Source organism: Papio anubis, chromosome 9 (genome assembly GCF_008728515.1).
Source record: "Papio anubis isolate 15944 chromosome 9, Panubis1.0, whole genome shotgun sequence".
NCBI classification, from domain to species: domain Eukaryota; kingdom Metazoa; phylum Chordata; class Mammalia; order Primates; family Cercopithecidae; genus Papio; species Papio anubis.
In genome coordinates, this window is record NC_044984.1 from 25922628 (window position 1) to 26066806 (window position 144179).

At 39.2% G+C, this 144179-nt stretch overlaps 1 protein-coding gene across 4 annotated transcripts; it reads right to left on the reverse strand.

The window, feature by feature from the left end:
• Positions 1–4206: 4206 nt before the first annotated feature.
• Positions 4207–83673, reverse strand: LOC116268849 (serine/threonine-protein kinase 38-like). Of its 4 annotated transcripts, XM_031650364.1 has the most exons (15): positions 79192–79824; positions 77552–77627; positions 31291–31435; positions 26925–26976; positions 20994–21116; positions 20398–20481; positions 16990–17113; positions 15343–15497; positions 14876–14978; positions 14635–14696; positions 12536–12653; positions 11972–12095; positions 10580–10675; positions 7920–8011; positions 4207–7825 (listed from the first exon to the last, which is right to left on the reverse strand). In XM_031650364.1, the coding sequence occupies exons 3-15, from the start codon at positions 31422–31424 to the stop codon at positions 7698–7700; spliced, it is 1395 nt and encodes a 464-aa protein (XP_031506224.1). In that variant the 5' UTR covers positions 31425–31435; positions 77552–77627; positions 79192–79824; the 3' UTR covers positions 4207–7697. The 4 variants fall into 4 exon arrangements, with proteins under 4 accessions (XP_031506224.1, XP_031506221.1, XP_031506222.1 ...); XM_031650361.1 differs by lacking the exons at positions 77552–77627; positions 79192–79824 and adding an exon at positions 83491–83673; XM_031650362.1 differs by lacking the exon at positions 79192–79824 and having other exon boundaries at positions 77552–78301.
• Positions 83674–144179: the final 60506 nt, after the last annotated feature.

Below are 144179 nucleotides of genomic sequence, written 5' to 3' on the forward strand. Positions count from 1 at the left end.
TTGCTGGGCAGATTGATGAGTGCAGTTTGGAGAAACAAGGAGGCCAACACTCTCCCGTATGTTTAGAGAGAGAAGGGGGCCTATGGTGGGCTTCTGGTATAGGCAAGATCAGCTTGAGTGTGGCCTAAAGAAAAGAAGAGAGGTAATTGGAGGACAGTGCACTCCTGAGAGGTGGTAGGGCGGTAAAGGGGATGGTGGCAGCTGCCATGAGGAGAGGAAATTTGCATCTTTTTTTAATTTTTTTTTTTTTTTTTTACACAGAGTCTCACTCTATCGCTCAGGCTGGAGTGCAGTGGTGTGATCTTGGCTCACTGCGACCTCTGCCTTCCTGGGTTCAAGCGATTCTCATGCCTCGAACTCCCGAGTAACTGGGATTACAGGCATGTACCACTACACACAGCTAATTTTTTGTATTTTTAGTGGAGACGGGGTTTTACCATGTTGGTCAGGCTGGTTTCGAACTCCTGACCTCATGTGATCCGCCTGTCTTATCCTCCCAAAGTGCTGGGATTACAGGCATCAGTCACTGCATCGGGCCAGGAAATTTGAGATATCTTAAAGGGGTATTTAGGGAACTTCACTGTGTAATGCAAACCCTCTTACATTATTTCCTTAGAAAATAACAACTTCAGCAAAAGATGCATTCCTTTTCTCAATGCTTTTGGAGTCGTATTTAGGTTTTTATTAAAAGTGAAAATATTTTGAGATTGGCCTTAGGTGGAAAGCAGGGCCACCCACAAAAAGTCATTTAATTCACTTGTTCACAAGTATTTATTGAGCGCCTACTGTGTGCCATGCACTGTTGTAAGCACTGACTTCTGTATTTTACCTACTGTGCATCAGTTACTTTATATATATTTTCTCACAAAAACCAATGAGCAGGTATTAGTTTCTTTTTCTGTTAGCTTAGTGTTTCCCAGAATTCACTGTGCATGAGAATGTGCACAATTTTAGACCCACCCCCAGAGACTGATTTAGTAGGTTTGGGGTGAATCACACTAAGTCCTTATTTCAAATGTACCCTGTAGCTGATTTTGAAAGTTGCTGTGAGTACTCTAGGAAATACTGCTTTAACTTGTCAAAAGTGAATTTTCTTAAGCCTGGGTTGTTGTAGTGTGGTATGTACAGTGGGGAAGTGGTGGGGAGAGAAGCAGTATTTCTTAGAGAATAGCAATATACTAAAATTCTGAGCAAACTGCAAGGACGGACGAAACTTAGGACAAGAATGAGGGAATAGTTGTGCACACATCTCTTTTTATGTGGAGTTACTTACACTTCTTTTTCCCTTAGGGATTATGTGTTTGTGTGCGTATATAAGCATCAATGACTCAACTAATGTTTACTTTTATAGGTTTTAAACACTCTTAAAGCAGGTATGGTATCCCAAGTCTTCCTCAGTCCTCTTGGTATTATATAGAATTGTACAATAGGGTTCTCCAAGTTCTGTTCCTGATTTTTTTACCCAAGAAGACAAAAAGACTGGGTGCGGTGGCTCACGCCTGTAATCCCAGCACTTTGGGAGGCTGAGCGAGCACATCACTGAGGTCAGGAGTTGGAGACCAGCCTGGCCAACATGGTGGAATCCCGTCTCTACTAAAGATAGAAAAGTTAGCTGGGCACGGTGGCAGGCACCTGTAATCCCAGCTACTTGGGACGCTGAGGCAGGAGAATTGCTTGAACCTGGGAGGTGGAGGTAGCAGTGAGCTGAGACCATGCCACTGTACTCCAGCCTAGGTGACAGAGTGAGACCCCATCTCAAAAAAAAAAAATGTTAGGCTGAGTATTGACAGTTTACCTTTCCTAAAGGTAAGTGTTGACAGTTCCTAAAGGTAAGTATTGACAGTTTCCTAAAGGTAAGTATTGACAGTTCACCTTTCCTACCGTGATTTTCTCCCTTTGGAAGACACTTAAAAGTCTTCCTGTGTTTAGGAGTTTGATCATGAATGTTTTAATGAGGAGGTAAAGTAATTCAGGTAACTTGATGGTAGTTAGCAATCTCACCTGAGAAACGTTTAATTTTCATTAGCCAGAGATCATCTTCCCAATTTGGACAAAGCAATTGAGCTAACAGTAATTAGACCACCCCACCCTTGGCTGGATCTTGGGAGGAAATAAGTTGATGAGGGTGCCTATTTCTGATACGAGCTCTAGAGGAGATGGACCAACAGATTATCTACTCTGATGAATAGTATCTGGGAGGAATGGAAAAAGCACGAAAAAGACCAAGGCCTATTTGTATGATGTCCATCCTGCTGTATGATGTCCAGAGACCCAATCCTGTTCTGTGAAAAATGTTAATGGACCAACCTTCAGTTCCAATGTAGGCAATAGCAGATCCAACACCACAATCTAGGTGCAGTGGCTTCAGGTACGAATCATTGCAATAAACCTGTGTGGCATCGTCTTGATTACCTTGTAGTTGTCTAAAGCACCATAATTTGGTTCTGGTATCATGTGGCCATGTTCTTTAGGTTAGCCTCATCCCAGTAGAAGGGACATGATGCTTGACTAGTTTTAAATCAATTGCCCATCAGGTACTGGTTTAGGACTATATGGATGGCACAGTCATGGACAATAAAAGGTAAGGGTTACTTTGCTTAGAATGCTTCTGGAAAAGATTTTCCTTGCTCTTAAAAAGTGGAGATGCAAGGCCGGACACGGTGGCTCACACCTATAATCCCAGCACTTTGGGAGGCCGAGGGAGGTGGATCACCTGAAGTCAGGAGTTCGAGACCAGCCTGGCCAACATGGTGAAACCCTGTCTCTACTTAAAGAATAAATAAATTAATAAATAAAAATAAAAATAAATTTAAAAAAAAAACCACTAAAATTAGCTGGGCGTGATGGTGCACACCTGTAGTCCCAGTTTCTTGGGAGGCTGAGGCAAGAGAATCACTTGAACTCAGGAGGCGGAGGTTGCAGTGAGCCAAGATCGCACCACTGCACTCCAGCCTGGGCAACAGAGTGAGACTCTGTTTAAAAAATAAAAAAAGTGGATATGCAGAAGTATTTCTCTTTTTAAGGCCTTACATGTTGTGTAAGGATTTGATGCTTAGAGTCTCTGTAGTCATCTAGCTTCTCTGAGAAAACAAGACCAAGAACAAAGCCAACACCCTTGTCATGACAAAGTAGAGAAATGGAAAACAGGGTCTTGCTATGGTTGCCCAGGCTGGCCTCAAGGGATCCTCCTGCCTCAGCCTCCTGAGTAGCTGGGACTACAGGTGCATGCCACTGCTCTTGGATTCCTTGATGTTTCTGCGATGCTAAAATGACTACTCTAGAAGCTATCTTGTGTCTTAGTGTTACAGAAGATACTCACTTACTTTATCATTGAAGCCATTTTTACTTGTGTTTTCTGTCACTTGTGGTCAAAAGCATGCAAAGTAATAACTCTGGCCCTATCATTCCATGTATACTCCTGAGATCCCAGAAGCATATGAGTTAATTTGTCAGTGAAGCTCACTCTATGATTTGGAGGAGTAGGGAACACTGGACTTGGGTTCAAGGGCAATTTATTACTTGTGTTTTAGGCAAGTCACAATCACTCAGCCTCATGTTCATCATCTATAAAATGATAGTAATTATGTAATTACAGAGTAGTTGTAAAAAAACAAGTGGAGGCATTTTGTGTACAAATATAAGTTCTTTGTATCACTAGATGTTTTTGAAAGATGAATTTAGAGTCTCCAAGTTTACTGTAATGCCCAAATTTTAACATTCGGTGTTTTCACTGTTGTGTCTTACAGTGGCATTATTGAAATGATGTATGTCAGGGAACAGCTGGAGAACAATGAGGCTGAATGGGATTCCCAGTGGCTCCCTCGAGGCTCAGTGGAAAAAGTCATGATGATTGTCAGTGTCTTCCACAGAACAGGAGGTAGTGGAACCTGGGCCACATAGTCCTATGCTATTTTGAGGCATTTTCAACTTAGTGCTTGCTAATTGGTTTTGACCAAGTTGGGTAGTTGTATATAAGCTATACATCCAATAAGTACCTAAAAGTATAGCACAATTTGTATAGCCTATATGTTTTTAGCTACAGATTTGAATGGAGATTTTAAATATAAACTTCAAATATTTTGTTCTTGATGTGATTTTCAAGTGTAAAAGTCAGTAATTTACATTAACTAAATAGTCTTTCTTGAGTTTTGGGTAACACCTATCTCAAAACTAAAAAATAAAACCAAAAAACCTCACCAACAGAAATTTTGTAAACATAGTTTTTATTCTTATCTTACCTTCAATGAAAAAGTCTTCATGCCACCAAAACATTTTTGAAACTCAGTAACTGAACACCAAACTCAGTAGCCTGATGATTACTTTTCTAGACAATTGCTGAATTATATTGCTTTAAAAAAATAGCTAAGATATATTTTTATTACTTTATTCCTTTTTAAAGCAGCAATATCCCCACATTTTTTTCGTAAAAATCTAAAATATCTCTAGTAGTCCCAAGTGTCTTATATTTATGTTTGTTCTAAGCATTTGTTTCATTCAGATTTTTCAGAAATAAGTGCACTTCTAAAGAGAATAAATTTAAATAAAGACAGCAGGAAAATAATCATGGTTGTAGCAAAACAGTTATTTTGAATGTTCTGAGTTTTAACAATTCAAAGGAGAATGTGTTTGGTAGCCAGGGACCTCTACGGACTAAATTCTCAATTCATTTATTTGTAGATCAGCAAAAGACAGATAGCTGCTGCTCCTGTCAGGAAGGACTGACTGATTGATTGTCTAAGGTTTTATACAATAAAACACCAAAAATAAATGTACTTAAAAATATTTTAAATTAGAGATTTACACAAAAATATGCAGGTGTTTAAAAAACAGAAAAAGTATAGAAATAAATGAAACCCTATCTTAGGCCTTACCAACCAAAGAACATTTTTAATACTCCACACTTATTTGCCATTCACTAACTAGCTTATTAAATCAGCTATATACTGTATTCAGAAGTGGCTGGTTTATAAGCAATTCCTTATTTTCAGACAGCACAATGCTTCAATACATTTAAAGATTTAAAGCTATTAGTAATAAATGCATAAAAGAAAAATAACATAACTTGCTTTAATACAAAGGTTTTTAATAAAAAAGTCAAAGTCTACATTAAATCAGGAAATCGATAAATCTGAATTATACAAGCTTTCTATATACTTAGAAAAACCAAAAACACACAGTTTATAATAAAACTCTTTTAATTCAAAATAGAGTCTAATTTAAAGAAAATGTCATTATGCCCAGTTGATTAGATAGGGTTTTGTCATTTAAATTAAATTATTCACCTGAAGTATGGGAAATGTATAATAGAGAAAATTCAATCTCAAGGGTACTTTGCAAATTATCTAGTTAATTTGCATCATGAATTCTTAGCTTCCAAAGGGCAGACACAGTCTTTAATTGCTTTTAGATAGGCACTTAAGAAATGCTTTTGATGAGGAGAAAACCCCAAAGATTGTGAATCACTCTATTAACTCCAGGGAAGAATGAGACTCTCAACAAAGTAGCTTTCCAGAACTACCCTTCCAGTGCCAAGAAAGTAAAACTATTTGCAAGCTCTTTCTCGTAATAAGAATGAGGGAACTCAAAACAAAAAAAATGCTCTATTATGCAATTAAAAAGTAAACTTAGGTAAATCAGTTTCTTTTTATCAATCTCTGTCAATTTGAATTAATGGTATTTTTCAGTACCATTTCAAGAATAGTTACCATACTAGAACTAGACAATGTTGCAATTATTTCATATCTTACCTATTCATTACCACACTAGCAAAACAGTCCTTTTTTTAAAAAGGGGAGTGATGTGGGGTGAGAAAATCTCATAAACCTCAGCAAAAGTTAATATTATTTAATTAAAGGCAGTTATAATTAGAAAAATTAGTTAGTCAAATTGAGAAATCCACAGAGTTTTTAATAGCTCTCTCCCCTAAATACTCAAAAAATCTAGACTAGAAAAAATGGAAGTGAACTGTTAGATAAACACATAAGTACTCAACAAATATTTAAAAAGAAACAAACCAAAAATGGGAGAGTTGGGGGAAGCAGGATGGTCTTTTGAAAACACTGTGGAGCTACCTAGCAGCAACATTTATAAAAGCTTTTGTAGATTTGCATAATGCTCCTATGCAATCCTTCCCCAATAGGAAGACATTCCTACAAATAATTCATCACGTTAGATTTTGATCACAGATCATTTATAATGGTTATCATGGTTGTATCTTTAAAAAATTTCATCCATTAACAGTTAAGACAAACATTAGGCCGTTCTTTGCTAGCATATTATTCCTCAGCTACTACTAATGAAACCAAAACCTCAGAGAGTTGTTTGAATTAGAATTAAAATATTAAGCTAGAAAAGATTATTTAATTCTTAGGGAGATACCCAAAGAATTTGATGCTGATATTCTCTCTCCTCTCATCACAACCCCCTGGCCTGCATTTACTTCCTTAATTCCATCTATATTCACCACAGTGATGTAGCTAAACATGAACAATATTGCCCTTTAATAAGCTGACCTCTATCAAAGATCTGTCAGGTCTGAATACACCACGCCCACAGGAAAGGAAAATTCTACTCAGTTGTGAACATCCATTCTGTTCAAGATCTTTGGTACATTTGGAGCATAAGAAAATAATGGCACAATAATACAAGTACTATCAAAGGAAAAATTTTCATCAAAAGAAATAAAAGTTAACCAGCCATGATATGTAACAACTTTCTAGAAAACCAAAGTAAATAGCTTTTTGTTCTCTGCAAGTCCATTTACATGATAGAAGTTTGACATTTAAAAAAATAGTTTAATAAAAATACACTAATTCTACAAGCAGCCTTCATGGTCATTTCTTAATTTCAACTCACCATAATCAAATTAAAATAATGCCATGTCCTCTTGTTAAAAAAAGAAGTCCTCTTGTCACAAGAAAATCAACTTTACATGTTATATAATACAGTACATCTCCCTATGAGTATACAGACTACGTATATAAAGGTCATCAGTATTTCTGAATGCAACGTAAATATATTAGTGGAGTGCTTGAGTGAAGGTGTTAAACTTTCTCTTCCTTATTATAAACTTGTCACTCCTTACTGTGGAGTTTGTGTAATAACTTGATGATAAATTCTATTTTTTAAAGAACCAGTGAATTTCTTTTTAAATCTCTTAAAACCATCACAGAAATGTCTTCATATATATTCTACAGATGTCCAAACCAATAGGGCAATGTTCTAACACCAACTATGGAAGATGGCTTTTACTGATTATCTAGACCCATAAGATTTGCAGTAAAACATCAATACTGCAGTGTTACCTACAGGTTAGCCTATGTTGCTTTAAATGATATGTGTTTCTCCTGAATTAATTAGAGGTGTTACAGTTCAAAGCCACAGCACACACAGGCAGAATGGACCTTAAGACGCATGTAGGCAGTGCAGTTAGAAAGGGATGTCCGTTCCTTTTATTCCAGTACCTTCGTATAATAAAGTTAACAAAAATAATAAAATATTAAAAAAAAAAGAGCCAGCTGGCACTGCCAACCAATTCCTATAGTAGTCTCAGAAATCCTAATCCTGTAGAATTTCCTCTTGTAGTCAATAAGCACCACCGTCTTCAGGAGTATTTCAGTGTATTGTTATCTACGCCAAGCAAGCCTGGTGATGCAGCTACCTGAGTTCTCTTGGTTGTGGGTGAATGTTATCTTCATTCATAATTTCCCAGCTTTCATGTAGGTGGGAATAGAGCCACGTTGAGTCAACCCTTCAAACCTTTTATAGGTATAATTGAGAAAAACCCAGTCTTTGGATTTGTAGTCCGGTTCTGTGGTATTTGGCACTAGAAAGAGAAAACATTAAAGGAATTTCATTAGTGAAATGCCATAATCTTCACAGACTTTTAATAGTGGTAGTTACATTATAGATTGTCTTACCTGGTTGTAAAATATCAGATTCAGGGAAGTCATCAAAATTTGAAGTATCATCAATGCTTTTGATTTCTATGGGGATTGCTGCTGGCCTTTCCCTATAAAAAGGTATGGAGTAGGCATGAATTCTCAATTTCCAACAAATAATTCTACTTGTAAATTCTGCATACCATTTTATAGACATTAGAAAAGCCAAGGAAATTTATTGTGGATTTGAGAATAAAGGGAGTTCAAAATAGTTGAGTATAATTTTTTATTAAAATGTTTTCATTTACTTAGAACTTAAATTTTTTTTTTAATTTTTGTGGTTATGTTGTAGGTATATATATTTATAGGGTCCATGAGATGTTTTAATACTGGCATGAAATGGGTAATAAGCACATCATGCAGAATGGGGGGTCCATCCCCTCAAGCATTTATCTTTTGAGTCACAAACAATCCAATTACATTCTAAGTTATTTTTAAATTTACAATTAAGTTATTATTGACTATAGTCACCCTCTTGTCTATTAAGTAGTAGGTCTTATTCATTCTGTTTTCTTTTTGTACCCATTAAGCATCCCCACCTACTTGTCATTTTTATATCTCTGTACCAAGCCTTTCTCATACTATTTTTTTAAGAGGAAAAATGAGCTAATGAAAAGTAAAAGAAGAGGTTTTATTTAAAAGATTGTATAATTGTATAAAGTATGTGAGATATTATGAGGACGGGATCCTTCTTAATTGATTTAGGAATAGAATTCTACTAGTAGACAATCCATAAAATGTCATTTGGGAAAATAAGGGGCACATAAGTGAAGGAACTATATATTTGTGATGAAATCTGCATGCAAAAATTTCTGTCATATAAATTTTAAGAGAATCAAAGATACTCAGTTAAAAAGAAATCAGTCAAGATAATGCCTTCTTATCATGCTAAAAAGTTTAACTACAGAAATGGTCAAAAGAAGCTATCAGTTTTTATTGCTTCTGTTTTTTCAACAAATATTTATTGGATTTATTAGGTGCTAAGTTTACCAAATTATGTAAAACCATATATATTTTTTACCTGAATTATTCCAACTCGTTTATACTTAGTATACTACTTTAATAAACCTAGTTTAGAGGAAAGAACCCTGGAGGCCTGAGAGCTGACCTTCCTTGTTATTAACTAGCAGTATGACCTTAGGCAGCCAAGTCCCTGCTCCATGACTGTTCCCACCTTATAAAACCAAAAGAACTGACAGTCTCTAAGCATCCTTCCCACTGTAAAATGGGGGGTATCATAGTTCTATTGAATTAAGTTGTGTGTGTATGGTATTATACAGCATAGTGGTTTAAGAGGCCTCCACACTGCGGCACTATAACTTCTCTGTGCCTTAGTTTCCTCACTTGTAAAACAGGGATAATAACAGTTCCTATTTTATAGAGCTTATATGAAGATAAGATGAGAAATGCAAGTAAAGTACTTAAAACAGTGCTGGACACAATAAATGATTTTTAAACATTAGCTATTATTACAATAGGCAGAGTGGGCTGGGCGCCTGTAATCCCAGCACTTTGGGAGGCCAAGGCAGGTGGATCGCTTGAGCTCAGGAGTTCAAGACCAGCCTGAGCAATTGGGCAACATAGTGAAACCCCATCTCTACAAAAAAAAAAAAAAAAAAAAAAAAAGCAACAAAATTAGCTGGGTGTGGTGGCACGTGCCTATAGTTCCAGCTACTTGGGGGGCTGAGGTGGGGGGATCATTTGAGGCTGGGAGGTCAAGGCTGCGGTAAGCCATGATCATGCCACAGCACTCCAGCCTGGGCGACAGAGTGAAAGACCCTGTCTCAAAAAAATAAGTTAATAGTAATAGGCAGAATGCCTAGCACACAGCAGGTTCTCCAGTGAAGAGCTATACCAAGGAAATGACACATAAGCTATCTTGGAAGATGCAAAGGAGCCAGCTAGGCAGGGTAGGGGTAGAGGCAGCAGGGAAAGGGCATTTCAGTCAGGATGAATAGCAAATGGCAAAACTTAGAGGTGGGAAGAGGAGTAGGAAAGGCCATCCAAGATGCAACTTCTGCAGATGAGGCAAGCGCTATATCCTGCAGTCCTAAGAAAGCAGTGAAGGCTTCTTAACTGTATTCCAAGTGCAAAAGGATGCAGCAAAGTGGCATGGCCAGATTTATGCTTCTAAACTGCTGCTGTGTGGAGAACAGATCAAACCTACTGACGGTAGTTTGGCCATAAACTGAAAAAAAGCCAATGCTCACAATTAACAACTGTAAGCAAATTCTTAAAAGTTACTTGTATAATGCCCAACCAATGTTTAAAGAGGGTACCTTATTATAAATTAATTAAGGAGACACTATGTGCTATATTACAGCAAGGACAAAAATGAGGGGTCACTGTGTGAAATGTAAATACATCTTTCATGTGCTAACAGCCTTCACTGTGAGTATGAACATAAGAATTTTAAAAGGTGCCCAATGTTCTTCCCTGAAAGTGGATGTTAGCCTAAAATGAGTCATTGGGCTGTAGCCACAATAGTCCCACTCACTTACATAATCCAGAAAACACTGCACCAATGACATTATATGTGACTTTTGTATTTAATCTAGCAGAATCAGAGGTAAATTAATTGTCAACTCTAGAAATTTGTTTTCACTCAGACCTTTCCCATTCAAAGCCTAGGAACATACCTTATGTGCTCCCAGTCGACACCTTCAAAAAAGGGATGACCTTTTATTTCTTCTACTCCACTATTTCCAATTCTGTTTTCAGAATCAATACAAAATCTACAACATGGAAGCAGAGAAATTATCATACAAAAGTTACATCTAAAGTATTCTAGCTGCATTACTTCAAATATTTCTTTTTTAAAGCAATATGTTTTTCTTTTATTGATGTTAACTACGTTTATTGTAGGAAATGTGGAAGAAAATAAAAATCATCTGTAAGCGCATTATTTAGCGATAACTACTGTAAATATTCTAATCTAATCTTTTGCAATATTTAAAATACTATGTTGCTACCATGGTTACTATGTTAGGTCTACTTTTTTTCACTTGATATACTGAGAAAATTTGCCAAAGTCATTAAATATTTTTCAAGAATTTTTTGTGTGTGTGTGAGACAGAGTCTCACTCTGCCGCCCAGGCTCCAATGCAGTGGCACGATCTTGGCTCACTGCAAGTCCCACTTCCCAGGTTCACACCATTCTCCTGCCTCAGCCTCCCGAGTAGCTGGGACTATAGGCGCCCGCCACCACGCCCGGCTAATTTTTTGTATTTTTAGTAGATGGGATTTCACTGTGTTAGCCAGGATGGTCTCAATCTCCTGACCTCATGATCTTCCCACCTCCGCCTCCCAAAGTGCCGGGATTACAGGTGTGAGCCCCTGTGCCCGGCCAATAAATTTGTTTTCTAAAACTTACAAATAGAAATATTATAGCCAGTCTACTATTGAGCCAGTCCACTGTTGTTGAACATTTAAATAGTTTTCAATTTTCACTATTAAATACCATGATAAACATATTGTACTTAAATCTTTATACATATCTGATTTATCTGCATAAGCGAAATCCCTCGAACTTCTGGGTCAAAGGTCATATATAGTTTAGGGATTTTAAAAAAATAATATGCTGCCAACTGCTATTCCCACAAGTTGTTCCAATTTATATTCCTTCCAGCCATTCACAGCAGTACCAAACACTTCATATTAGTTGAGGAACACATGGAATTTTTTGCTTAGAAGATTTCACATATATACTTTTCATGACAGGAATCTGCTATTAACATTTTCCCTCTTCTCTTTAATGGAATCAGATCATTGCATTCTAACAGAAGTGACCTGCTTTTATATGTATCAGTAACTGAAGCAATACAAGACCTCCTCCCTCTTTTTAATTCCTAATTTTTTTTCCACATACTTCCTTTTAAGAGTTTACATTTTTAAAAACACCTTTATTGATCTCTTTGACTGTATACATCAGTGTATACATCCCCTCTTCCCCCACAAAAGTGAAATGAGTCTTTTAGGTTCTTAGGAAATTTTAAGACACTGTGAACTCCTCTAGGAATTTAACCACTAACCTGAGAATTAAGTCCTTGGCTTTCTCAGATATAGGTACCTCTGGAGGAAATACCAGAGTTTCTTTCCAGTTCATCACTTTTCTGTATGTTTCTTGAGGTGTTTCAGAGCAGAAAGGTGGATATCCTAGGTATCAAATAAATAAAAAACATTTCATCAGCTTTGTGATCAGTGAAGTTATACCCACCAAACATGTGCTACAAGAAACCAAACAACCCTGAGTGCCTATTTAATAGTCAAAAATGCCACCATTCATCAATTTACAATAACATTGCTAATAAAGTCAATAAAATAAAGGATTTAAAGCGCTGCCTCCCCTTTTACCTGAAAAGCTATGAAGATAACCACTTTTATACGTGGGAGTCTGGGTTAAATACCCACCTTCCTGAAACAGGATCCCTGGAGAGCTCACTGGTATTGATCAGTATGTATTTAACATTGGGGGAACATCAGAATTAAGTTTAAAACACCTCAAATATTTTAGTCAATGATATCTGTAATATATTCAAACAGTGGCACTCAAGGAAATATACATGTTTTGTACATAAATGAATGATAAAACATACCTATTAGCATTTCATACATAATCACTCCCAAAGACCACCAGTCACACAATTTGTTGTAACCAGTCTGCATGAATACTTCTGGAGCAATGTAATCTGGTGTCCCAACTGTGGAATATGCCTACAAAGGAGCAGCTTGTCAAACCAGCATTCTTAACATTTAAAAACTATCTATCTGAGGATGGCTTAGTACTAGAAAAAGCAATATATAGAGGAGTTAAATTTTCACTTATATTTATTTTGCATGTTAATCATGTGCAAGGCTTAGTGGTAGGTAGTGAGTCAGATAATATGTTATAGCCTATTATTTTTCAGTCTGTTGACTTTCCTGAGGGAATGCTGAATTAGTTTTCCTTTCCCCACTTGGTTGAACAAATATTTATAGAGTGTCCATATGTGCCAGGCATTTTAAAAGAATATATTATTTCTGCCCCCACAAGAAGCTCAATGAAGTTTTTTTTATATATAGCCTTCAGTCTATTTCAAAAAGAATGAAAAAGTTGAACCTAGAAGACCTGGCTTCCCCACTCACTACTAATGTGTTCTTGGGCAAATTATTTAATTTCTCTGAGGCTCAGCTTCTGCTTACATAAAACTGGAATAATAATACCTGCCTTAATAGAGTTGATAGGAAGATGAAATGATAAACGGATGTGTTTTGTACACTACCAACTATAAAAATAAGCATGAGGTATTTTCATTATAAATGTAGTTCCAGGGTACTGCTTATCTATTAGGAAGCTATGCAGTTTTTAATTCTTAATTCATATAAAATCTTACAAAAGTGATTTCTACAAGGCAGTAATTGTCAACTAGGGATAGTACTCTTGGAGCCATGGCAAAATGTATGACTGCAGATTTTGTCATCTCAGTGACATGACTGGCATTTAGAGGGCAGGGGATCCAAGTGCTAAAGAAATTTCCTGCCTCAAACACTGAGTCCTCTCTACTTCTCCCTTGGGAAACACTTGATCTAAGGCTTGGCAACTACTGGCCATGAGAATAATAAAACACATACCTGAGTAATCACCTATGAATATTTTGTAAATGGGGGGGTACAGAATTCCCCCACCATAATTTTAAGCAGTATTCAGTTTTTCCCCTTTAAAAATAGGGAATATTGCAATTATTCTCAATCGCAAAACCTAATCTAAAACTGACACATTTTAAAAGTAAAACAAAGCGTCTCTCCTTAATGTGTAACTGAATACATTTTAAAATACTGAAATGTTTTTACAAGCATAGGAAGTTTGCAGTCACTTAGGTTAATGATATAAACTCAATAATGCAAAGGTCATTTTATTTGGTTTTAGAGGGTATTAGCCTGTTATTTTTCAGTCTATTGACTTTCCTAAGGGAATGGTGAGTTTTCCTTTCATCAGTTGGTTGAACAAATATTTATAGAGTGTCTGTATGTGCCAGGCATTTTATAAGAAACGAGGAAAACAAAATCCAAAGGCACATTCTTAACCTGTAGACAGTTCATGGACCATGTTAACAGGACAAAGGGAAAGAGGAGGAAGGGGAAGCAATTATTCTATCTGCTCAGTTACAGAGAGGAAATAGTATAGGGTGAAAAATCATGTAATTCTATATTAAAGGGGTAATTAAATTTATCTGTGGCAAAGCCAGCTTTTTCAAATTTTATCTGTTTTATTGTAACACTGTTTACATCCCAAACTTCCTGTTTACTTTGTCTATAAAGAAGTTCTTAGAAACTCACAACCACTTTACTTGCTGATTGATATTTGTTGTATCAGGATTTATATAACACAGGTATGAAAAATGGAAATCACAAGGCATTCATTACAGTTGCATTCACCTCAGTGAGTTTTATTTAAAGTGCTAATTACTAGTAAACAGCTTACTCATAGGTATGCTCAGTCAAGTACTCTAAAGTTATAAAGTAAAAACCAACACTTTGCTTTACAGGCAAGGAAACTTAACAGAGAAACTAAGAAAACCGTGTGATTCCAAAACAAGCGCTATCATTGTTACGAAGTGAATACTAATTATTATAAAGATACAAATAATCAAGTTAAAACCAGTTAAGATTTTAGAACCAAGGCACAAAATTCTTTCTTAAAAACTGGTTGACTCACCAGTTGTCTCCTGTTCTTCTTCCAAGTTTCTGCTTTCCTCTTTGAGTTCATGTTCTGAAATGCTAATTTCAACAATATGGAATTGTAATCACGAGAGAAAAATGCTCTCCACAAAAACAAAATCACACATATACATCTAAAACACAGTGGATTAAGGAGTGGGGAAAGGGAAAGAACCTTCCGTTCTCTACAGTATCTTAACCAGGGGAAAAACAAAACAAACAAACAAAACCAAACTTACAGAAGTCACTTGGTGGGTTGTGTGTGAGATTTCTATAAAATTCAGTCCTGTGAGCTTTCTTTAATCCCGTACACAAACCAAAATCAGATAATTTTACATGACCCTAAAAAAAATCCAGTAAAATTAGATTATATTAACTTTGAAAACAAAAAGCCTTGTTATAAACTCCTCTGTTAAATGCCAATTGTTATAACAATTCTTAGCTTGGGATTTATACAAGTAAAATGTAAAATTATAAGTATCTGATGATGATGATTTTTAAAAGTAGAAAATGGAGGGAGATAAAAAGAGAGCCATATTCCCTGTTGTCATTTCATTCTCAAGTTGTCTCCTAGTACCTTATCATACAAAATAATGTTGTTTAGCAATATTCTAAATTGCAGTTGCTGATATCCACTCACGAAATCAGCTCTACTGCTCTAAAAAAATAATCAACAGCCTAGTAATTCACCAGTTTATTCACATGCCTTGGCATCCAATAAAAGGTTGTCTGGCTTAATATCCCGATGGATGAAACCCAACTGGTGGATCGCATCTATTGCTAGAACAGTCTCTGAAATGTAGAACTGTGTCTCCTCTTCTGTCAAGGTGTCTTTCTTCATTAGCAATGTCATCATGTCACCTAAATAAAGGGAAGTCAAATATATTATTATTGAAAATGTCTCAAAGGTGGAATACCTTGTAAAAGCTTTCTTGATTTTTTTTTTTGAGACAGTCTCACTCTGTTGCCCAGGTTGGAGTGCAGTGGTGTGATCATGGCTCACTGCAACCTCCACCTCTTGGGTTCAAACAGTTTTCGTGCCTCAGCCACCCAGGTAGCTGGGATTACAGGTGTGTGCCACGACACCCAGCTAATTTTTGTATTTTTAGTACAGACGGGGTTTTGCCATGTTGGCCAGGTTGGTCTCAAACTCCTGGTTTCAAGCTATCTGCCTGCCTCAGCATCCCAAAGTACTGGGATTACAGGCATGAGCCACCATGCCCAGCTAGCTTTCCTGAGTTTGCATTTTATGATCTACCCAGTATATTTCTAACCATATCTTGGGCCAAATAAAAGTGCCATTGCATAAGCAGAAATTTCATGACTTTTAATGGTTTTAAGGCAGACGCCATGTGAAATCAAATCACGAAAGAGCTGATAATGAAATAATATATACCACTCAACTAACTGCTAAGGAAAATGTCAAACTGCAAAAAAATCAGAATAGTGCGCCTGGAAACCAAATATATTCTTTTGGAGTTTAGTGGGACATTATCCCACTAAAAAAAAGGCACCTGCAGACATTCTTTTATTTTCAAGGAATTTTAAAAGTTTTAACAGTTTTAACTGTTGTAAACACTGGTGCACTTACAACACAGAATTGACAACTGATTACATTTTTTTCATATGTTTTTTGAGGCTTAAAAAAAAATAGGGGGGTGGGGGCAGTGGCTCACACCTGTATTCCCAACACTTTGGAAGGCTGAGGTGGGTGGATCACTTGAGGTCAGGAGTTTGAGACCAGCCTGGCCAATATGGTGAAACCTCGTCTCGACTAAATACAAAAAAATTAGCTGGGCATGGTGGCAGGCGCCTGTAATCCCAGCTACTCAGGAGGCTGAGGCAGGAGAGTCGCTTGAACCAGGGAGGCAGAGGTTGCAGTGCGCCAAAATCATACCACTGCACTCCAGCCTAGGCAACAGAGCGAGACTTCATCTCAAAAAATAAAAATTAAAAACAAAACAAAACAAACAAAAAAGCAAGTATTCTTTGCCCTCCATTGCCATTCTTTTCCCCTTGCCCTCTTTGCTGAGCAATGATTAAACCTGTTTTCTTTATAAATTACACAGTCTCAGGTATTTTTTTTGTAACAACACAAAATAAACTAACATAATTTCACTAACAATCAGTGAACCCAGAACGGTCATATTGAAAATGTGCTAACTTTATCATTCCTTTAAAACAATCTGTTTGTGGTAAAAATGAGCATCAATATGGTAGTAAATATTTTTAAACTATGACACTGTAAAGCCTCAGAGCAAGGAATATAAAAGTAAACCTCACCAATAAAATTATTATTGCATATAAAGATGTGCTTGTATCAGTCTGTCATTGATACAGTGTTTCCTTTTACCTCCAGGGAGAAATTCCATGATTAGATAAAGATTCCTCTTATCCTGAAAACTGTAAAACATCTTCACCACCCAGGCACCATCTGCTTCTACCAAAATATCTCTTTCTGCTCGGATATGGGCCACCTAGATGAATATATTTTTGAAAAAAAATAATCGTAAGCACATCACACATTTGTCAAACTCATCTCTTACACTTATCCATCCATAACAGTTAATGAAGAAAAGATGGAATTTCAGAAGATTTGATACATATATGAATGATCATATTCTCATCAAATATGGAGAACCTCAAGAAATAGTTTATTTTAGCTTATATCTTTAGGTCTAAAAAGGTGAGGTCCACAGGTATATTATGTGAGGCTAAGGCCTCTGAGGTAGAGCAAGAATCATTCTAACAACTTTTTAACCAGAATCTCTACTCAGCCTAGGATCCTGGCTTTGTCATGTAAAGGTCATAGTGTGACTTTTAAAGTTAAAAGTAGTAAGCTGGGCTGGGCACAGCGGCTCACGCCTGTAATCCCAGCACTTGGGAGGCCAAGGCGGGCGGATCACGAGGTCAAGAGATCGAGACCATCCTGGCTAAAATGATGAAACCCCGTCTCTACTAAAAATACAAAAAATTAGCCGGGCGTGGTGGCACGCGCCTGTAGTCCCAGCTACTCGGGAGGCTGAGGCAGGAGAATCACTTGAACCTGGTAGGCAGAGGATGCAGTGAGCTGAGATCGTGTCACTGCACTCCAGCCTGGTGATAGAATGAGACTCCATCTCAAAAAAAAAAAAAAAAAAAAGGAGTAAGCAATGCCCTGTAAATTGGTATAGCAAAGCCAAGGTTGGCAAAAAATAGCACACTATTTTTAATTGTTAAAGGTCCCAGCTTGATCATTATTTGGTGTTTTTTTAAGAAATAGTGACAATTATAGTAACTTTATATTATATTTAGTATTATAACATAAAACCTCTATCGTATCTATAAATGTTAGCTACAGCAAATTCGTGTAACTTTTGGGGATTTTGCCACTGATTTCTCGGACACATAATTACTAGAGATACTATTATGTGAAAATGTTATAGACTAGAAAATTTTATAAACTGGATAATTTATGGGGTTGGTATAACTGGTCAGTTTGCAGAAGCTTTTGCATTAATATATTTACACACTTTTTCCAAAGGTTAATAATAAGATCTGATTTATACTTTTGCTATTTTCACTGTGAAACATTATAAACTCTGGTCCAAAGCACATGAGAACATACATTTGTAAACCGTTTTATGATAATAAAATATGATCTGCTTAAAGTGTCATATTTGGAATTACTCCTAGCGCAGTAAATATTCTGAGATCAAAGCATAAGAGTTGAGGAGTAAGAACTTGTTTTCTGGCATGAAAATACTTTATAATTTCTGTGGATCTGTTTCATTAAGTGAAAAGTGGTAGCAAGAGTGCCTCACTATTACCTTTCATGAAGCAATTTAAGGTGGTAAGGAAAAGCCCTAAACTTTGGTGTTGCATCTGGTGTGTAAGGAAAACAGCTACAACATAAATATGACTTGATTATTGTTAAATGGTTTAAAGCCAAATTACAGGATCTCTTTCCAAAACAGGATGCAAAGGTTGGAAAGTATGACCTGTGGTAATCTGGTACAACAATAGTGGGGAGATCAGTTGCTACTTAATTTTGCGGGGGTGGTTTGCATTAAAATAAATGTGATAAAAGTTAAAATACTGCTGTATTAGAACTAAGTAGAAAAAAGCTTTCTAAGACAAAATTCAGTGGTAACAAATGCAAATTAATTTATACAGGGGTAAAAACCCCAAAATGCAAAAGCAAGTAAACGTTGGGCTACAGTGAGATTTCCGCCCCCCACCTCCCCACAGGAAAGAGCAGTGGTCCAGAGGCTCCTTAACTTCCCACAAAATATTCTAGACCAAGGGTTGTCCAGTACAGATGTAACGCAAGTCATATATGTAATTTTTTAATTTTCTAGAAGCCACATACAGAGTGAAATTATTTTTAATAATATAGTTTATATAACCTAATATATCCAAATATTATCACTTCAGTATGTAATCAATATAAAAATCATAGAAATATTTTATGGGTTTTTTTTTTTTTGCACCAAGTCTTATTTGCTAGATATCTCAATTTGTGTCCAGCAGCCACATGTAGCTGGTATCTACACTACAGCTGGAACTAACTGCTTCCTTCTGTCCTTCCTATTATACCCTAGTAGGACTAATCCCATTATGGCTAAGTTAGATTCCTGTTGACCTCCTTGTCTCTGAGCCTATGCATCTTTACCCACATCCTTATTCCCATCATTATCTACAGTTCTCTAATCCAACTCATATCTCAACCTTCCTTGCCTTCCAAACCTCTTCCCTCTGGAGAATCATAGCCTGTCATCAACAAAATCCCCTATAACCCTGTCTCCAGATAGTTCCTATTACCTTCCTACCCTAACTGAAACTACGGTGAAAAATCACCCAACTATGCCAATGGGTTTCACTTTAAATTCAGGACTGCAAATCTCAATGAGCCTTCAATTGCATTTCTTTAGCAGGTCTGCTCTCCCACACCTGAAAATGACCATTTCACAATTTCCCTCCTTAAATCTTCAAAAAGCCATCACTCCTTTACTCGAAGACACCCCCTGTAACTGCATTAAGGCACAGGAAACATGGAGAGAGCCCAGAATATTTATAAAGTTACAGATTTTAGAAATATGTAAAATCAGCAAATTTCCAGGAGACTAGTTTTGATTATCTGATATGTGATAGGGATTCTGGGAGCCAAGAACTGTCCTTTATTTTCACTGTAGTCAGAAAAGAAGGTATTTCAGAAGGTACGGACTGAATGTTCATGCATCTACAAAATTCACAGAGTAAAGCTTTAATCTCCATTAAGCCTGTATTTGGAGATGGACCCTTAGGGAATTAATTAAGGTTAAATGAGGTCATAAGGGTGGAATTAGTGTCCTTATAAGAAGAGACACCAGAGAGTTCTCACAGGAGTGTGTGTCCCCGCACACACCAAGGAAAGGCCATGTGAAAACTTAGTGAAAGGTGGCCATCTGCAAGCCAGGAAGAGAGGCCTCACCAGAAACCAAAACCTGCCCGAACTTTCATTTTTGACTTGTAGCCTCCAAAACTGTGAGAAAATAAGTTTCTGTTGTTTAAGCTAATCAGCCTGTTGTGTTCTGTTATGGAAGTCTAAGCAGACTAATACATAGATTTTAAACTTGGAAGAAACCTTAAAAGAATTGAGAAACACTAAAACAGGCTACCAAAAAGTTAATAACTTATGTAGTAAGATGTGTAAATTGCTTCTTAAAAATTCTAATATAAACACTCTTAACACCTCGTCAGTGGATGCTCCTTTATATTACATGTGTTAAAGAACTCATACCTGCTCTTTTTCAAGCATATCAGCCTTTCTCAATATCTTCATTGCATAGATATGGCCTGTATCTTTCTTCTGGACCAACCGCACCTAAAATATAAAAACATATATTATAAATGTTACATAGTCACTACTATTTGTTCAGTAATGAAAAGCAGCTTCCCTTAAAGAAAGCAGGAATTTGCCAGTGTTGGCATTTCAAGAAATATATATATATATTTTTTGAGACGGAGTTTCACTCATGTCGCCCAGGATGGAGTGCAATGGTGGGATCTCAGCTCACTGCAACTTCCGCCTCCTGGGTTCAAGTGATTCTCCTGCCTCAGCCTCCCAAGTAGCTGGGATTACAGGCACCCGCCACCACGCCTAAGTAATTTTTGTATTTTCAGTAGAGACAGGGTTTCACTGGCCAGGCCGGCCTCAAACTCCTGACCTCAGGTGATCCACCCACCTCAGCCTCCCAAAGTGTTGGGATTACACATTAATGTAATGTGTAATGTAACACACATTACATTAAAATGTGTGTTAATATTTTAACACACATTTTAAATTATCTTAAGATACATATTTGTAGCAGTAATGACTTTTAAAAAGAAGCACACCTCTCCAAAAGCTCCTCTTCCTATAACTTTCAGAGACTCAAAGTCATCCAAGCCAAGTCTGGTCCTTTTGAGCCGTAAGAACTCTGTTTCTTTGCGAGCGTGTTGTGATCGACGTAACTTTTTCTATTTAAAAAAAAGACAATTTAAAAGGATGATTTTATAATCAGGTTTTTTTGAAGGAGCTTCTAGTATTAAAAGATGCACATAAAAATAAATGATAGCACTAACATGTAATATACTATTAGGCTAAAACATTTTAAGGAAAATTTTAAAAATTTTTAACAATTGATAAATCTTTACTCTTGAAGTGGACGCCGTTAAATATGTTATCTAGTCCATCATATTTGTCTATATATATGTATAACTTATTCTTTCATCTATATGGTAACTTAATTCCATAAATAAAAATTAAGTGTTAGGAAATTTGAATAGTATTCGGATACTGATTTTTATTCTGTCAGGAAATCTGCTTTGCTTCAATCCCTTAACTTCCAAGGTTGCTCTTTCACAACTACTGAGACTTGTGACAATGAAGTAACAACATAATCGTAGTGTTTCCAAAGAGATTTACTTGTGATAGAATTTACTCTTGGGCAAATTTTAATTAACTGCTTGAGAACTGGCATACAACTTCCTGAAAATATAAAATTGCAAAAACAATTACAAGAAGAAGTCATTAAAATATCCAAGTCGGTAATTTTATAACTGATTCTACAAAGGCCACAAAAAATAACTTCCATTAATAAGCAACACTGTGAAATACCTGAAGGTTACATTTCGAACAGGCATTTATTTTATTAATCCAAACTTCATTTTTCCCCCCTCACCAATCAAAATTCTGTTTTTTGACACAGTTAGCTCCTCGTAGAGGAAACACTAAGTGGAAAAGAAACAGTATCCGTGAAAAAATTTAACTCCTGTTCATCTTCAACTGAATCCTGTCAAGCTGTTAGTGGTTCAGTTCGGAGGGACAGACAAGTCAAAATGACAGTAACAGCTTAGAAACACTGCTTCTAAATGCAGCTCATGGCATAGCCTCTCCCTACTCCTGTGTATATCTGTTTTTAAAAGGGTTAGGTGAACTATTAATTAGAAATATGTATGTAAACATGTATTATCGATGCAATGGAATTCTGACACTTCTAACAAAGTTCATCTAAGAAGATAAAATCAAGAAATGTCTTCAAACAGCTAAATGAAGTTATACACTAAGGCACACCAATGGGTAAATTACGACAGTAATGAAGATAAAAATCAAGCACATAAATTAACAGGCTTTGCCTAATGTCTTTTTTAAATGTCTTTAATGTCTTTTTCCACATCTGATATTGAGTATAAAATACAATAGTACTATGGAAAAAGTAAGCAAGCAACAATGAAATATAATTTTTTTCATTAAGAAGTGAGGCAATAAGCCCGGCACGGTGGCTCGCGCCTTATTGTAATCCCAGGACTTTGGGAGGCTGAGGTGGGTGGATCACCAGGTCAGGAGATGGAGACCATCCTGGCCAACATGGTGAAACCCTGTCTCTACTAAAAATACAAAAATCAGCAGGGCGTGGTGGCATGCAACTGTATTCAGGAGGCTGAGGCAGGAGAATCGCTTGAACCCGGGGGGCGGAGGTTGCGGTGAGCCAAGATCCCACTGTTGCACTCCAGCCTGGGTGACAAGAGCGAAACTCCGTCTCAAAAATATATATGCGTGTGTGTGTGTGTGTGTATGTGTGTATATATGTATATCCTGAAATAACAACATCTTTAAGGGAAGCTACTTAAATATTTTAACGGAGCTAAAATTACATTGATATAATTAAGAAAACAAATGTGGCCTAAAACAACAGTGAAGACTATTTTTTGCTGCTTTTTACATAAATGCAATAACGAATACCTTTTTTTGCACATAGGTATTCAAAAATACCTTTTGAATAATAAAATAAATTACTAGTAAAACAAAAGATAGCTCCAAAAAGTATCTGATTTAAAATTTTAAGACTAATTTTTAAAAGGCCACTTGGCGGCGCTATAGTGTCATGTCCTTTAAAGAAGTGCTAAGGAGGGCTTTTTTAAAATTACATAAATAAGTATAAGAATTTTGAAAGATATTTTGAATCTCTCCCTTTATAGATTATAAAACAGTACAGTTGGATATAGTTGCAGAAATCCTGCCTAATCTGAATGGAAAAGATGACCTCACTATACACAGTTTCATAAATTGTCTACTAGTTTGTATAATGCAGCACTCAAACAATTTATGTGGTTTTGGCCACAGCCATTTAATAGCAAAAAGAGAGAGTCACAAGTGTATGGAACACATAATTCTATAAAAATGAGCATCACCTATAACATTGTTACATTATTTTTAAAAAATCGATTCCATGATTTTTGTCTTAGAATCAGTGTTGGGGTCCAGAGGTAGCTGAAGCAAATTCATGTTAAACAAACAAACAAACAAACAAAAAATTGGTGAAAAAGCCTGTTGATATATTTACTCACAATCTATATAGATTAAGTAGCCTTGAAAGACAAATAGTATCCTTCTGGTAATCGCATCCTTTCCTCTTCAAAGAAGACAACAAAAATCTGTGGACAGCTTAACATTTCACGACTCTCTTTTATAGCCTGAACTTGCCTATTTAGTTTTTTGTTAAATAACAATCCATGTTGAATGGGATTTTCGTAAGTGAGATGAAACTAGAAAGTAATTTTCTTCCTTTCTCCCTTCTTTTTTATATAGGTGCTCCTCAAACTCGATCTGTAGGGTGGCCAGTATTTGTATAAGACAGACATGCATACAAAGTTTTCAGATGTAAAACTGTTCAGCTAGCAACTTCATCTTTTATTTTTATGAAACAATTTTATTTTTTATCAAGCCCACCCCATATAAAGATGCTGTAACATACTTATATTAAGGTTGAGAGAGCTTGTCTATTTTATAGAATTTGATATAATCCAGGCTCTAGCATGGGGCCTAATAATAAGCACTTGTGGAATTAAAAACATTTGTACAGAAAAACATTAGAAGTTGTATAAACTGGAATCATGGGCCACTGACTTTTTATGGAAAAATCATCTCCTATTTTCTACAAGTTATCCAGAAAAATTAGAGAAAATAGCTGTAACTGTAGTTACTACTTGCTGATGCGGACCAGAAGTTGCAAACAGGAAGCTACAAACTATATTCAGCCTACAGATATATTTGATTTGGACTGCAAGTTGGTTTTCAAAAACAGGTGATTGGTTATTCCGCAAAAAAATCCAGATTGACAGCTTCTCTGGAAAAACAGGGCTTTGGCCACAGGGCCCAATGGTAGCAATCCCCTTTAGATGAGCCTTGGTTCCCTCATTTGTCAGTCCCCACCACTGATGCCAGTCCCCAGGAGACATGTCCAAGTGGGCTGGGACTCTTATTACAGCAATGTGAAAAGTGGCATGTCTTTGCCCAGAGATAAACTGTGAGGCTCAATATTTAAGAAAATAATAAATATTTTTTAAAGAGGAAAAATATTAATACATTTCTTTGTGGAAGCAAAAAAATCATATAAGTTGAATATGGAAACAAAGTATATCTGGATCAAAAGAATATATAACCCTAGATGCCACTATGAAACTAACCTGGCCAGCTTGTCTCACTTCCGTCGCCTGCTTAATGCTTGGGCATCTGTTTTTGCGGTCTCTTCCCTACACTTCAAATTAAGATCTGATATTTAAGATTTCTGTATCAATATAATGATATATAATATATAAATACAATTATATGGTTATTAATTATAAGAAATTTGTAATTCTAATTTTAAAATGAGGAAAGATATGCTCAGTCTTATTTTTTCTCTATAGATTGGAATACAGATTTAAGTCACTACCTTTCTCACTAAAATTTAAAGGACATAAATGAGCTTTTAAAATATTAATGTTATGTAAATAATAATAGATAATTTTAAATGTAAAAACATTTGAGTTTTCTAGATTGAGTCAACTGATTAGCAAAGTTACCACCTTTAGTATAAATCATAAAACACCGTATTTGATTTAAACATTGCAACTATAAGGAACAGGTACAGTCCTAGGAAAGGTACAGGGAAGATTAGATACTGATTTGATTTCAATTAATCATTTGATGATGGTCTACTCTTTAAATACAGAAACTCTTTTTTTTTTTTTTTTTTTTGAGACAGTCTCTCACTCTGTCAACCAGGCTGGAGTGCAATGGCATGATCTCAGCTCCCGCAGCCTCCACCTTCTGAGCTCAAGTGATCCTCCCATCTGAGCCTCCTGAGTAGCTGGGACTACATACATACGACACGATGCTTAATTTTTAAATTTTTTTGTAGAGAACAGGTCTTACTATATTTCCCAGGCTGATCTTGAACTCCTGGGCTCAAGTGATCCTCCTATCGTGGCCTCCCAAAGTGCTGGGATTACAGGTGTATGCCACTGCACTCAGCATGTTAAACTAATCAATCTAGGTTGTGACTCCCTATTGCCTAGTACTAAAGTATACCTTTTTTTAGTAAACTATTCTAAACCTAGCTTTCCATGGTGTGCTATCAACTTACTTCGCTATTTCCTTTTATTGCACCCTTTATAGCTCAAATGTAAACTCATTATTCTGTATACGTATTATTTTGTATACACCTCTTACCTCTAATGTAAATTCTACCCATTCTTTACAATTCAAATCAATTGTTACTTCTTCTATGAAACCTTTTCTGATCCTCTGAATTAGAGGAAAAATCTTCTCTATATTTTCAAAGTTCACCACATTCTATCATGCGTACGTATTTTTACACACACACACTCACTCTCCCTCTCCTAATCTAAAACTCCTTGAGGGCAAAAGTCATTATTCGTTTATTCACCAAATATTTGTTTTAGCTCTGCCAGACAGCTGTGGAGATGTAATGCTCAACAAGACGTTACAGTGTCTAGTCTTTGGGAAGACTGTATTTTAAGGCTCCCATGGGGATAGGAACAGTAGAATACAGAAGGTACCTTGAGAGGTTAAGGAAGATTTCCCAGTGGAAGTGATGCCTGAAGTGAGGCCTAAAGCTGCTTCTTTGCCCAGGCTGGAGTGAAATGACGTATCATAGCTCATGGCAACCTCAAACTCCCAGGCTCAGGTGATCCTCCCACCTCTACCCTACCAAGTAGCTAGGACTACAGGCATGCCCCACCATGCCCAGCTACTAAAGATTCTTAAGAATAATGGGAGTTAGGTAGGAGTAAGGAAGAGTTCCAAGCAGCAGAAAGAGCATGTGAAAAGGTCCACAGGCAAGACAGGGGACATCAAAGAAATTCATACTTGTCAGCATGAGGGGTGGGTGACAAGAAGTGAGGCTAGAGAGAGAGAAGCAGAGGCCAACTAGTGAAGGGTCGTGTACACCAATGTTAAAGAGCTTGCCCATATCCTGAGATAAGGCAGCCAGTGAAGGGTTATTAAGCACAACAGTGATGTGATCAAATCTATTTTTAGACTGATTACTCTAGCTGCAGTACGCAGAAAAACTAGGGGTGGGAAATGGGGAGACCAGTTGGGGACAGTTATTTTTCAGGTTAAAATATATAGTAGTTTCAACTAGGGTAATAGCACTGAACTAGAGAAATAGATAGCTTTAAAAGAATATTTAGAAAAAATTTTTAGAAGAATTGGCAATTGGTTAATTCCTCCTGTAGCTTGCCTTTCTTGTTCCACACACCTAAAATACAGTAGGCAATGTTCTCTGAATATGTGTTCTTGGAATTAAAAAGAAAAAAAAAAGAAAACCTGCCTCTTTCTAAAGATATCAATAAAAGATATCCATGACAGCAGCAAAGAAAGAAGCCCATATTCAAATGATAAAATGCACATTATTTAAGTTATAAAATAGCTGATGTCAAATGAATGAAAGGTCACTGGGGGTGCTTTTGTACGGTAACTATAGGTAATGTCATTACCTCTTCATCTGCTAATCCTTCTTCTTCCATGGCCACTTCTAGTTTCTTCTGCCTTTTCAAAGGAAAAAAAACAATTTAAATTTTAAACACATTCCTAACTATTCCCACTTAAGAAATATACATTTATTTATTCAAGTTAACCACTTCAGCTTGCTAGGCTTAAAAAAAAAAAAAAATCTTTCAAGTTGGATCAAGATAATCACTAAGAATAGTTTTCTTTCTCAAAAAACAAACCCAGATTTTGCTTTCTCATATGGCCAAATGAATAATTTACTTCTAAAGCTTACTTCACTCTCCTGCCTAAATGAAATGTTGGCAATGACTGATGTTCTAATATGGAAAACTCTGCTATTTAATGTTCAGTCCACGAATATCATTAATATTTCACAATGCTTATATTAGAAATACAAAAAGATGACTATAATGACTAAAAGTATAAAATTTTAAGGTAGATATCCCTGGTTCTAACACTTATTAGCTAAATGAGCTTGGCTAAGTCCCTCACTTAAACTCTAAACTCAGTTTTCCTTAATTTATCAAGGAAAAATGTTCAATGCAACTGCATTTATTTTATTGTATTAAAATTATTTGAAAATTGGGAAGTCATACATGTGTATTTGTAAAAACCCACTAGCGGCCAGGCACGGTGGCTCACACTTGTAATCCCAGCACTTTGGGAGGCCAAGGCGGTGGATCACGAGGTCAGGAGATAGAGACCATCCTGGCTAACACTGTGAAACCCTGTGTCTACTAAAACTACAAAAAAAATTAGCCGGGCGTGGTGGTGGGCGCCTGTAGTCCCAGCTACTTGGGAGGCTGAGACAGAAGAATTGCTTGAACCCGGGAGGCAGAGGTTGCAGTGAGCCGAGATTGTGCCACTGCACTCCTGCACACTGCTCTGGGCGACAGAGCGAGACTCTGTCTCTAAGTAAATAAATAAATAAATAAATAAATAAATAAATAAATAAATAAATATTTAAAAAAAAAAAAACAAACCCACTAGCTACCACAACATTTGCTTTTCTAGGTACAGCCAGGTTCAGTTACTCATTTTTTTTTAAACAGCACCCTTGAAGTTAGTTAAGCTAAGCATTTGACGTAAGGGCAGTATGGATGAAGTAACTAAAACTACAGAGATGGTTGTGGAACACATTTTGCAACTCATTTCCTAGTGAATATTACTATTTTATTTCTACTGTATTGGTTTTCCCTAAATATAAACCTAGTAGAACTCCTCCTAATTAGTTTTGGAGTGTGTCAGAATAACAGTAACTTTTCAGGATTTAACTGAATGGGTATAAGGGTTAAGGACTGAAACCCTCTCACAACTTTTTTGATATTTGTTATTCATGGCTACATGTCCAAAGGTAAGTTTTTTCCTAAACCATCATTAAGATCACTTATTTTTCTTTCTTATAGAAGAGTTGTAACATTTAAAGGCTGTTGATACATCAGCACCCCACTGGAGAGGATGAGGCCTAAGAGTATATCCTCCATCACATGTTTCCTCAGTGCTTGTCATAGGCACCTACCTTGGTGCTTATTACACTGATTTGTATCTTTTGTTTATGCATTATTTCCCCTAGACCCCAACCCTTAGATGAGAATAATCTCCTAACATCAGCGTCGGTGCTGCCATCACCCACCCCCAGGCACTTCAGTGCTGCTTGTTGAATGATTTTCAGTTTTCTCCTCTGCAGACAGAATCCAGAGAGTAAGAGGACCATTATTCTGGGAGGAGCTATCAACATAGAAGCAACTTTATTCTTCTGTTGAATTTCCACTGTCCCTTTCCTCAGTTATTGCCAAGACTAACACTTCATGAAATCATTCCTCATTCTGGAAGAGATACAGTAACTTTTATCCATTTCTACCATATCTAAACAGGAAGATCCACGATTTCTGTTGTACCTTTTTTAAAAATAGTTTTCCACCTAAAATGCTCTTACGCTTTGCTCTGATTAGAAATTTATTGGGCTTATGCATTTCTCCAATTAGTTAAGCCTTAAAAATACAACACATATTTTCTTAAAGTATAAGCTTTTAGAAAATATGAGCTGATTGTTTGACTTCCACTGGCATCAAGCTGAGATGACTTTTTTTTTTTTTAATAATGCAGATAATTTTATTGTTACTTTCCTTTATGTGGAAATAGAAAGCGAACTGAATTACTTTAACACTGCAGCAAGTAAAGACAATGAACCTTCGAAATTCTGAGGAATTTTTTTAAGTGCCTGCTTTTTCTTCCTTGGTTCTCTTCTACTTTATTCACTCTCCCAGGATGATATAATCACTTCCAGAGACTTTAATTACCTTATCATTCATTTAATTATTGATATATTTATATTTATTTCGAACTTATCTTGCACTTTTTATTTTGGTATTTCATTTTTTCCATTTTTGGTATTTCAGTTTTTCTCTCTTGCATTCTTTTGAACTGACTTTTTTTTTTTGCTCAGTCCAATTTTTTCCTTCTGCTAGTCTGGAAATTACAAACTCTATTTTTATCATTTTATGGTTACTCTAGAAATTACAACATCATTTGTCAAACTCTGAAGCTAATCTCTCTGCCCTTTCTACTAACATCATTCTAATTACTTCTTTCCTGAATTATATTTTGCTGTTGGAAAATACTATAATTCTATTTTTAATGTGTAAGATATTATCGCTATTATTTCTGTTGCTTTATAGAATTTTTGTTGAGATTTATCCACCTACTTACCATTTAGATCTTCTACTTGTGATCCCTTTCCTTCTGCCTAAATGGAACCTTTTAGAATTTCTGCTGATGCTCTTTTTTTTTATTTGTTTGCCTCTGCTCCATTCTCGTTCCTTTCCTCCCTTTCAAAACTTTTAGAGATATGTCGGCTTTTCTTATGATTCTCTGTGTTTCTCAACTCTCTTTTGCATATTCCTATTTTAGGAATTATGTTTCCTGAATTATTTTCCAGTTCACTAATTCTCACCGTACCTGTATCTAATCTGCAGTTAAATCCGTCCAAAATTAAATTAGGCTCTTCCTCTCTCTTTCATTTAAACTGTACCACCCTCAGTTTGCCCAGGCATGAAATTTCAGTGGCAACATTGACTTATTTCCCTCATATTGCATATCTGGCTAGTAGCCACATTTTATCAATTTTTCTTGTCAGTTCTCTGTTGTCACGATTCTAATTCAAGCCTTCTTTCCATTTACCTGGACTACATCACTAGCCTTTCCTGTTTCTAATTCCCACCCTGACCCCAAACTATTCTCTGTATCACAACTAAAGTTCCCTTCCAGAGAAACACTTGTTTTCATTTGATTCTTCTGCTCAAAAACATCCAAAGTTCTCCACTACCATGAAAAGAGCTACATTAACAAAGAATCCAAGGCTCCCAGGATGTTAAAATCTAGCACATCCTGTGCTTGAGCCAAATTGGTCACTGCCTGACCTGGTGATTTCTTCTGTCTCTAATATCCTTCCCTCCTGCTCTTTTGCCTCTGTCTCCTTCCTTTTATGCATATATAAATAGTTTTCTTCCTTTAGAGCCCTGTTTAAATGCCACCACTATTTACAAAGCTTTCCCAGTTGCCTGGACAAAAGCACATTCTCCCTTCCTTGTACTTATCTTAATATTCTTCACTCTTTCATGTAATATTTATGTGTGTTATCTCCTTTACTGTAAGTTTTCTAAAGGCAAAATAACATGTCATTCTTTTTTTATTCTTCTCTTCCCACCGATATGCACACAACACTGTAAAAGGTTTTGGAGTAAAGTCAGTCATTCATAAAGCATCCTTTTTGAGTCTCACTCTGTTGCCCAGGCTGGAGTGCAGTGGTACGATCTTTGCTCACTGCAGCCTTGGCTCACTGCAACCTTCAAGCAATTCTCCTGCCTCAGCCTCCTGAGTAGCTGGAATTACAGGCACCTGCCCCCACACCCGGCTAATTTTTTGTATTTTCAGTAGAGATGGGGGTTTCACCATGTTGGCCAGGCTGGCCTTGAACTCCTAACCTCAGGTGATCTGCCCACCTCGGCCTCCCAAAGTGCTGGGATTATAGGCATGAGCCACACCACACCCAGCCAGGCGCCCCTTTAAAAGAAAATGTAAAAACATATCATAATTTCCTGTTTGGAAAAGGTTTGTTGAAAACATAATTGACATGTGATATGGGTATATAGATACACAAGACTTGGGGCACCTCAGGAAACTACTCTGTGAAAATAAAACACGTGTTATGTGCACTGTCAGTACAGGAAACTTAAAAACAGCATGCAGGGATCCATAATATTCATATTATTCATGGAAAACAAGTTTCTATTCCACTCACAGCACAACAGCTTATTTAACTAAAAAAAAAGTTTTGATTAGCCCTTACTATACCTGGTTTCTCTCTCTTCATGCTGTAAAATTAGGTTGCTATAAAAATTCTCCAATGTGAGCTTGGCTACAGTCACTCTTTCCCGGGTATGGTTGCTCATAGGAAAGGTTGTTGTAGTCCCTGCCGTCATTGCCATAGTAACAGAAACTGAAACAACATAGAAAAACAAATTATTCAGTGGGAAAAAAAGCTATCTTTTATAATAAACTCTGGAACTGTTTAATTTCAACTAAGAAAGATTCTACCTTAACAGTTAACACAGCCAAGTATTTCACATGATAAATAATACAAAGCTAGGGAAGAAAGAAAAGCACTATTTCCAAAGCAAGATAAATTCATATTGTGGTGGCAAAACCAGGAGTTAATGGCAGCAAAGAAGAACTGGTGGCATTCATATATAATATAGACACATTTATATACAAAGGTCACATTCAACAAGCATTCAAAACAAGAAAAGTTCCATCTATTTTGTCATTTCATTACTAAATAAAATCTGTAAGATAGTGCTAATAGTTATGTCCCTGATAAATGTCAGTCTCCTAAGAGTTAATACAGTTTAGTTAAATAGTAAGAAGTAGCTTCTGCCTTATGAATTCTATGAAACATGAAGTGTTGTATCAAATATGCATATAAACACCAGCCTAAAGCAGTTTTTACATACATTGTAGGGGGAAACTACTTTTAGAAACAGGCCCCTTAGGATGGGGCTCATAGCTGCCCCATTTCATTCTGAATTCTGGGTCATTCCAAAAAGTGCTATAACAAGGTATAATATACTTCTCCAGACTGTGCAGCCCATTGCATTTTCAAATGAAACTCAAATGCCTATAGGAACCAAGAAGGAAACAGAAATGTATGAATGAAGCCAGGTAACAATAGGGAAGCTCTGTGGCCTTAACTGGATGATGGATGTCTGCTTAAAGGCATTCCAGTGCCAACTTTTAGAGATCACTGGGCCACACAATCGAAGTACTGGTTCAAAGGAGATAATCTGGACTATTAGATAAGGAGTGTGGCAAAATGGCTACTTGACGGGGGGGAAGACTGAACTCTGGTGTCTGCGGCAGGTGGGCACTGACCCTAAGAGACTTGCCTACCGTGGCCATATCTGGATAAAAAGACTAGAACAGTTCATACATTAAAGAGGCTTTGCTTATCTAGATGAAGATCATAACAGATCAGTCCAAAGACACAGCTTGCCAAGAGTGACCATCCAAAGCATTCTTAGTTGAAAAGTATTCCCCAAACCTGCCACCTATGCCCCAACATCCATCTTGCTTTAATTACATGAAGATACAGAGTCCTGGATGTGGACCTGAAGTGGACTAGATTCCAGGGTTGATGGAATGAACCAAAAGATGTCAAGCAAGTCAAGTATAGGTTGAAAGCAAACAAGTATCTTTGGCAAATTCCCAGTTCTACTGTTGTCCTGTTAGGGGTTTATACCTCAATGTACTGCTTGAGCCTGAGAATCATTATGTCTAAAACTGCATCGATTATTTTGGCATTATAAATTTGTTCCTCTGCTGACTACTTTAAACAAGAAGCTGATCGTGTCACTTGTTTAGAATCAGTCATGGCTCCTCATTGCCTTACTGCAAGTCAAATTAGCTAAACATGATAAATAAGAACAACTCACATTCACTGAGTGTGGTTATATTTCAGGAACTTGATGATATTTTCTTCACTGATTTCCCCTTTTTTTTTCTCCTGAGGATTTAAGATAGAGGCACTTGCCATGCATGATTGCATTTCATCCTCTTAACAGCCCTGCAAAGTAGGGAACTGAAGTTTGGAGCAGTCACACAGCTAGTGTGATGTGGAGTCAGGACTCTAACTTGCTATCCTTATCTGTTGCTTTTAATCTTTTCGATCCTTATCTGATGCTCTTCCTCACCACTCATTCTTTTCCCAACATACCCAGCTCCTACATGCCTCCAAGCTCTTGCATGGCCTATCCCTAAAGCACTTATATCTACCAGTGATATCCACTACCATCTCTGCAGGAATCTGCTGATCCCTTATGGCCCAGTTGAGCTGAAATCTTACCGTGGTGACTTCTCTAGCATGCTCTACCAGAAGAGATATCACATCTCTCATTTTTTTGGTGCATATTCTCTAACATTTGTAGTCAGGTACCGGTGCTTATCACTCCTAAGAAAAATTCAACCCTAACAGTTATTCCACCAAACCAGGAACACCTCCAAGTAAGAACTCTTTCTGATTCATTTTTCAAAACACCGCAACACCACTGCATCTGACTCAGAGTAGCCATGAATGAATGAATGAGACAACCTATTGACTGGGGGGACGGAGGGGGCGCAGTAGGAGTAGTTGAAAGAATTAGCCAATAGTAAAGTACTCTACAAAGATTGGCTAATAAGCAACTGTGGAAAAATAAATTACAGAAGGTAGAAGTCAGAAATTAAAAGATCTAATCCTAGCCTTGTTGCTAAATGATCATATGGTCTTATTCAAATCACCAGAACACCCTTAACTCAAGTCACTTTTCCCGAAACAGGGTTTAAAATATTTGCTCTGCATGGTTCACAGGCCTAGTCTATGGCCATCTGAGATAATACACAGGAAAGCCACAATGGCTTATACAAATGTAAGATACTATTCTAGGCACCTAGTTTAATCTTTGTATTGTGCTAAATGCTTTAATAATAATGAGCATTATTTTTAAAACAATAAATAGTGAAAAATAAACTCAAGAATTATCACAGCCAAGTGATTTTTAAGGATTAAGCTGCTCTTACTGGATTGCTAAGACAATGCTGCCAAATCATTTTTGGAAATTTCAGAATCATTGGGTTCATGTTCTATGTTTCAGGATCAGATGCAGAAAGGTCAAAGAATGCCAGGCACAGTGGCTCATGCCTCTAATCCCAGCACTTTGTGAGGCCAAAATCACTTGAGGCCAAGAGTTTGAGACTAGCCTGGGATCTCCTCCTCTCTACATTTTTTTTTTAATTAGCTGCGTGTGGTGGTGCACACCTGTAGTCTCAGCTACTCTGGAGGATGAGGCAGGAAGACTGCTTGAACCCTTGTTCAAGGTTACAATGAGCTGTGATTGCACCACTGCACTGCAGCCTGGAGCTGCAGAGCAAGACCCTGTTTCTAACTGGAAAAAAAAAAAAAAAGAAAAAGGTCAAAGAGGGAAAAGTGAAACAGGGATGGTGCACAGAAAACATCTCTGAAATCAATCATATTTGTTAATTGGGGCTTGGGGTGGGAGAGGAGAGATGGACTGGAAATTGAGGAATTTAAGTAAATTTAAGAAACCCAGACTACACAAAGTTAAATACGTTTCTTACCATAAGATTTCCCAGCACCTTTTTTTTTTCTTTTTTTTTTTTTTTTTTTTTTTTTTTTTGACAATTTCACTCTGTCGCCCAGGCTGGAATGCAGTGGTGCGATCTCCGCTCACTGCAACCTCCACCTCCCGGGTTTGAGCGATTCTCCCACCTCAGCCTCCCGAGTAGCTGAGATTACAGGTGCACGCTAACGTTTGTGTATTTAGTAGATATGGGGTTTCACCAAGTTGGCCAGGCTGGTCTCAAACTCCTGACCTCAAGTGATCTGCCTGTCTTGGCCTCCCAAAGTGCCGGGATTACAGGCATGAGCCACCTTGCCCGGCCTTCCCAGCTTCTTTAATATGCTAACATGCATCCTGAATCCTCAAAAGGAGGACAGGTATACAATTTGCAGTAGTATTCCAGTGAACCTTCCCTAGGCATATAAAATTGAAGTTCATGGATACTTTTCTTCAACTGCCTGTTACTTTTTCAACAAATATTTGGAGGGGGGGAACCTTAAAGTTCCATTAAAGAGCAACACCCTATGATTGTAGAATGATTTCTGACTTGCCTTGTATTTGTTCTAGCAAGCAGATATTAATGAATAGAGAAAACGTCCAGAAGATCTGTAGCTAATAAAAATTTATAAAGTGGTTTGCCACTTTACGAGTTTGCCTTTACAAAAGGTCAAGACCCAACTCTAGTTGTCCAAGGCCTTATATAGTCCTTTCAAAAAATGAATGGTGAAAAACATAAAAAACCTTTTATAATGCCTCTTGAAAAAAGCACAAAGAAATAACACATCACTCACAGAATTATGCTGTTCACAGTTACACTTGCAGAAGTTGGAGAGAAAGATGTATGTTGAACTTGGGGTGTGGCCTTGGAGGGAGCTGACTGCCAAGAGGCCTTGTCGAGCAGGCTGCCCTGCTCAGTCTGCCAAGTGGCAAGGTCTGGACCTCAGCTGCCAGTGTCTCAAGGCAATCAAATTCTGGAAGCTACTTTATCCTAACAAAGTTCACAAAAGTCAAATATACAAGACAGAATGGCAGTTTATTGATTTACACAGTAAGAAACTGAGTCACAAGAAATTAGGTTCACAAGATTGCTTGGTGAACATGGCATCAAAACAAAGAGAACTGTTATTCAATTTAAATGTTTAATAGCATCAGGATAAGGTGGAATCTAAAACACACAAGGCTGATGGCTATCTTGCCTAGGGCGCCTATGCCCACTGGAAAGTGCCTGTAGGAGATGGTCTGCTACTGACCAGGCCTTCCCAGAAGGAAGCCAAATTGGGGGGGCCAGAGGTGGACAAAACTTTTGAGGAACATTATTGAGCAAAACTTTTGAGGAAATTTTTGTGAAACATAAAGAAGTGTTAGGGAATTCAAAACAATTCCAAACAACAGAAATTATCTGCATTTAACAGTATAAAAATAGGGCCAGGCATGGTGGCACATGTCTGTAGCCCCAGCTACTTGGGAGGCTGAGACCGGAGGGTCATCTGAGCCCGGGAGTTCAAGGCTGTGGTGCACTATGGTGACGCCTATGCATAGCCACTGGACTCCAGCCTGGGTAACAGAGCGAGACCCAGGCTAAAAAACAAAACACCCAACAGTATAGAAATACATATGAAGTCATTTTAGATAAATATTTATGAACCTGAGGTCTTCAAAAAAGAAGGTAAACAGAAGATGTGGTTTCTTCCATCACAAAAAGGTGTAATGAGTTTTACTCTAAAATCAGAAGTGGATGTCAAGTAATGAAATATTACTTTTAGACACTATATAATTTATCATGATTACGATGTTCTTTCCATTGTAGTTATACATACGTGTATGCCTTGTTTAAAAACCAAATAAGAGCAAAATCTCCATCTATTTATCTTTGTAATGAAAGCATCATAGTACCTGGCAAAGTGCTGAGCACACAGTAGGCAGTCTGTAAGTGATGGTAACTCAACTCTAATGTTATAGATTTTAAATTATATGTGTGTTTCATATATAATAATTTCATTTGGGTTAAGAAATACAGAATCATCTGGTATTCTATTAGTCTTCAGAAATAAATGTTACTTAAGAAATACATTTGCAGAAAAAACAAAAATTCCACCCTTACTCATGATTATACAGTATCTTTGCAAAGATTAGTTTTAAAAACAAGAAAAATTTATTTCCTTCTTACCAGACACAGACTTCTAAAAATTTAAATTATACAAAACTAAGACGTGATCAAATTATTACAAAGAATGGTCTAGATGACTGGCACTTATTGTATTGCAAATGTATTCCTTTAATGGATTTAACACTGTTCTTTTTGTTTTATTAAAGCCCTTTCTTTGGCCAGAAAAAGAACAGGATACAATTTGCAAGTCTAGAATTCCTGGACTGATAAAAACAACACAAGGTGCCCTTGAATTTCCTGTTCACGTGTGTTTTCTCCAGACTGCTCTATTCATTAAGGGAGACACTACCAATAGTTAAGTCCAACATTCTTTAGTTTATCAAGCCTGGGGGAAAGGAGATAACAAATCTGGCACTCAGGCCATTTATAAATAGATGTGGTATCTCCAACCATTTACCATCAAACTTCTAAAGGAAGAAAATAGAACTGCTTTACCTGGCTGTAAAACAAGTTATTTAACTGGTGATTTCACCTTAGTTTTCACATACTGCATTTCAGAGGGAGTACCCTTAATGCTACTATAGTGCCCTGTAGTATAAAAATTCTCCTAAATTCAATTCACTTGTTGCAATCATAATGCCCTAGGCTACAATTAAGTCCTCAGATTGGACACTGTATAAACTGAGTCCCTAACGAAAGGGCAGCCACAGCTTCTTTCCTCTCTGAGGCACAGTCTAAAAAGCAAGAAATTCATAGTCAGGTGAAGGTTCAAATCCCAGCATTAACTTTTACTAATTGTATTATTTTCAACCAACATTTATTGCAGATATATACTATGACGCCTGTATGAAGTGCTAAGAACAGGAAGACTGATAAAACACAGTTTCGGCCCTTAGGGAGTTCATGATCTTATGGAGACACAAAGTAGGGAGAAATCCGTGCTTCAAGACGAAGGGTAATCAAAGGTTTAATAGAGGAGGTGATGCCTGAACTGAATCTTGGAGGGGAAGGGGCTATAGTAGGAGTTCACCAGTCAGGTGTACTCAGGGGAGGAAGAGCTGTAAGGCATGAAATACACTGACACACTTAAACATACAGATAGACTGAGTATATGTGGTTGAATGGCAGAAGACGAAGGTAGAAATAAAGACCTTTTCTGTCATGTTAAAAACTTATCCTGAGCATAAATAGGAATCACTCAAGGCTTTTAATTTAGTGAAAACCTTACAGCCATTACAGAACATTTATTGAGTATTTACCCAAGTACCAATAATTCTTCTAAGAATATTACATTCTTAGAAGCATTTAATTCTCCCAACCAGCCCTCAAATCCTATCTGATTTGCACTTCGGATAGATTATGCTGGTACAGGGAGGATGGCCAAAAGGCTGGAAGTCCAGATCAGACTAGAGGAAGTAAATCTGCTCAGGAGGCCTTAATAATGAATAGTCAGGGATTACAACCTGGTAGCCTGCAGACTTACTTTGTTAGGCCTGTACTACAATCTAGAAAGTAGAAGGTTAGAAGGTTTCATATGAAAATCCAGGTTTCTGGTTTCTCCTGAAAAGTCTGATCCGTCCACAATGAGCTCTCATTCCTGCCTGCAAAGAGACAGCTGGAGCAGAGCTGCAGCCGGCCCCTTACAATACAACATCCTACCCGTCCACCAACTCTCCATTCCCGCGTGTCCAGACTCATTCACTTTTTATTACCCACATTTTATTACCCACCTGCTTCCTTTACAGCACATTTGAGATTACAGAATAGTGAGGGCCTAATTAAGATAGTAGCAGAAGTGATGAAGAGAAGCCTCAGTCAGCTGGAAAGACTAAAATCTCTAATTATCTCTAAGTTTCAGATTTGGATGACTGGGTAAATGATGTAAGGACAGAAAGGACATCAGTAAGGACAGAAAGTATAAGAAAAGCTAGTTTAAGAAAGTTAGTTTGGCCGGGCGCGGTGGCTCAAGCCTGTAATCCCAGCACTTTGGGAGGCCGAGGCGGGTGGATCACAAGGGTCAGGAGATCGAGACCATCCTGGCTAACATGGTGAAACCCCATCTCTACTAAAAATACAAAAAACTAGCCAGGCAAGGTGGCGGGCGCCTGTAGTCCCAGCTACTCGGAGGCTGAGGCAGGAGAATGGCGTGAACCTGGGAGGCGGAGCTTGCAGTCTCAGGATCCACATTTCTAAAGTGGAGATCATAAATGCCAGCCTTACAGGGTTAATATGACACTTTGATGGTGGCAGAGCACAGGATGAAAGGCCAGATTGCCTGGATCTGATTTTTGGTCCAGCCATTCAGTAGCTCTGTGACTTTAGGCAAATTAAAATTTAAATTTTCTGTGTGTCAGTTTCCTGTTAAATAAATATAATAATAGCCAACTTGTGTGCATGCTTATTACGGTAATATAAGACTTAAAAGAATTCTAAAAGTACTTGTAAAAGGACTGAGATATGTCATGTGTTTGATAAACCAATAAAAAAGGGGAAAATATTTTTAAAGTATCTCCTGGCACATATTAATGCTCAAAAATTATTATTTTCTTCCCTTCCCTGCTCAATCTTCCTGCTCATCCCTCCTGCCTTGGGCTGCTGCCATTGTAAGTTAGTTTGTAAATTTAATCTCTAATAAATATTCCCTCTCTCTTCTGATCTTAGCCTACTTCTTTGATAAATTAAATTGCTTTTAATGGAGAGGGGAGAGAAATGTATCAAAAAGAAATATTTAAAGTAAAAAAAGAACTCTTGTTAGAAGCCTTACTAGAAGTTAGTAGTGACTTAGGGTAGAACTAGAGGTAGAAGTGTTCCAGGGAAGAGCTAACGCTTTCTCTCACAAAAGAGTGATTCTCATGAGGCAACACACACCAATTGATTAATAATCTCTTTACTGTGTCTGCTGTTAATAGCTTTTGTTTTTATTTAACGTGGCCCTTTCCATGTGGCGTATGCCCTGATCATTAGACTAGAGGCACGCATTTCATAAACAGACACACTTGTCTTTGCTCCTTCTGTGAATCAGAAGGTTGGTGATGATGGCACAGTGGTGCTGAACTCAACATTAGCATTTTTATTTTCAAAATTGTTTTAGAAATATACAGTTTTCCTATGCACAAAAATATGGTTCAGTGGTTGAGTACCTGAAAGCTTATTTGGCTATAGTAATGTTGTTCATGGCAGAATACCTGAGTTTATTAGTCCAAATAATTACTAAAAATTCCTGTGAACTTTTTTTTTTAAACTTGCAATGAGAAGGGAAAGTGTTTATAAACCAAATGTAAACAATTAAACTACAACGTAAATTTACCAAAGCAGCAATTTTATTTAAAATTCTATTTACCAATCTTATTGTTTAACGTATCACCCTTTCTCAAAAACATTAAGAAGCAGTCTATTCTTGTAATATTTACAAAATGTAGTTGTTCTATTGCTATATGCCTATCTAGTAGTGCATCAGATTTTGTCTGCAAAAAAAAGGTTCAGCTGAATCAAGTCATAGTTAACTTTAAAAAATTACCTCAGCAGAAATGCCATATAACTTCAAATATTTATAATCTAGTACCACAATGGGAAAAAAAAATCAATGCCAACTTTTAGATAGTCGGGGCATCCCTAAAAGAATTTTAAATCAGTTTCTATTACTGGCACACACATGAGCACATACAGAAAAGTACTTACCTTGATTGACATAAGAGAGAGAAAAAAAAGCTACAATTTGCAAGAAGGGGGAGTAAATGGCAGTGGGGAGGGAGATGACGGGTAATGAAGGTGAGGGGGGACCAGAGTGAGTATGTCAACATTATTTGTAAAGGAGGAAATATTCAGAGGTAAAACAAAATGAAAACAACTGGGAAAAAACAAAATTATAAATATATATATATAAAATGATATATATTTATGTTATTCATATTTCATTATAAAAAATATAGAGGGAAATTTATAGAATTTATAAAGATGAGAATTAAGTAGCCTAGGGAAACTTTTGGAGAGCATGAGAGCATGCTGTGGGGACAGACAGATATTACAGTGATCTAGAGAATCTGGGGCCAGCACGTTTAAACTATGGCTCTGAATTGTGGGTTTGGATGAGTGAGATGATAGCTAGTACACCCAGAAGGATCTGTCCTTCCCTTTGCTTTGGCAGCTGAGCCATGCTTCCATCTATCAATACATCCAGTAACCCAATATCATGAGTTTTCTTCTGTATTTTTCACTTCTGTTATAAAGAATATGGGTCAGTAAAAAGTAAGATGAATGATTTTTTAAATAGGGGAATTTAAAGTTTAAAATAAATGTATACTTTAAAATGTTAATTTTAAAGACATAAATTTAGAAATGGAAAAATAATCCTGTTCACAAAAGTAGCAAGGAGGAGGAGATGGAGTACAACATTCATAAAATATGTAAGAATAATCTTGGCTGTGCGCAGTGGCTCATATCTGTAATCCTACCACTTTGGGAGGCTGAAGCAGGTGGTTCACTTGAGGTCAGGAGTTCGAGACCAGCCTGGTCAACATGGCGAAACCCCATCTCTACTAAAAATACAGAAAAATTAGCTGGGCATGGTGGTGCACACTGGTAGTCCCAGCTACTCGGGAGGCTGAGGCACAAGAATCACTTGAACCCAGGAGGCAGAGGTTGCAGTGAGCCAAGATCGCGCCACTGCACTCCTGCCTGGGTGACAGAGTGAGACTCTGTCTCAAACAAAACAAAACCAAACTTTGATTTTAAAAAGTCTTGGCTTCTAATGAGGCAACGTAATCATAGATTATGGGAAGATGAGAAGAGGAGAAGACATTCAATTAATAGTATTGGAACAATTGGGTATCCATTTGGGGAAAAAAATCAAGTCAGGCATTCATTTCATTCCAGAATGCAAAATAAATTGCAAATGGTTCAAAAGGACAAACATAAAAATTAAAGGAAGGGAAGAATGAAGGAAGGAGGGGAAAAAATTAAAGTTTAAAAAAATTAAACTTCAAAAAAATTAGAGGAAAACATAGATAACCTTCAGAAGGAATGAGCTTTCTTAAAAGGAAATCATCACAATGAAAACTTGTGCGACATTTCATTCTACAAAAATGTGTAATATACATATGTATATACTGTGTATCAAACAAGATTTAAAAAATAATTTGGAGAAAAACACTGTAAAATAACAATGTCAGTTATAAGTATATCTAAAAGCACCCAGATGCAGTGGCTCACGCCTCTAATCCCAGCACTCTGAGAGGCTGAGACAAGTGGATCTCTTGAGGTCAGGAGTTTGAGACCAGCCTGGGCAACATGGCAAAACACTGTCTCTACTAAAAATACAAAACAAAAATTAGCCAGGTGTGATGGCATGCGTCCGTAGTCCCAGCTACTCGGGAGGCTGAGGCAGGAGAATTTATTGAGCCTGGGAGGCGGAGGTTGCAATGAGCAAAGATATAGCACACACCACTGCACTCCAGCCTGGGAGACAGAGTGAAAGTCCATCTCAAAAACAAACAAACAAACAAACAAAAACCAAAGTATATCTAAAAGCATATATTTAAAATACATATATATTTATCAAGTAAGCTCATACATAGCTTTTTTAATATTAAAGTTGTAAGGAGACAATAAAGGCCCTAATAAATGGATAAATAACACTGTTTGACAATAAATAGGAATAGTTTAAAACACATAAAAAATGTTCAATTTTACCAGTAAAGCAAAGACAAAGAAACTTTAAAATTATGCAATATGTTCCCTATATGAAAGTAGTCACAATACAAGGGGAAAACACCCCCTTAGTGAGGTCTAGTCTGTTAGGAGGTACCTTTCTGTCCACGCTATGCATTTGTGTTAGCTGGCAGAGATGTGACCCTTTCTAACAGGGAATATGGTAATTTATACCAAGAACCATAGAGATTTTTTTTATTTTTTGACATAATTCCAACTTTAGGAGTCTATCCTATGGAAATAACCAAAATTCCTGCAATGATTTTTTTTTAAATCAGAGCATTATTTAAAATAGCAAACAACTTAAACCAAATGTTTAAAATTAAATGAAATGACTGATGGAATGATGATAGTATAAAACACCACAGCACTGAAGAAAATTTTCCCTGCAAATTTTAACATGAAGAATAATGTTAAGTAAATAAGCAAGACACAAAGTTGTATTTTCAAGTACAATATGAACTCAACTATACAAACACGGGAGAGGAAGTTAAATTGCGACGAACAAACAGTGTGAAATTATGGATGATTTAAATTTTGTCTTTTATCACATTTTGAATTTTCCAAATTTTCAATAATAGGAAAACAACCATTTTATAATCAGAGAGAAAACATTTAAGAGTGATGCTGGGAGAGTGCTGCACGTTTAGGGGCGGGGGGAAAGGGGAATCAAGTTGCACTTTTCAGCACTCAGAGGTGGTTTTTCAGGTACCTCAGTACTCGAATTTTGTTTCCTATAAACCAAATTCTTAGTTCTGCTTTAGTGGAGGATTACAAAGAACAGCCAAAAAAAAAAAAAAAAAAAAGCTGGATGTCATGGAACAAAACGAAAGACAAATGAGAAGAATAATAAAGAGAATTTTGAAGAAGTTTTCCAGTCATATCTTACACGTGGACTTTTAGAGCAACCATTTTTTGGTGGCTTATACCTACCTGGGCATATTTACGTAGGCTCAAACTATCACTGTCTTCTCAAATAGCTTTTCCAGTGGTGACTAGAAAGGCCCATATCAAAACCAAAAAGCAGGACTGCACAACTCCTAGCTAAATTATCTTCAAGTCTTATTTAAGGTAAAGGAAGTACTCCTTCAAACTCATACAAACGAGAGAGACAAAATGAATGTTCTAGCTTTAAGGAAGATGCCCACTCCCTTTTACTCTTTCCTTGCCTGTTTTAAGGGAGACAACGCCTGATTCAAAACATCAGTATGCCCAAAATGCATATTTGGAGCTAAAAAGTGAAGGTTTGGTGTGACCAGAGAACAACTGATGAATGGACAAGGCAGGAAAAGGATGAGGGGTGAGAGGCGGGGACACCCTGGCAAAGGGAAGGGGAGAAGCAAGCTTGGGAAGCAGCCTACACACATAAACCTATACAAAGCTTGGGCAGCTCTGAACACTTGCTTTTCATTTTCTTAAAAGTAAACTTTGAATAGGAACGAGAGAGAGAGAGTGAGGCAGACAGACCAACCAGACACTTGCACACACAATAAACTTGAAAAACAGACTGAGTTTAAGTGAGTACGTAAAATATAAATTTCAAATATAAACTCAAATTTTAATTTTCCCATTCATTCAAAACATTCAAAGCTTCTGCATCACTGAACAGCTTCAGGAGAGAGTTGCAAGCATTTCTCAGTTGTACCAATTCCTTTTTTATTTCTTAATTTTAATTTTTAAATTGCTGTGTTATTTTGTTTGCTGTTCCTTTTCAAATGAAAACCACTCCCTGAAAGAAATCAGACCAATGTTTTAACAACGTAAGAGCCAGAAGCAGCAGTCCTTTGGGGGTACAAAAATTAGATAAGACTAAAATTAAAATATGGTATCACGAAGCTTACAATTTTAAGACCTAAGTAGCTATGAGCTATGTTTGGTTATTTTGAGTCATTTAAACTCTCCCAAGAGACTTTTTTGACCATCACAACTGACCAAAAAAAACTGTTCCCAACTAAAAGCAGACATACCATGTGGCTCATCAGACTCAGATATTGTGTTAAACACACAGACCATTTGACTTCCGCAACCATGAGAAAACAGAGAAGGCATCCATCTCATTAAGATACCAGAATACAAAAAACTTTGAGGCAGGAAAGAAATTTTTATGTGGTAATGACCTTTATCATTAATACCTGAACAGCTTACTACCTAAGCAATGAACAGGACCACACTATTTTATTGACTTGTGATCTTTAGAACACAATTCTGGATTATTGGGCAAACAAATCTAGGAGAGGGAAAAAATACCTAAAATGGAATAAAAAGTAAAGTGTAGAGTTGGTTGTCATCAAGGATATCCTGTAATTCAAGTCAGCACACTGGCAAACACTCCCATAAATCAGCTTATAAGTTCAATTCTATTTAGCAACTTTCTAGACTTTACTACAGGTCTAAGATTGCAAATTTAGTTCATCAAGAGGCAAGGCTGGTAAAATCACAAAACTTGAACTCAATTTCAATTACAGAAGGTGGTCACCATTAAGTGATGTACAGACCATCTTATCTGTCATTAAGTGAGACAGATTATATTATCTAGTCCATCTCCCTCATTTTACAGAAGTGAAGCCCAAAGACATTTAGCTATTTAGTGGAAAAGCTTGGATTAGACCATGTCACTTAACCTTCAGGTAAAGCTCCCATTCTAGCTGAGAGTCCACAGTGCAGTGACCACTCCAGGACACTGTACTGCCCCTGCAGCAAAGTTGGATATCAGAACATTAATAGCCAGGGCTGAGTCCTGGATTATGTAGCATCTAATAGCCCTAACATTGATGTCCATATCTAACACTAAGTTACTGCTTCCTATCTTACAATTACTGATCTGTGGATCAAACAACTGGCTTCTGCCTGCCTTCTTTGGATGACCAAAGAATGACAATTTTATCCCAAACTTGCTGGAAACCAAAATATTATGACTGAAGGTTTCTTGAAAGCTATTAAGATTTCAATTACAGAAGTTGATCACCATTCAGTAATGCAGATTTAGCCTGGGACTGTACCTCTAAATATGTATTTGACTCTACCTCTAAATATATATTTAGCTGTGTGCCCCAAAGTTAGGGTCTCAAAATCTTATACAGTGTATGAGGTCATGGGAACTCCTTGTTCAGGACCCTTAGCATGAGGGCAACCTAAGTGTACATGTATTCAGATCTCTGGAATATGCCATAGGTAGTAAAGAATAGAGGGGAAAAAAAGATTTCTAAAATATAAAAATGCACCATTTTCTTTCCAAACTGGATATCTTCTGCCCCATATATAAAAATAAAATGTTTCATGTAAAAATATCCATAAGTATACAAATTGCAAAGTGAAAGTGACCTCACAATCCTACCTCCCATAATATCCAGTTTTAACTGTTGAGAGAGAGACTGGAGTTACACTCCCTGGATTTAAATTCTGGCTCTGCCACTTACGAACTGTGAGAACTCTCAGGGTGTCAGTGTTCTTATCTACAAAACAGAGATAACGACAGCATATGAAAATTAATAACTAATGTTTATTGAGTGTTTTATAAAGCATATGCATTGTTCCAAGCACTTAAAATATATTAACTGATTTTAATCAAGTGACTGATATGTGTGAAAGTCCTTAGAATAGTGCCTAAGACTCAGACAACTGTTGCTATGTCCTTCCAAAACTTTAATGCATAAACACACACACACAGTTTTAACATAAATGGGCTATTAATACAAATAAGTTTTAATACAGCTTTAAAACAAATAAGCCATTGTGTAAACTGCTTTTTTGAAAGGTGTCTACGATCTTATAGACACCTTTCAATATTAATACAAATGGATCTACTCATCCTTTTTAAGGAGCACATGGTAATAATAGTTGCTAACATATAATGAGTTATTTTGTGCTAGACACTGCGCTTTATGTGTATCATTTCACTTTATCCTCACGATATCCTTAAAAAGCATGTGCCACTCTTCCGATTTATAGAAGAGAAAAGTGAGACTTAGCTGGATTAAGTTACTTACCCAAAATCATACAGCTAGACATGGTGAAGCCAGCTTTTGAACCCTGGCTTCTCTTAAACGAAGCAATCAGGCATACTGTACCTTCTGTTAAGCGCCATAGTTTTAAACTAATGCCCACTAACAGATGTTTAAATGGTTTCTATTTTGGGGGGTATTTTTAGTTATGCTGTAATAAACATCAAGGATCACAGACTATGCACTCTTTCTCTTATTTCCTTATTATATACCCAGATGTGCAATTGTTGAGTCAAAGAACATTCACATTTCAAATTCTGATATACATGGCCAGCCTGCTTTCCAGACAGACAGTACCAATTGACCATTAATAGTTATATAAGAGCACCAACACTAGGCAATGTCCATCTTTTTAAACTTTGTCAGTTTGATAGGTTAAAACAAACAAACAAAAAAAAACCCTTAGTTTTGCTTATACATTCCTTTGATTACAATTACTTAAGCCTATTTTTATATATTTTAAGTAACTATTTCTTTTGTAACCTGCATGATTTAAGACTGTTGCCCACTTTTCTATTGAAAAATTCATTATTTAAGAGATTGCAATTATCATTGAACAATGTAACTATCACAGGCCATTTTAAATAGCTGACATCATACCATAATGCCAATATTTAAATAATTTCAACTTATACAACAGAAGAAAAAGAGTGTGCTTTAGCTCTTGCAAGAACTGTATTTATTACACGAGAAGTAGATATTTTCCTATAAATCAATAGGATCAAATCAAAACTACCATCACCCGACTCAAAAGTTGAGAATGTAAGTAGAAACAGTTTTCCAAACTAAGATTTTCTGTTATTCAGATGTGACATTAAGACTTCATTGTTTATTTATTTGGACCAGCATATATCATTTCTTTTTAAAAATTAATGTCAGTTTACTCTGGTGTACTGTTTTTGGTTTTGAGACAGAGTCTCCCTCTGTCACCCAGGCTGGAGTGCAATGGCGTGATCTTGGCTCACTGCAGCCTCTGCCTCCGAGGTTCAAGCAGTTCTCTGGTATCAGCTTCCCAAGTAGCTGGGATTACAGGCACTCATCACCATGTCCGGCTAATTTTTTGTATTTTTAGTGGAGATGGGGTTCCACCATGTTGGCCAGGCTTGTCTCGAACTCCTGACCTGTGATCCACCAGTCTCGGCCTCTCAAAGTGCTGGGATTACTAGCCTGAGACACCGTGCCTCGCCTCAATTTACTTTTTGACAGAAAACTTCCCAGCTTAGATCATGATTATCTGGAAATCAACTAAGCATTATCCTTATCTCCGTCCTTATCACCACTGTCGTCGTCATGGATACCATTTATAAAACATCTTCTCTGTGCCAGGCAGTACTGTGTACATTATCTTACATCATCTTCACAACAACTCTATGAGGTAGGTACTATTTCTCCATTTTAGAAACGAGAAACCGGGGCTCAGACAGGTTATTTACCAGAGGCCTCTCAACTCAAAAACATCAGAGCAGGGATGTGAACCTTGCTCACACTAGAGCTGTTGTAATGACCATGCCTACTTTTTACAACCAGAGTCAGTTAAATGAAGCTAAAGCCAAAAATAAGTCTGTAGCTTCCTAAAGGCAACTCAAGAGAATTACTGGTCTTCTCTTACATGATCACCTTATTTATTCTTAGTAAATCTTAAATGGTTTTATAATTCCTTGTTTTAAAGAAACCTAAAAGGATCAACTCGTCTAACCTTTTAACAAAGACAAGGCTGTGTTGCCATGCCAGATTCAAACTGCCCTTCTTGCCCAAACAGCTCTGTACGCTTTTTAAAGAGTTTTATAATCTGTTGGAAATCTATGCAATTATTTCAGACTATTTAAAATATGTGTTGTCTATATTATGCTATCTTCATTTACTTATCTAAATAGGAAAAAAGTATCAGAATGCTTTCTACATGAACAGCAAGACTAACCAACGTTGAACAGCAGCCAGAATCCTGGCAAAGATGCCATCACAGGAGTCAGGGTTTGAAGTCTAGGTTTACGGTGCATCTAGATGGGTTCCCAGGACGCCTGAAGTAGCCTTAGGAGGCCCAAAAGAAAAAGCTCCACTGGCACAGTCTCCTAATGGTGACAAAGGACTCCCTCTCAGCTGCTTGGCAGCCTTACAATCAGAGCGTTCTTACATCTAACCTAATTATTTCCCACTGAAATTCAAACCTAATTCATTTATTTTTTATTCTCTATAAAAATGAAAAACATTACTAGCAAGTAACTTGCTCAACATCTCACAGAAAATAAAGAAAAGGTAGCTGGAATCAGCACTGATTTTGAGTCTCCTTCATCGCATAGTCAAAAGTTATTTTGCTAAGGGAAGAATTGCTTATCTCCCTCAAGAAAACTGTGAAATTGATTTGAAAACAACATTGCCTTTCTGAAATGTTCATGACTACTATATATCGTAGAATTTAGAAACAGAAACCCTTCATAGTACTTTTAAAGGTCTTCTTGTCAAAATAATAACCATGGGTAACTTTTATCAACACTTCTGTGTTAGGTACAGTACTAAAAGTTTAACATGCATGATGTTCTTTGATCTTTACAGTTCTATAAAGTAGGTGCTTGCTTCCCACATTGACAAATAAGGAAGTAGGATTAGTTAAGTCATCATCCCAAAGACCTACAGCCAGTAAATGGAACCTGTCTCCCTAAGCTCAGAACCCTCAGCTATATGGTCTCTCACCAGACTTTTATTTTTCAAATGTGTAAGCTTCCCTTTTTAGGGTATGTTGTTCTAGAAAACATCAAGTTCTTTATAATGACTTGTATTTTTCTCATCCCTTTCATTATAAACCTTGCATAAAAACAACAACCTCAAGGTTTCACAAAGCTAAAGAGAGTCACACTTAAGAATGTAGCAAATTTTTTTTTTTTTTTTGAGACGGGGTCTTGCTCTGTTGCCCAGGCTGGAGTGCAGTGGCGCGTTCTTGGCTCGCTGCAACCTCCGCCTCCCGGGTTCAAGCAATTCTCCCTGCCTCAGCCTCCCGAGCAGCTGGGATTACAGGTGCCTGTCACCATGCCCAGTTAATTTTTGTATTTTTTCATAGAGACGGGGTTTCGCCATGTTGGCCAGAGGCGTCTTGAATGCCTGACCTCAGGTGATCTGCCTGCCTCGGCTTCCCAAAGTGCTGGGACACAGGCATGAGCCACCGAGACCAGCCAGCAAACATTTTTTTTAAACTAAGGGAAAAAAATATGCGCACTAAGACTTAGAAGCATGAATGTAAGTATAAAGTTTTTGCGCCAGAAACAGTCCATTTTGAGACTCTGTTCCTTTAATCTATTTAGACATTTATTATCACAGCTAAACCAACTATTTTATTTTCACAGCTGTATAATAAAAAGATGCTCCTTGACTTTCAATGGGGCTACATCATTGCTAAGTCAAAAGTGCATTTAATAGCGGTAGCAGAACAGACATTCCCCAACTTATAATTTTTCAACTTTATGATGGTCCAAAAATGGGGCACATTCAGTAGTAATCATAAGGACCTCCTTCATGGGCTTATATCCCAATAAACCCAAACTAAAGTTCAAAAATCCTAAGTCAGGGACTGTCTGTATTTTGACATCTATTTGGGCAGGCCCCTCCTCTTATGGTTTAAACTATCCAGCCTCAGCTGATTTCAGTTTCAGGGCTGACTTTAGCTACTTTGCCAAGGTATTTCTGCCAGCCAGGGGACAAGTATCCAAACTGAGAGTTAAGGTTTTTAAGGTCCTTTTAAAAAACTGCATCCAAACTTACAGTGTCTGTTACTGATTATAGAAAACAAAATGAGATCTTCAACAAACCTAGTAGATCGTGTTTGCAAGACACTTAGGCTTTCAGGGTGACCAAATAAAGACAAACCTTGAAGAAGCCAACTAAGCTAATAGTTTCATCGGCTTTAGGTAAGGCTTTAGGTACTAGCAACTATCAATGTACCACGCAATGTGACAGTAGGAAGAGACCCAAATAGTAGGAGACATGATATGAGCATGCTAAGATCCTATAAAATTGTCGAAGAAAAAGTTAAAACTAACTCATATAAACAATTAGCACATAAACAATTAGCCTGGGTGGGCCTTTCTGATATAAGCAGGGCTTTAGAACAGGGGAAGATCAGTGTGGGCTGCAGTGTCCAGTAAAAACTAATAGATCAAATAGCTCAGCTCTAGCTTAACTAAATGCCTGGTGGTAATCAAAATTTAGTGACAGCTATTCAGAAGTCCATGTGAAAAGAAACAGTGATTATGTCAAGTTGGTTTATAAATCAAGGCTGGGCTACACTTACAGCCTTCCAATAAAAGGGCAAAGATCCTATTAGAAAGTATCTCTTAATTGCAGCAACTACTCTAGATCATATGCCTAAACTGTGGCCAGCACTAGATTAACCCAATGGGAAAGCTCCATGCTTTGTGGCTTATAGGTTATTCAAAACCAGAATCTGATCCTACTCTCCTTATACGTGACCTGAAAAGTCCCTCCTCCACTGGACTTGCATCCATAAAAACTCCACCCAGTTTCCTGACATCACGGAAATTTACTAGCCCACTTGGAAGACCTAGTATGTAAGCTCATCTATTTGTGGAAAGAGGCAATTCTTTCCAAAATTACTGAGTCAGAAATTTTTACCAGCTCTAGACTTTTTTTTTAAGGGGGGGAAGTTTTATCTTTTTTTTAAAATTTTACTTGAATAAACAGGATGAGCACTGTATCTCCTTCCAAGGAGCAAAAAATATGGCTCAAATAGCTGGAAAAATTGGTCAGGAGGAACTGGAGTGGAAGCTTGCTTTAAATTTTTTAAGTTATATGCAAACTCCATGGTTATTTAATTTTTAAAGAATTATGAGATAAGACATCTCCATGATTTCTTTACTCATCTGTCATTCGAGAAAACATTACTTAGAGAGGGTAGACAGCTCTTCCTTCCTCAATTATGCCCTTTGAAATGAACAGAAAACTTACCTGTGAGTTGGTTTTTTTTTTTTTTTTTTTGAGACGGAGTCTCGCTCTGCCGCCCAGGCTGGAGTGCAGTGGCTGGCTCTTGGCTCACTGCAAGCTCCGCCTCCCGGGTTTGCGCCATTCTCCTGCCTCAGCCTCCCGAGTAGCTGGGACTACAGGCGCCCGCCACCTCGCCCGGCTAGTTTTTTGTATTTTTTAGTAGAGACGGGGTTTCACCGGGTTAGCCAGGATGGTCTCGATCTCCTGACCTCGTGATCCGCCCGTCTCGGCCTCCCAAAGTGCTGGGATTACAGGCTTGAGCCAGTGAGTTGGTTTTAAGGCGGTTTCACTAAAATCAGGGAGTTAAAGACTATTTAACCCTCTGAGGTTCCTTCCAGTCCTCCTACTGCTGTGTGTGTGTGTGTGTGTGTGTGTGTGTGTGTGTTGAGATGGAGGTCTTGCTCTATTGCCTCGGCTGGTCTCAAAGCCCTGGGCTCAAGAGGTGCTACCACCTCAGCTTCCCAAAGTGTTTTATACTTTTGAAAGGTAATTACTGGTACTTGAAGTTAAACAGAGGAATAAAGCAGGGTGTGAAGTTTTCACACACATGCCTCAGGACTCTATTTCTAATGAGATGATACACTGTAAATCATGAAACACTAATTCACTTCATACCTTATAGCTTTGTATTAAGTGAAATTGGGATAATTTGGTGGGTTGGTGACGTAAATACTTCAAGAGTTGTGAAGATCAAATGAGAGAGGTAAAATGCTTTATAAAAGGCAAGACGCTATTCAACGTAAGGTTATACATGCTTTAAAACAATAAATCTAAATCCAGGATAATGGTTATTTCTGGGAGAGAGGAAAGGGAAGGATTACCAAGGCATCTTAACTCTACCTGCAATGCACTGTTACTTAAAGAAAATCTGAGGCAACAGGGCAAAATAGAGACTTAGTAAAGAGATGCAGTAGACACATGAATGTTCCTTGTATTTTTCTCCATAACTTTGTGTATGTTTGCAATAATTCATAATATAAACTTCAGTTACTATACTGTAATTTTTATAAAATAGAAATGACAAAGATTCCAAGGAATTTTAAAGGTTTCTTATGGATGATTTTTAAAAACTATTTAACCTTATACATAAATAGAGTATCTTGCTTTTTACTAACTAGTATCTACTCTCATTCATATAATCACCATTGCTTTTCTTCCTTGCACCTCCACCTTGCACAATTTAAACAACAAAGCACAACTCTCTCCAGGGCATGTGAACAAAAGGAATTTCTAGGAGATGGGCTCTGCGGAAGTCGTGGTCCTGGGAACAGCTTCACAGAGAAGGAGAAAGCACAGGGACAGGCTGCCAGATTGCTGCAGTTGTGTCTTCAATGGGCTTCGTTATTTTGTTTCAATTATCATGACTTCCCAGAATATCAGAGAAACTCATATTTAGAAGTTTAAAAACCTATCCTGTACATACTAAAATATTTCCAGATGAAATCATACAACATCAAGGATTTACTGCAAAATAACATGAAGAGGAGTAGGCGTGGGAATAGATGAATCAAGACTGGTCATGGTTTGAGAACTGTTTAAGCTGGTGATGTGCACACATGGGGATACAGTTTACTCTTTCATTTACTTTTGTGTATACTTAAATTTTTCCTTAATGAAGTTTAAAAAAAAAAAAACCTCAAAGCTAAAATAAATGATTTAAATATCAATCTATTAAGTCTTGCACACATTTCAATTTGTTAGGCCTATCCATGGCAAGGGGATCAGGGAGCCAGGCCAGGTTAGTCCTGAGGCACTGTTAGTCAGCTGTGTGCTCTTGTCTAAGTTACTCAGTCTCCTTGATTTTGAGTTTATGGATAAGATATCTATGTTCCCTTTTAGCCATATCACGATTATCGGATTTATAAAACTGGCTTACAGATATTATATCATATAGTAAGAATTGCAAATGTTATAATGGTACACTGTGACCACATGGGAGTATCTTTCATCCCTCATTTATGTATTTGAGAAACATTTACGGAATGCATACTATGCACCAGGCAGTGTGACATGTGGGTATAATTCAAAGTTAAGTGACACAGAATCTCTGCCTTCAAGATGCACTCTAATCAGGCCGGGCGTGGGCTCACGCCTGTAATTCCAACAGTTTGGAAGCCCAAGGTGAGTGGATCACCTGAGGTCAGTGGTTCAAGACCAGCCTGGCCAACATGATGAAACCCCATCTCTATTAAAAATACAAAAAAAGTAGCCAGGCGTGGTGGCAGGTGCCTGTAATCCCAGCTACTTGGGAGGCTGAGGCAAGAGAATCACTTGAACCTGGGAAGCAGAGGTTGCAGTGAGCTGAGACCACACCCTGCACTCCAGCCTGGGCAACAACAATGAAACTCCATCTCAAAAAAAAAAAAAAAAAATGCAGTCTAATCATGGAAGACAGACACAAACAAATGAACAACAACACAAACTAAGTAGGATGATGGGGTGATGGAGCTGAAAATACCAAAAGGCCTTAGTAGTGTGAGAGAACAAGGAATTTGTAAATAATTTTGTATGAAGGGGTGAGAGAGGAAAGTGGCAGAAGATGAGGGAGGACAGGAAAGTAGGAACCAGATTGAGAAGGACCATGAACATGATGCCATAGAATTTGGATGGTACCCTGAAAAGTGGTAAGGAAGTCATTTAAAGGATTTTAAGTCTGAGAATGATGTGGTCCAATTTACATTTTAGATTAATTGTTGGGGCAGGAAGGTGGATTTGGTGGTTGCTGGCAATGTTTGAGGAATGAAGGGAGGTTTGCCGTAATTATGAGATAACTAAAATGGCCTACCAGGATATGACTGAACTGGGGCAGGGTTATCAGAGATGACTGAGATACTGTTAGAATGCCTTCTTGGGTTTGGAAGTAGAGAAAAGAAAACATAGTGAGTTATATAAGTAATCATTAATGTACAATAAAGGTTACAAGTTCCTTCCTCAAAGTATAAAAGTGATGAGTTTGGAAATGCAAGTTGTAGGTACTCTACTATTTCTCCCTCTGTCTTTCAAAATAACATACGAACTGCAGCATTGAACAATAGTATGTATTCATCATGAATGGCTTATGTGCTTCAAGCACAGCTACTATAGGTACTGAATAAATGTGGGTTATATGTGAACGTGATAAATTATTAAACACATGAAATGGACTGGACCTGTTTTCTCTGGTCACGGCCACGGCCACATAGTACGGATGGTAACTCCCTGCTGGCCAGATTAGTAGTGACTTGATAAAATGCACAAACAAAAAGGATTTTTTTTCAGGTGATTTTTACACCATTCTGTAACCGTTCCCCCCAGATTTGAAAACCGTATCAGCAATGATCCTCACCATCATTTCTTAAAATACTGGAGAGGATAGTTAAGGTCTGGTTACTTAAGATTTAGATACTCCCGACATGTAGACTCCAACAGGACACCTTTTTTTCTTACAAATTACATAGTGTCTTTATCTGAGCTCCAAAAAGGGCCTTTCTTTCTTTTTTTTTTTTCTTTTTGACAGAGTCTTGCTCTGTTGCCAGGCTGGAGTGCAGTGGCGCGCTCTTGGCTCACTGCAATCTCTGCCTCCTAGGTTCAACCGATTCTCCTGCCTCAGCCTCCCGAGTAGCTGGGATTATAGGTGTGCACCACCACGCCCAGCTAATTTTTGTATTTTTAGTAGAGACAGGGTTTCCCCATGTTGGCCAGGATGGTCTCGATCTCTTGACCTCGTGATCCGCCCACCTCAGCCTCCCAAAGTGCTGGGATTACAGGTGTGAGTCACTGCGCCCGGCCCAAAAAGGGCATTTCGAAGAGAAGTATCAGAAGCCATCAGTCAGTCCTCAGTGCCACAAACCATACCTACTTATGTTTCAATTTTTACAAAAAAACAGCAATATTGTTTCCTCAAAACACGTTATCTTTATTTGAATAAAGATAAAAAGGCACAGAAAGGTAGATTATCTAGACAGTGTCCTGCTGTTAATGACTATTATTCTGAAATTAGAAAATTCTGCCTATCTTTTAACCATTACCTCCTTATACTTCCCAGATTTTCTCAGCAGTGAGGCTATAGTATCAAACATCAAAACCTAGAAATCTGATCATTCTATTCCATACCCAGAACTTTATTCAATGCTAACACTCTATGTTATTGACAATAATAAAAATAAGTAATTCATAATAATTAACTATACATTAATTATGTGGTAGGTAATATGCTTAATACTTTATATACGTTATCTCATTTGGTTCTGATCCTCACATTAGCCCTAACAAGTGGTACGTAACGTTACTGCCATTTTGCAATAGAAAAAAATGGGCTCAGACATGTGTATGTTATAAATGTTATAAAACCAAAACAAGCCTGTCACACTCACTAGCCCAGGACTCCTCACACTATGCATACTACTCTCCCAAGCCATGTGTAGGTGGGCAGGTATTAAAGATTAAAAAGCTGAGGCTCAGGAAGTTGGCAAGCCTTGTCTAGGGTCACACATTTAGAAATGGAGCCACTATTTGGCTCCCAGTCCAGGACCCCTCCCACTCTGCCTCCAATACTGGACCTTCTCAATAAAATAAATCATAGCCATTTACAGGGATCAACAAAGTAGAAAAACTCCACCCTTGTTTAAAAGAAAAAAGATAAACATACAAAATAAGGAAGAAAAAATATCAAACACAAACTGGCTTTGTCAACGTAGCATAAAGGTCATTCCATTTTTGTTTTTCCAGTATTTCTTTGTATGTTTCTTTTACAGTCCACATTTAACTGCCAAAGTTTTCAGTACTTATCAGAGACCTGGTAAAAGGTTAAAGAGCATTTTTCTGTTCCCAACCCACATAGAAAACAATGCCCACAATCAATCATCACGGAATCTATTGCCAAGTAGCAGGCAGGTGCAACTTTTCTCTGCTGTACTGTGTGTTGGGGGAGGAGAGGTTTTGAAAGAAACATTAAAAACAAACCACATTTGGGGGGATAATTTCTTCTAAGTGACTTGCAACTTGTAAGACATTTGGCTGTTGACAAGATGATCCCACCCTTGAATACACGGAAGTTGCACTCAGTCTCACAAAGCAGATTCAGTCGCCCCAGGCAGAAGTCTGGACTTCCCTTCAAGACAAATATGGAATTCAATCTGTGTGATGCCTTGAATGCAGCTAATTAATTTGCAATCCTTTATTATGACCATATAAAGGAGAGAAAAGAGCTACTTTCCCAGTCCTTCCTTGTGGGGAAGTCAAAAAGAAAAAAAAGCATAATATTTAAATCCCATGGCAAAGTTCTTAAACTTTTCCACTAATATACACACCCTAGCTAATTCATCAGCGTAATGCCCTACAGCGGATCAGCTCAGTACTATCTTTCCTATACATGCTCGTTCCAATGCTATGCTCATTCTACTCAAAACTGAATGGATAAGAAGCTATAATGTCTCATTCTTTTTGCTTAGCCACTTAACCCTATAATTTTTAGAGTACATGAATTGACCTTAATTCATTTTATTATTTATATTTGCTTACAGCTAAGTAAACAAACCACAGCTGAGTGAAAACTCTATCTAAAAATAGCCAAGAGCCGAAGCAGTAACAGCAACCTAATGAAAACTGCTTTATGAACCAATGAGAGCGTTTAACATCCAAAATAAAGGTTCAGAGGAGGAAAATACTTTTAACCTCACGCCTGTAATCCCAGCAGTTTGGAAGGCCAAGGCAAGTGGATTACTTGATGTCAGGAGTTCAAGACCAGTATAGCCAACACGGTGAAACCCCGTCTCTACTAAAAATACAAAAATTAGCCAGGCGTGATGGTGTGCGCCTGTAGTCCCAGCTACTCGGGAGGCTGAGGCAGGAGGATCTCTTGAACTCAGGAGGCAGAGGATGCAGTAAGCCGAGATCGTGCCACTGCACTCCAGCCTGGGTGACAGAGCAAGCCTCCATCTCAAAATAAAAAATACAAAACTAAAGCTAATGAGTAGACACATTTCAAATATGGTTAGCTATCTCCCAAATAGCTGTAGTCTTTCAGAATGGCTCTGTCTCAACTGGACAGTAACTATACAAGCTCAAAAACCAATTGGGAGTCCTCTGTGGAATATTTAAAACCATTCTCTATTAACTACCTTCCAAACATTTGCATATGGCATATAGGAAACTGAATTACAAGTTATGAATTTTCTGAAATCTTTCAGAGGCCAGCAACCACTCATGAGGAGCCAAAACTATTCATAATGAAAGCCTGATCCACTATACACTTCGATTAGGCAACTCCAGCTCCAAGTTCTGCTCCTTCCTTGAAAGTACTGGATCCCACCAACTACACTGAAAATGTATTTTCCCATTCTCTCATCATCACATTTAAAAAACAAAGTTTTAGGTGAATTCTTCTTTTAAAAACTAAAAATGAATTAGTGTTTCTTCAGATACCAAGTTGATAATATCTATGAATCTACTTCTAAAACTCTGCCACTAGACTGACTGACTTTGAATCCCTAATTCCACTCCTGCTGGCTGTGTGATCTTAGACAAGTTACTACATCTGCCTGTGCCTTGGTTTTCTTACAGATCAAAAGGATTGTTGTGAGTTAATACATGTCATGCACTTAGGGCAGTACCTGATTCATGATATAATTTGAAGAAATTATAATTATCATTATCACTGCTATCGTCACTGTTACCTTTACAATTACACTGTTAACGTGTCCCTTTTGTCATCCTCCAGTATTCGGAAAAATCTACCAAAAGATAATTAGGATCTCTCCACTAAAGGAAGTAATTCATGGACAGTTTGGTTAGCAAGTTACATATTACAAATAACATCGTAAAGATTCAACTAAAATCATAGTTTAAGATTCAAGCCAGGCATGGTGGTTCACACCTGTAATCCCAGCAATTTGGGAGGTGGAGGTGGGAGGATCCCTTGAGCCCAGGAGTTCAAGACCAGCCTGGACAACAAAGCGAGACCTTGTCTCTACAAAAAAAATTTAAAAGGGCTGGGCGTGGTGGCTCATGTCTACAATCCCAGCACTTTGGGAGCCCAAGGCAGGTGGATTACTTGAGGTCAGGAGTTCAAGAACAGCTTGACCAACATGGTGAAACCCCATCTCTACTAAAAATACAAAAATTAGCTGGGCATGGTGGCGTACTCCTGTAATCCCTGCTACTCGGGAGGCTGAGGCAAGATAATTGCTTAAAACCAGGAGGCAGAGGTTGCAGTGAGCTGAGATCATGCCACTGCACTCCAGCCTGGACGACACAGTAAGACTCAAAATAAGTAATTAAATAAAAAAGAATCAATCAGGTGGGTGTGGCGACACACTGGTAGACCCAGCTGCTCGGCAGGCTGAGTGGGGAGGATCGCCTGGGTCTGGGAGGTAGAGGTTACAGTGAGCCACGATCACACGACTGCCTTCCAGCCTGGGTGATGGAGACACTGTCTCCAAAATAAAAAATAAAAAAGAGATTCATTTGGATCCCTTATAGGCAATTGTTGCAAATTTCAGGTAGTTCCTAAAGTCTTAAGATTAAACTTTCGAAATCACAATGCCAAAAACGTTTTGACTTCGAAATAATCACAGTACATTTGGAGAGATAAATACATCTACAACTAGGCGACAACACTGAAAATAAAATTGTAGCAGTTTGAACAGGGGATTAAATGGGTTAATTTTTTTCCTGGGGTTCAAAAAAAGAAACAGCAGCAAAAAAAGGGTACTTAAAAGTTGGCCTGGTGCAGTTGCTCACACCTGTAATCCCAACACTTTGGGAGGCCAAGGTGGGCGGATAACCTGAGGTCAGGAGTTCGAGACCAGCCTGGCCAACATGCCGAAACATCGTCTCTACTAAAAATACAAAAACTAGCCGGACGTGGTGGCGGGTGCCTGTAACCCCAGCTACTTGGGAGGCTGAGGCAGGAGAATCGCTTGAACCCGGAAGGTGGAGGTTGCAGTGAGTCAAGATCATGCCATTGCACTGCAGCCTAGGTGACAAATCAAATCTCCATCTCAAAAAAAAAAAAAAAAAAAGATTGAAAGTTATGGGTTATGATACAGAACATATACAACATGAATATGTCATGGTTATGAACATGTAGATTATTCAAGATGGTGTATTTTTGAAATAATACAATACCAGGTTAAAAAATTTGCATCACAGAATGAAAAATAAGCCACAAACTAGCAGAAGATAATTGTAACACATAAAAACAAAGGATTAAATACAATGGTAATACAATGATAGCTATTCTTACAAAGTTGTTTCTATGTTTCAGGTACTATTCTAAACAATATACACGCATCTTGAATGCATGAAGAATTCCTATATAAGAAAAACACAAACAACAAAATTTAAAATGAACAAAAAACCCAAATAGGAATTTGACAAAAGAGAAAACATAAATGGCTCATAAACACAATAAAAGATGCTCAACTACAATTCTAATCAGGAAATGAACATTAAAACCCCAAAGAAATACCACTTCATACTCCTAGTTTAGCAAAAACCTAAAAGGCTGTGAATATCTAATTTCATTAAGGAAGAACAATGGGAAAACTATTCACTGCTGGTGAGGGTATAGATTGGTATAACTGCTTTGGAGAACAGTTTGATGCCACTCAATAAAGCTGAACACACACATGCCCAATGACCAAGCAATTCCACTCCAGGTACATACTGTAAAAATAAACCTGCACATGTAGAATAGGAGACACTGCATAACAACGTTCAGTGGAACATGAGGCTGAGTTGGGAAGACAGCTTGAGGCCAGGAGTTTGAAGCTGCACCAGTAGCTGGGACTACAAGCATGTGCCACCGTGCCTGGCTAATTTTTTGTTGTTGTGGTTGTTGTTAGAGATGAGGTCTTCCTTTATTGACCAAGCTGGTCACCAACTCCTGGCTTCAAGTGATCTTCCCACTTCTGCCTCCCAAAGTGCTGGGATTACAGGCGTGAGCCACCATGCCCAGTCAAGTTCTGCTTCTTAACCTGTCGTAGATACTTTGATGTTTCATTTTCCTTTATTGTACAGATATACTTCATATTCTCATCTGTGACACAAGTCAAACTTTTTTAAAAAGTTAACATTTATTCCCTTTAGATGAATGATCGGCAAATTTACATAATGAATTAATTACTGAAACAATGTATAGATTTCAGACTAGGAAAGTAACTATTTATAAAAGAAAAGCTTAAAATCTGCAACAGAAACAAAATCCTGAAACTGTAAAATTCAGTCAAACTAAAATTTAAAAAACAAAGCAATGATATAAAGTATCATTTGTCCAAATGTGGTCTACAAAATGCTTTTTTCTTAAATACGTCTGAGGAAAAACAGGTTCCAGGAGTAAAGTATGTTTGAAAAACACTGGGTTAAACAACTGAACCTATGAAGGAAGGAACAGAACTTCTCAAGCTCTTGACTCTGGAATCACTTTTACATGGCAATTACCACCATGCTGCTTCTTAGATTTGTAGTTCAGATAAACACAATCTGGGAAACATTTTATAACACAGAGGCCACACCAGATTGAATGCTGCCCCCAGGAATGAAATGAAAACAGGAATGGATACTCCAGTAAGAGGTACCCAGATATCCTCATCTTCAGTAGCTGACATAAACCCTGGATAAATGGGATCAAACCCCATAACCAAATACAACTTTTTAGGAACTAAGTGGATATTCACTCTGTGTTGTATGAACATGTGGGCAATGTGTTGCCTACACAGCTTTTCCATGATTTCCCTGAGGGGCAAAAAAAAAAAAAAAAAAAAAGTACAACAAAAAAAGATCTAGGTGTAATATAAAGAATTTCTACCACTGTTAGGGTAATGGTGGACTGACTGGCAGAGGGTCTTAGATGTGACTTAAGTAAGTTCAATAGAAGCTTCCAGCACAGAAATACATGTTTCAAATTGGATTGCTCAGTCAAAAAGTTTTTGCATTAGACTTCCCCTAATCAAATTAGAAATTATCTAACTTTCTACTACAGTTTTCCCCAGGCACAAGGAATCTGTGAACCGGACCTAAAAAATTCTTCATCATGTGCTTTTATCACCATAGGAAAAGATGCACATTTATTTTAAAAACTTCTCTACACCACTATCATAAACCTTTGCACACACCTATTCCTTTTGGAAGCTAAATTCTGAGTGGCAACAAATATATTCTTAAGAAAAAAGTCTGACACAATGCCTCTGCATCTTAAAATATGTTAAAATACCATTTGAAAAGAGTCAAACATCTGTCTTTTCCGGGCATCACAGGGAGTCAAACTGGAAAACGTGGCACTGCCAGGATTTCTACCTGGTGAAGGGTGGCAGACTTTTCTCTTCAGAGGGCTCTCGACAGGGCAGCATTCATTACCTTGCCAATTTACCACAACCGAGGCCCAATCCTCAGTCGTACAGGTTCAGAAATTTATTTTTATCAGCATCAATAGGGTAGCTGCATTGCTTAGAAGCAAACAAAATTAACCGTGCTTCAATAGAAATCAGGATATAGATGCATTAATACAGAATGACAAATGATAGAAATAGGATTGCCTGTTTACGGTCATACCTGTGATAGAAATAGGAATGCCTGTTTATGGTCATACGTGGCCAATACTTTCATTACAGCCAAACTCATATATGCAGCCAAATAAGAGGCCCCTGGATACACAGGGAATCAGAATAAAAAAAGAGGATCTGAACATTTAATAGTCTTCTTTCATTCAATCAATAATTTTTTTTAATTAAGCAACTACTATGTCCAGGTAACCTTCTAGGTTCTGAGGATACAGAGGTCTCTGCTTACAGAAGTCATATCTGAGTAGCAGGCAAGAGTATGTGTTTCACAGAAGTTTATTATAATATATTAATAAGAGTAAAAACTTTTGGGAGCAATCTAAATGTTCAATAATAGAACTCCAATTAAATAATGATAAATCCAAATACTGAAAAATAATGTAGCCCTTTGAGAATAGCACTTGCAAGTCATAATTCATGACATGGGAAAATTATCATGATGGGAAAAAAAGCAAGCTATATATAGTGCATGATCCTACACACATACATACATTACACACATATTTCCTATCCCTTTATATGCATAAGAAAACAAGTAGAAGGAAAGTCGTATCTTTAGACAAATCTTGTTTACTAAAGTACTATTAATGATTATTTTTTCTTTTTCTTTATACCCTTTTGCATTTTTCAATTTCCTAAAAGAGCCTTACATGCCTTTTATCACCAGGAGAAAAATTACTTCTGAAGTAATTTCAGTCAACATGCATACTAAGAAGTCTTCAGATTTATCTATTAGAAGCTGTGCATGAATGCCAGTCTCTGCATCTGTCTTGGAACTCAGAGAGGTCTTTTCCCATGGCTTTAAGCAATACTCAAAAAGACTAGCATACCTGAATTTCCTAGTCCTATGTTTTCTTCATCCAACAGCCAGTCTTATATTTCTAGCTGTTTTCTAAACACTTCAACCAAAACATTTTACAGATAACTCATACAGTCATCCTTTGACATGCATGGGGAATTGGTTCCAAGATCCCCCGTGTATACCAAAATCCATGGATGCTCAAGTTACTGATATACAATAGTGTAGTATTTGCATATAACGTACACACATACTCCTATATACTTTAAATCACCTCTAGATTACTTATAATACTTAATATGATGTAAATGCTATGTAAATAGTTGGTATACCGTGTTGTTTTTTATTTGTATCATTTTTTATTGCTGTATTTTTTTTTTTTTGACAATTTTGTTCCACAGTTGTTTGAATCAGTGGATGCAGAACCCATGAATATGGAGGGCCAATTGCATTTCATTACGTCCAAAGGCAAATGCATAATTTTTTCCCCACAGCTAATTTTCTAGCAACCCCATGGCTGTCCATGGCATGAACCTCGCTTCCAGTCAGAAAGTTTGGGAAGCAGCCTTAATTAATCCCTTTCCCATTTCAGGTTCATTAAAAAACTCTTGTCAAAATCTCTTTCATCCCACCTTATTCTTTATTCTCACTTCCATCAGCGTATCAGTCCAGGCCCTAGTAACATTAATGTTACTAATGGCACTGTTAGTAACATTAATGTTACTAATGGCACTGTTAGTAACATTACTTACCAGCATTCAAGTGGGTCTTCCTGGTGCCATTCTCTCCCATCCTGAAATCACTGCTCTTTATACAGAACTTGTATGATGTCATTCATTGGCTCAAAAACTTTTAAAGTCTTCCTTTTTCTACCACCCCAATCTAAATTTCTATGCCTGGCTTTTATTAAAACCCATAATTTGACCCCACCCTAGCTATTTAACTTTATTTTCCACTATTTGCCAGTCTCCTCCCTCATCAACGAGAAGACATAACATAATCAACCTCACCACTAACCCTTGGAATATCTAAACTTAAAAATGGTCCTTCCTTTCCCCTTTATTTGTATTTAAAGAACGTGACAAATTATTCCTCCTCTGCTAAACTTTTCACAATTTCTTCAACCTCATTTATGTTTCACGTTTTCAGAACCTGTCTTGCATTTATTAGGAATCTCACAATTAGGCACTCTCATGTAGATAGGTTTACAGTCATGTACATTGTCATCTTCTATTAAATTCCATACTCCTTGAGGGCAGGAGCCACACATTATTCTGTCCCCCAAAGTACTCAGAACGATGCAGAGCACACAGAAAGTACTGAAATCTTGTTGACTGATCCAGTGAGAAACGACCAACTTCAGTTTCAGCCTCTCTTTAACATGTACATAGCAATTTGGGCAAGTCAGGCTCCATCCTAAAGGACATAATAGGAGACTCTTTAAGCACATTACTATAAAGGCCCTTTAGGGATAACACTGGAGTGATGAGGTGCTCCGCACCAGGGATAATGGAGACAGAGTTCTTGGGATTCATCACTGGGGTTCTCAAAGCATCTTCCAAGGGGATAATAAGGAAGGACTCAAACACCCTTGAATCTCCATGAGAACAGGCATGAGGTCTTCTGAAAGAGTTCTTTAACTGGAGTGAATGTCAAAGGGAAGTATAATAAAATAAAAGACCTGAGTAGAGTCCTGCTTGTTCATAAAATGACACTATCTAAATCACCAAATCTCACTGAGCCTTGGTTGAACTCAAGAGGTTCCATGCCACTATAAGAGGTGGTAACTGCCAACTGATAGAAAATATTTTCATATGCATAGTCGTAGTGCCCCATATTTATGAACTTAAGAGTCTTCAAAAAGCTTTCTATATACATGATCCTTTACTTTCTAACTTTTCTAAATACAAGATGAGAGAGACACAAAGTGTTCTATCAAAACAGAGTCTTGGCCAGGCACAGTGACTCACGCCTGTAATCCCAGAACTTTGGGAGGCCGAGGTGGGCGGGTCACCAGCCTGGCCAATGTGGCAAAACCCCATCTCTACTAAAAATACAAAAATTAGCCAGGTGTGGTGGTGCATGCCTGTAATCCCAGCTACTCGGGAGGCTGAGATGGGAGAATCGCTTGAACCTGGGAGGCAGAGGTTGCAGTGAGCTGGGATCCCACCATTGCGTTCCAGCCTCGGCAACAGAGTAAGACACTATCTCAAAAAAAAAAAACAAAAAAACAAAACAAACAAACAAACAAACAAAAAACATCTCAAAGTCTACATATAACAAATATTTTGTTTTATTCTTAGTGTACTTTAAATACATTTACCCATATTATTCCTTCTTTTATTTATTTATTTTTTAAATTAGAGATAGAGTCCCACTCTATCACCCAGGCTGGAGTGCAGTGGTGCCAACATAGCTCACTGAAGCCTTAAACTCCTGGCCTCGAGTGATCCTCGCACCTCAGCCTCCTGAGTCACTGGGATTACAGGCGTGAGCCACTGCACCTGGCTGTTTACCCATATTATTCTAAAATTAAGAAACATTTCAGAAATCGACTACTCAATGGTTTTATGAGTTTCTGCCATGGAAAATGTAATGTTTGAGGATTTTTTAACCTTAATACCTAGCAAAATTTCTATAGTGCTTTCTCAAGAGGTATTTTGACTTAAACATTTTGTACTGAATCAGTGAAAATATATGGAATTTACCAAATGTAAATTATAAAAACCAATTTTCAATAAAATTTCTATTTTTAAAAGTTGAAATTTTACTTTAAATTTAAAGACATAATTTGTATTCAGTTTCAGTGTGTAATAGCTGGCTTCTCAATAATAGCATTATTATTGTCTGGGCTCTAATCCTTTAAGAGAAGGGACTATTGTGAGATTCCTGTGGTTTCTTCCAGCAAATGAATAGTGTTAAAAATGGTACAAATGGTACACAAATGTCTGGTTCATACCGTAGTATACAATCATCTGTAACAGACTTTTTGCTGGTAAGGAAGTATACTTTGCAAAAACTAAGAAAAGAGTGTTTACCCAGAGATGTGCTGCTGCTGCTGCTGCTGCTGCTGCTAATAAAAACTAACATTTACTGACTGCTTCCACGTGCCATGCATATGCTAATAAGCAGAACTGTATACCATATATACTGTATTAGTTAATAATATGTAAGGCTTATAAGACAACATCTGACAAATAGTAAACCCTACATAAAAGTTTATCATCATCATCATCTTCATATCACTGAATTCTGAAAGCAAAGATTAATGACGCAAGAAGCAGGCATTACTGCTCCCCACTCCCCATTTTACAGATACGAAAACAAATTTAGAGAAGAACTTAAGAAATTTGTTCAGGTCACACAATTAAAATGGTGGATGGATCTAGAGCTTTTTCTAATCACTATGTAATTTTGATTAACTGATCAAGTAGACCTTAAGCTGATCATGGAAGAAGAGAGAGAAAAAGTTCAGATATTACTGTAACAATGAAAGAAGCTGGCTGGGCATGCTCTGAAAAAGAAAACTGAAAATAATAGGAATGCTTGGGTCAATTATTTGTTGCAGAAAAATAAATGGGAGAGGTGTTAGCAACAATGTGATCTCAGGTCTGTGGAAACCCAAGCCCAGAATATGGGTATTAAACGAAGAAAGAAAACTGACAATTTACAAATAAGTTAATATACTATTAAGCATCACTGAGATTTGATGAAACAGGACTCTGCACTAGAATAGGGCAAAAGCAAGGAAAGTAGAAGCATAAAGAATTGCTGGTGTTCTAGAGACTGAGGCTGACACAAATAGGCTGTGATGGGGACTTCAACTTTTGGGGTATCTGCTAGAATTCTCCCACAGCTAAAATCAACGTCTCTGATAAATGCCTTGCTAACCCTTCCACCTCTCAAATTTGAAAAGAAATATTCTGGACATGAATGTGACCACTGGGAAGAAATTCGATGATAAATGGAAGTACTGGGAAATGGGAGATCAATTTACCATGGAATTTTCAAGTTTGTTACAATAGCTGGGAATGGAAACATGGGACACAATTAGGCAACAAAAATTACAAAATGTTCAGAGAAAAGAAAAGTAAATCCTGCCTGAGACTCAAAAAAGAAAGATGAGTCATCTGCTTTAGGAAGCTCTCAAGAACAGAAGTCTAGTTAAACTGGCCTTGATTAATTAATTCAACAAATATTTACTGAGCATCCACTATGTGTCAGATACTGTTCCTGGCACCTTATAAAAATACAAGTGACACAAAATACCAGCCCTTACGGATCTTATATTCCAGTGGGGTAAGGGGATGGATAGAAAGTATAGGGGCTGGGAGAGGCATTAAAATTTTACATGAGGTCATCAGAAGAAGTTTCATTGAGAAGGAGGTTTGAATGAGATGAAAAAGAATGATTTAGAAATCTGGAGGAAGGAGGGTACCGCACAGCGTGTACAGTAAGTGCAAAGGCCCTGAAGCAGAGGTATGGTTTAAGAAATAGCAAGGAGTTCAGTATGGCACAGATAGAGTGAGGGGGAGTGGTAAGCAAGAGTTCAGAGAGGTGACAGGAGCAAGAACATGTAAAACCCTGCAAAGACAGTAAGGACTTTGGATTACTCCTGAAGTATGCCCGTAAGAATTCGCACTTATTAGGCTCCCTTTCACTAAATGCTCTCTTATAATAAATTACCTATATTTGACTAGGTGTTAGGAGAAAAATACAAAAGAAGGTAAACATGATTATTGCCCTGAAGACAGTGTCATTTTAAGTTCTGTTGGAAGAAAATTATAAATTGAAAATGAATTTAAAAGAATAACAAGGGAAATGTTCTATATCTACACATGATCTGATAAAATACCAGACTGAAACTTGTGAGCTTTAGAATAACTCTTAAAGTTATATCACAAGAAGAATCCAGAAAAGAAAGATGAAAAAAAAGAGACCAAGAAAATGAGTCAGAAAAACATGGTGGTGGTGGTGGTGGGGGGGGACTTGTGTAACCAAACAAGTGATGCAGAGACTGACATAAAACCAGTATTGCTCCTATTCTTTCTTCTAGTCACAACTAAAAGATTAAAAATTGGTATAAGAAACAGAGTTCTGGCTATAAACGGCAAAGGATATTAATGACAGAAAATGGGAAGATTCTGAAAAGACTGGTTGCACAAAGAGCTCTTCAATGAACTCAGATTTTCAAACACACAGAAAAAGAAAGGAGGGACACGTAACATGGATGCCTATAAAAGAAACACAGGATGGTATCAGGAAGTAAAATGTCCACAATGAGCTGAACGTAAGAAAATCATTGGCCGGGCGCGGTGGCTCAAGCCTATAATCCCAGCACTTTGGGAGGCCGAGACGGGCAGATCGCGAGGTCAGGAGATCGAGACCATCCTGGCTAACACGGTGAAACCCCGTCTCTACTAAAAAAATACAAAAAAAAAAAAAACTAGCCGGGCGTGGTGGCGGCGCCTGTAGTCCCAGCTGCTGGGGAGGCTGAGGCAGGAGAATGGCGTGAACCCGGGAGGCGGAGCTTGTAGTGAGCTGAGATCGCGCCACTGCACTCCAGCCTGGGCCACAGAGCAAGACTCCGTCTCAAAAAAAAAAAAAAAGAAAAAAAAGAAAATCATTAAGGGCTACAAAAGGGACTTTTGAATTTATATCTGGAAGAGAAAGTTTACAAAAGGCCTGGTATACACAAAAGGCTGAATATGTTGGTTAAAGTAAATGGTGTAGTTAATACATGACAGGAAAGAATAAAAGGGAAAGAAACCCTTCACTTCTATTTTGCTTTTTAAAAATTCTACACTCAAATACCCCCTCACAGTTTACAAAGACCTTTTACATATTTCCACCTGAAGAGGTAGGTATGACGCCTATTTTCTAAAGAGAACGTCCAGTCTAGTGTCCATCACTCAAGCCCTGCCTCTCTTCTTAGTCTAGGAGAATGACAGCAAAAACTGGCGTGTTAGGATGAAAGAACTGATGCCCGTGACACGTGACGCGGCCATAAAAGACCTGCCCCCGACAACACTGCAAATCTGACTTGACCAGTCGTGTACTGTGAGCCTGCATGAGAATCTGCTGAATGCTACAATAACTCTTTAACAAGTAAGGAAGACCAAAGAGGTTAAGACGGGAGACAAAGTACTCCATCTTTCAGAGTGAAGACAAAACACAAACACAACAAAAGAATATGAACATGGCAAAAGATTAACTCCGTGTTTATCATTCAGCCCAAAGAAAATCCTAGAACAGATGATAAAAAACAGTTTCTGAATAGACAAAGATGGGCGATCACTGAGAATCAGTGTAGGTTCAGGAAGAACAAGTCTTGCCAAGTAACTTTATTTCTTTTGTTGGCAAAGCTATAAGACAAATCTATGTGATTATCTGAAAGGTATTTAACAAGCTTCACTCTCCAATTCTTTCTGAGACGAAAAGAGAGACGGCCTGAGTAACATGTATACAAAACCAATTAAACAACAAAACTCAGAATGCTCATAAATAAGTTCTGCAGTATTCACTGGGCTTGGGCAATAGTGTTACCAATGATCTGGACAAAACTTTTCCCAACATCCTTATCAAAATGTAGGGATGACCAGAACCTGGAGAGAATAATGAAACAAAAGAGAGCAGAGTCAGATCTAAAACAATTTTAACAGAATATTAACTTTAACAAATAAAATTTAAAAGAGAAAATGTAAAGAATTATATTTGGGTTAAAAAAAATCAAATGCTAAATATAAATTGTGAAAACTGTTGTATACATAAAAAAGCAACTAGGCCAGGCGCGGGGGCTCACGCCTATAATCCCAACACTTTGGGAGGCTGAGGCGGGCAGATAGATCACCTGAGGTCAGGAGTTCGAGACCAGCCCGGCCAACATGGTGAAACCCCATCTCTACTAAAAATACAAAACTTAGCTGGGCATGAAGGCAGGTGCCTGTAATTCCAGCTACTTGGGAGGCTGAGACAGGAGAATCACTTGAACCTGGGAGGAGGAAGTTAGTTGCAGTGAGCCAAGATCATGCCACTGCACTCTAGCCTGGGTGACAAAGTGAGACTCCGTCTCAAAATATATACACAAAAAGGCAACTAGCCCAGCACCTTGGAAGGCAGAGGCAGGAGAACTGCTTACGCCCAGGAGTTCAAGACCAGCCTGGGCAATATAGTGAAATCCCGTCTCTATTAAAATATTTTTAAAATTACATTTTAAAAAAAAAAAACTAAAGAGTTTTGTCAAATAAAAGTTTGACATAGGCTGGGCATGGTGGCTCATGCCTGTAATCCCAACACTTTGGGAGGCAGAGGTGGGTGGATCACTTGAGGTCAGGAGTTCGAGATCAGTCTGGCTAACATGGTGAAACCCCATCTCTACCAAAAATGTAAAAATTAGCTGGGTGTGATGACGCACACCTGTAATCCCAGCAACTCAGGAGGCTGAGGCAGGAGAACCAGATGAACCCAGGAGGCAGGGGTTGCAGTGAGCTGAAATTGTGCCACTGCACTCTAGCCTGGGCAACAGAGCAAGACTCCACTTCAAAAAAAAAAAAAAAAAAAAAAAAGCTTGACATAAATTAAAGTGTGAAATGGCTCCCTCTAAAATTTATCCAATCTTAATCTTAGGCTAAGTTGGCACACACATGTAAATACAGTCATGCACAAGGAAGGTGAATGCCATACTCTACACTGTACCAGTTGGCTCGTATCTGGAGAAGTTATTCAATACTTAGTAATGCCCTATAGTCATACGAAGGGCAAAATAAATGTCCTCATAATTTGAAAATTAAGTCATCCTCTGGGAGTAATACCAGTCTGAATCAAATAGAGTGATGGAATTTAGCCATAATCATAAGTAATTCCAAGAAAATATGTGACTGAAAAGGCTGGGGATACCCAAGTCTGGTCAAAAGAGAGTAGGGTGTAGTTTCTGGGAGGCAGGATTGGAAAGTGAATTAAGAAAGCTGAAACCTTGTCAACTATGTTGACAGAAGGGGGTTATATTAATCTGGGGTAGTGGGGAGAGCGGGAGTTTAACAAGGAAGACTTTGCCTACGTGCCCCCAACACTGACTGAGGTGAAAGCACACTGACCACATCCCCAGAGCGGCGCTGGACAGCTGCATCCTTATAAAGACTCTCCATCGGGTTATCCTGGCTTAGTGACACTCCCCGTTAAGATTACCCATTTCATTAGAAGGGCTGGCTTCCCCTGTAGATTCTCCTATAGTGATGAGAGTGTGCTCATCCAACCATAAGCTGCCATTCCATTCACAGTTATACTAATACATTCACTAACTGGCATTCTTGGTTTTATGTCAGTCTCTCCATCACTTGCTAAATATAAGTAAATTCCCATAATTCTGATGACTTCTGGAAAATGTTCAGAAAAATGTTCATAGCTAAGGACCTAAATAAGTGAGCTCTATACCTTAAATATGACAATCCGTATCCAGCTTCTACCCATCCGAGAAGCCCTACGTTTCTTTATGACAACTGCATTTGATGTAAAATGGAACCACATATTTTAAGAGAGAAAACTAAATAAAACACACGGATGGCAGTGATCAGGAAGGCAAAAGGTCTGAAATCCAGTTTGAACAAATTCAATGAAGATACTTAGCCTGAAAGAGAGAAGATGTAAGACAGCCATCTTCAAACATTACTCTTGCAGTGACATAAAATTATCTCTAAAGGCCGGGCGCGGTGGTGGCTCAAGCCTGTAATCCCAGCACTTTGGGAGGCCGAGACGGGTGCATCACAAGGTCAGGAGATCGAGACCATCCTGGCTAACATGGTGAAATCCCGTTTCTACTAAAAAAAAAAAAAAAAAAAACTAGCTGGGCGTGGTGGCAGGCGCCTGTAGTCCCAGCTACTCGGGAGGCTGAGGCAGGAGAATGGCGTAAACCCGGGAGGCGGAGCTTGCAGTGAGCTAAGATCCGGCCACTGCACTCCAGCCTGGGTGACAGAGCGAGACTCCGCCTCAAAAAAAAAACAAAAAACAAAAAAGAACAAAAAAAACCTATCTCTAATTCTGTGATGAGAACCAGTTGAAAATTATATAAGGAAACACTTTCCAGTTAGCACTCTCCTATGCCTGGCACATTAGCAAATGCTCAACAAGTTTTGACACATAGTCAATGCCCAACATTATTACCTCTTACTGTAGTATGGATATTTAAAAAACATGAAAGAAATACATACTAGACACTGTCAGAAAACCTAGGAGAGGCACCTAACCCTGCTGAAGGTAAGAGGTCAAGGTAGGCCTCCCTGAAAGAGATGCCTAAGCAGAATACCAAAGAAAGCACAGGAATTACCCAAAAAGTATAGGAAAGGGCATTCCAGAAAGTAGTGTGTGAGACCAAAGGTACAAGAAAGCTAGTGGTTCAGTGTGGTTCGAGAGATGAGTAGGGGAGTGATGGAAGGTAAGGCTGGAAAACTAAAAAGGAATTCATGTGTCACACTAAGGAGCCTGGAAGAGGCCATGGGGAGTCACTAGAAATTTTAAGGATGAAAGTTACATAATCAGATTCAAGTTTAGGACAGTCCTTGAGGCAGCCACATGGAAGATGGACCAAAAGAAGGCAAGATTGGTAGCAGGGAAAGATGGCTAGTTCAATCATTGGGCACCTGAATGAATATTCTGGCACTGGAGGAAGAGCAAAGGCAGAATTCAAGACGTAGTTAAGGAAGACCTAAAAAATGACTAGATGTCAGTCATAAACAAGAAGAACGAGTCAAGGGTGATTTCTGGATTTACAGCTTAAGAACCAAATAGAGAACAACGCCATGCACTGAGAAAGCTAAGGAGCACAGGAATGGTTCTGGGAAGGGAGGAGATAAAGTCAGCTCTGGGAGAGCAGAATCCAAGTTATCCATGGAACACACCAAAGGTGGTGAGTATCTAGAAGACAGATGGACAATGGGGTCTCAAGCTCAGGAGGGGGACCTGAGCAAGATATACCGGTTTGGAAGTCATCATTGCAGAGCAGTTATTGAAGATACCAGAGCATACGAGATCACCCACACTCACAGTGCAGGGAGTGAGAAGAGGATTGGGACAAAGGAGCACATTAACCATTTAAGGGAATGAAAGTTAGCTATCTTGTGATCTGTTAGGCGAGGAACTTAAATATTTAGGCAAAGACTAAACATCCACTTGTTGGAGATGATGTACAGGGAATTCACAACGTAGTTGGGCTAGATGACCTCTAATGCATCTTTCAACTCTGAAAATCAATCAAAAACTTCAATTCAATACAGTATTTCTTACAATCAGAAATAACTTTTCACCACTATTACAGAAAAGCTAAAATCATAAGTATTTTCGTTTTTGGCTTCGTCAGTCCAATATTTTGTGTAAGTTCTAAAAAATAACATTTTTTGCTGTTTCATGTTTTCTGAAAGGGAGAGAGTACTTGGTGTACTTGAACAGGAAAGCACAGGCTCTAATTTCTTCACCCTATTTTTCCTTCTGTGGGTCCAGTTACACTCCCGGTTAGTATGAAAATGCAGTTTTACTACAGTAAAAATTCAAACACACGTTCTCAGCTATTCATCCCTTTACTTTCTGCCACCTTGTGCCTGAATTGGGCTATACAATGGGGCTAATCTATGGATTTAGATCTTAAAGCTTTAACTACATTTCAGAAATGTGCCTATAATTTTCATTGATATTTGAAGTATGCTGATTTCTGTCTCCTTTTCTGCTCAATTCTAAAAATAGACACAGGTCCATACACAATTTTAAAAATTAAATCCAGAAATGTTTGATTAAAACAAACTGCCATTTTTGGCATAAAAATACAACCAGAGTATTTTCAGACAGTACTGCTGGGAGTTCAACTTAATCCTTAAATATGGCACTGGTCCCACTAAGTGGTACCTGGAATAGGTGTGAGAGGTACTTGACCTCTTTTAACCATATGTACTTTTTCTCCTGCCCCCTCTTTATGCCTCTCCCACCACCCCACAAGCCTGCTTTTTCTCCTCCTGTTCCTTTCACTTTCCTCCTGAGAGTGCCCATAATCTTTTAGTACTACCAGTAATGCCACTAAAGCCAACACAGCTGCCAACCCCTGGCCTAGAAATACAATGGATATAATTTGAATTACAGACTACCATTAACTTTTTGGTTGTCCTTAGAAAACGACTTTATATTCTGTTTCAGTGGCCCAATCCACAGGACAGAGAAAAAAAAAAAAGTCACTGTAGAAAGTAAATCTATGTAAAAAAGAAACCTGTAGTGCTTTTTAGCTCTAGCAAACTAATGTACATTACATACAAAATTTATAATTACGATTTGCAGGTACAGGTCTCTGAATGACCAAACAAGGATAGAGGAAGACCAGAGATGATGTTTGACACCATTTGAAGTTTAGGGTCATGTTAGTTATTAAACTGTGTTATTTTTTAAAAATAATAAGGCTTAGAGTAGAGAAGAGGAAAAGAACCAAGGCTAGAACTAAACTAAAAGGACTTCAGTATTAGGTATTACAGTCTTGGGAAATTTTTAAAAGTTCCACAAAACCCTACGGGAAAGGTGAATAATCATGTCCCCACCACAATCCCCTCCCTCAAGTCAAGTGCTCTCGAAGCTGTGCTTTGATGCAGCATTCTGTTTATACAACCACCTTGGTGGTTCTAGGCTTCAATAAAGAAAAGGATTTCAGTGGATTTACTTTTCTCTTTATCTCTCTAGCTGATGGTATCTTTACCTTTTCTGTTTAATTTCACAAAATGGAAGCAAGGGACAATTCATCAGCAGCACTGCACTCCAGGTTGGGAGTGGGAAGCACAGAAGAGGTGCTTCCAGTAGGCTACCAGAGGCAACAGAAACACTTTCTTACAAAAGCTCAGAGTGCTAACGCTGGATAAACATAAATACACAGCAAATAAAAAGTTCATTGACCCTGTCCAGCATCATGGCAACAATTCCGGTTCCTGTGGCTCCCTAATATGCTTCAGTGTCTTATATCACTATGTGATAATACCTGCCTAAGGCTTCTTGGCCTGAAAAACTCCTCCTCACCCTTCAAGTCTACGCTCAAACACTCACACATCTTTGGAAAGCTTCTCTCACTATCTCAAGCAGGTGCCCCTCTCCCTTAGGTGTGCCTCTTACCGCTCTTTCACGACAGCTGCTATTCCTGACTGCAGCTATTTCTACCCCTGTGAATGTAGCTCTCCAGTCACCTGTCCGGCTTCTGAGGGAGCACCACGTCTTTCCCTTTCCGTATCTCCTGGCACATGGTGTGTACTTTATGTACAATTCACAGTGAAAGAACTCCCTAGCTTCTTTCACTAGAAAGGAGAGACACATCCATGCAAGTCTCTCCTTCCCAATCTCACCTAGTTTAGAACTTCATTATTATTACCTAGATTATTCAAATTTGTCTCTTCACTGGTCTTCCCATTTCTGGTCCCTCTTTCCTTGAATTCACTCCATATACATTACTGCCACTTACAACTCTAAGTAAATGTACCAAGTTGAGCAGGTGGTGAAGTAGAGAATGAAAGGCTGGAAAACATCAGTTCTCTAAGTTCAATGGGTTCAAATCCAATAGGGCAGAAAGAGAAGTAGATAATTAACAGAATTTACCAGGTGCTGTACAGATACACCCAATTTATGCTAATCCCTCTGCCTGGCATGTCCTTCACTCTGAAAGGGTCAATTCATAATTCACTTCATATAGGAAGCTTTCCTAATCTCTCCAGCCAGAAGCAATCTCTCTTTCCTTTGCTCCCACAGTACCCTGTTACTCCGTTATCACTTTGTTTGAATTACAGTTATTTGTACCCATACGTTATACGTCTTACTGGATTGAACTTTTCTAAATGGAGGGCCAGACATCTATTTGTCTCTATTTTGCCACGGTACCTAACACAGTGCCCTGCAAATAGCTGATAAATAATGCATTATGACGATTAACCTCACTAAAATATTATGAGTCTGTAATTTCTCTAGGATTTGCCAGTATTAAGAATATCAATGGGTCATATACATGCAATTCAGTCCTAAAATTTTCCACTCTAGCCACAAAAATAGAAAAAGTCTATTCTGTTTGGCCAGATAAGAGTCGACATATGGAGAACATCCTCAACCAGATCCGAAAACGTCCAAATGAAATGGATCGCTGTTGTAAAAAACACAACAAAGGGCAGCTCCCTAGTACTACAATAAACTGAGCAACCAGCCTTAGCTGCCAAATACAGAAAAGCCATAAGGGGCAAATGGTGTGGTGTTTCCACAATGGGAGCAGGTCAGTGGGTAGAGGCCTAACTAAGTAAAAATGAACACTGCTAGTAAAATTTAATGAAACAAGACACTAGTACAAGATAGTATGTCAAAAATGGATCATTAAATAAGCTGTCTGAGCTTTTAAATATTATCACTTTCCAGAAGTGAATAGTACTTGCAGCTTATCCATTCTTTTAAGGATCATATTCAATTTTCTACAAAAGTGCTACTGTAAGATACCTCAGCAAGCCCCTGTTAGGATTCCCAGTTCCTTAATTTCACTGTTTATGTCTGTCCTCCCTTCAACCTATTCTTTTATCATAATTGTTTTTGTTAGAATGTAAGCAGTTGAGTACACAATGAGATAGACAATAACTTAAGAATTAAGGACTTTAACATTTCATGATTCAAAATGCAGAACTATAAAATTCCAGCTTCTCAATTCTTACAAAACAAAACAAAGCTCAAGGCTTAAAACTTTAGAAAATGCCATGCTATAATGATATTTCCCCACTCCTAATTGGTTTAAATGAAGTCAGAACATTTGATTAAATCATTTATTTCAGCACCGTAATCGCTGAGGGCAAAAACCTTGCCTCACCAACTAATTTTGTAGAGCCCTTGGTGAACAATTTGCCTGTAGTAGCTTTTACTCTGCAAGGAAGACCAGTGTGTTAAACAAAGTGTTTATATTAGAGTTGAAAGACTTAAGTTTAAATTCAGGCTCTGTCTATTATTTTGAGATCTCAGCCAAGTCACTTAATCTGAGTTCCTCTCTTTACCTGAAAATAGGTGTAACAGTCATACCCTCACTGCCTATACCACGCGACTGGTATGAGGATTAAGTAAGGAAATGTGTAAAAATGCTTCATAAAACTATAAAGTGTAATATAAATAAAAGGGCTCCTGGTATTATTCTTAAAATAAGTGCTAAGAGCAAATCCCTCTCTATAAGAAATCAGAATATAATTATTTCTGCATCTTTTCCCAAGAGAATTTATGTCTGACATACAAAACTGCAAATAGCTCCTAAAGGGGAAATTATCAAAAAAGGAGGGGAGAAAAGAGAAGAAAGAAAACTTGGGGTGGGACTAGAAGAGGGAGGTAAATTAAAGAGAAAAGGAGAAGTTTTTATAGTAAAATAATGCAATATAAGAGAAAGCAAACCTGATTTGAAGAATCAACTTCTAACTCTACCACTTATGGTCTACTTGTGTGACCCTGGGCAAGTCACTTCACCTCTCTAAGCTCCAGTGTCCTCATTTGTAGGTAGAGATAATAACTCACAGGATTGCTATAAGGATTAAATGAGATAATATATACAAAGTACTTAGCACTATGTCTGGTGCATTGTAAGTGGTAAGTGGTTACTGGCATTGACAAAATTATTAGACCTGTTCCCCAATGGTTGACTTTCAGAAAGACAAAGGAATCAAGAACATTGAAGAGGGGAAGATGATATTCGGAGAGCTAAATCTATATATTACCACCAGGAGACAAAGTTTAAGAAATATAAATTACACAAAGTTTTCTTCATATTAAATGTACAGATTACTTACTGTGTCTCTAGAATTGGTGAGGAATCAAGAGAAATGTAGTCAAAATCTCCACATCATAAAAGCAGAACAGCAATAACTGTATTCATAAAAGCAGAATGGTAACGGAAGAATTAGGCCCCTGAAAAGTGCTTATTAACGTGTACAGAGGCTTCTCTGTCCCAAACTCAATTTTTTAAACTTTCATAACAGAACGAAAGCTACACTCTGCAGCAAAGGCACAGCAACCCCACATGCCAAAAACACACGGTATTAGCTATCATGCTCTCATGTTAGTTTCTGCCATCTTGTTCTTTATTCTGGGTGTCTTGTATTTGTGGTTGATTTGTGATGTTAAACATTATTAACTCCAACCTATTCAGGAACTGCAAAAGCAGTAAAAGTGTCCCAGGAATCAGGAAAAAGAGGAATAAAATCTCCTGAATCAGCTGTAGAGATAGTAAATAACTCAAAGAGGTAAGAAAACAATGGATGTTATCTGTGCATATGGGATCAGAGACTTATATATTATAATGTACAAATTCTATACCTGTGGAATCAATGAGAATCAGCAAAAGGCAAGGAAAACGTGAAGCCTTCTGTATAAATGGCCAGAGAATCAACAATTTGGGCTACCAACTGATTCGGTGTTAATTCAGGGAAAGGCAAGGAGCTGTTAAGAATTTAAAAGGTAAGCATAGGCCAGGCGCAGTGACACACACCTGTAATCCCAGCACTTTGGGAGGCCAAGGAGGGTGGATGATCTGAGGTCCAGAGTTTGAGACCAGCCTGACCAACATGGTGAATCCTTATCTCTACTAAAAACACAAAACTTAGCTGGGCATGGTGGCGCATGCCTGTAATCCCAGCTACTTGGGAGGCTGAGGCAGAAGAATCACTTGAACCCAGGAGGTGGAGGCTGTAGTGAGCCAAAATTGTGCACTGCACTCCAGCCTTGGCAATAAGAGTGAAACTCTGTCTCAAAAATAAATGAATAAATAAATAAATAAATAAAAGCTAAGCATAAGTGTTATCATCACAAACCACAGACAACTGCCAAGGCTCCAGGCCTGTTTGAATTTGTACAATACCACAGTGAATGATCAGGTCACCACATGACCTATAACTGTTAAGGTCTTCCCTAAGACCTGTGCAGAGCTCATCTAAGGGCAGGCTACCTGCCTCCGTGGATTTTCAGTGCAGACTAACTATTCCTGGTGGGAGAAGATGACCCCAAAATTTGTATTAGCAAGGAGGTAACAGTATGACTGGTTTCCTTTTGACAGACCAACTCACACACCTTTTTACTAAGACAATCTTCCAAAACTACCTGTACTTAGAAGAACCTGTAAACTTTTTATAACAAAGCGAAGTCGACATCTAAGTATCTCCATGAAGTGATGGGCTAAAGATCTGCCAATCAGGGCATGGTAAATGGAAATGATATACCATCACTACTAATTTAAGGCCTGTTTTTAAAAAAACACTTTTACAATTTGTTTTGCCATCTTTGTCTTATTTCAATTATACAAATACACATGCTTTAAATCTTGGCTTTAGTTCTGCTACTTTTCCCATTAGGTTTTAAACTCATCAACCATCAACTGTCCTAGTACAAGTGTCTTCTAGAACCTACCCCATTAAGTCAAGTAGAGAATACTTACATTCGTTCACAGAGACTATGACTCTGGAGCTGTACTTAAACTATGAGTACGGTCAACTGCGGGCACTGACGAAGAAGCTGAAGAGTCTGGATCCTGCTGGACAGTTAGGAAAAGGCAGGCAATACCTCTCCCACTGCTCACCTGCTGCATTCCCTGCCTAGATACACTTTTTTTCTAACCTTTAAATCCAATTGAATTTGTGATTCCAATTCTTAAACAACAAATATGGACTATTCTCGAAACTTCATAAATAAAATCAGGTGGACATTTACACAAGACACTGCTCACTTCTATAGCACCTTTTATTTCACAATCCCAAAGAACTGTCAAAGTTGCCCCAACAGAAAGTATTAGTGATGGAACTTCTATCATTTTATACATGTACAACATTCTATTCACCCTGTTTCTGCCATTATAAGCATAGCTATTCATGCAAATAAACTAAAAGGGCTGAGACCAACATTCAATCATTAACTAAATTTCAACTTCATAATTCAACCCCAAAACTATTCAGTGCCAAGTGGTTTAAAACATTACAGAACAGGGCTGGGCACATTGGCTCACACCTGTAATCCCAACATTCGGGAGGCCGAGGCAGCAGGATCACTTGAGCCAAGGAGTTTGAGACCAGCCTGGGCAACATAATGAAACCCTGTCTCTACAAATAATTTAAAAATCAGTCGGGCATGCTTGTGCACACCTGTAGTCTGAGCTACTCAGGAGGCTGAGGTGGGAGGATCGCTTGAGCCTGGGAGGCAGAGGTTGCAATGAACCACGATCGCACTACTGCACTCCAGCCTAAAAGACCAAGACTCTGTCTTAAAAAAAAAAAAAAAAAAAAAAAAATACAGAACATAGCCAAGCACAGTGGCTCAGGCCTATAGTGCCTGTTACTTAGGAGGCAAAAAGATCATTTTAACCCAGAAGTTCAAGTCCAGCCTGGGCAAGATAGTGAGGCTCTGTCTTTAAAAAAATAATAATTACAGGACAAAATATACAATGACTCAAACATTCCATTAAGCAAAAGAGTTAATATGGAACAACTTCTCACTTCTAAGTCCTTATGAGTACTTACAGGTAATAAGTCAAAATTATTAAAAAGTCCCACTCAATAGTTATATTTAATTTGTACCACGAATAACTTCCAAAAATGGATTAAAATAACATGTCAAAAATAACTCATTTACTTGGGTGTTCATTATTTTGGAACTGTTTCTAGAAAACTGACCCCAAAATTTAGATGTCAGAAGAACGTATTTCCCAAGTCAAGTTTTTGAAACTACAGACCTGAGGAAGACCATCATGAATGGGAGAGAAAATATGGATTGCAGTTAAGCACGCCATAGGGTACAAGACAGAATGCCTGGGTCAGAATCCTGGTCCTACCACTCAGTAGCTATCTAACCTTAGTACCACAGTTACTTCATCTACAAAACGGGAAAAATAAAAATACCTACTCCATACAGTTGTTGTGAAGATTAAAGCCAGGCAAGTAAGTAGTACATGTAAAGGGTTTAGCAGGAAGCAGCATTATATATTTACTTATCATCATTATCATATGACTAGATCACTTAAATCATCCACAGAAACGCCTTTTCCTATTTCAGTCTTCCTTAATTGGTCTAGTAGGATTTAATCCCTCCCTCCTTGGCTTCCTCATAAAACACATTTTCTATGGTATTTATTTGGGTAGGTACATTTCTCTCCCACTGGATCACATCTCCCTGAAGACAGCAACCACAGTTTGTCCGAGAGTACACAGCAGCAAACACTGTTCACTGCTGCCTTTGATTTCTTTCCCTCTAAAGATTCTGAACAATAATACCCTGTCAATTAGCAAACCTTTACCTGGAGACAGAAGGCTTATGCAACCAGTGCACTTAAGTACTGGTCATACCTTGCTAAATACTTTCTTAAGACTTAAACAAAAATTTTGGGGGGAATAAGAGGAGGATATGCTTCATGTTTTTAAACTACTAACCAAAGATATATTTTTAATTTTTAAAAAAAGTTATGTCTCAAAAGCTTGCTTTCATTATTTCATTCAAAAAGACCATGGTGCTTTTAATATAAAAATACAGTAGCATAATTCTGCATATGTCAAGTCTAACCTAATCATAACTTGCCCATCTGCTGATTTTAATGTAATCCTAAGGATGCTAGATGACAATATGCTTGTTTGATTCACCCTACACTATTTACATAAAATAAAAGCATTTTAACAATACATCGAGATGCAAGTCTTTCTGGCTGTGATTTGTGCTCTCTCTCTTAACAAAAAGTGTCACACACACCAAAAAAAGTCTGCAACTTATCCTGGATCACTGGGGAGGCACTTTCGAAAGGGCATTATCCAATTTCACTAACACAATGATGCTCTCCTTACATTTAAGAGAACAGAACTTTTCTGAAAGCAAAGAGCTGAACTGAGTCCATTGCTTTGTTATCATTTTTTAGAAAGTCCAATTTTTCCTTTGTTCTTATAGTGTCCTACCTTTAGAAATCAAGTTTGCAGCATAAAAACTGACAAGGACATCTATTTGTTGGCACAAATCATCTTAGTCTCTATTCTTTGACTTATTTTAAAACAAACTCAAGAGCAAATGGCTAGAGAAGAACTGCTCCTATTTAATGTGGGTTTTCTAAGTCTAATTTTTTCATTCCCAGTGGCAGGGCCTTTCAAAAGAGTACAAAAACTACACCCAACTTTGCTTCTCATTCTAAACACATCCCAACCAAATGGGAAACATTATCAGCCATCTTAACAAGGAGAAAACAAAGCTAAGTGAGGTCAAACCAAAGCATTTTTAAATTCATTGTACCTCTTTTGAGATCAGGATTTTTCAGATGTAAGTAGTTCGATGAACTTATGCAATAAAATTATGTAATATCATAATTTAACATAATATTTTAGACTAACTTCTCTCTCCTCAAATAGTCACAAGGGTGGTTAATTCACATACAATACCTCTCAGCCACTGGGGAGAGAGTATAATAAACTTAATTGTTTTACATATCCTGAGGCACAGAGAGAAAGGCCAAATTCAAAGAGGTTTACAGTACCTTATATACACAGATGATTGAGACAAAGAACTTTCAAGAATCTGTACAGAGGAATCTGTACTGAGGAAGCAAAAAGAGGCTTAAGTACAATAGATCCTGCCTTAAAGTAGAGAGACCGGTCAAACGCAAGCCCCAGCGCCAAAAAGGATCTCACTCATCAATCCCCATCTTACAATCAAGAGGTAGAACTTAAATCACTTAAAGCTGTTTTTTCATATTTGAGCGGTAAAATAAGCTAACAGTCAGGCCATTTCCGATTAAGTGGCCTCTCTCAAAACTTACCACAAGTTATGTGAAATAGGCAAGAGCGTTGGTTCTGCATTTTATCAAGTGAGAAACAACAGCATCCTACTTTTGGACAAGCCACTACTTTCAGAGCCACTAGCCCTCCCCCCACCTTCCATTTCTTTTTATATCATTCCTCCAAACTTAGAACCCGAAAAGCTATTCCACAAAACAAAAGCAGCACCAGTAAAAGGAAAGGCCACTGCTTTTGAAAATAAAGTTTGTTCTTTTGCTGTCAACCTGGCAACTTTTTAAAGGTGAAACGTGCCCTATTCAATTGGTTATAATCTTTTCTATTCCCACATCAAATAACCACTCGTTTGACCTCGATACTAAAGGTGAAAAAAGGAGTGGGAGAAAATGATTTTGAAAGGAAGGGGCTACGGGTGCAATGGTAAAGATAGACTCTAAGACTGGTTTTGAGCACTCCGTGGCTTCTGGGAGCTGGGAGGCTTTCCTGAGTCTGTCTTGAGAAATGTTTGGCAATCTGACGCATCAGTTTTTAGGAACGGTACACAAACAGCCCCCACAATTGAAGAGCCATGCCTCGGATCCTGGCTCTGGGTGACATAGGCTGGAGGGCACGGGACGGGAGCGCTGGGGCTACCCGGAGAGGATCCGCGACATTTGTTATTGTTTATGAAGCCCAGGCGGGGACCCGGAGTGGGGTGCTCTGGGGCTGGGGAGTGGAAGGAGAAAGGAGCAGAGAGAAGGACAAAGATTCCTTCCCGGGCGCGAGGCTCCCTCTCCGGACACACGGGGCCAGTATCACCCCGGGGAATAAGAGGGCCAAGGCCGTCGCCGCAGGTTCCCCGGAGACATTTCCAGCCCCGGAATTAGCCCCGCTTTCCCTGGACACTCAAAGACACCTAAGATCTCCTCCTGCTCTCAGAGTTGGGGCTGGCGCGGCGAGCCCGGACCCCCAGCCGAGCGCCGCATCCGCGAACTCACCTGCCTCCGGTCGCGCCCGCGGCCGGCTCAGCCTCCGCACGGACCGCAGCCGGCCGGGCGCCCGTCCGCTCCCTTCTCCCCGCTCCGCCCTCGCCCCGCCCCCGGGAGGTGGGACCCGCGGCCTCGCCGGAATCTCGGGGCGGCCTCCCTGAACTCTCGCGAGCCCTCCCTCCTCGGCTTCTCGGTGGCTGGGTCGGGCCGACTCGCCCTGACGTCATACGCACCACAACCGGAAGTAGTCTTCTGTCGTCAACGCCGCCCTCCCCGGCCCCACCCATCTCTGGCTGGTGAAGTTCAGACTAGTTCTGAGGGAGTTGACTGTCACCGCTTCTCCTCTCACCAGCCTCACCTCACTGCCGTTTTTACTCAAAACCTGTTCAGGCCTCTCTTGAGGGTGGCCTAGTGTGTTGCGACATTAGTCACATTCTAAATGTCATCCGAATTTTTCAAACAATGTAATGCAAAGAATGTTAGAAATGGAAAGAGAGAATTCACACATTTTTCAGATGGGGAAACAGTGGTCAACAAAGATGGATCAGCTAAGTTGCTCAGTCGGTAGCTGTGGGGACTCGAAGCCACCCAGGTTCCTTGATGCTTCCATTTCACCATGAGGGGACTCCAGAGACTGGAGAGGAACTAGGATTTGGAAATGCCACAAAAAATACATTAAAAACCTGTTTGGGTTTTCTTGGAAAATCTAAAATAACTGACAGCACTGGCCTGCTTTATCATTAGGATTTGAGAATTGTGCAGAAGAGCACTCCCCTATAGGATGACCCAAAAGGGACAACTTTGGGAAGGTTGATGCAATTTGCGTATGGGGACAAAACTGGCCTTTGGGAAAGCCAAATAAGAGAATGACTACCAATTATTGTTGACAAGTTTATCCTCAATATGAGTATTGGAGGTTTTATAAAATATCCTTAGCTTTTAGTTTATTGAGACAATATATGAAGCTGGTACTGTGCTTGCAAAAATTATCACTTAGAAATGCCACCTGTCATCTTTAGGTTTCCCAAGAGCAGGTGACACAAGCAAAACACTTAGGAAAGAAGCATTACATCATTTCTCTTTCTTACACGGTGCTTTTTCATTCTTTGCTCAGTAGTGGGAAAAGCTCTAGTTTGGTAATTAGTGTATTTTGGGGGAGATTAGCTCCACTTATATGGTCATTTTGAAACTCAAATGACATTTGTCATATACAAGCATAGGAGGTTTAATTGTGATCAGACAAGCTTGACAGAGGCCTATACACCCTTCTCCCTGTAGTGCACGCATACACATACCATTCAAATGCTACAGTAGGATTGAGAATAGTGTATGGTTTGTTCCATAGCAAATTTATGTCTTCAAATGCGCCATGCTAGAGTAATATGAACTAGTGTAGAGTAGCAGTCTAGGTTAATATGAGATAGGCTAAGACTTTGACCTCTAGTTCCTAAATTTTCCTAAATTGAGACCGTTGTAAACAAATTTCCCTGGGAGGTTGTTGAAAGTACCTCAACGGAAACAAATCAGAGCTATGAACCAGAATTTTGGTGGTCTATGGACCCCTTTTCAAAACAGTATTCTTAAATGCATAAACTACCTAGGGTTACAAAGGAAATTGATAATGTTAACATACAGTTACCAGAAATACTAAAAAGTGAGTTTGTGTTATAATTATGTGGTAAGTGGTAGCATCTAAGATGGCTGTCAATGATCCTGTGCTTCTGGTATTCCTGCCTTCTATAATTCCCTTCTCTAGTAACTTAGTTCTTAAAAAGGAAATACAGCAAAAGCGATTGGGATATCATTTCCATGATTAGGTAACAAAAAGATTCTGGGCTCCATCTTGCTTGTCCTTGCTCTCTCACTTGCTCGCTTTCATGGAAGCCAGCTGCTGTGTTGTGACCTGCCTTACAGAGAGGCCCACGTGGCAAGGAACTGAGAGATACCCAGTCAACAGCTACCAAGGAATTCAGGCCCCCAGTCCAACAACCTGTGATGAACTGAATACTGCCAATAATCACGTGAGTAAGCTTGGAAGTAGATTTTTTCCCAGTTGAGCCTTGAGATGACTGCAGCCTTGTAAAACCAGATACTGAGCCAGCAGGCCCAGTATCTAGTCAAGCCCAGATTTCTGGCCCACAGAAACTGTGAGACAATAAACATTTGGTGTTTTAAGCCACTAACTTTTGGGGTACTATGTTACACTGCCATAGATAACTAAAGTGGTTATATATTTGCCTCTTTATTAATGCATTAAATAATAAGATCAAGACCTACAGTAATTTTGTAGTAATATAAACAATATTTTGAGATATCTACAACAACTTTAATGGGGTAGAAAATATATGTGATTCCTATTGAGGAAAAGTCACAGGTATTGCTAATATTCCTGTGGTTTGCTGCGTACATTTATGATGGAACAAATGCTAATTTTCAGTTTGAATTTAGTGAAAAAATTATATAACTATATAACTATATAGTTATATATATATTATATGTATATTTTTTTCTTTGAGGTTCACAGACCCAGGTTAAGAACCATTGACCTAAGTAATAGATCATTTGTAGGAACTTCCAAAACTCTTATCACCAACTATCTGATACAGAATCAAAGTTCAGGTAATAAACATACACTATGGCCACTGCTAACGTTATTAGCCTACAGCTGAATATGACTTTGTATCCCCTTCCTCCACTTATTCCCTCTTCTTTGAGTTTATGCTAAATGTAGACAGACAGGCTAAAATTGTAGGCCAGAAAGGATGAGAAAACTCATGATGAAAACCTTTTTAGCACTCAATTTATCTAATTTTTGTTTTTACCATTTGAAATTGTTAGCTCCTTGATCAGAAGAACTCTTTGGTATTACTTTTACTCTCTTAGGCCTACCACATAGTAAATAAAAATGAATGCCAAATGGCAGTAGTACATAATAATAAAAGGACAGCTATTGATAAAACCCTTCCACCAAATGAATAAAGCAACTTTTCCATTTATGCGATTTTGCAACTGTGGGATATACCCAAAGCAGTATTTAGAGGGCTATTGTTTTAAATGCACTTCACAGAAAACACAAAAATGAAAACAAATGAACAAAGCTTTCAACTCAGGAAACCTGAAAGAGAAAACAAAATAAATTCAAAGGAAGAAGGAGGATATAAAATTTAGAGCAGAAGCCCCTCCATTACCCTTATGTCCACCAAGGAATGTAAATCAAATATATAATCATTCCCATATATACCTCTGTTTTTCAAATGTATTTCAAATGTGGTTTTCAAATTTTGTTATGATTAATAATTTAAAATATAATTTTAAAGATAAAGGCAGAAATTAACTATTAAAATTGACAGTAACCAAAAACTGATTCTTTGGAAAAGTAAAGGAAATAGGAAAAAGCTTGACAAGATTAATCCAGGGAAAACAAAAAGACACAAACAGTAACAATGATAATGGAGATGCGACTACAGATACGGAGACTTTGAAGAGCATAAAAGTTTATGATATGCAGTGTTATGCCAATAGATTTAAAAAGGAGAGAGAATAGGTGCTTTTTCATTCTCCTGGAAGTCTCTCCTGATGAAAAGCTAGTAAAGTTTTTACCATGGAAAAAAATTGAAAGTTTACAAGATTTTTTAAAAAGCTGAATGGGCCTTTCCAGTTTGAGACTAAAGGTGCTTGACTCCTGGCTCCTCTTCTCATATCCATGACTTTCAAAAGGACTCTAACCAAGACGAGACAACTAAGTGCAGTTGAGTTTGTTTGAAAATGAAGACTCTATTTTACAAGCTGCATGGGACTTTCACTGGGTCATTTAATCATGCACATGACAATCCATTCAGAGCTATCACCAGACTGTCTTCTGCAAATTACTTTATAAACCTGCAAACAGTGATTTCTAATTGATCCCTGATTTCTTTTTTAACTGACTTGACTGGACTGAAAAAAGGCTGAATCACATTAGAGATTTTTTAGCATTAATTTTTCTTGATATTATGGATTGACATCCCTCAGTTCACATTTGACATTACATCACAATCACATAGAGGGTCACTCTTGAAAAAGTATGTTTCTGAAGATTTGATATTCGTGGTTTTTAAAATTCTAAACCATTACTTGCAACAGTTTCCACTGTGTTAAAACAGTTGAACTTCCTTTTCAGTTATCTCCTCCCACTAGAGAATGTGAACTTCAGGGCAAGCTACTAGAACTGACTCAAAGGCAATGCACACTTTACATTTCTGAGCCTGTTACCAAACTACCATCCAGAGGTTACACCAATTTCCACGCTACCAGCAGGCAGTGCAAGAAAATTCCCATTTCCCCACAAGCTTGCTCACATTGGGTTTTGTTTATATTTTTAATCCAGCCAGTGAAAGAAAGACTAAGACCTTGACAGGAAAGCCACTTCACAGGCATGCAATCTACGTTCCTCTTCTTCCTTTCAGCTCTGGCCTTAGGGTTGGGGATAAGGCTATGTAGGGAAGTCAGTTACAAAACCTGTGGCTTGTTTAAATGTAGCGAATTCTAGTAGAGTCTGGGGCAGGCAAGATCATTCTTGGTGTCAGCTGGTGCTGTGTTGATAATTTTGGCTGAATGATTTTATAAAGCTACAGAGAGGAATTGTCGGGGAGAAGTTACTGGGTGTGCTTCTCATTCATTCTGCTATACTCTCCAACCTCCCCAGGAATCAGGTGATTGCTTTCAGCGGGTTAGCTTCGTGCATTTTTTATGCTGATTTGATTTCCTGGAGAAAATAACCCAAATAGGGCTTTCAAGGAATTTTTTTTCTCTGATTAGACAACACAGGGCCTTGTGGAGAAGGTTAAGAAACTGTTGTCGTTGTTGTTGTTATTGAGACAAGATCTAACCATGTTACCCAGGCTGGAGTGCTGTGGCTATTCACAGGTGTGATTATGGCATACTGCAGGCTCAAACTCCTGGGCCTAAGTGATCCTCCTGCCTCGGCATCCTGAGTAACCGAGACTCCAGGTGTGTGCTACCATGCCCAGCTAAGATTTATCTTCATATAATAGCAATAGGAAGCTGTTGCAGAGCTTTGGGCAGAGGCGTTTTATTTACAAGTATTAAGTTGTATATTGCAAGCTGTCTGGGGCAAGAGTACCTTGGCAAGCAGAAATGAATATCTGGTCTACTTGTGGTATGCCCTACCAGGGCTGAATGCTACAAAGGTTATCAGATAAATTGGATAAATTAAAATCAGGTAAATCAATCATTGTATTCATCAAGTAAATTTCTGATTTGACATCCCATGTAGATTTTCTTATGAGGTGAGAGTATGTCAATTAGCCAATAGAAATTTTTGGTTTGCTTGGCAATTACATTTCTCATTATAAATTCCCACTCTCAGATTGCCACATGTTCTCCTCTCAGTTAGACTACCCTTACTCTGTATTGGTTTCTCTGAGTTTGGTCACCTCTGACAAAGTTAAATTTCTGGACATGAAAAGCTAAGTATCAAGCTCTGACTATCCAAGCAATCCAGACACAATCTCTTGTTAACATCTTTGTGTTGTTACTCTCAGACTACAACAGTTCCTAGGGTAGAATTATAATGAAGTAAAATTCTTATAACAAGATTAATATGCATACTTCCTGGGAAATTTTAATATATTAAAAATGTTTATAAATAGACCTGTTTTACAACTTGAAATGCCTATCAAAAGCCCCACTCACATATGTAAAATGGTCATTTACATAAAATGGTTCGCTCTTAGGTCAGCTTTCCTGGGAAATCTGAAATACTCAGATTCATGTGCAGGAGATGTATTGGAAAGTGGTCTCTGGATCAACTCAGGTGAGAGAGAGAAGACAGCAAGATCAGGCAAAGAGAAGTTGAAATATAATGCAGTTGCAACAGAAGCTTCAGCCTCTCCCACAAGGGGCTCTGGAGTAGGGATGGCTCTTCAGAGTTGTCCCTGTTGAGGCACAGGACCAGGTCTTTGTACCCCAACCTCAATCAGTCATTGGATGTGGGAGATAAAGCCCACCTGGCGAGGGCAGTAACTGGAGGAGGACTCGGCTGGGGACTCTGAAAAGCCAGCAGTTCCGGCGGCTGTAGTAATGACAGCTGCAATCCTAGAAGGTGGATTTTGGTGGTGCACCACAGCATCTGCTACCAGCCCACTGAAAGCTGCTTCCTCTATCTTCAGTTTGTTATATTGCAGATGCCAATAAAACAGTCATAAAAGCTGCTCCAGCCTGGGTGTGGTGACTCATACTTGTAATCTCAACACTTTGAGAGGCTGAAGTGGGAGGATCACTTGAGCCCAGGAGTTTGAGACGAGCCTGGGCAACATAGAGAGACCACAGCTCTACAAAAAAAAGTAAAAATTATAGTGGTGCCATGCACCTGTAGTCCCAACTACTTGGGAGGCTGAGGTGGAAGGACTGCTTGAGCCCAGGAGGTCCAGGCTGCAGTGAGCTGCGATGGCACCACTGCACTTCAGCCTAGGTGACAGGGGACCCTGCCTCAAAAAATAAAAAATAAAAATGAAACTACTCCTTAAGAATGTCCCATTCTGCCTCCTGGTGTGCTGTACTAAGGTCACATCACTTCTATATTACCCTGCTTACCCTCAATCTAATCATGAAGAAACAAAGTGGATATTTGACAAATTAATTGACCTGTACTGTTCAAAATGCAAATGTCATGAAAAGCAAAGATCAACCAAAACACTGTTCCCAATTTTAAAAGATTAAAGCCATAGTACAACTAAATGCAATGTGTAATTCCCAATTAGACCCTTGACCAAATTTTTTTTTTTAACTATTATTTGACAGAAAAGACATTGTTGAGACAACTGGCGAAATGTGATTAAGATCTGTAAGTTAGATAATGTTAACATAAATTTTCTGGTTTTGATCATCGTTCTGTGGTATAAGAGAATCTCCTTGCTCTTAAGAAATACAGCAGCATTTAAGTATAAAAAGGTAAGATGTTCTGCTTAAGCAGTATTATTTAATTTTATCTCAAATATTCCCAATTTTGCCCCATGAAAAAACTTCGGTGTCTGTCAGTGGAGAGGAACATGACATTTTCAGTAACTAGGACTAATTGTGCCGCACAGAAAAAATGTGTTTACCTGGAATGCCTACCAGGAGAATAGATGTTGTTTTCTAAAAGGGCCCTTTCTTATAGCTCTTTACAAGATCCAGGTGGCTTCACTTTTTTTAGACTTGTACAGCTACCTCCTTCCTGCCTATGCATTTTGTTATTTAGGTCCAAAGGCTGGTTTCACTTACATTCTCTCTGATTTTTTTTTAAAAGAACAATTTGTTGTGTACTAGTTCCTTATGATGGAAGTATTGTTAGTGAACTTCCATGGGGATTACAGTATCTAAATAATCTATGTTCAATCAGTAAGAGGCTTTGAATCCTGCTGCATCCTTCAGTGTGAAATAATATTGCTATAAACCTTTACAATCACTTGACGTTTTCATCAAAGGATCCCAAAGCTATTTATAAGCGTTAATTTAGCAATTCAACACACCTGTGAGCACATTGAATCTTCTCATTTTAAAGATTGATTCAACTAAAGAAAAATTAAAAGGATAGTTGATAGATGTATGCAAATAATGTATATGTCTTATATGGGATATAAAATACATTAGAAAACAATTTGAGCATGAGGATTAGGCCTAAGCCCATTATTTACTTATTTATATATTTCCAGTATACATAGGGTGAACAAATCCTCCCAGTTTGTCTGTGACTTTGTTAGTTTTAGCACAGAAAATCCTGTGTCCTGGAAATTCCCTCAATTCCAGACAAACCAGAATATTTGGTTACCCTAAATATACCTTCTGTTTTTATTTTAAGTTAAATTAATAAATATTAACTATATACTGTAAGAGCCAGGCATGGTGGCTCACATCTGTAATCCCAGCACTTTGGGAGGCTGAGGCAGGAGGATTGTTTGAGGTCAGGAGTTAAGACCAGCCCAGCAACATAGTGAGACCCTGTCTCTCTCTACATAAATTTTCTTAAAAATAGCCGGGCATGGTACTGTGCACCTATAGTCCCAGCTACTCAGGAGGCTGATGTGGAGGATCACTTGAGCCCAGGAATTCAAGGTTATAGAGATCTATGTTCGTGCCACTGTGCTCCAGCCTGGATGACAGAGTGAGACCCTGTCTCTAAAACAACTAAAGTTATAGACTGGTCAGCTCACTTGTAAACTTAAACTCACACTCTCTTAGTGAGACTTATGAAATTTACATGGGCTTTTTCATTTTCCACCTAAATTTTTAATTTTTTTAAAGAAATGAATATGTAAATAGTGATACAAAATAAAATTATGTGTTGTTCTCAACTTCTTGTGAGCCCAGTCTTAAAATTCATAACACTAAGAAATAAGTTATTAAAGTTCAGGGCTTGAAACTTCATAATGGAAAGGTTCATTAGGAAAAACATAAAATATCAAAAAACACATCAACAGAATTCTCAGAGATGTTGTGAGGAATAATAAACTCTGGGGACAAATACCATATATATATATAATATCACATATGCAGAGGGATTATGGCCTGAGAGGGAGTAGACCAGATGGCCAAAACTCTTTAGAGTTCTATTTTCATGGGCTAGAAAGTGAAATGAAAATCCATGATTATTTGAAGGTCTGTAAATGGAACTATCACTTTTTTCCTACTCGCCTCTTCCACATGTTTGGTAGAATGTCAGGTAGCCAGGCCCTTATCTGCGATCCATGTCCCCCTCGCGGTGGTAAGGTGGTCAGATGAAATACAAGATGTTCAGTTCCGTTTGAATTTCATATACACAATGAATTGTTTTTTAGTGTTAAGGGTGTCCCTAAGTATTGCATGGAACATACAGTACTATTAATATATAATGGTTTCTTTTTTGTCTGAAATTCAAATTGAACTGGTTGACCATTTTTCCCCCCCTAAATCTGGCAACCCTACTTCTTGGTCACAAAGTGGAGGATTTTTTTTTTTTTAATAGAAAGAGAACAAGAGCAGCAAGCGTATGTGTTAGACTTCCATAGTGCTTCCCCTTTCATTCAGCAATCTGGGGGCCAACCAGTGTATTGGCTGGATCCAGAAGTAAAGTCTGCCAGTAAAGTCTGGAAATCCCATCCATATTCACAATTAAATTTTCTCTTATCCCATTCTTAAATATGAATAGATAATGGGCCTTTTCATGAAAGTCCATAATATTAAAGAGAGAATTCAAGATAAATAAATAAATAAATAAGGTGATCCTGGAGAAAACAACTAATGCATGGAATAGGTTGGAACTTTTTAAAGATATATATATATATATCTTTATATATGTTTTATATATCTTTATATATAAAGTATATATAGTGTTTTATATATCTAAAGTATATATAGTGTTTTTTATATATATATCTTTATATATTTTATATATATATCAATTTCAGAGAAATTGAGATGACACTGTGTTATGGGTGGAATCATGTCCCCCCCAAATTCATAAGCTGAAGTTCCAACTCCCAGTACTTAGAATGTGACAGTACTTGGAGGCAGGGTCTTTAAAGAGGTAATTTTAGGTATGTGCCCAAAAGAAAGGAAATCAGTATATCGAAGAGATATCTGCACTCCCATGATTGTTGCAGCACTGTTCACAATAGCCAAGATTTGGAGGCAGCCTAAGTGTCCATCAACAGATGAATGGACAAAGAAAATGTGATGCATATACACAATGGAGTACTATTCAGCCATAAAAAAGAATGAGATCCTGTCATTTGCAACAACATGGATAGAACTGGAGATCATTACATTAAGTGAAATAATCCAGGCACAGAAAGACAAACAGCACCTATTCTCACCTATTTGGGGAAGCTAAAAAATTAAAACGATTGAACTCATGGAGATAGAGAGTAGAGGGTTACCAGAGGCTAAGAAAGGTAGTTGGGGCAGGGGGATGGTGAGGGGAAAATAGTGATTGTTAATGGGTACAAAAAATAGAATGAATAAGAACTAGTATTTGATAGCAAAACAGGGTGATTATAGTCAATAATAATTTAACTGTACATTTAAAAATAACAAGAGAATATAATTGAATTGTTTGAAATACAAAGGATAAATGCTTGAGGTGATGGATATCGATTTATCTGATGTGATGCCTGTATCAAAATATCTCACGTAACCCATCAATACATACACCTACTATGTACCCACAATTTGTTTTAATTTGGCAGGGAAAAAAAAAAAAGAGGTAATTAAGTAAAAATGGGCCCTTATCCAATTTTACTACTGTCTTTATAAGAAGAGATTAGAACATAACCATGTACAGAGAAAAGATGATGTAAAGACATAGGGAGAAGTCGGCTATCTATGAACTAAGGGAGAGGCCTTGGAAGACACCAGCCCTTCTGACACCTTGATCTCAGATTTCTAGCCTCTGAAATTGTGAGAAAATAAGTTTCTGTTGTGCCCACCCAGTCTGTGGAACTTTGTTATGGAAGCCCTAGCAGATCAACGTACACTGTATTCCTAAAATAGGAATATATGCTTTGGAAAAGGAAAAATCAGAAAACAAATCTTACTCTTGGAATTTGAAAATACAGCTGACAAAAAATATGTAAAATCTTGGAAAGTAATGTAAGGAAATCTTGCAAAAGTGAAAAATAGGTGAGAAAGTTAAGAAATAAGGGATCATTCACATTAAGAGGAGAGGAATTTACTCAACTCATAGGTATTTGAGGGTACAAACCCATGGCAGGGCTCAGCTCTAAAACTGTCTTATCTAAGATTCCTTCTATGAAACAGAGTTCCATCAAAGTCAATTTAAAAAGAGCTTATGTGGAAACTAATAATTATTGCTGTACTTTGTACAAATAATCAGGCCAAGTATAATAAAGCAAATCAGTCTTACCATGATTTGTCTTTAGTAAAAATGGGAAACTGGAGAGAGAAATACTATGTTTCAAGAACTATGGACACTTGTTATTAAATTCTAGTCTCATCAGTTGTTTTTAAGTTTGTTTCTGCAATTTAGGCTAATGCTGCTTATTCCTGTGAACCAACAAGTGATCTCTGACTGCTGCTCGGAAGAAACAAGAAGGATGGGTAATGTAAAAATCTGGATCAGTATTCTAATTCTGGGCACATTGGAATCAGCTAGTGACCCTATATCAGCTTGGTTCCAACAGTTGCCCACTTCATGGAGAGCCTTCTAACTTAGTTTACTTGGGATAATTTTCCTTATTTTGGTTTACTCTTGTGGAATATATTGCTGTTGTACTCTTTGTGTGGAAATGCAGAATAAGCTTACTTAACATTTTCTTACACTGAAATACTTATTAATCTTCCAGATATTACCTTTTGTCAGAACTCAAGAGTCATGAATGACCCTCACCATACTGACGTTTTCTGACCGAGTTCCTCTCTACCTTGAATACGAGAGACCCTAATAGTTACACAGGAATATCATCACACCTATTCAGCCTGAAGAAGTTACAGAAGATTAATCTTTGTTCCTCTGCAACCCTTAGGATTAAGGGTTCTCTTAGAAAAAGGAGTGGGGAGCTGGGCAGGGTGGCTCATGACTGTAATCCCAGCACTTTGGGAGGCCGAGGTGGATCACCTGAGGTCAGGAGTTTGAGACCAGCCTGGCCTACATGGCAAAACCCTATCTCTACTAAAAATACAAAAATTAGCCGGGTGTGGTGGCAGGTGCCTGTAATCCCAGCTACTCGGGAAGCTGAGGCGGGAGAATTGCTTGAACCATGGAGCAGAGGTTGCAGCGAGCTGAGGTCGCACCACTGGCCTCCAACCTGGGCCACAGAGTGAGACTCCGTCTCAAAAAAAAAAAAAAAAAAAAAGAAAAGAAAAGAAAAGGGAGAGGGGAAATGTCAGAGGTGTTTAAACCAGAGCAACTCCGTCTTGAATAGGGGCTGGGTAACATGAGGCTGAGACCTACTGGGCTGCATTCCCAGATGGTTAAGGCATTCAAGTCACAGGATGAGACAGGAGATCAGCACAAGATACAGGTCATAAAGACTTTGCTGATGAAACAAGTTGCAGTAAAGACGCCAGCCAAAACCCACCAAAACCAATATGGCCACCTCTTGTCGTCCTCACTGTTACACTCCCACCAGTGCCATGACAGTTTACAAGTGCCATGGAAACATTAGGAAGTTACCCTATATGGTCTAAAAAGGGGAGGTATGAATAATCCACCCCTGTTTAGCATATCATCAAGAAATAACCATAAAAATGGGCAACCAGCAGCCCTTGGGGCTACTCTATGGAGTAGCCATTCTTTTATTCCTTTACTTTCCTAATAAACTTGCATGAGGGAAGGAAGGAAGAAAAGGAAGGAAGGAAGGAAGGAAGGAAAGAAAGGAGGGAGGGAGGAAGGGACTTGCATTCACTTTAAGAGAAAGAAGAAAGAAAGAGAAGAGAGAAAGAGAGAGGGAGGGAGGAAGGGAGAGAAGGGGAGAGGGAGAGGGAGAGGGAAGGAGAGGAGAGGAGAGGAGAGAGGAGAGGAGAGGAGAGGAGAAGAGGGAAAGAAAATTTCAGAAAGTCCAAAGTGGCTACAGAGTATTTCAGAAAGAAAGAATAGCAAAATAATAGAAAAGCTAAATGAAAGAACAAACTCTCTTCAAGTTGAAAAAGCCCTTTGATCGCAGAGCAGGATGAGTGAAGGAAGAAAAGGAGAGAGAGAAGGAAAGAAAGGGAGGGAGGAAAGAAAGAAAAATCCTAGGTATATTACTGAGAATGCATAAAGATAAAACCCTAAAAGCTTCTAGAAAGGAAGTTCAAACACACACACACACACACACACACACACACACACCCATCACCATCAAAGGAATGAACGTCAGAGTAGCTGCCAGAATTCAAAGAGAAATGAGTTTCAACCCAGAAGCCTATGGCCAGGCAAACTATCAATTAGGTTGAGGCAGAATACAGATGTTGTCAAATATGTAAGGATTTGGAAATTTTATCCCCAATGCATCCTTCTTTAGAAAGTCATTTGAATATATTCTCTGGCAAAATGGAGAAATGGAAGTCCATGGGTCCTATCGAGGAAAGCAATGAAAGGAAGTGCCAGGATAGCATTCTATTTAGCAAGTTTAAGAGAGAAACTCCTTCATTTATTCAGCAAGTATTTATTGTGCACTTGCTACATGCTAGGCGGTCTTCTGGGTGCTGGAGCTACAACAGCAAGTAAGAGAGAAGAGAGACACCACCATGCTTGCCTTCCAATGAGGGACATAGAAAAAATGTAAACAAATACGTGTGTGAGCAAATCATAGGTATTGATAAATGCCATGATGGAAAATAAAGCAGGGAAAGAAGCATACTGGTGCAGGTGGAGTGGACAAGCAAAGTCTCTCTGAGGGATGACACTTGGGCTGAGGCCTGAGTGAAATGAGGAACTAACTGGGCCATAGGAAACTCTGGGAGAAATGTATTCCAGGAAGAGGAAACAGAAAGTGTGAGGCCCAGCTGTAGAAATGAGCTTTGGGTGTTTGAAGAGTGAGAAGAAAGTAACTGCTGCAGGAATGTTGGGAGTGAAATAAGTGTGGTAGGAGATGATCTCTGAGGAATAAGCAGGGCCATTCTCTACTGTGTTGGCTGGGACAAGACGTCATTGGAGAGTTTTGAGCAAGAGCATAAACTGAGCAGGATAATGGAAGAATATGGGAAAAGGGGGCCTTAATGAGCTAGAAGTATGATTGAAATGATAGAAAGTGTTAAGGATCAGGGCAAACAATAGAAGGAAAAAAATGGAAGACCATTCGAAACTCGAGGGAAAAAGGGTTGTACAAGAAAATCGATATAATCTTAGCACATTACATGGCTCTCCATTGAAAACAATAATATAAGCAGTGTTCACTGACTTTTAACTTTTAGGATCAATCTTTCATAAAAGTAAAATATATTTCATTATGTTTGCATAAAAGGTAAGAAGAAGGATGGGGCATTAACAAAATAGGGAGTTGGGAGATCTTATCCATAAGGTTAATGGACAAGAAATAGAGGTTTAATTATTTAAAATTTCAAAAGTAAGCAACCAAAGAACTAAAAATGTTTAGTTAAATATATTGGCAAGAGAGGAGAAAGGTGAGTATAGTTTTGGAAGGGAACTAAATTCTCCATGATCATAGCAGGAAGTCAGTAGACAATGTCTGAAGTTGATCAGTCAATCAAAAATGTAAGTATAAGCGTATTATTTACAGAAGTGCAGGTAACCATCAGAATTACAAGTTCTGACCTCTGGAGAGAGGTCCAGAGAAGAAAAGTGAGGGGCACAGGATTCTTAATTATTATTATAAGTCCTTGAGTCTTTAATTTTTTTCATAGCACATATATTAGTTTGAATTTAAAAACATTTTAGGCCAGGAACAATAGCTCATGCCTGTAATCTCAACACTTAGGGAGGCCAACGTGGGTGGATAACTTGAGGCTGGGAGTTCAAGACCAGCCTGGCCAACATGGTGAAACTCCGCCTCTACTAAAAATACAAAAAAATTAGCCTGGTGTAGTGGCACACACTTGTAATCCCAGCTACTCGGGAGACTGAGGCACCAGAATCACTTGAACCCAGGAGGTGGAGGTTGCAGTGAACTGAGATTGCACCATTGCACTCCGGCCTGGGCAACAGAGCTAGACTCTGTCTCAAAAAAAAAAAAATTAAATTTTATTATATCAGTCAATCAATCAATCTAGACTCACCAAATCTACTATTTGTGTACATGAAGTCAAGATTTTATTTTATGATCCAGCAATAGGTCCAAGTGAAATAAAATGATCTACTTTTTTTTTTTTTTTTTTTTTTTTGAGACGGAGTTTTACTCTTGTTGCCCAGGCTGGAGTGCAGTGGCACGATCTTGGCTCACTGCAACCTCTGCCTCCTGGATTCAAGTGATTCTATTGCCTCAGCCTCCTGAGTAGCTGGGATTACAGGCACCTGCCACCACACTCAGCTAATTTTGTATTTTCAGTAGAGACGGAGTTTCTCCATGTTGGTTAGGCTGGTCTCGAACTCCCGACCTCAGGTGATCCACCCACCTTGGCCTCCCAAAGTGCTGGGATTACAGGCATGAGCCACCATGCTGGCCAAAATGATCTACTTCTAAAAGATCCAACCTGAAGTGTCTATATATGAATGTAGGAGGATGGGAGTGAAGAAGCATGAAACAGAGCTAGCGGAATAGCACAGTAGTTAGGAGCATGGCCTCTGGAAGCAGACTCTGTGAATTTGAATCCCAGCTTTGCCTTTCACTAACTGTGTGACCTTGGGAAAGATACTTAACTTCTCTGTTCTTCCGTTTCCTGTAAAATGGGGTGATAAAAGTACCTACCTCATATGGCTTTAAGGAGTAAATAGGTTAATCTTTGTAATGTATGGTTAAAACAGTGTCAGCAGGGTGTAGTGGCTCATAATTGTAATCCCAGCAATTTGGGAAGCCTAGACAGGAGGATTGCTTGAGCCCAGGAGTTCAAGACCAGCCTGGGCAACATGGTAAAACCCTAACTATATAAAAAATTTAAAAATTAGCTGGGCATGGTGGCACGCAGCTATAGTCCCAGATACTCAGGAGGCTGAGGTAAGAGAATAGCTTGGGCCCAGGAGGTGGAGGTTGCAGTCCAGCCTGGGTGACAGAGTGAGACCTTGTCTCAAACAACAAAACAAAAAAACGGTGTCCGCACATGGTTGGCATTAAATTCACATTTCTTTAAATTACAAAGCATGGTATGATTCGAGGGCAACAGAAGCGTGTTCCATCCAAATTTCTCTCTCCTACAGGTATGAAATTCCATTATTACAGATTTTGTTGAAGGATTTACAATATTTTAGAATTCTCTGTGAATAAAGAGTTCTCTTGAGAGGAATTACATCTTAAATTCTCATTTGCTGCAAACTTGTTTGAATTAATCAAACCCTTTCCAACCTTGATCCTTATCTGAACATAGGGCATCCTTGTTAGGTAGCTGAGATAGGGGAAGGGGCTGGTTTGCCAAAAGAGTAGAAAGCATCAGAAAAGGAGGTGAGAAGCTAGTTCCACAGGGAACTAACTAGGAGGACTCTAGGCAAACAACCTCATGTTTTGGCCAAGGACCAGACTTTAACAAATAGTCTTGGCTCCTGTTTCCCTATGGCCTGTCCTATTCCTGTCTGTCTCACACTGACACGTTTGAACCAGGATAGACCAGGGAATGCATTCCGGGTTTGGCACAGGTTCAAGTTATTTATTACCAGACTGAAAAGAAAAAAAAAAAAAAAAAAAAAAAAAAGCCATGTTGTTTCTGGATCTGTCGTGGGGTCAAACCCCAAGGACTACGTTTTTCACATTTATTTTTGTTCAAGACTCACTGGCCACTGCAATAGACTAGAATCCCAAAGCGTGGTCCCTGAACCAGTTCAGCCTTGAGGGCTTGGGAGGGGCTGTTTGTTCAGGCAGGAAACAGCTCACAGAAACGCAACCCGCCTTTGGGAGTGGTTGCCTTGGGAGACCTTTCAATCCCCTCGGAATGGGGCCTCTGGCTGGCTGACCTCCTCGACTCTTTCCACAAGAACAGTGTCTGCATTTGAGTGGAAAGAACATGTGTACAAGTGAGGACTTGCCCCACTTCAAGATGAGAATTTCTGAGCCACAGACAGTCTGCTTTACGAGTTGATGAAATCTGAAGTGTGGCCTTTTATAGGAAGCTTTTTCAAGATTTTAGGTTTCACTTTGAGAGAAACATGATATACGAGGAAACTGGGCTGGATCAGTCACCGTCTGTATTTGCATTTAACATATAGAAATCATAAAATTTTAAGGCTGGAGAAGACTTGACCAGATGTTAATCTGGTCCTTCTCCCTTATTCCTATACACGAGGAAGATCTGAAGGAATTAAGTCATGAATAACCTCAGTCACCATCTATTGAGTAACTGAGATTAAACTCAAGTGTATTGAGATCCAGGAAGTAATTCAGTTCATCTTACTCCATTTGAAACCTAAAAGGCATTTGGGAGAAACTATATAAGACTTGGAGAAAATATACAGCTCAGGTCTGTAATCCCAGCACTTTGGGAGGTCAAGGTGGGTGGATCACCAGAGGTCAGGAGTTCGAGACCAGCCTGGCCAATATGGTGAAACCCCATCTCTACTAAAAAATACAAAAAAAATTAGCTGGGAGTAGTGGCAGGCACCTGTAATACTAGCTACTTGGGAGGCTGAAGCAGGAGAATCACTTGAACCTGGGAGGTAGAGGTTGCAGTGAGCCCAGATCATGCCATTGCACTCCAGCCTGGGCAACAAGAGCAAAACTCTGTCTCAAAAAAAAAAAAAAAGAAAAAGAAAATATGATATTTTCTTTGTATGATTATTACCTATAAAAATACAAAAATAATTTCAAATGCTATAATTTTTTTTTAAGTTTCTAAATGGTTTAACATCTGTTAAAGCCATCTTTGTCTCATAAACACCTGTAACCTATGACATGTTCACTGAGAAACCTTCCAGAAGCAACTTGCGCTGGAAGTTGGTCTAGCCCTCTGAAGTGGAGTGTAACTGATAAGGAAAAAAGAAGCTCTAGATGTCTCTCTTGAACCCCCATTCCCACCAAAAAGGCCAGGCTTATATATCTGGGAGTTGCCAAGGGCAAAAGAAACTTGGAGGCTTAAAACTGGCAATGGCCAGGCCAAGGCAGTCTAGCCCAGCATGTCCATTCTACTGTGGGTCCAAGGCAAGGATTCTAGATCCAGAGTACCTGGGAGCTGGGGACAGAATAAAAGGAGAGGGGACAGGAAAGTTTGGGAGCAAACAGGTAGGAACCAGACACACAGAACTGTTCTCACCTAGGAGTAAGCCCATCACTCTGGACTATCAGCATGGATAGTCTATGGTCTAGGGTGTAAAGTGTATCCATCGTAAAATATGCAAATACTAATATAAGATCAGACTTTGACAAAATAAACACATGGGGACTACAAAGTGACTGAATGCTTAAAAGGGTGGAAGTAGGAACGAAGTGGGGAATGGAAGATGCCAGAGAAGAAAGCAAACTCTTCTTAATGGAGCAGTATTGATGAAAATGAGCCTTTGCTACTCAATGCTTTTATCTGCCTTTCACTGACTCATCACTTATACCTTTTTTTTTTTTTTTTTTTTAGCTAATACATTTTTAATAGGCTTCATTTTTTAGAGCAGTTTTAGGTTCACAGCAAAATTGAACGGAAAGTACAGAGAGTTCCCAGATATCCCCTACTTCCCCACACACAGCCTCCCCAACTACCAACATCTAGCACCAGAATGACATCTTTGTTATAATCGATGAGCCTACATGGACACATCATTATCACTAAAAGTCCACAGTTTACACTAAGCTTCACTCTTGGTGCTGTTCACTCAATGGGTTTTGAAAAATGTATGATGACATGTGTCCACTATTATAATATTATACAAAACAGTTTCACTGCCCTGAAAATATTATGTGTTCTACCTAGTCATCCCTACCTCCCTGGCAAACACTGATTGTTTTACTGTTTCCAAAAGTTTTGTATTTTTCCAGAATGTCCTATAGTTGGACCATACAGTATGTAGCCTTTCAAACTGGCTTTTTTTTTCACTCAGTGACATGGATTTAAGGTTCCTCCATGTATTTTAATGCCTTAATAGCTCATTTCTTTTAGCAATGAATAATATTCTATTGTTTGGATGTCCCACAGTTTATGTATCCATTTATCCGCTGAAGGACATCGTTGTTGTTTCCAAGTCTTGGCATTTATGAGTAAAGGTGCTGTAAATAGTCATGTACAGACTTTTGTGTGGACATAACTTTTCAACTTATTTAGGTAAATTCCAAGGAAGGTAACTGCTGGATCATACGGTAAGAGTATGTTTGATTTTGTAAAAAAACTGCCACACTGTCTTGCAAAGTGGTGCAGCCACTTTGCATTTAGTAGTTTGCATTTTTCTAATGGCATATGATATTACATTGAGCATCTTTTCATATACTTGTCATCTCTGTATGTTCTTTGGTGAGGTCTCTGTTAAGGTTTTTGCCCATTTTTTAATCAAGTTGTTCATTTTTTAATTGTTGAGTTTTAAGAGTTCTTTGAAGATAACAGTCCTTTATCAGATATGTCATTTGTAAATATTTTCTTCCATCTGTGGCTTATCTTCTCATTCTCTTGCAGAGCGGAAGTTTTAAATTTTAATGAAGTCCAGCTTACCAACTTCTTATTTCATGGATCATGACTTTAGTATTGTATTTTAAAAGTCATTGCCACACCCAAGGTCATCTAGATTTTTTTCCAGGGTTATTATCTAGGAGACTTTAATAGTTTTACATTTTACGTATAGGTCTATGATCCATTCTGAATTAATTTTTGTGAAAGGTGTAAAGTCTCTGTCTAGATTCAGTTTTTGTTTTCCATTTGGATATTCCATTCTTCCAGCACCATTTGTTGAAAAGTTTATCTTTTTCTCTATTTCATTGCCTTGTTTACTTTGTCAAAGATCAGTTTATTATATTTATGTAAGTTATTTCTGGCTTCTCTATTCTGTTCCATTGATCTATTTGTCTATTTTTTCACCACTATCACACTGTCTTTGTTACGGTATAGTGTTGGTTATCTGATTTTGTTCTTCTTCTTCAATATTGTGTTGGCTATTTTGGGTCTTTTTCCCTTCCTATAAACTTTAAAATCAGTTTGTTCATGTTCACAAAACATATTGCTGGGCTTTTGATTGAGAATGCATTAAATCTATAGATCAAGTTGGGAAGAACTGACATCTTGACCAGGTAAGTCTTCCTGTCCATGAACATGGAATATCTTTCCACTCATTTAGATCTTTTTAAAGTTCTCTTATCAGAGATTTATACTCTTCATTATATAGAACTTCTGCATGTATTATTAGATTTCTACCAATTTCAGTTTGGGGAATGCTGATGTAAATGGTATTCTGGTTTTTATTTCAAATTTCATTTGTTCATTGCTGGTACATAAGAAAGCAATTGACTTTTTTTTTTTTTTCTTTTTTTGAGACAGGGTCTTACTCTATCACCCAGGCTGAAGCACAGTGGCGTGGTCATGGCTCACTGCAGCCTTGACCTTCCAGGCTCAAGTGATCCTCCCACCTCAACCTCCCAAGCAGCTGAGACTACAGGCACATGCTACAATGCCTGGCTAATTTTTCTATTTTTTGTAGAGACATGGTTTCACCATGTTGCCCAGGCTGGTCTCGAACTCCTGGGCTAAAGCAGTTTACCACCTCAGCCTCCTAAATTGCTAGGATTATAGGCATGAGCCACTGCACTTGGCTGCAATTGACTTTTGGATGTTAACCATATCCTGAACTAGTTCCAGGAATTTTACTTGTTGATTCTTTCAGATTTTCTAAATATACAAATTTTAAAGTTTTGTTACAACAATTTTTTCTTTCAGTTATTGTCACTGAAGCAGCAGAGGTAGGGGAAAGGGGTTTGTGGACAGAGACCATTTTTCCTCTAATTTCCCCAGGATGAACTGAGCAGAGCTGGAATTCAGATCACAAGATACCTGGAAGGGTGGCCAGTGGAAAGGAGAGATAGTGGTGAATAAGATAATTACCCATTTTCCAGATATTTTTGCCTGATTCTCAGCTATTGTTTCCCACCTCCCTCTCCACGATGTTTTCCTTGCCCAGACAACCGTGGATAGTTGGAGATCTTCTCTCATTCTCAGGGCTCTGGACAATGCCTCCAAAATTTCTAACTCTGAACTGTCTGGTCCTCAAGTTTGTTCTTTTTCAATCCTGGCTACCCAACTGGTCTCCAAAGTCTCTTCAGTTAAGCAGTCTGGGGCTGGAGGGTGGGGAGATCTTTGCTGATTTATCCTACCCTTCACTTCCAACCACCCAGCAGGCCTGGGCCAAGTCAAGCAGCCCCTACAAGCAGTATCCTACGAATGTGTATTCAACATTGATTTGGTCAGGATATGGAGAAATGTATTATTTTTTATCAATAAAAAGTCTAAGTAGAAACATATTTTTAAAATAATCCACTTCTACTAGCTGAAGAACAGGAAATGTGCTAAATAAAAGTTTAATGAACGGTTCCCATTTTTCTGAAGCTCATCTCTCTTCAGTTTTGTTTATTCGTAATTTTAAGAATAAGAAATCATTTTGAGAGGTATATGAAAGGGTGAGTTAAACCACTCATTCTCAGGAAACAGTACTAGGCCAACTACTGTTGACTCAGAAGTTTCAACTGACCAAGAGTGCACAGGTGCATCTCAAAACTATCCATCTTAGATGCACTGCTGCTAATAAAGTGTTGTTTTCATTTCCTTTTGAGAACTGTCAAAAGACAAAATTACAACAAATTTAGTTAGGTGATCTAATTGGCTTTTATTTGTGATGAATGGATCAGGGTACTATCTCCCATAAAATTTTAGAAAAGGTGGCTGGGCACCATGGCTCATGCCTGTAATCCCAACACTTTGGGAGGCCAAGGCAGGAGGATCATTTGATCCCAGGAGTTTGAGAACAGCCTGCGTAACATAGAGAGGCCCCCATCTCTACCCAAAATCAACAAATAAAATAAAAAATTTAGAAAAGGTGATCTGATGAGCTAAGCAGAAGAGGTGGGCTTTATAGGCAGAAAAGGAGTTTAAAAAAAAAAAAAGCCGAAATAAGGAACAAAAAGTGAATCGGTCATTTCAAAGTTACTTTCCTTGTCATGTTAAAGCAGGGAGGACTCCTTTATCATGTCAGCTAAAACTGGCCTTGTTAGGGGATTTGGCTACACTGTCTTTCCCTCTTTCTCTCCCACCCCTCCTTAGTTTCTTGGAAGGTAGACGACTTAGTTTCTGTTTGGTGACATGAAACTTTAGCATGAGTGACTCCATTTTGGTTTGATCTGTAGAGGCCCAGTCCAAATCAATAACCTCCCACAAATTTTAGTTAAAAGAATACTGCTGCCAGGCGTGGTGGCTCACGCCTCTAATGCCAACAATTTGGGAGGCCGAGGCGGATGAATCACTTGAGGTCAGGAGTTTGAGACCAGCCTGGCCAACATGCTGAAACTCCATCTCTACTAAAAATACAAAAATTAGCCAGGCGTGGTGGTGTGTGTCTGTAGTCCCAGCTACTCAGGAGGCTGAGGCACGAGAATCGCTTCAACCTGGGAGGCAGAGGTGGCAGAGGTTGCAGAGATTTCATCACTGCATTCCAGCCTGGGCAACAGAGCGAGACTCTGTCTCCATTAAAAAAAAAAAAAAAAGAGAGAGAGAGAGAAAAAAAAGAATAGTGTCTACCTCAGTGTTACTGGAACCAATTTTCATCTCCACAACTACACAAGGAGTTGATAGAAAAACTGGAGTAATGAACACTGTTTTCCAATTCATCTCACTGGTGTGTGGAGTTGATTTGGTTTTGCCAGTGTTATTTAGCATCCTTTTAAAATCACCCCTCTCCAACCCATCTCCTCGTACAGCTGCTCACAGGCCTGGCTCAGAAATCTGTCTCAGAAACTGAGTCCCACCTAGTCTAGTCACAGTTTCTTTATGAACTACTCTGCCTTGGCTCACTGACTTGAAGTTGACAACTTACTCTTGAATAATTTAACTCCTTTCTTGGAACTGACTCCTTCGTCAGACTTCTCTTAACTTTCACTTCTGCATGTGGGAAGAAAGTAAAGGTATTAGAGACCCACTATGTAACTGGCTGCAGGGTACATGGACCCTATTTCCCCATCCCTGACAGCAAGGGCTCGTACTCAGCCTGATGTCTGGGCATAATATAAACCTAGCTTGATCTCTATTCATCCCAATCTCCACCTTTACTTACTTGAGTGTGATGATTTGTTTAAGATGTTTTGCTTTAGTCAAGAGGGTATGGAAATATGAAAAAAAGAGATAGATTGACTCATACTGTAGTTCTACACTGACACATTGCAGCAATATTAACATTAATTTAAAATTCCACGTTCCACAAGTGTATTTAGCAATGTAGTTCTGGGAGGTAATTTGGAAATACATACCAAAACCTTAAGAATAGTTATATTAATCGAGAGCCTTGATTGCCAAAGACAGAAAGCCAGTTCAGATTAGTTTAAATAAACAGGGGAATTTATTAGGTCAAATAATTGGACAAGTCTAGGGAAGCACCTTGCTTCGGTCATGGCTGAGACCAGGAACTGAAATTATGGCATCAGGCTGGGCGCAGTGGCTGACACCTGTAATCCCAGCACTTTGGAAGCCTAAGGCAGGAGAATCGCTTGAGGCCAGGAGTTCCAGACGAGCTGCGGCAACACTGTGAAACCCTATCTCTACAAAAATAAAAATAAATCAGCCAGGCGTGGTCGTGCACACCTTAGTCACAGCCACTGGGGAGGCTGAAGCAGGAGACTGACTTGAACCTGAGTTTGAGGCTGCAGTGAACCATGAACACGTCACTGCACTCCAGCCTGGGTGACAGAGTGAGACCTTGTCTCCAAAAAAAAAAGTTGTCAGTAGGAATTCCCCTTTATCACTTCATTATTCAGCTCTGCTTTCTTCCATGTTGGCATCAAGAGGGACCTCATCAGTCCCAACCTTAAATGATTTTTGGTGCCATTTAAGAACTTCAGAAGGAAAGAGATGTTTTCATCCAAGAGTTATTATCAGACCTAGAAAAATTCCCTCTTATTGGCCCTACTTAGATCATATGCGCACTCCTGGACCCGTCACTGTGCCTGGAGTGGTAGGAGACAGTGCACTCTGATCAGTCCCAGCTGTGTGATGAAACACTTTACCAGTTGTAGGAGAGGCAGATACTAAAAGGCAATGAGAGAGTGAGGTAGGAGGTCAGTTCTGTCATGTGAAAATGAGAAATTCTGGGCAGGCAGAAACAAGTGATACCAAAATACAATGTTCATCCTTGTCTATGAATATTTACCCTTAAGAAATAATCAGAAATGTTAGAGAGTTATGCAGTTATTCCTCACAGAATTATGTATAATAATAAAAATTGGCTGAACATGGTGGTTCATACCTATAATCCCAGCTTTTAGGAGGCTGAGATGGGTGGATCACTTGGGCCTAGGACTTCAAGGCCAGCCAGGCAACACAGGGAGACCCCTGCACTAAAAAAAAAAAAAAAAAAAAAAAAAATTAAAATTAGTCAAGCTTGGTGGCACATGCCTGTAGTCCCAGCTACTCAGGAGGCTGACGTGGGAGCATCACTTGAGCCAGGGAGGTTGAGGCTGCAGTGAGCCATGATCACGCCACTGCACTCCAGCCTGGGTGACAGTGAGACTTTGTCTCAATTCTAGAAAGAATTGAAATGTTTAATAATAAGGGATTTCTTGAATAAACTGGTACCTGGATTCAACAGAACATTATGTGGCCTTTGAAAAGTATTACAGAGGAAAACTCAGCGACATGAAAAAATGTTCAAGGTCTCTTGTTAGGCATAACAACAGTATGCAGATCATGATTCCAATTGATCTTGGGATTATGTACACACACACACACACACACACACATCTTTTTATATACATTTTATGCATATTATATACATTTTATCTGTTTAAAACATAATATAAATGTTATGAAAGAGTGAAATAATATACTTTACAATGTTGATTACTTCTAGTTGTTGAAATTAGGGATACTTTTCATCATTCTGGTACTTTTCTCTATTTTCTACAGTAAATATGTCTTTTTAAAAATTAAAAACATTATTGAAAAGCCTTTAATTCCTCCCTACCGATTTAAAACTGATCATACTATTCCTGTCTGTAAGAAAAGGAGCTGAAATGGAGGGTCTAATTACTGGCAAATAGCAATCATCGGTTAGACATTAAGCAGAGTATTTAGAATAATAAATTATTCACCAGTATTTTAAGATTAGCTGAAACCCAAATGTATTCTCTATTATGTCTTATTTCCATATTTCAAGGCTTTATTTGTATGCACACCGCTGACTTTTTCAGAATTAATCAACCAGCCAGCTCCATGAAGAAAGTAAAGGCCCAGATATCAGCACAGGGAGCGATTCAGGGTATCTTTTCTAAACTTCATAATTACTCTTGACTGTATCTGTAGAAAGCTGAATGCATTTCCATGCTGCTAGAGACAGGGAATTTTTCTCAATAGCATCAGTAACATTCAGATTAGAGGAAACTACTTCAGCAAAATAGAGAACAATAGACATCCTAAATGACCAAACCTGTAGCTCCTAAATTGCTTGCTCCGCTCATTTCAGTTTTCCTTGGAGAATTCTGATTTTGAATGAGACTTTGCACCATCCAAAGAGCCTCTGCATTATTCACTGTCAGGAGAGAGGATTGAATAACTGGTCTCTCCCCAGTTTACCAACCAAGTATCAATGAGCCAAGTCTTCATACACCCAAAGGGAAAAACCTTAATTATGCCAGTGACTACAGAGATGTACAAAATTTAGGAGGAAGGACAAAGAGCAACACTCTTGTTCACTTATTTCCACCACTGTCCCTCACTGACTTGTGAGCTAGTCCCATTTCTTTTTAGATTACCCAACAAAAGAAGCAACTTGATGCCACAGGAAGATGGAAAACCCGGGTGCTGTTCTCTAATGCAGATGACTTCTGTTTCTTGACATCCTTCCACCATGGGGCACAACTACTAATAGAAGCTTGTTCAACAAACAGTCCTCTTTCTCTGGCAAGACTGTTCTTGTCTCCTGAATAGGAAGCTTAACAAAGGGTGTCAGATACAACAGTGGCCCACTTAACACCCTTTCTTCTTCCTTACTAACAACTCCAAGTTTTTGTGGGGTGGCAATGTGCCTAACTTACAAACTCTGTTTCCCAGGGTGGCATTTATAGAGATCTCCTTGCTTGGAGAAAGGACTTGGTACCCACCGTGAGGAGCATGGTTAGCTGACGGCCTCCAGTTATTAACTCCTGGCAGCTTTCAAGCTGAGGTCATGCTTTTCTCGGGGCAGCCCCCAGCCAACAACTAAGCAAGATGGTGGTATGAAGGCCAGCCCATTTGTACCTGACACAGGACTCCCCCAGCAGGCAGCCTTTGCTTTGGAGCTGCAGGGTGGGCTGATAGAGTCTTTGTCAGGTCTGTATCAGGGAACGATGGCTCCCCTGCCCAATCCTGCTTCCTTCTTTCACAGATGTTACTCCCCATTAAACCTTTTGCACACCCAATTCCATCTCAAGCATCTGCTTCCTGAAAAACACAACTGGTGACACCCAGCTTCTCCTGTGACATTGGCAGGCAGATGACACCATTCTGGCCAGTGAGATGTAAGTGGAAGTTGTTGGATGGGGTGCTAGGAAAGTTCTTTCCTCGAAAGCTTTCTCAGCTGACATATGCTGTTTTGCTCTTTGCATTTTCCCTTCTTTTTTTTTTAGCTGGAATACAGATGCATTTCGAGGGGTAGAGCAGCCATCTTGTGACAATGAGGTAACAAGCACAAGGTCTATGACCATGTGCTATGATAGCAGAGTAGGAACATGGAGGGAGCCTGAGTCTTGGGAGGTACTGTGAAGGGATCATACCAGCCTTGACTGCTTACCTCTGGATTTCTTATTTGTGCAACACATAACTCCCTTACTTGTTTAAGCTTTGATATGTCAAGTTCACAGGGCATTTTCTTATGTCCTCTTCCAAATTCACAGGACATAAGAAAATGTTCATGATATGTTGTTAAGCAAATATAGCAGGTTATAGAGCAATGTACAGAGCAGGTTACCAACTATTTATTAACATGTATATGTGTGTGTGTGTGTGTGTATATAAAAGCACACAATACATACGTACGCCTTTTATATATGTATATTTTTAACACATATTATATACATTTTATCTATATAAAGATAAAAGATGTGCTTAAGAAGAAAAGGAGGATGGTAATACCCACCGATGCAGATGAATGGGATAAATCAACCTCCTGCCACAAAGGGATTGGGAGTGACATCCAGTTTACCTGTTTATTCCTTCTCCCATAAGTTTTTGACTCATGAGAAATAAAACAATCAGTATGTGAAAAAAAAATTCATACAAAACAAAAAGTGAATATTTACGAATTGTATAATACACACTGATTTGTCTAGAAAACTGCAAAGCCCTATACTATATATAATTCAAGCTAGAAGGTTATTTTTCTATTAGAGTAGGAGAATTCCAAATTTTTACTTTGTTGTCATCTGAGAGTTCCCAGTGAGAAGGTGAGATACTCAACCTTTAAATTACTGAACAAGGGAAGCCAGGCAGCTACCCATGCATGGGGTAGGAGAAAGGAATTTGAACCAGAAATAAGAAAATTTAAATTGTAGACAGTCCACTAGTTGTAAATTTTATTCCTAACGAATTAAAAACCAGGCAGCTCCCCATGCATGGGGCAGTAGAAAGGTTTTGAACTAGAAATAAGAAAATTTGAATTGTAGACAGCGTACTAAAAAACTTTATTTGTAAAGAGGGTAATATGACTTGTCTTACTTTCTTCACAGGATGTTGTAAATTCAAATAAGATGGTTACTGCAAAATGCTACACAAATGTAATTTTTTTTTTTTTTTTTTTTTGAGATACAGTCTTGCTCTGTTGCCCAGGCTGGAGTGCAGTAGCGCCATCTCGGCTCACTGCAACCTCCACCATCCAGGTTCAAGCCATTCTCCAGCCTCAGCCTCCGAAGAAGCTGGGACTACAGGTGCGCACCGCTGAGTCCAGTTAATTTTTGTATTTTTAGTAGATATGGGGTTTCACTGTGTTGGCCAGGCTAGTCTCGAACTCCTGACCTCAGGTGATCTGCCCACCTAGGCCTCCCAAAGTTCTGGGATTACAGGCATGAACCACCATGCCCGGCCCACAAATGTAAATTAATAGCAACACAAACACCAGACTTCCGCACGCCAGGCACTGCGCTCCATACTTTATAGATTTCTAACTCATTCAATCCTCTCAAATAGCCAATGAGATGATGCGATGTGATTATGGGGCCCAGAACACTGGGCCCCAAAATACCCTGAGGTCAGTTCTCCCTAATGTATGCATTTTAGAGGTTGTCGTACTTAACGTTTAACAAATATGGTTCATTAGTATTTTTGTACATTAATAATAGCAAGTATGTTTAATTATGATCTAGTTAAACACTGAGCCACTTCTATATCTTGTGATTCTAATTATTATTATTATCATTATTATTATTGAGACAGGGTCTCACTCTGTCACACAAGCTGGAGTGCAGTGGCCTGATCATAGCTCACTGTAACCTCAAACTCCTGGGCTGAAGTGATCCTCCCACCTTGGCCTCCTGAGTAGCTAGGATTACAGGTATGCACCACTACACCTAGCTAATTTTTTATTTTTTGTAACGAGAGAGGGTCTCACTATTTTGCTCAGTTGATTTCAAACTCCTAGCATGAGGCAATCCTCCTGCCTCAGCCTCCCAAAACACTGGGATTAGAGGTAGTATAAACCATTGTGTCTGGCCCTGCTTCTAATTATTTTTGAGATAAGAATAAAGAAAGAAAAGAAAAGGAGACTGTTGGTTGAAGAGAGAAGGCCAGACATGGTGGTTCATGCCTGTAATTCCAACACTTTGGGAGGACGAGGTGGAAGGATACTTGAGACCAAGAGTTCAGCCTGGGCAATGTAGTAAGACCCCCATCTCTACAAGAAAAAAAAAAAAAGAGGAACCTTCTTTCACCTTTTCCTCATGTATTTGTTTTAGCCCAAAGAAGGGGAAGCCTCTGCTGTACTTCTGCCCTCTCTTAATTTATCCCTTCTTTTTTTCCTTCTCATAGGAGTGACTGAGATGATAGTTGGGGGCATTCATTGCACCAGTTTCACTAGTGGGCTAGGCCAATATTGAAGGCTAAAGATCAGTGCTTGTGACTGTTTCATCCTCTCGTTCACTTCTGAGCCCATGTCCACAGATTCTATATCACTTCCTGGAAGGGCGGCAAGCACACGTGGATGGGGCTTGAAAACCACATTTTAGAAGGAGGCTTGTGGTCTTTGCCTTTTGTCTGCTGCTTGGGTAAGTAGAACCAGGGTCTACTCTGAAGGTTCTACCTGTGTCTTCATAGAAGCATGCCTGAAGATGCAGGTACCAAGATCTTCTCTGCCAGAAGGTTTTCCTGGCCTTTGCAACTCTCAGCAGACAGGGTATCTCCACTCTGCGGCTAGTCCTCCCGTTCTACCTCCTCTGCCCTGCTCTGGCTGAGCCCAGGGCTTTTATGGACCTCAGAGGCGAGGAAGTGCTTGCCGATTGGTCCATGCGCAGCCAAGGGCAGGCCCAGAAGAGGCACCACAAGTCCCCACTCCCGTCCTTGGGACTGGCAGCTCAGCTCCCAGCCTTCAGGCCTTCCTTGACCTGAAGGAGGGGCCTTACTGGGGACCTGCCCCCTTCCACCCAGGAATCTCTCTGCCTCCTGCTGCCATTCATGGCCCCCAGGCTCACGGGACTTTACTCTGAGATCCAAGCAGGCCATCCACAGCACGGAGAAGCCAGGCAGCAGGGGCAGGCACCTCTGAGCCTGCAAGAGCAAGGGGTCCTTCCCAGGACCCGAGAGTGCAGGAATGCCTGAGTCTGCAGCCTTGGTTTGGGCAGCTGCAGCGGAGGCCTACGGAGCTCCCGCCCCATCTTGGAAGGGGTGTGGCTCTCTCGGGCTTCATGGACCGTGCAGCCCCAGCGGCGCCTCCTTGCTGCAGCTGGGGTGACGGCAATAGCAAGCTGTATGGAGCAGTGGCTGCCATCAGTGGCACCCTAATCCCCTAACAGAAATCCAAACTGTAATTTGTGAAACTTCATCTCTTCTGCTAGAATGGAACTGCATATTCTTCTCTGTCTCTGGGTATGACATAGGAATTGACCCATAGTAGTAGTGACTTAAAAAATGCTTATTGGATAAATTAATAAAGTATTTTTTAAGTAAAGTTTGAAAGAAAATTTGTAAAGGAGCATAGATTTCCAGAAAGATGAGAAGGTAAACTTAGCTTAGACTGGGCAAGGAGGGCTATAGACTTTCATAAAACCAAGCCAAAGTACTCTGGACTATACAATACTGAACTTTAGAACTAACAGGATACAAACTGAAGGGCCAGAGTCAGAACAGAAGAGCAAAAGTCCTCAGGCAGTAGCAGACATGAAAATTAGCTGTCGGCAGGTGAGCTGCTCTACTATTCACCTCTGTATGGGTAGGAATTTGAAATATCCACTATCTGCCTCCTGGCAGTTAAAGCATCTTCAGAAGTACAGTCAAGATATCTGTCAATATGATGTGTTTCACATGTCAAATGGAAGCAAACTAGCATGTTACAGCTGAAACTTTTTAAAACATATGTGAAAAGTGTAGGCAGATTCTACTTTTTAAAAATATTGTTTTGTGAGTTAATGGAATTTTTTATCAAAATAATAAATGTACTTAAAAACAAATATGAAAAAATAGTAGTTCCTGCGGCACCATTCACCAGTCCCCAAAAGCATATCGCAATAGTCAACTCTTCATTTTTTATCTATTTCTTTTAGCATATTTCTCAATAATATGATTACATTGCTATTTTTGATTTACTAGCTTTAAAAATGTATTGACTTCCTTTGATGGAGAATAAAACTCACCCCCAATTTCATTTTTCAACAGAACTCACCATTTGGGGACAAATCAATAGTATTATTATAAATATGTAATTATTGTTTACTGTTGAGATAAATGACTTATGATTATGATTTTGGGTTTTTTCTGTTTGCTTTACATCTCTATTTTTCCTAGAGTTAACCACTGCCTTATTTTTTCATTTGTTTGATTTTCTTTTTTTTTTGGGACAGAGTCTCAGCCTGTCACCCAGACTGGAGTGCAGTGGTGCAATCATGGCTCATTGCAGCCCTGATCTCCTGGGTTCAAGCAATCCTCCTGCCTCAGCCTCCCAAGAAGCTGGGAGTACAGGTGCACAGCACCACACCTGGCTAATTTTTGCATTTTTGGTAGAGATGGGGTCTCATTGTGTTGCCCAGGCTGGTCTAGAACTCCTGGGCTCAAGCGATCTTCCCTCCCCGGCCTCCCAAAGTGCCGGGATTACAGGTATGAGTCACTGTGCCTGGCCCAGCTTTTCACTTTAAAAAAAGAAAAAAAACCCATTAGCTATATCTCTTCTTCAAAATCTCGATTTTTTGCCTTAAAAACCACTTTCTCCCTCCAGCATTAAGCCTTCCTAACAACTATTCTCACCTTCCGGGATTTCTTTCCTGTTCCCTCCCAAACTCTCTCTTATGCCAAACACTTTAGCTCTGCCCCAGTCTACTGTTCTTAACTTGGTGCGACACCATTTGTTTCTACTTACACCAGTAAGGCAAAGGCCCCTAGATTGATTCTCTAGTTAATTAGGATCCATTGTTCTTAGAAGTCAGTGAAGGATTATTAATGATATATTTTCCTCTTTCAAGATCAAATTCAAAATAATGAATTATTATCTACACTAAAATAAAAATTGAACTAATTTCAGTTTTTCCCTTTATAAGGAGATGCACATAAAAATCTAGGTTTACATAGCACCGAATTTCCAGTTTTTTTCCAGATATGTTAGATTCATGCATGGGTAGCTGTCCAAGCAATCCAACAAAGAGTGGGTTAGTTGAAAGTGGAACAAGTGAAATCAAGACTGTCATGGAGTCTTCCAGAGAAAGGCCAGTGAAATGGAGCACAGCTGGGAGTGGGACTGGGGTAGAAGGCAATATAGCATACAGTGGTTTGATTTTCTGGGCTGCAAAGAACTGTTGGACTTTCAGGTAGAGAATTAGGTGGAGACGAGATTACAGAGGGTCTTGGGGCCAAACTGAGGCACTGTGAGTTTTTTTTTTTTTTTTTTTAAATCAATAAGCAATGGCAACAAATTCTTGTGGAATGTCAAAAACTTATCTTGGTAAGTGCAAATGGAAAGAAGTGTGAAAAGGAAGAAAAAAGGAAGAGGAGAGAACCAAAGACAAAAAGAAATAAAAGAATCCTAAGAGTTGGAAGAAATCTTGGCATGTACTTTTTTTCCTTTTTTTTGAGACGGAGTCTCGCTCCGTCACCCAGGCTGGAGTGCAGTGGTGCGATCTCGGCTCACTGCAAGCTCTGCCTCCTGGGTTCACGCCATTCTCCTGCCTCAGCTTACCAAGTAGCTGGGACTACAGGCATCTGCCACCATGCGCTGATAATTTTTTGTATTTTTTTTTTAATGGAGACTGGGTTTCATCGTGTTAGCCAGGATGGTCTTGATCTCCTGACCTCATGATCCACCCGCCTCTGCCTCCCAAAGTGCTGGGATTACAGGCGTGAGCCACTGCGCCTGACCTTTTTTCTTTTTTAAGTTAAAAAAATGGGGGTCTCTCTATGTTGCCCAGGCTGGTCTCAAACTCCTGTGCTCAAGTCATCCTCCCACCTTAGCCTCCCAAAGTGCTGGATTACAGGGGTGAGCTGCCATGCCCGGTGGGCATTTATTTATTTAGCCCCACCTCCTGCCCAGTGCTGGAATCCTTTCTTCAAATCCAGTAATCAGAGTTCTATATCCCGGAGCTTACCTAGAATTTTAATTTTAACTTTTTATTTTGAGAAAATTGTAAATTAACCTGCATTGTGAGAAATTCTGTATACCCTTCATCCAATTTTCCATGATGATGACAGCTTACCTAACTATAGTACAAAATCAAGCCAGAAAATTAATCCTGATATAATCCATCAACTTTATTCAGATTTCATCAGTTTTATAGGTACTTGTATGTGTGTGTGCGTGTGTATTTTGTTCTTTGCAGTTTTATCACAGGTATAAATTTGTATGACCTCCACCACAGTCAAGACACAGAACGGTTCCATCACAGGGATACCTCATGCTTCCCTATTACAGCCACAGATACCTCCCTCCCTATGCCACCTGCCCTAACCCCTAGCAATGACTAATCTGTTCTCCATCTCTGTAATTTTCTAATTTGAGTAATGTTATTCCATTAGGTCATTCTTGCATTGCTGTAAAGGAATACCTGAGACTGAGCAATTTGTAAAGAAAAGAGGTTTAATTGGCTCACAGTTCTGTAGGCTGTACAAGCGTGGTGCTGGCATCTGCTCAGCTTCTGAGGAGGCCTTAGGGAGCTTTTACTCATGGTGGAAGATGAAGCAGGAGCAGGTACATCACACAGCCAGGCAGGAGCAAGAGAGAGAGTGGGAGGGTAAGTGTTACACACTTTTTGAAAAACCAGATCTCATGGGAACTCACTCACTCTCACGAGGACAACACCAAGCCATGAGGGAATCTGTCCCCATCATCCAAGTGCCTCCCACCGGGCCCCACCACCAACACTGGAGATTACATTTCAACATGAGATTTGGGGGAACAAGTATCCAGACTGTATCAGTTATATAAATGGAATCATGCAGTATGTAATCTTTTGTGATTTGGCTTGTTTCACTCATATAATTCCCTGATAACCCATCCAAGTTGTTTCAAGTATTAATGTTTTACTCCTCTTCATGGCTTAGTAGTATTCCATGGCACATGTGTACTACAGTTTATTATGAATAAAGCTGCTATGCATGGAAGGAAAGGATAGGAGGAGATTTGTAAAAGGATACAAAATTACAGCTAGACAGGGGGAATAAGTTCTAATAGAACTGTAAGATGACTACAGGTAACAATAATATATTATATAGTTTCAAATAGCTAGAAGGAGGATGTTACATGTTCCCAACACAAAGAAATGATAAATGTTTGGGATGATGGCTACACTAATTACCATGATCCGAGATCATCATACGTTAACCGCCTTGAGACGTCACTATGTACCTCATGAATATATATGATTATTATTTGTCAAATAATATAAAATAAAATAAAAATTTTGTGAGCATGCTTGTAGAGGGTTTTGTGTGAACATACATTTTCATTTCTTTAGGGTAAATGCTCAGAAATGCAATGGGCCACATGGTAGTGGCGTGTTTCATTTTTTTGGGAACTGCCAAACAGCTTTCCAAAGTGGTTGTACCATTCTACAATCTCACCAGCAACATATGAGTGACCCGGTTTCAATACATAGACATTTCATTTTGTTTTATTCAGCTATGGAAGGGATTTTATTTTTATTTTATTTCTATAGCTTCTGGGGTGCAAGTGGTTTGTGGTTACATGGATGAATTGTATAGTGGTGAAGCCTGAGATTTTAGTGCACCTGTCACCCGAGTAGTGTACATTGTACCCAATACGTAGTTTTTTATCCCACACTCTCTCCTACCCTCCCACTTCTGAGCCTCCGTAGTCCATTATACCACCCTGTATGCCTTTGTGTATGCATAGCTTAGCTCTCACTGCTACATGAGAACATACAGTATTTGGTTTTCTATTACTGAGTTACTTCACTTGGAATAATGGCCTACAGCACCATCCAAGTTGCTGAAATAGCAATGTTTTGTTCTTTGTTATAGCTGAGTAGTATTCCATGGTGTACATATACCACATTTTCTTTATCCATTCATTGGTCGATGGGCCCTTAGGATGGTTCTGTATCTTTGCAATTGGAAATTGTGCTGCAATAAACATACAAGGGCAGGTATCTTTTTGATACAATGACTTATTTTTGAGGGGATAGATACCCAGTGTTGGAAATGCTGGATATACTGGTAGATCTCCTTTTAGTCCTTTAAGAAATCTCCATACTATTTCCCATAGAGGTCGTCCTGATTTATATTCCCATAAATAGTGTATAAGCATTCCCTTTTCATCACATCCTGGCCAACAGCTATTGTTTTTTGACTTTTTAATAATGGCCATCCTGGCTGGGGTAAGGTTATGCTATCTCATTGTGGTTTTAATTTGAATTTCCGTGATGATTAGTGATGTTGGGCATTTTTTCATGTATTTGTTGGCCATTTCCCTATCTTCTTCTGAGAATTGTCCGTTCATGTCATTTGCGTACTTTTTGATGGGATTATTTGTTTTTTTCTTACTAATTTGAGTTCCTTGGAGATTCTGGGTATTAGTTTTTGTCAGATGCATAGTTTGCAAATATTTTCTCCTATTCTGTGGGTTGTCTGTTTACTCTGATGACTATTAATACATAGACTTTTTAAACAAACAAAAAGATTTTTTTAAAAAATAAAACAGTCTGGGTGCAGTGACTCATGTCCATAAGCCCAGCACTTCAGGAGGCCAACACAGGACAATTACTTGAGGCTCGGAGTTTGAGACCAGCCTGGTCAAGGTAGCCAAACCTCATCTCTACAAAAATAAAAATAAAAAATTTAGTCAGGCATGGTGGTGCATGTCCATAGTCCTAGCCTCTGGGAGCTAGCTAGGACTACAGACATGTATCATCATGGAGGATAGGCTTGAGCCCAGGAGGTCAAGGTTACAGTAAGCTATGATTTCACCACTGTACTCCAGCCTGGGTGACAGAGCAAGACCCTGTCTCAATAATAATAATAATAATAATAATAATAATAATAATAATAAGTGATGAAACAAAAAACTTAATGCAGATTTAGGCTTGCTTGTTGTCAACATCACTGCCTTCCTCCTATGTAATGGAAAAGAGGAACCAAGAATTCTATTTCTTAGAATCCCCTTCCCCATACAGTTCCAGAGTAGCATCTGCAAATGAGAGGCACACAAATGAACTGCAGAAAGTAGGCAATAAGGTGAAGTCATCACTCTCTGGAGGCCACTCTAGGCGGATATGTGGGCTGACTGTAGACCTGAAGTTCCCAGCAGTTTCTGGATGAACTAACCTGTGGGAATCCCCTATTTTAGATAGTCAGCTGCATGCAGGCTGTGATGACTTGTGGGAGCTTCCCACAGGTTTCTTGATTTTATTATTATTCATTTTTAATTACCTTGCTGTGTTATATATTATGTATTATCTCAAAATGACTGATTCTGACAATGGTTGTGACCTTTTGCTAATGGCACGTGAACATGGAGTGTTTGGGTCAGGATCGAGTTCCAATACATAAGATAAAAAACCCAACTAGCTAGCTTACACAAGTCAGAAATTTGTTTTTTCTCATTTGTCTTCTCATGTTAGATCAATCAAGGCTGTTGGGTTGTTCTGCGACATCATCAGTGTTGACCCGTCTCCTTCCTCTGTCTATAACCCTGTCCATAGTGCTGGATTCTACCCTCGAGCTTGTCTCATGATCACTGGACAACTGCTGCTCGTTAGCATTCCAGGCAGAAGGAAGGAGGAAGAGAAGAGGATACGTGCATGAGTACTTTCCTAGATGCTCCACCCAATGACCTCTTCTGACGTATCTTTGACCACCACGATCTGCAAGGGAGGTTGGTAAATATACTTCTCAGGGATGTGGATAAAATATGCCAGGGAGCATGCTTATGCTAAAAGTATTTATTGTTTATCTGAAATACAAATGTAAGTGAGAGTCCTGCATTTTTATTGCTAAGTATAGTATGTACAACCCTAATACTTTTATCTGACCAAATCCATTGCCATACTTGGCAACATGGGGGTTCTAATTGGAAGCTGAGCAGGCAACTGGTGGTCTCTGCCATGTTGAGTCTTCAGTCTATTGCTTGGTCTCCCACTTTTTAACCCATGCCTCCTCTCTCTATCCCTAGAGTAATTAGCCAGTTGTAGTTTTTACTAGGGTTCCCCATCGACTGCCATATCATCTGATTTCTAATATTCAAATGCTTTTTCTTTTTTTTGCAGCACAGTAAACTCCACTATGTGTGTGAAATTTCCCTTGAGAGGTGAATTGGGAGGGGGGCATTTAGTTCAAACTGAATGTTAAAGACAACTGAATTGTAATATAATTTTTCACACTAACTTTATAGCCTGAATCTTCAGTTCCTCTTCCTTATGTAAAATGTCTCCTATCTTACTGCTTTTGTAGCACTTAGCTTTTTGTTTTAATAATTAATTTTAAGGTCATTGGTATAAGAATAAAAATGGTGATGTAATTATATTAAAAGGAGAGCAGAGGGAAAATTGGGAAAGGTGTGGAGAAGCAAACTGTGCTATCATTCATTGCAGTAGGAAGTCAAAATACCATGTTTCCTGTAATCCCAGCACTTTGGGAGGCCGAGGCGGGCGGATCACAAGGTTAGGAGATCGAGACCATCCTGGCTAACACGGTGAAACCCCGTCTCTACTAAAAATACAAAAAAAAACTAGCCGGGCAAGGTGGCGGGCGCCTGTAGTCCCAGCTACTAGGGAGGCTGTAAACCCGGGAGGCGGAGCTTGCAGTGAGCCGAGATCGCGCCACTGCACTCCAGCCTGGGCGACAGAGCAAGACTCCCTCTCAAAAAAAAAAAAAAAAAAAAAAAAAAAAAATACCATGTTTCACATTGATAAGTCATAAATTGTTGAATGTGCATATTATTTTTAAAGGTTCCTTTGGATTTTGGTGGAGTACAGCAGGAAACTATTGCCTCTCAATATAAATCATTTTGTATTATTCAGTTTTTTTTCAAACCCTGTGATTGAATTATTTCACTGAAAATTAAAATGTAAAGGAGAGGCTGGGCACAGTGGCTCACGCCTGTAATGTTAGCACTTTGGGAGGCTGAGGTGGGCGGATCACAAGGACAGGAGTTCAAGACCAGCTTGGCCAACATGGTGAAACCCTGTCTCTACCAAAAATACAAAAATTAGCCGGGTGTGGTGGCGGGCACCTGTAATCCCAGCTACTCAGGAGCCTGAGGCATAGAATTGCTTGAACCTGGGTGGTGGAGGTTGCAGTGAGCTGAGATCACGCCACTGCACTCCAGCCTGGGTGACACAGCAAGACTCCGTCTCAAAAATAAAATAAAATAAAATAACATAAAAAGTAAAGGAGAAACTACTGACATTACATGGGAACTTATCTTCTTAGAATGAATAAGACAGCACAGCACAACGCAGCTATAATTAATCAGTAATAAGCACCAATATAGTGGGTCCTAGTAGACAGTGAACTACACAAAGATTGTATTTGGTCTTCAGAACCTTCTCACCTGCAGGGATCAGAAAGCCGTTTGCCGTGCTGTAGATTATCAATGAAACTTAAAGTGCTACATTTTTTTCATGGATTTTTTAAAATTTGAAAGGTAGGAAGTATTAAGGTCCAAAAACAAAACTGTGGGTAGAACTCTGGGTCTCAGTGGTTAGAGAAGGTCTGGGGCAGCAGGCTTGCTAGTGCTCCTGAAATCCTGCTAAGGACATGGCTAGGTACATTTTACTTGTTGGTAAGGCTGTCACACTAGTAATCATTTACTTGCTCTAGAACGTTGAGTGATATCATTATTATAAGAAATTAAGATAATTTCTCCAACTTGACTTGACTTTAAAATTTAACATAGCCTAAAACAGTTTTGAAAAATAGATAAATCTCTAATTCATAGCCCTATTTTAAATTAAGGCATCATAATATGATTGTAGCTTTAATGGGGACTGTTTTGAAATAGATCACTTTGTGATAATCATAAGGTACACAGTCTCCTCTACTTTCAAAAGAATTGCTCCAACTTACAATTCTGCACTACAGTATAGGCAGGATGTAATGTGATTTTTAAAGTTCTTCATATGGGATGACTGGAAGAAATGTTTCATTCCTTTTTAATTTTATATATTTTAAAATTGGAATAATCTTACATTGTTTTTGTTCATTCTAAAATAAGACACATTCATTGCAAAAATTAAAACATACAAAATTACATAAAATATACTGGAGCAGAATGTATTTTTTTTTCCAAAGAAGATTGCACCCATCCCACATACTCTTCTTTTATTTATTTATTCGTTTATTTATGAGACAGCGTCTCCCTCTGTCACCAGGCTGGAGTACAGTGGTGTGATCTTGGCTCACTGTAACCTCTGAGTCCCTAGTTCAAGCGATTCTCCTGCTTTAGCCTCCTGAGTAGCTGGGATTACAGGCACGCGCCACCATGCCCAGCTAATTTTTGTATGTTTAGTAGAGACAGGGTTTCACCATGTTGGTCATGATGGTCTCAATCTTCTGACCTCATGATCTGCCTGCCTCAGCCTCCCAAAGTGCTGGGATTACAGGTGTGAGCCATGGCACCTGGCCCACACTCTTCTTATAATAAGATGTTGACACTCCTCCATTGAGAGGGAGGGTCTGGGTTCCCACCTTTTGGATCTAGACAGAACTCTGAAATTGCCTTTGACCAATAGATTGTGGCAAAAGCGACTTCTAAGGCTAGATCATAAAAGGCAATATGCCTTCTGCCTGGTTCTTTCTCTCTGCACTTGTGTCTTTGGAGCCCTGAGTTGCCATGTAGGAAGTCTACTAACTTGAAACCTCCATGCTGAAGAGATCACATATTAAGAAACACCATAGAGGATCCCAGGTACAGTGGCTCACACCTGTAATCTCAGCACTTTGGGAGGCTGAGGCAGGAGGATCACTTGAGGCCAGGAATTCAAGACCAGCCTGGCCAACATGGTAAAACCCCATCTCTACCGAAAATACAAAAATTAGCTGGGTGTGGTGGTACATGTCTGTAGTCCCAGCTACTCAGGAAGCTGGGACTTGCCTGTAAATGCCTCCCAGGAGTAGAATCCCAGCTACTCGGGAGGCAGGAGAATCACTTGAACCCTGGAGGTGGAGGCTGCAGTGAGCTGAGATCATGGCACTGCACTCTACCCTGGGTGAGAGGAGAAAAGAAGAGAAGAGACGAAATGAAACATCAGGAAACACCACAGAAGAATAAAGTGAGAGTCCCAGGAATAGTCCCAACTATTCAAGCCTTCCCAGCCCAGGCACCAGAAGTGTGCATGAAACTGCTTTTGAGATGACCCCACTCCCAACCACAGTCTTGCTATAATCTCATGGGAACCCCTGATGCAGAACTCCCCAGTTAAGCAGCTCCCAAATTCCTGATTCACATAAATAGGGGGAGTTCATAAATGAATAGTGCTACCACATTTTAAGAAGAGTTGTTATGCAGCATTCCATTAACAAGACAACCCCTTCTTTCCTCACCCAAGATATAACTACAGTTACTAGTTGGAAGTCTACCTGTAAAGACTTCTTAATGCATATATAAACTTTTTAAAGAATAAGATTATACTACGTCTATTACTATATAATCTTCTTCTCTCATTTAATCATGTATCATGGACATCTTTGCATATCAGCACATAGATCAACCTCATTCTTTAACAGCCACATAATACTCCCCCACATGGATGTACTACAATTTATTTTCCAATCCCCTATTGGAATGTATATATATGTAAATAGAGTCTTTTAAAAATAAATGTTTATATAAAAATACATACTACAGTGGATCACTTGAGGTCAGGAGTTTGAGACCAGCCTGGCCAACATGGTGAAACCCAGTCTCTACTAAAAATACAAAAATTAGCCGGGCATGGGTAGTCCAGCTACTTGGGAGGCTGAGGCAGGAGAATCACTTGAACCAGGGAGGGGGAGATTGCACTGAGCTGAGATCCTACCACTACACTTCAGCCTGGGTGACAGAGCGAGACTCTGTCTAAAAATATATATATATACATATATATACACACACACACATATGTATATATATATTCTGTATTCTGTATAAATTTATAATCATACCATCATACTATTTTGTAAACTACTTTAATATTCAATATATTTCACTTCCATGCTATTAGATGTTCTCTAAAATATTACTTTTATTGCTGGAATGATAGCTATCATCTGAATGTATCATTATTAATTTAAATGAATCTATTGTTGGACATTTATGTTGTTTTCTATAAAAAATGCTGCAGTTATCATTATATTGGATACACTTGTCCAATCATTCTTTAGAATACATTTCTAAAAATAAAAATGCTGAACCAAAAGGTATTTTGTACAAACTACTAATTGCATCTGTGTTCCAATGAATGCTGCCACCAAACGTAAACAAGCATGTGTATTCCCTATCCATTTCTGAATTCTGATCATTTAAAAAAATGTTTAATCTTTGCCGATATCACTGCTTAAAATTATTTTATGTTTTATTCTCATTTACATTGATTTGACTATTTTAAAAGACACAGCCAATCTGAGTTTTGGTGCAGACTGCCCTTGAGGAGGTCACTGGAATAGGAACTCTCAACACCACAGAGAGTCCTGCCTGGAGAATCCTAAGCCCTCCTGCCTCCTGGGCCATCAGGTGAACTATAGCCTTGCCCAGAGATGACTAGGTTTCTCACACTGCACCCGTTAGCTTTACTAAGTGTAACGATACTTATATGGGGCAAAGGTACTTGTGAGATGTAAGTGACATTGGGAGAACCCCAATGCAGGGCCTTTTTACTCTGGTTATTCTAGGCTACAAAAGGCATTTTGGTCCATTTGGAATAAAAGTGCAAAGTGAGGGAGTCCAGTCTCATTATTTGAATTGGTCTTGCTAGACTGTATTTCAATATGATCTCAACTGATAAATGCCAGGGCCCTTCTGTAGGCTCACAGGAGGGAATGTTCTTACGGGACTGGTTAAGGAGCTCAAGGGCTCAGGGAGAGGCAAAGGTTGGGCCCATAGCTAAGTAACGAACTTTCCCTCTAACTGTCCCCGTGCCCTGCTAGTGCTGTGCCCAACGTCATGTTCATTTCCATACACAATTCCTCCTTTCTAAAATGCCTCTTCCTTTCTCCAGGTGAGCAGACCCTATGCCTTCTGGCTTTTTTTTTTTTTTTTTTTTCTTCTGAGACAATCTCTGTACCCCAGGCTGGAGTGCAGTGGTATAATCTTAGCTCACTGCAACCTCTGCCTCCTGCGTTCAAGTGATTCTCGTGCCTCAGCCACCCGAATAGCTGCGACTACAGGCGCTCACTACCACACCAAGCTACTTTTTGTATTTTTAGTAAAGACAGGGTTTCTCCATGTTTTGCTGGTCTTTAACTCTTGGCTTCATGTGATCCACCCACCTCGGACTTCCAAAGGCTAGGATTACTGGCATGAGCCACTGCACCTGGCCCCTTCTGGCTTTTCTAGGTCAGAGGTATCTATCTGTTCCTCACTTAAGGCACTTACCCCTTTTTGCTTCACATTCTGGTTATTTTCTTATTGATTTCCTGTACTCACTGGACTTTAGACTGCGTCTTTTTCACCTTTATCTCTCTCCACAATGTACAATATGATGCTAGCAGTATCTTTTTTATCAAATGTTCCTAGCCTCTCTCCTTTATTTTAAGTCAGAGGTCGGCAAGCTATGGTCCTCAAACCAAATGCAGCTCTCTACCTGTTTTTTTTTTAATTTTTATTTTTTATTTTTTTTTTGAGATGGAGTCTGGCTCTGTCGCCCAGGCTGGAGTGCAGTGGCCGGATCTCAGCTCACTGCGATCTCCGCCTCCGGGGTTCACACCATTCTCCTGCCTCAGCCTCCCGAATAGCTGGGACTACAGGCGCCCACCACCACGCCCGGCTAGTTTTTTGTATTTTTTTTTTTTTTTAGTAGAGACGGGGTTTCACCGTGTTAGCCAGGATGGTCTCGATCTCCTGACCTCGCGATCCACCTGTCTCGGCCTCCCAAAGTGCTGGGATTACAGGCTTGAGCCACCGTGCCCGGCCACCTGTTTTTATAAATAAAGTTTTATTGGAACACAGCTATGCTCATCAGTTACGTATTGCCTGTGGCTGCTTTTGATCTAAAACAGCATTGTGGACTAGTTGGGCAGATCTTATAGCCCACAAAGTTGAAAATATTCACTATCTGGCCCTTTGCAGAAAAGGCTTGCCAACCCTTGTTCATTTTCAGAAAGAAATTTGTCCTTTGGACTGTATCCATTAAATCACTCACTGCCTTTTCTCTTGCCTTATGAAATCTGTAAGCATGATAATTATGAAGTATTTTGAGAAATATTCATCATAAAATAGAATCTCATTTGGGGAAGTGTCAGGTATCAGTTTAAAGGTACTGTAGTAAGCTCATATGCAACCAAGGAAGTGTCTAGACCCTTGTCAGAAACAGTTGTCATTGAAAAACAGTAACCTGGAATTGCAGATTTGTAGATAATTTCTCAGAGCTTGGTTAATGTGAATCTGCCACATGGAGAGCCAGTTACGTTCCACCCCAGCTGGGATTAGTCTCTCCTTCCTCAGTGCTTCCAGAATCCTTCATTCTGTCTGTCACAGTATTCATTTCAATTGGTCTTGTATTAATTTTTTTACAAGTGTGCCTCAAGATAGGATTATAAATACCCCGTGGTACGGAAGTCTTTTGTTCAATTCTGTTGCTTCCATAGAGTTTTTGCAAGGTGGGTATCGATGAATGTTCACTTAATAAATGTCATTAATGCAAGCATGAAAAATAGGTTTATGACATTGTGAAAACATGGGCAAAACCTCAGCAGAGATTCTTCAAACTGAGTTTCATGCATGTACATTTTCAATACTGTTTATTCTGCTTATGTCCTTGTTTAACTTGCTCATATATGTGTATACAAAGGAAGTCATCTCAAGAATGCCTACTATACAATAGCACTTTGTTGTTTAAAAACAAAACAAAATAAAACAATTCTCAAGAAAAAGAAAACGCCTTGTTTCTAGAAAAAGAAAATGCCTTGTCTGAGGTCAAGTGGTTTTCTCAGGAAATTAACATTATTGTGAACCAGAAAATCCTGCTGGACCCATTTCCTTAACTATTCCCCTTATTGTAAAACTTCAGCAGGTAGTAAACCCTATTTAGCAATCCAAGTGACAGATGACCCAACAGACCTCTGGGTTTTACCTATGTAAAATAATCTTTATAGTTAGGCCCAGTGGAATCTAACTAGGAAAGCAAAGCACCCCTAGGGTACTTTATTTGCCTTTGTAGAAAGCAGAGCTCTTGGTTGCAAAGTGATAGAAACACAGCTTGAATTAGCCTAATGAAAAAGGGTAGGGTGTGGGGGTTGCTGGTTCAGAAAATCCAAGAAGGAGGTGAGTAACCAAATGATGGGGAAAACTGAAATGCAGCTGGGCCTCAAGGAACTATGGGAACCAAGAACTGGGTGGCTGCCAGGACTCTCTTCTCCATTTGGAATCTCTGCCTCTTTCTATGTGCTACTCCCATTCTTGTTCATTGTAGATCAACTTTCTCTACCAGAAAGGAAACCTAACCATACACAACTTCTTTTTTCCCCCTTTTTTATCTTACAGCTTTACTCTTTGAGAGGGACAGTCCCTCTTCATATTAATTAGAAAAATCCCGGAGAAAAACTTGGAGCCCCAGTTGAGTCAAACCCAACAGGAGATGTGGTCATATAAGAAAATGACAGCCTCTAACATAGATGTGGGTATAAAGAGGAAGGAGAAATGGAGGAGGAGTGACAGTTCCTAAGAGAAGGGGGCTGGAAGGGTATTGAGTTGAAAATTCCGTAGATGTTCTCTGCCTTCTTTTTCAGGGCGTGGGCTATCCTACTTACAAACAAATTCTTAAGCTTCTGGAAAGACAAGAAAGAGGGCTAATGAAGAGCATCTTTGTGACAGGTGCTTCTCAGCCCAAGGGAAGAAGAGGTAAATGTTCACATTTGTTTGAAGTACAGTCAGTGAGTGGCCAATGGCTTCCCATCAGAAAGGAAGAGAAACTCACAAGTACCCAAAATGTTTAACACCTAAAATGGATCTTCCCAGTAAATACTGTGAGAGGGCTAGTCTATTTTCCTAATGCAAAAGGCTAAAACTCTGGGCTGCCTTATGGTTTCTCCAAGTCTTGCCCTAGGACTGCTTGCTGCCAGCCCATACAGGACCTTTGTGTAAATTAGAAAGTCATGCCCTCCTTGAGGCAAATCCAGTACCCACTCACTACCCTAGCAAGATGGCAGGACTCCTGTGTTGAGTACTGAATTTCAGCCTCCGTCTGCCCCTCAGACAGGCACCTCTGTGCAGGGCTCAAACTGCACAAACATCTGTGGCAGCCCTAGGCCTACCAAGAAGAGGGTATAGTAAGCTGCCCCTTCTCCAAAATCAAGGACTTACAACATCAGTAAACAGGAGACTTGGGTGGTAGGTTGGGCTTGGTGATTGAAGACAGTAGCAGGAATAGCAACAACGGCTGAATTCAAAGGACTTTAGGGATGGGTAACCCACCTCTGGGTACTGGAGCAATAGAGGCTCTGGGAATGGAGAGACCAGCAGTAAACTCCACTGGCTGAGCACCAGCAGAAGCAGTACTAGTGTCACTGAGGTTCTTGGAATGATACGAGGAGCAATAGTGACGGTTAAGACTCCCCAATTAAAAACATTGCTTTTGCTGAAGAATTTATGTAGCAGAATGCCTTAATACAGATTAAATTTTACTGTTTTATTGCTTTTAACCTTTGAAACACTAAATATAACTCTCTTTTGAAGGGTATGATTGTATAAGGATATAAGGAAGCTGTCCCTAGAAAAAGTAATGTGAAGATTTAGAAGGTTGTATTCAAACTTGTAGACTAGCCACTCTTAGAAGAGAAGTCACAGCCCCAGTGTGTGAAAAGAAGGAAGAATCGGTGTATTTAGGGTGAGTGCCCAAAAGAAAGGCAATGGCTCCTGAAAGCAGTAACAGAGGGAGGAATAATCTAGAGCAGGGTCTGGGAGGGCACCAGAATCTGGGTGTCCGCTCTGATTCCAGCTGGAGATCAATGTTCACCCAGGCAGATCCTGGAGCTGTGATCAGGGGACAGGTCTGGTGCAAGTGGCGATCATAGCAGCACCTAAAGTGATGGTCAGAATGGAGAAGCCCTCATCCCAGCGCTGCGGTCCAGGGAGTAAATGCCTAGGCAGTCTGCCACTTTGCTGTTAAATACCCATTTATTTTTGTGCTTCGAAGGAGCCGCCCATGAATGTTCCAGTCACTGTGTGAGTCAGTCTTGTTCCCCAAGAGCTGCTGCAATGCTACAGCCATCCCACCCTCTCCTTCTGCTTCCCGGACTGCATCTGAGACACTGCTCAATTCCCCTGGCTGCTGTTGAGCTAGGGGCTGGGCTGGGGCTCACCCTCTAACGCTAGGTAGAGGCCCAGGATTGCAGACAGTGGGAGGATGGGGGACACCTAGACACTTGAGTATGTGACAAAAAGTGGCATTCAAATCCCTGAAGAAAAGGAGGGATCTTTAAAAAATATTGGGAAGACTGGCTAGTAATTAGCAAGAAAATATTAAATCTTTACCTCATTGCACCAAATAAATTAGACAGGCCAAAGATTTACATGTGAACACTTTTAAACACAAAAGTAAAATAATATAGGGGAAAAATAATGATAAATAATGTTGAGTACAATTGAAAACTTCAATTGTACAAAATTATATACAATTGTGTGGCAAAAAATTATATACAAAGTTGAAAGACAAATGACAAACTCAGGAAAATATTAACAATACTGTCCAAAGGCAAAGGGTTAATATCCACACAATAATAAAAGAGCTTATATAAATCAAGAAAAATAAAAAATCTAATAGAAAATAGTGGTTAGAAGTCACAGATAACTTAAAAATGCAAATGGTCAATAAACAGGGAAAAATGTTCAATTCACAAATATTTAGAAGGCAAATTAAACAATAATGAAATGATTTTCACCTATCAGACTGGCAAAGATCTCTGAAAATTGATCAAACTCGCGCATTGACATGGTTAGGAGAAACATACACTTTGTGCTTTTTCTGCGGGTATATAAAATAGCACAACATCTGGAAAGGACTATCCGACAAGAAGTATCAAACATAAGATGTGCAGACTCTTCACTGCAACAATTCTACTTGTCAGACTTTACTCCAAAGAGATAATACGAATTTGAAAAGATGTACTCACACTTTGTTTATGCTTTTGAAAAATAGGAAACAACTTTAATGTTCCTCAGTAAGGGTTGGCTATGTAAACTGCGGCCTAAGCATCCATGGAACGCTATGCAGCCCTTAAAAAGAGTGATGCAAATCTATTAGGTTGATGCAAAAGTAACTGTGGATTTCAAAAACCGAATATATCGACACACAGAGATGGCTTCAATTATTGATTCCTTGAGGCTCATTTATTCAATTATGTCAACTGTTATCCTCCCTCATCAGCAGAGTTTCTGGTCATTCTATTATTATTAATTATTATTATTATTATTATTATTAGAGACAGGGTCTCTGTCACTGACTGGTGTGATCTCAACTCACTGCAGCCTTGACCTCCTGGGCTCAAGTGATCCCCCCACCTCAGCCCCCTAAGTAGCTAGGACCACAGGTGCATGCTGCTACACCTAGCTTAATTTTATTTGCTTATTTTTTTGTAGAGACAAGGTCTCACTATGTTGTCTAGGCTGTTCTCAAACTCCTGACCTCAAGCGATCCTCCTGCCTTGAATCCAAAGTGCTGGAATTACAGGCGTGAGCTGCTGAGCCTGGCCTTATTAATTATAGACTTTGGCACCTGACATAGAGTGTTTCAAACCACTATCATCCAAGGTAACTTAAATATCTGTGTGGACATATCATCCCATTACTAGTCTCAGGAAATTTTGAATGCCTCCTTTTCAATAAAATACAGTAGATTGATACTCTACAGTCACATGCTCTCACGGCCACAGTACACACAAACTGCCTCATCTCTAAAATTACTAAATCAGGTATCCCTCTCTCTAATCACAGTCTCTTATCCTCTCAACTGGCATGCCTAACTGTCATAATACATTTGTTCGCTTTTTATTTCAGGTCCTCTAATCCACACCCCCATTCATCTTAGACTTAATGATCCATCATTTCAAACTTTCTCCTGCCAATATCTTAATACCTTTGCCTCATTATTCTCATTGCATCTGCAACAAAAGCTACTATCCTTGGTTTTTGTTTTCATACCTAGCCTGCCAAGCACTGCTAGATGATCACATCTTGGTAGATAAGTATGATGATACTTATCTGGGCCCTTTTCAACTATGCCCTTTTCTTGGGTGCAGTTCCCACAAAGGCAGAGCCTGAGACAAGTATCTGAATGTAAGCGGTTTATTTGGAGATAAACCCAGGTAAAAGAATGAACAGGAGAGAGAGAAGAGAGACAGAGAGGGAGTGGGAAATGGGACAGACTGGGGGAAACCAACACAGGGTGTGTTGATGAGCAGATTACTACAGTGGGCTCAGTCCCACTGGAGACCTCCAAGAGCCCACCTGTGAGTTGGCCCCTATATTTCTCTCTGTCATTGGTTGAGAATGGCTCTCAGTGGCATTAACTCCCTTTAATTCTAGGCTGCCTTGTGCACAAGTCACACAAGCTCCCAGCTAGAGAACACCCCCCCAGAAAAAGTTGTAAGTGCCTGCAATAAAAACCTGTCAGTATGTTTGTACCTGAACCATGAGTGCCAAGGGGATTCAGCAGGGCACCAACAGCACATGTTGCAGCCGTCATGTTCCAGTCTCCTTGATGTGTTACCCTAGTCACCCTCATCCCCCCTCCCTACAGCCAGCTCAAAATTGCTCTCATCACTGCATATCTCTGATGCTCTTGTCCCCTCACTCTCAGCAGATGACCTTGTCTCCCAGTTCACAAAGGAACATTGAAGATCTCAGAATGGAACTTGCCAAGTTCCTGCCAACAATTCTAACATCCCGCCCACATCCAAACCCATCACTTCTCCCTCCGCACCTCTTCAATAGAGGATGCATCTCTCCCTCATCTAAGGCCAAACTTCTCTGCCTGTTCTCGGTCCTGTCCCTTCCATCTGCTTGGCCATTCTCCTCAGTTGATTGCCTCGTCTCCCTCGTGAATCTTCAACGACTGTCTCTCTCAGCTCCTCTCTCCCATCTCAAAACAAACAACTCCCAGTGGAGTCCACATCCCATTCCATCTATTGTGCTGTCTCTCTCCTCCTCTTCACACCAGAGTTTATTCAAAGAGTAACTTATACATGTGGCCTCCAGTCTCCTCTCACTCATTTCCAATCAGTCACAGGTGATCTCCCTGTGGCAGAAGTCAGAGGACACCAGTCCTTATCCCTCTTCCAGTCTCAGCAGCATTTGACTCTGGACATTCATTTCTCCCCTGGACTCCCATTGGAGCGATTCTTTTGGTTTTTCTCCTTTCTCTTTGGCTCCTCTCATCTCAGTCTCTTTATTCACCTCTTTGATGATGCTGTTTTCAGCTCTCCAACCTTCTTCACCAGTGGCCTTACCCACTTCCACACCATTAATTATCATGCCAAGGCTGATGATACTCAGATCTACAGAAACAGTCCAGAATTCCCCTCTGACTTGACCTAAATATGCACTTGCTTAACGCTCACACTCTGTTCTGTCACTTTAACCAAGTCATTAAACTTCCCTTAACCTATGTTCTTGGGCAAAACATGGAAATGAGAACAACTACTTCTTTATTTTGAAATAATTCTAGAGTCACAGAAAGTTGCAGAGATAGTACAGAGAGGTCCCCTGTACCCTCACGCAGTTTCCCCCAATGGTTACATTTTATGTAACTATAGTACAATATCAAACCCAGGAAACTGCCATTAAAACAATGTATATAGTTCTATGAGTACAATATCAAACCCAGGAAGTGGACATTAAAACAAGGTACGTAGTTCTCTGACATGTTATCAAGTGTAGATTCATGAAACCACCACTGGAATCAGGACACCGAAGTATTCTGTCACTACAAAGATCTTCCTCATTTGCTTCTTTTTAAAAATGTTTATTATTTTTTTTAAAATCCTCATCAGATCCTTGAGAGAAGGGACATACATATTATTTTGCCATATGTTCTCAGTGTCTACCATGTGCTCCTAGAAGGCATCGCTTAATGTTTAGGAAAACAAGAATGGAGTAAAAGAAGGCAGATTCCATCTGTGGAGGTCAAAGACATCAGCCTGGGAACCAGGACAGCCATGAAACCTCTTAGCTCCACACCAGGAGCCAGGAGCCTGAGGACAGAGGCTTCCTTCCCAGATTCACATCCTGTTGAATGAGATGTTGGCAGACACGGGCTAGAAGTCGGAGTGGTGAGGCTTACCTCACACTCATTCCAACAATCACAGCCCCTGTCTGTAGCAGAGAGGAAGGACTTTCTCAGTCCAGGACCTTTTTTGGAAATCTCTCACATCACACCACATGGCCAGTTCCCCACTCCACCTATCTGATGCCTGCCCTGCTCTGCCTGACATCACTGGCACATTCCTGTGCTTGCTGGCAGTACCCAGGAGATCATCCCAACCTCGGCTTTTTTGCTACTCAGCCAGCGTGTGGGACAACATTTGTCTCAAGTCTCAAGAAAAGTGTTCGCTCCTAGGGCATGATTTAAAAATTCTGCTTAATAGTAATTGCCCTTAATAGGTCATATTTGTTTGCTCAGTAATTACCATAGTCAATAAGTGAAGTCTGAAACTGAGAAGAGAGGCAAAACATAGAACAAAACAGCTAAAAAACTGCAAAGACAACTACACATATGTTCGGGTTATAAGCCCCATATAGAACGTGTGTGTGTCTGCATCACCAAATTAGTTACTGTTGGAATGAAAAATAAAGGAGTATTTATCCAGCAGTGAACTATGTTATTATATTATAATAGGCTTTAATTAGAGAGAAAGTCAAATTTGTGTTCCCTTAATAGCCTGGTTAAAGTCTCTGAAATTAGAAAACTTCGCTTAGAATCTTTGTGTCAGCAATGAGCAATTTGTGTTGTCTATTCTGCAAGCCTCCAAGGGCAATTATTTGATTTACAAGCCTGAAACCTATTTATCAGTTGTAGTTTATAAACTTAGTGCAGCAATTTGTGAGCTGACATCATGTTTACAGCAGAGTGGTTTGGAAACAGTCCACATGGGGATTCATTTCATTTCCTTTTCTTTTTTTTTTCCTATTTTTAGACAGGGTCTCACTCTGTCACCCAGGCTAAAGTGCAGTGGTGCAATCACAGCTCACTGGAGCCTGGACCTCCCAGCCTGAAGTGATCCTCCAGCTTCAGCCTCTTGAGTAACTAGGACCATAGGCACGCAGCACCACACGCAGCACCACACCAAGCTCTTTTTTTTTTGTTTGTTTGTTTGTTTGTTTGTAGAGACAGGTTGGTCTCAAACAGTCCTCCCACCTCAACCTCCCAAAATGCTGGGATTACAGATGTGAGCCACTGTGCCTGGCTGGATTCCTTTTCAGTGGTGGAAGTGAGAGGCATGGAGATAAGGCATCACCTGGTCCGCTTGGTCTTGAGAAATTTGGAGATTTGGAAGCACAGTGTGTCTTGTACATTGAGTAGAGGGCCTGACTGATCTCATGTCAGACTCCCTCTGATTTTCAAGCTCTCCACTCACAGAGAGCACGCACAGAATGGATGGGCATGTGTGCAAATTCAGGGATCTTTGTTTTGTTCACTGGCATTTCCTCAGCACTCAGAATAGTGCATGGTGGGCTCTCAGGACATTTTTGTTGACTAATTATTCAGTACTTAACAATATGTGCAAAGGAGAAAGAACAAATCAATAGGTATTCATTCGTCAGCAAGCCCAGAGTGTCACACTCAGACTCAGCCATAGAACTTCACTGCTGGGTCACAGCAAAATGAAAGAGGAGAGGGAAACCCAGGAACCAGAGGAGTAAGGACGGGGTGAACTGAGGGGGCTCTGGAAACTCGGTGGTCCAGGCCCAGCTTGGGTTTGGTTTAGACAGGCTGGTTCAATCTAAAGTGTGGGACACGTCAGTGGGAGTTCCAGTGACAGGCTAGCATCAAAGTCAGGTGGATGGAGAGTGGGCCAATCCCAGCAGAGCCCAACCAGTGACTGAAGGTATCAGAGAAAGGACTTGGTTTTGTAGGGGAGGGATCTGGCAAGAACTAAGAACTTTTGAAAGGGCAAAAGAACTAGAGTGCAGGACTATGGAACTGATCAAAGTGCAGACATACTGCATTAACATGGTAGGTACCTGGGGAAGGCTGTATCTGTCCAGTCTACATGGATGCCCAGGACTTCCTAGGTCCTTACTGGTGAGTCAGATTCTAAGGCTCAGCAGCTGGACAAGGGCTGATAGTGAAGGCAGGGCCAAGCCTACACGTAAAGGAGACCAGATCAGCTCTGTCACTGCGTGCTTCCATTGCATCCTTAATATGCTTTTGGGCAACACTATTCACACCTGCAATTACCTCAACAGCCTTAGTTCCTTACTGGTGTGTGAGGGCAGGCATTGTTTTTATATTGGCTACCACTATATCCCCAGCACAATACTTGGCACATGATGCGCATGTAGTGTGACTAAAGGAAAGAACTGGGGCCTGTCTATGGAAGAGGCTTGCAAAAGCAGAGATGGACTCTGAGACTCAGCAGACTTACATCCCAGCAATATTTCTCATCTCATCTACCTCTTACTTCCTTGTAAGGGTCAGGACTGGAATTAAGGAGAAGGAAAGCACACCACAGTCATGACCTGCCCTGTAGAGCCAAGCTCAACAGGCCAGCTCTGCTATGCTGCCCCTGTTGTCCTGAACAGCACCAGGTTTTCTGTTGCAATTACACAGTTTAGTCTTTGAATACTGCATTTTCATGCCAGCATTTTCTTCTATATTAAAGAAGAGAGCTAATAAGACAGTTTGAGGGTCCAAGGAGAGGAAGGTGAGGAGTAGAGAGAGGCATGAGAGAAAGAAAAGGAAGAAAGTAAAGATCTCATTATCATTTGCACCAGGACTGGATTTGGGTTGTTAATGGCTCTGCTGCTCAGTTACTGCCCCAACCTACCCATTGCTGACTTCTACTCTCCTACAATGCTGCAATGGCAACAATCACCTCGGGAGAACCTCCCAGAGACAGGCAGCCCTGCCCACCACACAGCAGAGCAGCAGCCAGTTTTGTTCTGACCTCCTGACTTCCACACCTCACATGTTAAAGTTCAGCTCCACTGTACTTGCTCCTCTCCCAGGACTTTTCTCCTTGTAGCATGAGCATCCCAGTCAGTGAGACAGAGCTAGAAGGTCTTAAACTCTAGAATGCCTCTGCAGCCAAAGCTAATAAACAACGGAAAGAAGGGTGGATGGTGGAAAAGAAAGATTCTCTGTGTGCATATGTGTATTTTTAAACTAACAGGAAAAATGCTGCAAACGGAATTCCAGTAGGACAAAATCTTATCCAACAGGAAATTTTAAATAATTCTAAGAAATACCAAAGAACGCAGACTGTTTGCAGAAAAACCAACAGATGACAACATTGCCTCTAAAAGGACTTGCTGTTTGAGAAAAAGAAAAAAAAAAAAAAGCTAAAACTGGCCCACACCCGCAAAGCAAATAGCTGTAAGGGATGATGGGAACAAACTGGAATGTGGAATTCTTTGACCCATATTTTTATAGCAAATAAAAATAAAGAATTTCAAATGTAATCCTAGGAGGGTAGGGGAAAGAAATCAAAGAAATCAAATGGCTTAGAACTAGCAGAAGTAATTTCCAGAAAAAAGAGTCTCTGGGCATATATGGGAAGGGGAAAAATATCAGTATCTCATTCAGATGTATTGATCTCTTAGACAGGAGGGGATTTGGACTATTCCTCCAAACACCTTCTTCCAGTGAAGTCAGTGCTCACTGGAGCCCAGATAGGAAGCAAGCAGTGAGAGCTTCCAGAAAGTTCACTCACAGACACAGGTGGTTTTTGAGTCAAGCCAAGGGATGCGTTAACCAGCTTACTCTCCTAGGTAGTAGAATGCCAGTTACAGGCTAGGCACAGAGCAGGAGAGACAAGGTATCATTGGATTGCAACCCATTTTAAGAATTTCTATAAATACAATATTTACCCTCATGGTACACTTTATTGGTTTAGGGTCATGCTTTCTTTTTGAATGACAAAAGTAATCCAATACAGAAATATCTAACCATTGTGCAAAGGAGATATGAACATACATTCCATTCATGGCACATGGTACAAATGCAAAATACAGTTTACCAGGGGGAACCTTACAAACACAGAAGTAGCAGAGCTCACGCAATCCCATAAGTTATCTTTCCCAAGAAAAGCATGCTTAGACTGGGACTAGACAGATATAGTCACAAAAGGACCTATTCCACAATGTTGTACGTACATCTGGAGAAAGGTGATCATGTAGCAATGGGAGCTTGCAGATCAACTGTTCAGAAGGGAAGCTGTTCCTCATCTCTAAAAGAAAGATAATAATTGTACTTACTAGCTGGGCACGCTGGCTGACGCCTGTAATCCCAGCACCTTGGGAGGCTGAGGTGGGTGGATCGTATGAGGTCAGGAGTTTTGAGACCAGCCTGGCCAACATGATGAAACCCCGTCTCTACTAAAAATACAAAAATTAGCTGGGCGTGGTGGCGGGTGCTTGTAGTCCCAGCTACTCAGGAGGCTGAGGCAGGAGAATGCCTTGAACCCGGAGGTGGAGGTTGCAGTGAGCCAAGATCGTGCCACTGTGCTCAAGCCTGGGTGAGAGAGTGAGCATCTGTTTCAAAATAATAATAATAATTGCACTTATCTCATAAAGCTATTAGAGAGATTAAGATAACTGATACTTATAAAAGATGTAGAACACTGCCTACACATAGAAAGCAATTTTTCAATTGAAAAATATATATCAAGTACCAACTATGAATCAAGGGCCGTTTTAAGGGCTGAAAATGCAATGGTGAACATGGAGCTTCCATCCAGTGGGAGTGAAGACAATAAACAGCACAGCGTATAATACAATGTCATGTAATAATAAGCACTCTAAAGAAAATAAAGTGATGAGAATGCTTTTTGCACATAGAGTGGTAAGGAAACACCTCTATGAGGAGATGACACTTGGCAAAGACCTGAATGCAGTAAGGACACAAACTATGTGGCTATCTAGGGTGCAGAGTATTCTAGGCAAAGGAAACAGCATGGGCCAAGGTCCTGAGGCAGGAGCATGCTCAGGGTATTCCTGGGATAAGAAGAAGGCTGGGTTGGGCGCAGTGGCTCACACCTGTAAACCCAGCACTTCAGGAAGCTGAGATGGGTGGATCGCTTGAGGTCAGGAGTTGAAGACCAGCCTGGCCTAGCGAAACCTCATCTCTACTAGAAAAAACACAAAAATTAACTGGGCGTGATGGTGCATGCCTGTAGTCCCAACTACTTGGGAGGCTGAGGCAGGACACTGCTTGAACCCTGGAGGTGGATGTTGCAGTCAGCCGAGATCGTGCCATTGCACTCCAGCCTGGGTGACAGAGACAGACTCTGTCTTAAAAAAAAAAAAAAAAAAAAAAAACGGCCAGTATGGTTCAAGAGCTGTGAGAAAGAAAAAAAAACCAAAAACCAAAAAAACAGAGAAGTAGGCAGGGGCCACATCTTGCAGGGACTTGTAGGCCATGATAAGGACTTTGGATTTTGATTAAGAGTAATGGTAAGCCATGGGAGAGGGTTAAATGGTGAAGTGACATTATCTAATTCATATTGTAGAGGGACTGTAAGAGAAAGAAAGTAGAAACAGTTGTTAGGTAGCAATACTCCAGATGCGAGATGATGGTGCTTTAGGCTGGGTGGTGTCGGTATTTGTCCTGAGCGACAGCTGGCAAGCATGGTGACACCATTCATTGAGATGAGAATCATCCAGGAAGGAGCTGTTGGGTTGGGGGTATTCAAAAGTTTGGTCTTGGACATGTTAATTCTGAAACATAAATTAGATGTCCAAACCCTGTAGGCAGTAGCAATGAGATTTACAGCAGTGGACCATTCATCGAAATAATGCCTGCAGCAAGCATTTGCCAGGATGAGTTTGAGGGTCTGTACAGGGAGGATTGCAGGACACTGGCAAGGACCTATGGGTAACGGCAAGTACTATGGATGTCGAGGCATTAGCTCCCTTCTGGAGGACTGAAGCAGCAAGGAAGTTGCATGGCTCAGAGGCCCTTCTGGAGTGGTGTGAACTGCAGTAGGATGAGGTGACAGCAGCTGCATTTGGGGAGGTGGGCGAAAGGGGTTTCTCAGCTGGGTCCAATAGCTCCAGTGTCTCACTTGGGATTTTGCTCTGTTTATAGCTTCTGAGGCTGAGGGTTGGGGGATGAGGCAAAGATCAATCACTTAATATTTCTGAACCTCCTGCTTTTATCTATTAAGGAAAACAGACTATTCATAGTAATAAAAGCCAATCATTACTGAATATTTTTCTATATATTGCATACTGTACTAATTGCTTTATAAGCACTGCCTCATTTTATCTTTACAATATGCTGGGAGACAGATGTCAGTTTATAGACGAGGAAACAGATTTAGTGAGAACAAATAACTTTCCCTGGGTCACATAGCTTGCATTTATTTATTTATTTAATTTTTGAGACGGAGTCTTGCTCTGTCACCCAGGCTGGAGTGTAGTGGCACGATCTCAACTCACTGCAACCTCTGCCTCCCAGGTGCAAGTGATTCTCCTGACTCAGTCTCCTGAGTAGCGGGGACTACAGGCATGCCACAACTCCCGGCTCGTTTTTAGTAGAGATGGGGTTTCGCTATTTTGGCAGGCTGGTCTCGAACTCCTGGTCTCAGGTGATCCACCGCCTTGGCCTCCCAAAGTGCTGGGATTACAGGCTTGAGTCACCACGTCCAGCCACATAGCTTTTATGTGGTTAAGAGACAGGGACTAGAATTGAAATCCAGATAGTCTGACTCTAGAGACTGCAACAATGTTCTGCTTCCAGCTCTCATGTACTATTCCTCTAGGATAAAAATCACACCTCACATATCTGTTAACATACGTCAGAGCCCTCTGCAGGAACACTGGAATGATTAATTTAGGTGCCTTAAGGCAACAGCAGCTGGCCAGCATCAAATGCCTTGTTACAATAAATAGTGGCTCCCAGCCTCACTATGGACATTCAGATGTCCATATCCTGAACTCTGTAACCTGTCGCTGTTACATTTATGGCAAAAGAGATTTTGCAAATGTAGTTCCAAAAATGTTGGAGATCTTGAAATGCGGAGATTATCCTGGATTAGCCAAGTGGGCCCCATGTAATCACAGGGGTTCTTCTAAGAGGGAAGGTGATGTGAAGATGGAAGTAGAGAGAGATTGAGATTTTAAGATAATGCTACATTGCTGCTTTTGAAGACAGAGGAAAGGATCATAAGCCAAAAAGTGCGAGGAAAACAGCTCTGGAAGCTGGAAAAGGCAGGGAAACATATTCCCCTAGAGTCTCCATAAGGAAGCACCCTGCCAACACCTTGACTTTACCCAGGGAAACCCATTTTAGACTTCTGGCTTTTGGAATTACAAAACAATAAATTTGTGTGACTTTAAGTTGCCAAGTTTGTGAAAATTTATTACAGCCGCAATAAGAAACTATTAATAATATGAACGGAGTGGGGTGGCAGGCATGGCAGCTACTGGATGAGGATGTCAGGGAGAGCTAGAACTAGTGTGGTGATGAAAGCCCCTGGACATATTCAAGGACAGGATGGTCCGAGAAAAGGCTAAGAAGTAGCCTCAAGCTGTCGAGCTGAGGATGGCTGCAATTTCTAACACATCCCACAGAAACCTGGGCTTCTGGAAAGGTCAGGACCACTATTTAAAGGATTGTTGAGTGGAAGGAACCTCTGCTGGTCTGACCAGGCTTTCTTCAAGGTGCAGGACTGATGAGACCATGCATCTACTTGGTGAAATGGGGACCCAGGTGCTTTGCTGGTGAAGCAGTGGCACCTTGGCTCAGCACACAGCACAGTGTTTTATACATAATGGGGCCCCCCTTAAGGTTTGTCCCTTGTTTTCTCCTGTGCAGCGTGACTCAGAAGTAGGAAACACATACACATATCCACCCCCACACATACACATCTCAGAGTTGAGACAAACATTTTCTCATTCTAGATTTCTAAATAAGCCCTAAAAATAAAAGCCCTGAAAAAAATTCTACCCAAATTTACAAGGATTAAAGAGAATAATCAGATGTAGGGCGTGGCTTTTCTCTAAGGAAATTCGTGTCATTAATCACAGATACTCAGGTCCACGAGCACTCCACCCACAGCAGTGGGAAATGTCAACATTAGCAAGGAGAAGTTACCACTGTACCTGATTTATCATGGCCTCTGGGGTAAAACTGCAAACATATGCTGTATTAATTAGTTTTAATCAACCATTGTGTAAGGAATTGAAATACCGATACGCTATCATTTTTAAACAGGACAGTCTGAATGTCCTAATGCTGGCCTCTGGAAAGACTACTTGCCAACACACTGGGAGTATTTCTTGATTTGCTCCCCAGGAAAGCATTATTCACAGAAAGACATTCTAGCATCTCAGGGCTCTGGAGCCCTTAGTTTCAAATACTCTTGGTTTGAGTGACATTGAGTCAGAACTTAATGGTTTTTGGCCTACAGTCAGTGAGATTTATGAATCGGACTCCAGGTACAATGCCATTTCTATTATTAACTTCTTTTTACTGATTACAAATACAGTGCAAGAGCCCGTGGCCTGCAGTGCCACAAGGTCCATCTCAAATGCTAAGGTTCTCACAGTGGTGGTTACACAAGCATTTCCTTTACAGTGTCCAGGTCATACTCCTGCTCCAGCTGTGGTTGGTGGTGACAGAGGCAGTGATATGAGGCTGCTGCTACAATAGCAGAGTTTCCAGCCCAACCAAGATTAGAGGTGCAGGCAGGCAACCCCAGCATCAATTAGTATAATTCATTTCATAACGCTATGAAAAGGAAGTCAATCTGGGAGAGAGGTAGACTCTAGCAAAATGTAAGTGTTACATTTTCCCCTCACCTGATGAACTCCTACTCACGCTTCAAGGCTCAATTCAGATGCCTCATGGAGACATCATGAGATTGCATGACAAAGCTTAGCAGAGTTAGGGAAAGGGCTTCTTCCATGCCTTGACTTAGAACAGAGATGGTTCTGGGGCAACACAGACTGACGGAAACAGTAGCACCTGAAGGGATTAAAAAAAATTACAGTGTATGTCACTGTAGAAAACATAGGAATGTAGAAAGGTGTACAATAAAAAAATCCAAATCACCCATAATAGAACCACATGGATATAGAAATATTAGCAAGGCTAATAAACTGGCTAGCCATATGTAGAAAGCTGAAACTGAATCCCTTCCTTACACCTTATATGAAAATTAATTCAGATGGATTAGAGACCTAAATGTTAGACCTAAAACCATAAAAACCCTAGAAGAAAACCTAGGCAATACCATTCAGGACATAGGCATGGGCAAGGACTTCATGTCTAAAACACCAAAAGCAATGGCAATAAAAGCCAAAATTGACAAATGGGATCTAATTAAACTAAAGAGCTTCTGCACAGCAAAAGAAACTACCATCAGAGTGAACAGGCAACCTACAGAATGGGAGAACATTTTTGCAATCTACTCATCTGACAAAGGGCTAATATCCAGAACCTACAAAAAACTCAAACAAATTTACAAGAAAAAAACAAACAACCCCATCAAAAAGTGAGCGAAGGGTATGAACAGACGCTTCTCAAAAGAAGACATTTATGCAGCCCACAGACACATGAAAAAATGCTCATCATCACTGGCCATCAGAGAAATGCAAATCAAAACCACAATGAGATACCATCTCATACCAGTTAGAATGGCAATCATTAAAAAGTCAGGATACAACAAGTACTGGAGAGGATGTGGAGAAATAGGAACACTTTTACACTGTTGGTGGGACTGTAAAGTAGTTCAACCATTGTGGAAGACTGTGTGGCAATTCCTCAAGGATCTAGAACTAGAAATACCATTTGACCCAGCCATTCCATTACTGGATATATACCCAAAGGATTATAAATCATGCTGCTATAAAGACACATGCACACATATGTTTATTGTGGCACTATTCACAATAGCAAAGACTTGGAACCAACCCAACTGTCCATCAATGACAGACTGGATTATGAAAATGTGGCACATATACACCATGGAATACTGTGCAGCCATAAAAAAAGATGAGTTCATGTCCTTTGCAGGGACATGGATGCAGCTGGAAACCATCATTCTCAGCAAACTATCGCAAGAACAGAAAACCAAACACCGCATGTTCTCACTCATAGGTGGGAACTGAACAATGAGAACACTTGGACACAAGAAGGGGAACAGCACACACCGGGGCCTGTTGTGGGGTAGGGGCAGGGGGGAGGGATAGCTTCAGGAGATATACCTAACGTAAATGACGAGTTAATGAGTGAAGCACACCAACATGGCACTTGTATACATATGTAACAAACCTGCACGTGGTGTGCATGTACCCTAGAACATAAAGTATAATACAAAAGTAAAAAATAAAAAAAAAGAAAGTGGGTCCTCCCTCCTCCGGGGAGGAATACACAAATAGTGTATTTCTGTTGGCTAAAATCAGAGATCTTTGTGACTTTTCCTCCTTTGTTCATCGTATTGCTTTCTTCCACTTAGCTTCTTCATACTTCAATATTTCCTTCTTCAATTTTTGATAATATGTCTGGGTGATTAGTTAAGATGATTTCTCATTAGAAAATGCTGTGGGAAAATACACATATATACACATATTTTATGTGTGTGGTTTCCCGGTTTTCAGCAGTACAATAACCATTTTTAACTAGGAAGACATACTTTTTTCAAAGACTTGTCCAAAAACATACCAGGTTGCTATTTGATGCAATAAGCAGGTATTTATTAGAGAGAAGTATAAAGGCATATGAGAGGCCATGTGCCTCTCACTACTCTATCTGATTTAGGTCAGGTGGAGGTTGGCTGTGTTTTCTAACTCAATAAATAGACTGTTTAATAAAAGGTAATCTAGCCAGGTGCAGTGGCTGACACCTGTAATTCCAGAACTTTGGGAGACCAAGCCAGGAGTTTGAGACCAGCCTGGGTCACATAGCAAGACCTTGTCTCTACAAAAAATTTTAAAAATTAGCTGGGCATAGGGGTGTGTGCCTGTAGTCCCAGCTACTTGGGAGGCTGAATCAGGAGGATTG

Excerpts from the sequence above, each read along its gene's own strand:
- LOC116268849 (XM_031650360.1), bottom strand. Across the intron at positions 14,979-15,342 it reads ACCTTTTATTGGATGCCAAG|GGTCATGTAAAATTATCTGA; the intron begins GCATGTGAATAA and ends GATTTTTTTTAG. Across the intron at positions 12,654-14,634 it reads AGAAGAACAGGAGACAACTG|GCATATTCCACAGTTGGGAC; the intron begins GTGAGTCAACCA and ends GCTCCTTTGTAG.